Below are 144,179 nucleotides of genomic sequence, written 5' to 3' on the forward strand. Positions count from 1 at the left end.
ACACATAGTTCTTAATTCATGCTGATCTCTGACAGGTACATCTGCAAGTTGTTGTTAACTGTTCATCTGAATGATATTCCTTCTCTTGAGAATGTCACTCCCACTGTGTACAGTCAAGGCTGATAAATGGTCTATACAGGTCCCAAATTGACATTTGCAATGACTCTTGTTGAGAGCACAGAAAGTTTAAACCTTGACTGTCTCTTCAATGCTCACCTCTGATAATAAGTTAGTAGTTTTGTCAAAATTGCATTTTCCTTCCTTTTGTTTCACTGGATTTTCTAACTCACTCCTTTTGCAACTTCAGACTGCAATATCATTTTTGCTATTGGATGAGATTTAACATTAGTCTTTGTAGTATACTATTTTCCATACCTTAAGCAGGTGTATTTTTCCACTCAAGGATGAGCTTTTATTCAATTGTGCTTAGTTTTCTTGATTTGCTAATGATTCCTTTGATGATTGTCACTGTTGCCTCAGCCATTCTATTTGAATGGGTATAGAGTCAAGAAATGTACAGCATGGAAACAGCCCCTTTGGTCCAACCTGTCCATGCTGACCAGATATCCCAACCCAATATAGTCCCATTTGCCAGCTCCCGGGTCCATATCCCTCCAGACCCTTCCTATTCATATACCCATCCAAATGCCTTTTAAATGTTGCAATTGTACCAGCTTCCACCACTTCCTCTGGCAACTCATTTCATACACGTACCACCTTCTGTGGTCTCTTTTATATCTTTCACCTCTCACCCTAAACCTATGCCCTCAAGTTCTGGATTCCCTGACCCCAGGGAAAAGACTTTGCCTATTTATTCTATCCATGCCCCTCATAATTTTGTAAACCTCTATAAGGTCACCCCTCAGCCTCTGACGCTCCAGGGAAAACAGCCCCAGCCTGTTCAGCCTCTCCCTATAGCTTAAATCCTCCAACCCTGGCAGCATCCTTGTAAATCTTTTCTGAACCCTTTCAAGTTTCACAACATCGTTCCGATAGGAAGAAGACCAGAATTGCACGCAATATTCTAACAGCGGCCTAACCAATGATGTGTACAGCCTCAACATGACTTCCCAACTCCTGTACTCTATACTCTGACCAATAAAGGAAAGTATACCAAACGCTTTCTTCACTATCCTATCTACCTGCGACTCCACTTTCAATGAGCTATGAACCTGCACTCCAAGAACTCTTTGTTCAACAACACTCCCTAAGACCTTACCATTAAGTGTATAAGTCCTGCTAAGATTTGCTTTTCCAAAATGCAGCACCTCACGTTTGTCTAAATCAAACTCCATCTGCCATGCCTTAGCCCATTGATTAATCTGATCAAGATCCTGTTGTAATCTGATGTAACCTTCTTCGCTGTCCACCACACCTCCAATTTTGGTGTCATCTGCAAACTTACTAACCACACTTCTTATGCTCACATCCAAATCATTTATGTAAATGACAAAAAGTAGAGGACCCAACACCAATCCTTGTGGCACTCCACTGGTCACAGGCCTCCAGTCTGAAAAACAACCTGCCACCACCACCCTCTGTCTTCTACCTTTGAACCAGTTCTGTATCCAAATGGCTAGTTCTCCCTGTATTCCATGAAATCTAACCTTGTTAACCAGTCTCCCATGGGGAACCTTGTTGAATGCCTTACTGAAGTCCAGATAGATCACATCTACCACTCTGCCCTCATCAATCCTCTTTGTTACTTCTTCAAAAAACTCAATCAAGTTTGTGAGACATGATTTTCCACGCACAAAGCCATGTTGACTATCCCTTATCAGTCCTTGCCTTTCCAAATACATGTACATCCTGTCCCTCAGGATTCCCTCCAACAAATTGCCCACCACCGACGTCAGGCTCACTGGTTTATAGTACCCTGGCTTAGCCTTACCACCCTTCTTAAACAGTGACACCATGTTAGCCAACCTCCAGTCTTCCGGCACCTCACCTGTGACTATTGATGATACAAATATCTCAGCAAGAGGCCCAGCAATCACTTCTCTACCTTCCCACAGAGTTCTCGGGTACACCTGATCAGGTTCTGGGGATTTATCCACCTTTAACCATTTCAAGACATCCAGCACTTCTCCTCCATAGTATGGACATTTTTTAAGTTGCCACCATCTATATCCCTACATTCTATATCTTCCATGTCCTTTTCAACAATAAATACTGATGCAAAATACTCATTTAGTATCTCCCCCATTTTCTGTGGCTCCACACAAAGGCTGCCCTGCTGATCTTTGAGGGGTTCTATTCTCTCCCTAGTTACCCTTTTGTCCTTAATGTGTTTGTAAAAACCCTTTGGATTCTCCTTAATTCTATTTGCCAAAGGTATCTCATGTCCCCTTTTTGCCTCCTGACTTCCCTCTTAAGTATACTCTTAAGTTCACTCGATCTATCCTGTCCATACCTGACATATGCTTCCCTCTTTGCCTTAACCAAACCCTCAATTTCTTTATTCATTCATTCATTCATTCCCTATACCTACCAGCCTTCCCTTTCACTCTGACAGGAATATACTTTCTCTGGATTCTTGTTATCTCATTTCTGAAGGCTTCCCATTTTCCAGCCATCCCTTTACCTGTGAACATCTGCTCCCAATCAGCTTTCGAAAGTTCTTGCCTAATACCATCAAATTTGGCCTTTCTCCAATTTAGAACTTCAGCTTTTAGATCTGGTCTATCCTTTTCCATCATTATTTTAAATCTAATAGAATTATTAGATTTAAAATAATCTAAGGGCTCCCCCACTGACAACTCAGTCACCTGCCCTGCCTTATTTCCTAAGAATAGGTCAAGTTTTGCACCTTCTCTAGTAGGTACATCCACACACTGAATCAGAAAATTGTTTTGTACACACTTAACAAATTCCTCTCCATCTAAAGCCTTAACACTATGGCAGTCCCAGTCTATGTTTGGAAAGTTAAAATCCCCGACCATAACCACCCTATTATTCTTACAGATAACTGAGATCTCCTTACAAGTTTGTTTCTCAATTTCTCTCTGACTATTAGTGGGTATATAATACAATCCCAATAAAGTTATCATCCCTATCTTATTTCGCAGTTCCAACCAAATAACTTCCCTGGATGTATTTCCGTGAATATCCTCCCACATCACAGCTGTAATGCTATCCCTTATCAAAAATGCCACTCCCCCTCCTCTCTTGCCTTCCTTTCTATCCTTCCTGTAGCATTTGTATCCTGGAACATTAAGCTGCCAGTCCTGCCCATCCCTGAGCCATGTTTCTGTAATTGCTATGATATCCTAGTCCCATGTTTCTAACCATGCCCTGAGTTCGTCTGCCTTCCCTGTTATGCTCCTTGCATTGAAATAAATGCAGTTTAATTTATTAGTCCTACCTTGTCCCTGTCTGCCCTGACTGTTTGACTCGCTTCTGTTTTCAACTGTACCAGTCTCAGATCGATCTCTTCCCTCACAATCTCCCTGGGTCACACGACCTCGCCCCCACCCACCCACCGACACACACACACGCATTTAAATCCTCCTGAACAACTCCAGCAAATCTCTCTGCCAGTATATTATTTCCCTTCAAATTTATGTGCAATCTGTCCTTGTACAGGTCACTTCTACCCCAGAAGAGATTCCAATGATCCAAAAATGTGAATCCTTCTCCCATGCACCAGCTCCTCAGCCATGCATTCATCTGCTCTATCCTCCTATTCCTGCCCTCACTAGCTCGTAGCACCAGGAGTAATCCTGATATTACTACTCTCGAGGACCTCCTTTTTAAATTTCTGCTTAACTCTCTGTAATCTCCCTTCAGAATCTCAACCTTTTCCCTTCCTATGTCGTTGGTTCCAATGTGGACAATGACCTCCTGCTGGTCCAGCTCGCCCTTGAGAACATTCTGCACCCTCTCTGAGACATCCTTGATTCTGGCACCAGGGAAGCAACACACCATTCTGATTTTTTGCTGCTGGCCACAGAAATGTCTGTCTGTACCTCAGACTAGAGAGTCCCCTAACACAATTAATCTCTTGGAACCTGACGAACCCTTCGTTGCATTAGAGCCAGTCTCAATACCAGAAACTTAGCTGTTCATGCAAAGTTTGCCTGTGAATCGATCACATCCTACATTTTCCAGAACAGCATACCTGTTTGAAATGGTGATAGCCACAGAAGATTCCTGCACTGGCTGCCTACCTCTCTTACCTTTCCTGGAGTTAAACCATCTATGTAACTGTATTTGTGACTTTTCCCCCTTCCTACAACTGCCATCCATCACATACTGTTGCTGTTGCAAATTCCTCATTACCTCTATCTCTCCAACTGAACTATTCGATTCAATAGGATTCACAACCAACAGCATTTATTGCAGATATAATCTGCAGTAACCCTTAAACTCTCTTTAAACTCCCACATCTGACAAGAAGCGCATATCACTGCAAAGGCCATTTTTGCTCCTTCACAATCTACGAACTCAGAAAATAACACAGTCTTATTCCTCTACAAAACTGCCCCAAGTTAAATTAATAGTTATGGCTTATATTTTAGGTTTAATCAAGAGACATATCTCAAAAAACATATAATCAAGAAAGAACCCACATAATTCAAAACAATTCGCTTGTCTATTTCTGTGCTGGGAACTTCGCCCAAACAGTTCCTCCAAGATTAGTTGTGAATTTCACTGTTTGTTAATTTTCCCAAACGCATTCTAATGTCCAGCGATATGTGAATTCAAACAGCAAAGGCAGTAACTGTGCAGATTCACTGCTGTGTCAGTTTATTTCTCTCTCTCTCTCTCTCTCCTGCACTGACCTTACCATGTGCTCCCTTTGTCTGTTCTTCTCCCTTTTAAAACTGCTGTTGCTTTGACTTTTTTTCTTCCAAAGATCCAAAACAATGCAACAGCATATAAAACAGTAATTGCTGCTCTTGGAATGCGAGGAAATCACCTCCAGCACCTAAAATACCTCAAGAAAGGAGCAGCTGTTACAGCCAGAAATGTTTCTCATCTTCCATCTTAGATTACCCAGAATCCTTGTGGAGATGATATATGGTGTTTAATTTGCCAATTTATGAGGCAGCTGAATTCGTCACTCAGAAACTGGGGCCCATTGTTGTTAATCATAATGTCTGAAATGCTACAGTGACCAAGGTGTGCATACAGACTTTCTACAATGTCACCAGTAAATCCTAATGTCAGCTGGTCTACCTTCCAGTAGTCAGGACAGTAGCCTACATTGACAAGCTAATGTGTTCCTGCAAGAGTGAAGAGGCCTTCTTCCACCTTCATCCATGTCTGTTTGGGATCTCATGTGTCATCTGTGAGTCTAGCTTCCTTAGCTTGGTGTTCATTACAATCACTACACTGGCTGATTTGGTCCGTGAATTTATTGCTCATGTTTGGCCAAGAGAGGGCATCTTGTGCCTTCCTCAGACTCGACAATGTTTCTTGCTAGTTTACATGAATGTACTTCAGCATCTCTCTTCTCAACTCCTAACAGATAGTTATTCCACTTCCTTTGTACAAAATGCTACCATGAGCTATCGATTCCTGGCCAATATGTTCTTATAAGCACAGGAATGTCTTTGATGGTTTCAGGCTGTTAGATTCAATATCCGTTAGCTTGATGACTTTTGGGGTCTTTTCCTGGGGCTGGTACAACAACAGCATTTAAAAGGCATCTAGATGAATATATGAATAGGAAGAGTTTAGAGGGATATGGGCAAAATGTTGGCAAATGGGACTAGATTTATTTAATTAGAACTCGCACAACATCAGGTTATGGTCCAATAGGTTTATTTGGAAGCACTAGCTTTCAGAGTGCTGCTCCTTCATCAGGTGGTTGTGCACATCATTATTTAGGATACTTGGTCAGCATGATGAGTTGGACTGAAGGGTCTGTTTCCATACAGTATATCTCTATAACTTTATGAATCTATGACTTCCAGAGCATATTAAGCTGCTGATTCATATGGAATTTGAAAGATTTCATACTCCATCATAGCATCCTGTACTTTCTCCAAAGGGAAGTGTCTCTTGCCAGCATGCCAACAATGTATCTTTATTTCCCTTGCTTGCATTCCTGTTCAGATGGTATCTTCATAACCTGTGCACCATCCTCTGCTGACATTTTAGAGCAGATAGTAGTAGCTTGAGGAAAATTCTTTTGAGTAGTATGTGTCAATTTGTCATTTCTAAGCAGATATTGATGAAAATGTAAATGACCACGAGCAAAATGCAATTGCCAGGCATTCTGTCGAGATCTGAATGTAGCATTTACACACTAGATGCAATTACAGCCAGATATCCTTGCTGCGTTAGGGTTGCTCCAAGTCTTTTCCCACTAGCATCACACTGGGAGGTGACTTCATCACGTATTTCAACACTAATTTTGCAGTCACTAGTTGCTTTCTTTTGTTCTATGCTGCAATACATGGAACATATTTGGCAGCGAGTTGGCATCATGGTTCACACTCCAGTGACAAACTGGACAAGAATATTGCCCAAAAGTTGACAAATCCAACAAACTGGTGCACTGCATTTATGCCTGTTACTTGCTGCATCACTGCTATAATGCTATAGCTGTCACATTTTCAGGGTCAGGACAAAGACCTTTGGCTGTTAGTACATGATGTATGTACTTCAGTCATTTTTAATTGTTCAGTAACAGGTACATTTGGTGAGATTTTCATCATGATCAATAATGACTTCCCATTGTGGCTGTTCATCCACTTTAGCTTCCACTCTAGGAGGAGAACTGACAATTTCATGTTTTCTGTATTGATGTACCTCTGATGCTGTGGAAATATTAAATGACATGCATAACCAGTTGTAAACCCTAAACCATTTCCAGAATGTAATTCAAAAGCTGATGTTTTCATCGAACCTCACTTACCAGTAATCATCCTTCACATCTAGGGTTGTAAAATGATTGCCTTTGGAAGTTGTAACACAATTCCAAAGATAGTTTGCTTGTCGTAGTGAAATCATTTCAGAGCTTATTTAGATCTTTTGGGTCAATGCATATTCTCAAGATTCCAGATTGTGGCTGCCATTATGCTAATTCATTATGGAGGATTTGTTACTTTTTTGATCCTAACATTTGTTGGTGATTCTTTCTGTCCTTTCTGCCTGCAATGACAATCAGCATCATGTGAAACCTAATCTACTGCAACATGAATTTTGCTGTTGATTTACAACCTTAGCCTTTCCATGCATGTTAATCATTTTCCTAAGGTTAAGTTTCTCTTCACTCAGTAGAAGTGCTCTTTTGTCTAGTACGCCCCATCTTTAATTCGATCAGTTGCACAAATTCACAGGATTCTGTGAGCAATGTCAATTTTAGCATATACCTGTATTTATCATTGGACTTTTCTTCTCTTTGGGCTATAACATTCAATATATACCATTCACAAATTTCCTTCACTTCGGGTGAAAAGGCATGCCTTCAAATCTTGGAAAATGTCCCTGTTAATTGTTGCTTGGGGAAATTTGTAACAGTTTCTCCCAACTACCTCTAGCTCTCTGGTTCATTAATTAAGTCTGTCGCAATTTTGTAATTATGGCATTCTGAGTGGAAGAACTTCCAGTCTGTTGACATCACCTTTCATTTTGACTGGAGAAAATATTGCTTCCAATATATCTTACCCAGTGCATTGAGCTATGGCCTATTTCTTTTCTCCTATTCTGTGTCTTTTAGCAGCTTTCAGGAGTCCTGAGCATTCAGTGTTCTTCTTTGAGTTGCTGCACCTCTTTTCAACACTCAATCTCAACTTTACCTTGACATCATGAGATCAGAGGACAACTGTCTTGTTTGTATTGTCTTTATTTGTCAGTGAGACGGATACCTGCAGGAAGTGCCTCACTGTATTGCATGAATGCCAAAAACTTGATGAGTTGAAACTCTGAGCCTATTACATTGCTGAAAATACACATGGCATAATACATAGCAGTCACTCGTCTTTAATTATATCATTTGCCAAACCAACCTTTACATTCAAGAGGCAGCTGCTGATTCATTACGTGTTACAAAGAAGACTTGTAAACACCATCAATTTAAAGTGATCCAATAGATTAAATGGTTGGCAGCTTGTTGAGCTGTAGAAAGATTGATGTTCCTCTTTCAGAAATAGTGAACTTTATAGATGTGCTGTAGTGACGATAAACAAACAGAGGAAAGATTGCACAAAATGCTGCAGCTGGAGACATTCCTTTTAACAAGAAAGGAAAAATTGGACAATTTTTTGCAATTCAAGAATAAAGCTTAAATGTGATTTGCTCTTTGTAACTGATATCAAAAAGTGATGTGAAAGTGCAGGTAAAACCTTTTGAGATTTTGGTCGAGACCTATGTTGCAGGGTTTTGGGCAAACTGTTGTTTGATGGATGGAGAATAAGACTTAACTCAGTTCCCAGATTTGTACCATATCAGGGTTTTGAGTGTTGGTATTCTGTTTAGCAATTGACGGAAAAATACTGGATGGAAACTTACTGTTTTGACAGTTTTATTCCAATCTTTAAAAATCACGAGCAATTCCACTCAGCTTCAATATCAAAATTTCCCAGAAATATTGCAATAGTTCAATGTAGACTGACGTGTGGACTGTGGTGAATCTATTGATGTTACAAAACTCAGGCTGACTTCTGAAGATGTGACAAAAAAAGCCCAGATTTAAGATGATTTGGTTTGTCAACCTTTTCAACAATCACTTTAAATCAAAATTCTGCTTGCGACTGCTGGACAAAAATGTAAAAACCACATCAAAATGTGTTGTAGTTGATTAAGTCACGTAAAAAGTCCAAATAGTTGTAATTAAGAAAAACTGCAATTTTTCAATTAATTGATGGTAAATGTTTGAAAAGAAAATACACATAACTGATATTTTGATGAGAATGAGTGCATATGGTTGAAATGCGTCACTGTCATCACCTCTGTGCTGATTTTGATGAGACAACACTGATCTAATCTTATTGCACTCACAATCCAATTAGGAGATTTTAATAGTGACAGGCTACTTCTTTCAGGATTCTGAGATTATTTTATGGCTTTTTATACTAAAAATATTGCGCAAATAATTCCAGCAAACCTAATCTCATTCTTTTGACATAATGGGCTAGTTTTAAACTTGTGCTGAGAAGTTGTTATTGCAGTTAAGATATTAGCATAATTAGTATTGATTGTCCTCCTCTTCTTTGAGTTAGACATTAGATGGGGTGAACAGAAGAACATTTGACAGTAATATACTAAACCAAACTAATTCCTTATGCTGCACTGCTCCATCTTCCTCTGATAATATAAGGAAATGACTTCTTCGTGTAGGTTATGACATTGAAACTTTTACAATCTACTGATAAACCAGCCTTTTTCTGTTAGTAACTTGCAGATGTTTGCCCAATTAAAATATGTGAGATTTTGCTACAACTTGTCCAATCTTCATTGGAACAGCAATTTTTTTAAACTTCTTTCAAACTTTGACTTTCATATTAATTCCCACTCCTTTTCTCTTTTCAGTTTTGTGTTTTCTTCAGTTTGTACTCAAAATTGATCAGTAATCTGCAGGGACCTACATTTTCTAAATTCGCTGTCTCTGACTGCTGAGAATTCGTCTCCCAATTTCTGATTCTGTGTCGTTGTTGAAAAGCAATTACGCCCTAGAATCAAAACCTTTGGGTTGACCACAGTTTGTTAATCAATCATTAAGATTAGAATTTTAATCAAGCTTTTATATTTGTTGGCCTGGATTTTAAAGAGAAGTATCAGAAAAGCTATCTCAGACAGCAACTTCAAATAAACACATGTACAGCTCGATTCATCAAACCATACTTGCTAGAGCATTTCCAGAGAGTTGGACTCATGCAAGCAAGTGGACAGTATTCCATCACACTTTTGACTTGTGCCTTGTAGATGGTAGACAGGCTTTGGAGAGTGAGTAGATGAGATATGTGCTGCAGTATTCCTGGCCTCTGATCTGCTCTTGTAGCCACTGTGTTTATATGGCAAGTCCAGTTGAGATTCTGGTCAATGGTAATGCCTAGGATATTGACAGTGAGGGATTCAGTGATGGTAATATCATTGAATGTGAAGGGATGATGGTTGCATTGTCTCTTATTGGAGATAGTCATTGCCTGATATTTGTATGGCACAGATGTTAGTTGCCACTTTTCAGCCCAAACTTGGATATTAATCAGGTCTTGTTGCAGTTGAACATAGACTGCTTCAGTATGTGAGGAATCACAAATGGTGCTGGATATTGTGCGATCATCAGCAAATATCCCCACCTCTGACTTTATGATGAAGGGAAGGTCATTGATGAAGCAGTTGAAGATGGTTGAGCTGAGTATATTATCCTGAGGAACTCCTGCAGAATATGCTGGAGCTGAGATGACTGACCTACAACTATCACAATCATCACCCTATGTGCCAGGTCATTACTCCAACCAGCAGAGAGTTTGCCCCCGATTCCCATTGTCTCTGATTTTGCTTGTGCTCCTTGATGAGACACTCTGTCAAAAGTAGCTTTGATATCAAGGGATGTCAGTATAACCTCACCTCTGGAATTCAGGACTTTTATCCATATCTAAACCAAGTCTATAATGATGTCAGGAACTGAGTAGCCCTGGCAGAACCCAAACTGGGCGTCACTGAGCAGGTTATTGCTGAGCATGTGCTGCTTGATAACACTATTGCTGACACCTTCCATTACTTTAATATTAATCGAGAGTAGATTGATGGATGGCAATTAGCCTGGTTGAATTTGTCCTTTTTTTGTGTACAAGATGTACCTGGGCAATTTTCCACAGTGTCAGATATATGCTAGTTTTATAACTCTACTGAAAGTGCTTGCCTAGGGGAATGGCAATTTCTGGAGCACAAATCTTCAGTACTGTTTCTGGAATGTTTTTGCACCTATAGCCTTTGCAGGACCCAGTGCCTCCAACCATTTTTTTGATATCACATGGAGTGAACCAAATTGGCTGAAGACTAGCAAGAGTGATACTGATGACCACTGCAAGAGGCCATTGGTGTTGTGCTGCTTTACTCCATGAAGCCCTTGGACAAACTCAAGAGAAACCCCCAGCCATGCAAAGGGAATGATGATGTGACATTATGGGTCTCCCCCTTTTTTTCCCTTGACTTTGCCCTGGGAAATGAACATTTTATGAGTAGGTCAGAGGCCAGGAATACTGCAGCACATATCTCATCTACTCACTCTCCAAAGCCTGTCTCCCATCTACAAGGCACAAGTCAAAAGTGTGATGGAATACTGTCCACTTGCTTGCATGAGTCCAACTCTCTGGAAATGCTCTAGCAAGTATGGTTTGATGAATTGAGCTGTTCATAAATGAATATTTATATCTATATGGCAGATCTCCTATGGCTCCTTCATAATAGTTTCCCTTTCTCCTAAAATCCATTGGCTTTGAAACCTAAATTTGACAACGTCGCTTTTTAAACATTAATTCACTTGGTCCTTAATTATGAGCCTTGCTTGCTGTACATTAAAGCCCTTAAAAAGATGAACGTCATTCCAATGTGAAAGAAACTACAGTCAGAAGGAGGTTTCATATTTTGGCGCTAGATGCTGCTGATGTATTTTAGTAAATTGAAAAAAAAAGAATTACATGCTGGAGAAGAATTTCCTCTCTGCTGCACATTTCCTCCCATTTAACTGTTATAATCTGCATAGCACATGATAAATGTTAAAAAGGTATTTGAATTTCCAGTGATTAACTGGAAGCAACAAAGTTTAAATTTAAATTTTATAGACAAATAAGCTAAAAAACATTTAGTCACTAAGTAGCTTATAACCCTTAAACAGCAATATTTATCCATTTTACTTCAAAAATGACCAAAACTGTCCCACCTCATTGTTATATTTTCTCTGCCCCTTAACTGAACATTTCATTCCCCAGGAACCAAAATAAAGCTCTTTTCCATTCCCTTCATTTCAGCCTGCTGCCTTTGTTCTTTCTTGGTTGGATAACTTCCAACCACTAAACTGATATTCCTGTTTGAAGGTTAACTTGAAGATTCTTCGATCTAGCCCAGTGCTTCCCAAATTATTTCCTAATGTGATTCATTTTATGCCTTCAACTTCATGTGCATTAGTATACAAATATGGAGCAGGGAGCAGAGGCAGGGGATGGCTTTCAGAGTTGTTCATCAGAAAGAGGTGGGGGTGAATCATGAGTGCAAGCTATAAAGAGTTACTGAGCAGGGATTGGGGTTAGAGAGTTGTTGTTCAGGGAAGAGAGTTGTTGGGTGGAAGTGCGGTGAGTGGTTGATTGAGTTGAAGGGTTTGAAATTACAGTGTTTGCCTTGATAAAGGCAAGCATCTACTTTTGACAGGCTGTGGTAGAAGCAGGAATTGGGCCCCAGAGAACTGATAGTAATTTCAACCTTATCCATACCTATGACCTCTCAAAATCTCTATAGAAACTCAATGGTAATTTCCACCTCTACTATTCCCCCATGGCCACTGTGTGGCCAAATTTCTGAAAGCCACCTGCAAGTTCGCTGACAACACTAGCATTGTCGGCCAGATATCAAACAACAATGACTCAGAATACAGGAAGGAGATAGAAAACTTCGTGAATTGGTGCATAGATAACAATCTCTCCCTCAATGCCAGCAGAATTATAGAACTGATCATTGACTTGAGGAAGAAAGGAGGAAGACACAAACCTTATCTACATCAATGCAGCTGAGGTAGAGAGGTTCAAGAGCATCAAGTTCCTTGGAGCGACGATAACCAATGATCTGTCCGGTCCTCCCATGTGACAGTCAAGGAGGCAAAACATTCCTCTTCTTCCTCAAGAGGATTAGGAAATTTGGCATGTCCATTAGGACTCTCACCAATTTTTACAGATATACCATAGAAAGCATTCTATCTGGGTATGTGATGGCTTGGTACAACAACTGTTCTGCCCAGGACTGTAAGAAACTGCAAAAAGTTGCGAACATAGCCCAGACCATCATGCAAGCCAACCTCCCATCCATGGACTCCATCTACTCTTCTTGTTGCCACGGAAAGACTGTCAATATTATCAAAGACCTCTCCCACTCCAGGTTGCATTCTTTTCCAACCTTTTCTGTCAGGCAGAAGATACAGAAGCTTATACACATACACCAACAGGTTCAAATACAGCTTCTTCCCCGCTGTTATTAGATTGATGAATGGACCTCTCTAATTTCAAATCTAATGTCGATCTTGCTTTTGTGCACCTCCTGTGCAGCAGTAACCTTGTATGCCTCACTCTGTCTCGAGACAAAAATACTGCAGATGCTGGAATCAAGGTAGACAAACAGGAGGCTGGAAGAACACAGCAAGCCAGGCTCGTAAATCTAAATACCTGATGATCTGTATGTCCTTGTATGTTATGATTTACTTGTACTGCTCACAGAACAAAACTTTTCGCTGCATTTAGGTACATGTGACAGCAATAAATCAAATCAAATCACTCATACCTGATGCTAATTTATTTTTAATTTTCTGCAAGTTATTATCATAGAAACAACCTCTGTTCCTATCTCTAATCCTTTAATAGTTTATTTCATCAATGACAATGATAAATAATGACCATCTCCAAAAAAAGAATCTAACTATTGCCCCTCAATGTTCAATTGAATTGCCATCACTGAATCCCTCATTATCAATACCCTGTGGCTACCATTGGCTAGAAACTGAACTAGACCAGCCATATTAACACTGTGACTACAAAAACAGATTAGAGGCTAGGACCAGCTCAACTCCTGTATCTTCAATACCTGTTTACTGTCCACAAATCACAAGTCACGAGTGTGATGAAATACTGCCTGAACGAATATCACTCCAACAACATTCAAGAAGCTTGACACCATCCAGGAAAAAGCAATTCACTTGATTACCATGCCAACCACCATCTTCAATATTTACCCCTTTCAGCATTATATATAGTGGCAACAGTATGCACCATCAGTGAATTGCATTACAGTAAGTCTCCAAGGTTCATCCAACTGCACCACCCAAACCTGTGACCTCTACCATTCTGAACAACAAGGACAACAGATGTTTGGAAACCATGACATGCAAATGTCCTTCTAAGTTAGACACCATCATGATATGGAATTATATTACCAATCCTTGTCTTTCATTTGTTCAAAATCCTGGAATTCACTTCCTAAAAGAACTATATGCAACCCCATTAAGGTACCATTTTGAACTAGCAACAAAGGAATCATGCAAATTAGTAGGCAACACAAACTTGCTCGCTGGCTGCAACAGAAGCATCTGATGATATTGTAGATCCCTGCCCCTTTTTTAATGCCCTGTCCTATTTCATGACCACATTCTCTTTCAGAGCATGCAAAATTACTCCTTTTAAGAGGATCTTTTATCAGAGTAGTTATTTATGAAAATGGCAATTGTTACACGATGTCCAGAGGAAATCGAATCATAGCCACAACATTAATGTTATGGGGCTGTAAAGTCCTTTTTGTCAGACAATTCCAGTTTCCATATGGAAGGTGCAACAAAATATACTATCTGAGGGCACCTTAATACCATATATGATTTGAAATTAAATAGTTTATCATGAACAAACCTCCACATGTGCATAATTGTATCCAAAGTTCCCTTGCCTGGCATTTAACAAGACCAAAATCTAGCAAATTACTCTTTAATTAGCTGCTCACAATGTTCATTAGTCCTTTTCTACAGAAGTGGGAATCACCAGTAAGGCATCACAACCATTCCACTTGTTGGTAACTTCTGCTATAATTCTATCATTTGCAATGAAACACGTGTCTGCGTGGGTTTCCTCCGGGTGCTTCGGTTTCCTCCCACAGTCCAAAAATGTGCAGGTTAGGTGAATTGGCCATGATAAATTGCCCGTAGTGTTAGGTGAAGGGGTAAATGTAGGGGAATAGGTCTGGGTGGGTCGGTGTGGACTTATTGGGCCGAAGGGCCTGTTTCCACACTGTAAGTAATCTAATCTAATTTCAATCTAATTAACACTAAACACAATGAGTTCACTCTTTCCTCCCTGGATTGTTAATGATGTCCTTCTGCAGAATTTACGCTGTTTTATTAATCATTATTCTATTGTTTTTATTTGCTATACTTTATTATTGTCCGAGTGTAATAATATTCAATAAACCAGATTTTAATAAATGCACAGTATGTTATCCTTTTCTAAACTATATTAAACCTTTTGTGGACTGTAGTGGTCCAGGAAGGTAGCTCACCACCACTTTCTCAAGGGCAACTAGGAATGGGCAATAAATACTGGCCAGTCAGCAACACCCATATCCCACAAATGGTTACATTAAAAAAATCTGTACAATACTCTCCTGTTTATTTATTATTGAATGAATTTGTTATAGGAGGTGCATGTTTTGTTGCAAATTCATTTTAAGAACCTCTAGTACCTGTTACTCCTGTAGATGGTGCTGTCATAGGCAGATTAATTGTTAAAGCTTGTCACACTGAATCAATTACCATTATTTTATAGGCAGAATATGTCACTGAACTTGTGCAATATCCTTATCGACGCCAACATTACTCAAAATAACGTGATACTGTAAACCATTAGTAACAGAAAATTCATGTAAAATTTAAATTATGTTATAAAATACACTAGGCAAGACATCAATGCTAATAAAAGGACACAGACATAAAGATCATGTCTCATACTTCTGCATGTTTATCAGCAAAATTCTTTTATTTATTATCTTAGCATTGTCACCATTGGGCTTGACTGACACCTAAGGGATGCAAGTACATAAAAAGTAGTAAACGGAACAGGAGTAACATATGCAGCTTGTAAAACCTGCTCTGTTCTTCAATGCAGATCATAGGTGATCTACAGCTTTAACTCCACTTTTCGGCGTGCTCCCCATACACCTTTATTCCCTGAGAGACATTAAGACAGATGTCCAAGCTTTAGATAGGGTCAAAGGAATGTTACAAGAGATTAAAGATTTCAGTTATATGGAGATACTAGAAAGACTGTACTTGTTCTTCTTAGTGATGTTAATCTATACAAATGCTCTGGGTGAGAAATGCTATTGAATGATTTAATGACAATTATCATTTAAATCACTGTGGGCTACTTATATTGCTCTAATGCAATGGTTCTGTTGCTAACAGAAGTCTATAATGTATTCTAGCTCTATTGTTGCATAATGTTTCCTGAAGAAGAAGGACTCTACAATGGAAATAGTTTATACTCTAAAGTTAGGCCAGATTTGAACCAAATTCATTCAATTTTATCTGCATTGATGAACAAATGTTTCAAATAAATTTAAGGTGATAAATTATATTTGGAAAGTTAAAATGCATTTGTATATGTAAGTTATTTTCCACAGCACTGTATTTAAAACCGAGAGACAGGCCATGTGGCCCAACTGATTGATATCAGTATTTAGATTGTTCTATTTCATCTAAGGCTAACCGAATATCCTTCAATTCCCTTCATCCTCATGCATTCATATTGAAGCTAGATTAAAAACATCTGTTCTAATCATCTGAACTACTCCATGTGGCAGATTGTTACACATTCTCACCGTTCTCTGGGTAATGTTGTTCCTTTTGAATTTATTATTAGATGTCTTAGTGATCTTATATTTATGAATTAGTTTTGAATTCATCCACAAGAGGAAACACCAGGTGGAATTTTACAAAAATTGAAATTGACAAAGGGTCTGGTTTGCTGAGTGTCATGGAGAAGTTTCTCTGAGCCTGAGCAAATTTTCTCACATTGTTTAACACAAGTTGTCTCATTACCTATGCACCACTTGTCCACGTTACCCTGCTTATCTTATCTTCCTTCATGCTAGAAGTGAAAGCGCTCGCCACTGCTGAGATTCTTGATGCTAGCGCTATTTTTAAGGCCCACCCATCCACCTTGTGCTAGCCAAGAGATGCCCTTCATAGTGCATATAGTGGGTGGAGAACTAAAGAGAACCCTTCGCAGGGCACTCTGAGTGTGCACAGCTGATATTTCCTTTCAATTTGTTAACATTTTTCATTTAAAAACCAAGCTATAGAGGTTATCTAGCCTTAGCTTCATCCCATCTTAGAACCCTGTCTAGGGAAGTGTCTATTCAGCCTTGATTAACATCTTGTCATTGTTCAATGTGGGAACATCATATACTAGAAAGCCGTCAAACAGTTAATAATGTTCGCTTTTATTCAGCAACAGCAAAAGCAAAGAATTAATAGAAGCTGCATTTGCCTATGGGAGCTGACCAAGGCTCCTTGCCTTTCTAGCAGCAGCAGGTTTACAGCCAATGAGTGATTACTTCACCTCGCTCATATGTACTGGAACTGGGGGTCAATTAAGTCCTAAATTAGAACAGAATATGCTGGGGAAATTCAGTATGCCTAGTAACATCTGTGGAGAGAGCTAATGTTAATGTTGAAACAGATAGCAGTGCATTGAAGTGCATGTCAGTTAATACTGACAGTTCAAGATGAGAGCAAATCAGCTGTGTATCCTTGTGCAGCCTATCAGACCTTGAATGGTCTCTGAATTGTGGTGCCCACTGGTGCCACTTCTAAAGTCATCTGTGGTTACTTCTGTTTCACACATTGGTTAGGCCACTGTTTGAATATTGCATGCAATTTTGGTCTCCTTCCTATCGGTAAGATGTTGTGAAATTTGAAAGGGTTCAGAAAAGATTTACAAGGATGTTGCCAGGGTTGGAGGATTGGAGCTATAGGGAGAGGCTGAACATGCTGGGGCTGTTTTCTCTGGAGGGTCGGAGGCTGAGAGGTGACCTTATAGAGGTTTACAAAATTATGAGGGGCATGGATAGGATAAATAGGCAAAGTCTTTGCCCTGGGGTCGGGGAGTCCAGAACTAGAGGGCATAGGTTTAGGGTGAGAGGGGAAAGATATAAAAGAGACCTACGGGGCAGGTTTTTCACACAGAGGGTGGTGCGCGTATGGAATGAGCTGATGAGCTGGTGGTGGAGGCTGGTATAATTTCAATATTCAAAAGGCATTTGGATGGGTATATGAATAGGAAGGGTTTGGAGGGATAGGGGCCGGGTGCTAGCAGGTGGGACTAGATTGTGTTAGGATATCTGGTCGGCATGGATGGGTTGGACTGAAGGGCCTGTTTCCATGCTGTACATCTCTATGACTCTATGACTCTAAATCTGCAATGGCCAATGACCTGGTTAAGATTGCTGTGACCAGATTGTGTATCTTACACAGTTGGACACTGCATCACTTCAGTTGCAACATGCTATGATTATGTATGAATTCAACTTACTGTCTTAATGTCTACTCCCCTCGGACTTTGAGACATGGTCATTTGGCTGAAACATATATAGAACACTGGTACAGTTGCAGGATTGAGACTGATCTAGCACAGTGCCAGACAGCAACATGTCTACCCCTTTGACTACAGCTGCTGAGAACCATGAGAAGCTATCTTGCTTTACGTCTCCCCTAAATGGCAAGGCAAGATGGAAATAATTTGAAACTTTAAGTTCTGGCTGGGGGCAGAATGCAAAAAGGGAAGAGAATATAGAGATGGTTTGAGCATCTAAGAAAGCAAAAAGTGAGTGAGTGCTACTGTAGTCAGTGAGGAACCCTGAGGTATAAAATCAACTAGGCAAAGGTGAGGACTGCAGATGCTGGAGATCAGAGTCTAGATTAGAGTGGTGCTGGAAAAGCACAGCAAGTCAGGCAGCATCCGAGGAGCAGAAAAATCGATGTTTCGGGCAAAAGCCCTACAGCAGGAGAGAGATTTTCCTGCTGTTCGGATGCTGCTTGACCTGCTGTGCTTTTCCAGCACCACTCTAATCTAAACCCTGAGGTATATTCTAGTTAAATCAATGAGATAGCTACCTGTCCCTATACACAAAGAACCATGCCAGCAGCATTACAATAATAAGTGCCAACATGCTCCAAACTGCAGCAATCAAATGTAGAACTGTATTGTAAGTGGGTCAGAAATGTGCCTTAATGATGCTCTGTGTCCAAGTCATGCTTGATGCCAATCGCTGTGGACAAGGTGAGGACGTCACAGGCTATGCTCTGTACCCTGAGATGTTGGTGATTGCTGTACAAAGTGGAGGCCCAGAGGAGCAAGTAGTGAGCTGAAGTTGCCAGGTACCTGCGCTGACTTTTAGTCAGGACTTGTTGCCATCTATCCAGCCCGAGGATCAATAGGAACCTGGATACAATGAGGCAACATTTGGTAATGGTGTCACATTAATGCATGAAAATGGCTGCAAGTCAGCCAGTCACCACATACTAGCAGAAGTCATAGAGTCATAATGATGTACAGCACAGAAACAGACCCTTCAGTCCATCTCGCCCATGCTGACCAGATATCCTAAATTAATCTAGTCCCATTTGCCAGCACTTGGTCCATATACCTCATATATCCATTCAGGTGTCTTTCAAATGTTGTAATTGTACTAGCCTCCACCACTTCCTCTGGCAGCTCATTCCACTCACGCACCACCGTCTGTGTGAAAATCTTTGCCCCTTTTAAATGTTTCTCCTTCACCCAAATGTATGGCCTCTCATCCTGGACTTCCCACCCCAGGGAAATGACCTTGTCTATTTACCCTATCCACACCTCTCATGATTTTATAAATCTCTGTAAGGTCACCCCTCAGCCTCCGACGCACCAGGGAAAACAGTCCCAGCCTATTCAGCCTCTTCCTATAGCCCAAACCTTCCAACCCTTGTAACATCCTTGTAAATGTTTTCTGAATCCTTTCAAGTTTCACAACCTTCTTCCGATAGGAGGGAGACCAGAATTTCAATATTCTAAAAGTGCCCTAACCAATGTCCTGTACAGCTGCAACATGACCTCCCAACTCCTGTACTCAATACTCTGACGAATAAAGGAAAGCATACCATATACCTTTTTCACTATCCTGTCTACTTGTGACTCCACTTTCAAGGAACTATGAACCTCCACTCTGAGGTCTCTTTATTCAGCAACACTTCCGAGGACCTTACCATTAAATGTACAGGTCCTACCCTGATTTGTCTTTCCAAAATGCAGCACCTTACATTTATCTAAATTAAACTGCATCTGCCACTCCTCAGCCCATTAGCCCATTTGACCAAGATCTCTGAGGTAACCTTCTTCACTGTCTACTACATTTCCAATTTTGACGTCATTTGCAAATTTACTAACTATACCTTTTGCGTTTCACATCCAAATCATTTATATAAGTGACACCGATCCTTGTGGCACTCCACTGGTCACAGGCCTCCTGTCTGAAAAGTAACCCTCCACTACCACAATCTTTGAGTCAGTTTTGCATCCAAGTGGCTATGTCTGACTTTTCAAAACTTGGTTGGAAACTTGGGATGTTTTTTCCCCTCGTATAGAGACTCTCATTTCTACTTTTCTGACCCCATTTTCCCAACTGACTCACCAATATACATATCACAGATTGGGACAGTTCTGCCCTCTTTTCTATATCCACCCTATGAAGCACTTTCATATTCTTAAAGAGTTCTTTTCGGCTGTGCTAAAGACTTTAATTTTCCGTAGAAATTAGCCTCAAATTACACTGATTTTCATGATCATTGTTAACTTTAAATCTAGTATTGTTTTTGTTAATCTTTCACAACTTCTCCAGTGCTCTTAATCTTTTTCTTCACAATGGAGACTTGAGCTTGCACAATACTCCAAGCATAATCTAACCTAAGTTTTACCTTAATTTAACATAACTTCTCTGCATTTGAATTCAGTTCCTATGCAAAAGGGTCCCCAGTGTATTGCTTATATTTTTATGGTTTTGTTAACCTGCATTGCTACTTTTTAAAAAATGATTTATGATCTTATTTATTACTGACAGGCAGCTTCTGTTGAAAGTGCAGAATGAATAATTGGATTTGGTCCTATTACTGATATTTATATTTTGTCAGTAAAATTATAACAATCTATTAAACTATATATTTGATTAAATCTGTTCGAAATAATACACTGGATTTTTCTTGTCTCTTGAGTTCCTAGCAGAACAATATGATATGTTAAATAATTACATATTCTCAAAATAGCTAATTGAATCAAGTGGGAAATGTTGCGATTACATTGTAGTGTCTTTCATTTTGAAATCAGCATGTGTTACGTTGTGTCATTCAAATGCTTATACTTAAATAAATCACCAATAAACTACCCAAAGAGTCATCTTTTAAAGTCTCAATAGTTTCTTGTTATTATTCTTTATGAGCAAGCATATGCAAAACCAGTTTAATCAGACATCTGCAACCTTTAAGACTTATCTTCAATTCCACTAAAAACATTGATTCTCAGGGCTGGGTTTTTCAGCTGATTCAAACCAATTTTATGCAAAGACAATGAGCAGCATGAACAGCACCAGCCTTTAACTGAATACAAATAGATTCAGCTGGACTGAGAAAAAGGTAATGAATTGCATAACAACCCAAATGTGTATGCTACAGGAGTATTCTTTAGAAGCCTGAGCGACGTGGTCTATGACAATATTTGAGGCAGAATCAGGTGAGAGGCTTGAAGCAAGGCTTATCTTGATGCCAGGTGTCACTCATTGTATTTTGATGCATTTGTAGAGCAGTGAGGTACGTTTCTCACTAGATGATGGTGGGTGGCTAAACAATAGGGCTTATAGCTTGTTAAGTGCCTCATTATTAGTATTCAGATTCCAAATTTACAAAATGAGCTGAACACAAGCCTGGCATCGACGGTTCTTGGCATGGAAGTCATTGTGGATATCTCACAACTTTAGTCAAGATTAGAGTGGTGCTGGAAAAGCGCAGCAGGTCAGGCAGTGTCCGAGGAGCAGGAAAATCAACGTTTCAGGCAAAAGTTCTTTTGCCCCATTTATGGGCCCCATTTATCTCTCCACCCCAGAGGTTCCCTGCCTCATTCCTAATGAAGGGCTTTTCCCCAAACGTTGATTCTCCTGCTCCTCGGATGCTGCCTGACCTGCTGTGCTTTTCCAGCACCACTCTAATCTTGGCTCTGATCTCCAGCGAATGCAGTTCTCCCTTTCGCCTATCTCACAACTTTAGCTCAATGTGAGAAGCCTCTATATTGCTCATCACCAAACAATATCTCAGGGTACAATCCATGGGCACCAGCCACAGACATCTCTTGTCCATGGGCATTGATATAATTTTCAACACCTCATGTCCATCATGACACCTCACGGTGGCCTGAGTGTTTAGTACTGCTGCGTCACAGCACCAGGGTCCCAGGTTCAATTCCAGCCTCAGGCGACTGTCTGTGTGGAGTTTGCACATTCTCCCCGTGTCTGCATGGGTTTGCTCTGGTTTCCTACCACGGTCCAAAGATGTGCAGGTCAGGTGAATTGGCCATGCTAAATTGCCCGTAATGTTAGTCAGTGGGAAATGGGTCTGGAGGGGTTACTCTTTGGAGGGTCAGTGTGGACTGGTTAGGCCAAAGGGCCTGTTTCCACACTGTAGGGGATCTAATCTAATTTAATCTCTCCAATCCACTTGCAGGCTGCTTAGAAGGCAGGCTTGCATTGCAAGGTGCACCAGCAAATGGTATGGAAAAATGGCAATAGGGACACTTTGTGCACTCAGGAAGACACACTCAGCTCACAGACTGGATCAGGCTATATTTCAGGACTGCTCCCTTGTTATCTTAGCATTCACTCACTGAACCCTTACTTGCATGTTTGCAGCATCCATATCTGTAAACACATTGGCATTTCGGCCAGAGCCCGAAAGCTCTCAGTACTGCTGCATTGATGTGCTTTTTTGCACAGATGTACAGATAGGCTGCTTGTCATGCTTGTCAGCAGTGATCCTCTTGGGTGGGAGGGCAATAGCTTGTTATATGGCACACCGAGATATCAATCTAACACTTACAGCATGTGCCAGCTGCCTGAACAACAAACTGCACGTTTACTCAACCAAATGGCCATGTCTGAAAGTGGGTGGGGCTATTCCTCAGTCCAGTCAAGGAAGGGTTGTTGTCTATCAGGGGGTCCCAGTACAGTCAGCCATGGGAACAGTCCACACACAGTGGGGCTTGGCTACAGTGTTCAACCATTTGGGCTGCTCGTGGTCAGGGATTCTATCAAGCTACTTTCCAGGCACTGGGCAGGAGTCTGTCCTGTAGAACTAGTGCTAGCAAGCAGGGAAATTGTGTCTTGTCAAATGGAGAGGTGCAAACACAGTCCTCAGGAGTTTGGTCAGTCATGTCCAGGGGCATTGGGGGTCTGGGTCTTGGGTCCATCTGTTGGTCACTAAGGATGGTGCAGAAGGAACCTTTGGCAGCTGGGGGGTTGTCAGTGTTAAAATGTGTGGGTGAGACAAAGCTGAAAGGGGGAAAGCAGAGATATTTATCAGAGTGAAAATGAAGAAGTGAATACTGAAACCTACGGTGGGGGTGGGGTGGCCTGCTTAGGTAGCAAAGCATTGGAGAACATTGTAGAATATGAGAAGGATAAATGAGATGTTGGGGCAAAGCAAGATTACAGGGGCTGGGGGGTTGGCAGCCAGGCAAAGGCCAATACCAATGGTGTTTACCATGAACTACATTCCCTGCCATCACTTGTTGTTCTCTAGATGAGAAATGCAACTGGACATTGGTTGGTCAAAGGGAGATTGAACCATGCCATTGTGCTTGCTAAGCTAACCTTGCCGCCTTAGTGATGCAGACATTAGTAGTAATGATTTTATGGGAGTCAATATCTGGCCCAAAGAATCCTAAGACATGTGGAACTTCCAGTGGTGCTGGAGGAGAGGAGGGTAACATCAGTGAAATAAAAATATTAACAATGGACTCTACTGAATACAATGATAAGTTGAATGATGAATGTGGGTCTGGAATGGGAAGGAGGTTGGAGCTTAGTTTTTTGATGTAATATGTTGGTCAGTCAACCAATGCTGTACCTTCATCAAATTGGTGCACATGTTGTGAGCTGAAACTTTATTGCTGGAACAGCACAGCAGGTCAGGCAGCATCTAGGGAACAGAAGATTCGACGTTTCGGGCACATGCCCTTCTTCAGGAATGAGCAGAGAGTGTTCAGCAGGAGAAGATAAAAGGTAGGGAGGAGGGACTTGGAGGAGGGGCGTTGGAAATGTGATAGGTGGAAAGAGGTCAAGGTGAGGGTGATAGGTCGGAGTAGGGTGGAGGCGGAGAGGTCAAGAAGAAGACTGCAGGTCAGGAAGGTGGTGCCGGGCTGGAGGGATTCGGCTGAGACAAGGTGGGGGGAGGGGGGATGAAGAAACTGGTGAAGTCCAAGTTCATCCCCTGTGGTTGGAGGGTTCCCAGTCGGAAGATAAGACGCTCCTCCTCCGACCGTCGCGTTGTTGTGGTTTGGCGGTGGATGAATCCAATGACCTGCATATCCTCGGTGGAGTGGGAGGGGGAGTTGAAATGCTGTGCTACAGGGTGATTGGGTTGGTTCGTCCGGGTGGCCCAGAGGTGCTCTCTGAATCGCTCCGCAAGTAGGCGGCCTGTCTCCCCAATATAGAGGAGGCCACACCGGCTGCAGCGGATGCAGTAGATAATGTGGGTGGAGGTGCAGGTGAATCTGTGGCGGATATGGAAGTTTCCTTTGGGGCCTTGGAGAGAAGTGAGGGGGGAGGTGTGGGCGCAAGTGTTGCACCTCCTGCGGTTGCAAGGGAAGGTGCCGGGAGTGGAGGTTGGGTTGGTGGGGGGTATGGATCTGACAAGGGAGTCGCGGAGGGAGTGGTCTCTACGGAAAGCTGATAGAGGAGGGGAGGGAAATATATCCTTGGTGGTGGGGTCCGTTTGGAGGTGGCGGAAGTGACGGCGGATGATGCGCTGTACATGGAGATTGGTGGGGTGGTAGGTGAGGACCAGTGGGGTTCTGTCCTGGTGGCGGTTGGAGGGGCGGGGCTCAAGGGCGGAGGAGCGGGAAGTGGAGGAGATGCGGTGGAGGGCATCGTCGATCACGTCGGGGGGGAAATTGCGGTCCTTGAAGAAGGAGGCCGTCTGTGTTGTGCGTATTTTGAACTGGTCCTCTTGGGAGCAGATGCGGCGGAGACGAAGGAATTGGGAGAATGGGATGGCGTTTTTACAGGGGGCGGGGTGGGAGGAGGTGTAGTCCAGGTAGCTGTGGGAGTCGGTCGGTTTGTAGTAGATGTCCGTGTTGATTCGGTCGCCTGAGATAGAAACAGAAAGGTCTAGGAAGGGGAGGGAGGAGTCCGAGACTGTCCAGGTGAATTTGAGGTCGGGGTGGAAGGTGTTAGTGTAGTGGATGAACTGTTCAACCTCCTCGTGGGAGCACGAGGTAGCGCCGATACAGTCATCAATGTAGCGGAGGAAAAGATGGGGGGTGGGGCCAGTGTAGTTGCGGAAGATGGATTGTTCCACATACCCTACGAAGAGGCAGGCATAGCTGGGGCCCATGCGGATGCCCATGGCTACTCCTTTTGTTTGGAGAAAGTGGGAGGATTGGAAAGAAAAGTTGTTCAGGGTGAGGACCAGTTCAGTCAGTCGAAGGAGGGTGTCGGTGGAAGGGTACTGGGTGGTACGGCGGGAAAGGAAGAAGCGGAGTGCTTTGAGTCCTTCGTGATGGGGGATGGAGGTGTACAGGGACTGGATGTCCATGGTGAAGATGAGGCGTTGGGGAAGGGGTTGTGACCAAGGCTGTTATTGAACAGACAATAGAATTGCTGTACATGGTCATATTTGGGTTTGTCCAATTGCTTGCCTCTGTGTGATGTTCAAGGACATTGTCAAGTTTTTGCTCTCCAGTAGGCATTGGGGAACAGTAGCAGTGACATAGAGAGAGTGTTTCAACAGAAAGTAGCTAAGGAAAGGTGAACAGAGATCGGAAGCTGGTTATTTAATGACTATCCAATGAGTGGCAAGTTGTCCCAGGAATGGTGTGTGATAAGATGGGGCTAAATTTGGAGTGAGGAATGCCATAGGGATGGGAATGGTAGTTAACAACTTGCATCTGGGAAAATAATGGAGAAATTGCTCTCGGCCTTGAGAAAGAATCCCTCTAAAAAAACTTGACACGATTCAGACTTAGCTAACAAATGTAAGATTCAGCTCAATACTATTAGTTTTTTGTGTTGCAACCCATGGAGCAGTGGGACTAGAGCATCAGTACATTCCTCCCCATCTCAATCATGTCATTTATCAGCTCAAACTTTGCATACTTCCTCAAAGCAACAACTTGTGAATTCCCCTTTATTGATGATGGCAGATGAGAACAAAGCTCCTCAGTGATCAAGGCAGATGAATCTGCACCAGCTGGACACCAACCCTAAGGTGTTCTTCTCATACAAAATCTAGCTCTAACACAGCCTTAGAAAAAGACAAATTCTGGGCTGTCACCAAAAAGTTGCAACCACGAGACCTATGCATTAACATTTCAATTTTCTGGTAAAATTGCATATAATTATACAAACTGATTTAGCTATGTATAACTGCTGTTGTAGCCAGGTCTGAAAGGATTAATACTTGCTTAAGTGCAGTAGATACCTCTCATTGCAATGATTTCGTTGGGACTTGTCCATAATAAAGATGGACTTGTGGGAGACCGGGTGTTAGTGTGCGCCTAAGAGTCTCTGTAGAACATAGATCACATTAATGTAGCCTGTAAATAATTGCAGTAATAGGACTCTTCTGCTTAGTCCAGAAAGGTAGAGGCATGGTGGTTCAGTGGTTAGCACTGCTGACTTCCAGCAGCCGGGTCGCAGGCTCGATTCCAGCCTCGGGTGACTGTCTGTGTGGTGTTTGCATGTTCTCCCTGTCTCTGGGCGGGTTTCCTCCCTCGGTCCAAAGGCCTGCATGTCAGGGGAATTGGCCATGTTAAATTGCCCAAAGTGTTAAGTGCATTAGTCAGTAAGGTGTCTGGGTTGGTTACTCTTCAAAGGGTTGGTGTGGACGTATTGGGCCGGAGGGCCGGTTTCCACACTGTAGGGAATCTAATCTCAATGCTAGAAACCTGACAGATAACTTGATTCAGCACTTTGCTGCTGACTGGATATTACTTAACATTGATAAAATAAGAAATAAAACATAGAAGGTAGCTTGAAGAATTGAAGAAAAGAATGTATTCAGCAATGATTGAACAGAATTGTTTGTGGGCCTCACAGCACCAGAGACCTGGGTTCAATTCCCGTCTTAGGCGACTGACTTTGTGGAGTTTGCACATTCTCCCCGTGTCTGCATGAGTTTCTTCCAGGTGCTCTGGTTTCCTCCCACAATCTAAAAAAAATGTGCAGTTTAGGTGAACTTGTTGGGCCGAAAGGCCTGTTTCCATACTGTATGTAATCTAAGGTAGATCTTCTAATCCCCAATGGGTTGCTGGGGAAAGAACACACATGAGAGTAGCTGGGGCCTTACATTGTAAGTTGCAGTGCTCAGCATCATTTCTAACTGATGCCGAATAAGAAAAATTAGAAGATAGGTCTTCAAGAAAAACCATGGGAAAAAAATATCTGTGACCCAGAAGACTTCAGAAAATATGGATAATGTTGACTGCTGATGACATAGGACCCTGTAAACCTCATGACAACACTCAACATGAAGGAATTTTTGATGTTAAAAAAAACACATTAAATTAAATGAATTATCAGAAAATTTGAAAGAAACATTGAAAGCCTTTGACAATCATTTCAAACTTAGAACTGTTATAATTCTTGAAAGAGGAAAGATTCAACTAAAGATTGCAGTATCCAAGTGAATCCATAAATGATTTAATTAAGTCTTGACAGGCTAATGGAGATATCTGACTATCATGTCTTAAAGTTAGAATTCATAAGAGACCAGTTTGTTGTAGGTGTTACTGATTAATCTTTGTTAGATTTATTACTATCCAAATAAAACTTCACTCTGGAGAAAGCTATTGAAATAATAATTGAAGAACGTAAGGAAAGCAAAACAATGATTACAAAGTAGAAATGGTACAATTTTGCACAGGAGATCTATGAAATCCATTAATTTCTTAAGGTACAAAACCGCAAAGGTTACACCAGATCAGGCATGACAGAGGTCAGACACTTGAAATCTTTGTCAAGGCTATGAATCAGAAAAGCCTCACAGGCACACGTGGTGCCCAGCTTTTAAAGCCACATACTTGTATTGCAAGAACATTGGGCCACATTGAGGAAATGTGTCAAAACAGGACACAGCTGCAGAAAAAAGACAGAACTATTCACACAAAAGATAAATGAAGATTAGTACAGCCTCCAGAAAATGATATACTCAACATTTTCTGAGGAGAATCACTGACCCAGATGAAATGTTTTTGCATGCAGGTATTTACTTCAGCAGATTTCAAGTTACACTCGAGAGCAAATGTCACAGTGTTGGCAGATAGAAAGTCTCGGTTGACTACTCACAGCCAACAGAGGTTCAGCTACGTGGTCTGGAGGGCATTGCACTTATTGTAACAGGTATACTAAAGGTAACTCTCAGACATAGAGAATACCAAACACAAGAAAATGTTTATGTGTTCCACAACTAAGAGTTTTCACTCCTAAGTATAAGTATGTGCATTGACCTCAATCTCATTTAGAAGATGGAAGAAGTTAAACAACACAAGATCAAGGAGAAACTATGGAAGTAGTAAGAATTTGATATAGTGCTGCATAATGGGATACTTGACCAATGTAAAAGGCTTACAGTTGTAGGAGAAAAGTATTGCTGGATATAAAGACTGAGGTTGTGTAATTATAGTTTTGACGAAATATAGAGAGTGTATCTTAAGCTCGTTAGAATCTCTGTCCTTGAACAACATTGGAGACAAAAGGCCTAGCTGCGTTGTGTGTTTCTTTATCTTAAATTATTGTATTCAATATTACTTGAGTGGTGAATGTAATCCAGGTAAAGCAAGCCAAGTTTTTCATATCATTATATAAATATAGGATGACTGTGCATCTTGGGAGAGTGCTGTGAGGCAGTAAACACTGTGACAGCCTCTCTGTGAATTCATCAAAAATAAAGCTTCTTGAAACAAGACTTGAAGTCTCAGGCTAAGTAAGTTCCTCAACAGAATCTGGCATTGTCGGCAGGATCCCAATTAATATGGGATCCAAAAAAGAGTAAAGGAGTAAAGGAGGAACTAGTGGAGATAGTGTATGGCATAGTCCTAGCTGATAGGGGGACTGGGCCTAGTGCTCCCCTCACAGGGGAAGTGTAGAAGCTGTCTGGTGTCTGTCTGGTGTCTGTACCACTCCAGCTGAGCTAAGACTACCAAAAAGGTTGAGGAAAGATAGCGGAGAAGACTAAACTTACCAGGCAGTGAGAGAGACAAAGGAGTGGTAGCTACCCAATTGAAGGAGGCTTAAGACTTCAAGACTTTGTGGACAGAAGAGAAACATTGGTGAGCCCTTATAGTAGGTTAGTGCATGCGGGCACAGGTAACAATTTTTTCTCTTTTCCTTTCTTGGTGGGTGACATCTCTTTGTAGATTATGGAAAATGGGAAATAAATTCAGCAGTCAGTGCCTCTCCATGAATGCAGATGTGAGGCACCCAGAAGATGACCCAAAGCTAGAAAAGTGATCAAAACAAAGACATTATAAGGTGATAAGATCATGGCAACAGGTAGGTGACCCTATCATTCCACTGGGGTCACCTGCAGATACGGTGCTCCGTGAATCATGTGATTCCGGTATGTCATTCTTTTTTGTAATGATCTTTACGGATGGTCCCACAGCTATTGACTCTACGGAGGCTCTTTTGATTTAAGTAAAATTGAGGAATGGCAAGAAATCACTCAGGAAGGAGGTAGCGATCCCACTTGGAACAAATGTTACGATGTATTGTTTCATTAAACGGTTAGAGGTTGCTAAGTATCACCAGCCTCCCAAATCTAAATCTAAGAAAGATGTTGGTGCACAGAAGGAGGCACCTTCAAGTTCCTCGATGGAGCTATATCCCCAGCTTGAATCTCAGGAGAATACAGTTACATGACAACATCCTCCTGGCAGCAGCTATGTGACAATAGCCATCCCGACCTCTCCAACCTCCACATTACCAGGATGTAGTCCATACTACGCGCATGCCTACAGCCCCACCTGATTCAACCCAATTCACTACAATGTAGACTCACTGTCAGACTAAAATGCTACACCTGAATGTAGTATCTGGGTCGCTCTCTGCCACTTCTGATGCAATTGAACCTTCTCGTTCCACCCTCCCAGTCAATCAACTGCCCCGGCTGATGGTCACCGATATAGTTGTCCTGAAGCCTTGGTCCCCCTCTGAGGTTAGAAGCATGATCAGTAAGGCTTCTCATCCATTGAAGAAGCCAATCGCCTTCCATAACTGGCTGATCTTAATCTACCAGATTTATAATCCCTTACCCAGAGATGTTCTTTTCGTACTCAAAGCTGCATAAGAAACCTCCTGCTTGGCTGTTCAGGATTCCTTCTCAGTCCTGGCTTGGGAAAATGGGGATTGGATAGAGGAACCCACAGAGAAGCAGTGGGATCAGTGAAATATCCCCTGGATGAGAGGCTCCATAATCGAGCTATGCAAGCCATCTCAAAAGGGGCAGGCAGCATAGCGACCTTGGGGAGTTCACTCGGTGCCATCAGAAGAAAGCGGAACCCCTTGATGATTTTGTCACCCATTTTAAGGACACGTGGAAATCATCCATGGGAGAGTCTCTGGAAGAAAACAATCTTTTGGCGGTACAGACTCGATTAGATTGTGTTGAGCCCCAGATAGCTCAGGCTTTCAAACTTATCAATCTCACCTGGCAACAGCAGAATTGGGGGGGGGCTGTAGCTGCCTTCCTCACTAATATGGACTGACAAGGCCTATTCAATACGAGGTCTGAGGATCCCAAGGGCCAGTTTGTCCAATATCACCAATCTTATAAAAAAAGGCCCCAAGAATATTACCCACCTCAGTTAGATGGGGGGGGGGAAGGGGCTGGTTTTGTCCATGCATAATGACATTGTTGTCAGTGTGGTCGGAAGGGTCATTGGGCTAGAGATTGCTGGGTGCAGTTGGCTGCACCCCCTGCAACTGCAGGAATTCAGTCCCCTGTCCCTGCCCCAACATTTACACTCACAGACCCCTTTCAGACTACATAATAGGGGTGTCACGAGGGCTTTACAGTACAGGCTGCCTTGATCCAGCTATCTTCCTCTCCCCTCAAAGACCCAATGACAGAAATTGATGTTCAGGAGAAGCATGTTAAGGTTTTAGTCAACTCCAGCATGACTATTTTGTCTGTTATCCTCCTCACCGCAACCCCCCACCACGAAACTTCCGATAGGCACTGAAACTGTCTCCACTATCAGAGTAGACAGAACTCCCATGGTGGAATATCTCACCCAACCTGTTCCTGTTCAGATAAGTCAGCTCCCCGTAGAGGAATCACTTGTCGTTATCAATAATTCACTTGTTGGGACGCCAAGCCCTGTGTAAACTCAATGCTTCGATCCACTGTTTTGCTCAGGGCCTGTTCTTGGCACTCCCTGATCACTCTGTGGCGCAGACCCTGAGTTTGCTGATGCAGTGCTCTGACCCTGCGATACATGCTGTATTGTTTTGAAGGCAACTACAGAACAACACTGTTGAACCTCTCCTCATCGCCTACTTGTTCCATTCCACTCTCCCAAAACCATCATTCACACAGCCCTTTTTATCCACCGTCCAGTCCCTGACTTATATGTAAACCTCGCGGTCCCGTGTGTAGGTCAGTCAGGTCCACTGCAGTTCAGTGGGTGGGTTTATTTCAGTCCCATGGGCCTAGGTGCTGCCATCCAGCTTGATACTGTACAATCACCTTTGTTCACAATGGGTCCCGCCTCGGTGCCCATGTCACTGTTCCTGTTAAGTCCCCACATCGGCCTGAGGAAATTGGTTCTATGATCCAATCTTTGTCCTGCAATGGGCCTCTAAGGGAGACCCATTGTGGGAACTTTTGGATTACTGTATTCTCTGATGAGGCCGGTTGTGTCTGGCTCCCATCTACCCACTGGCCAGTGATTTCTCTCTGGTATGAGCTACCCTCACTCCATGATTATATGTCCTCACCTCTCCTAGCATCAGGCTCCTCTTGCCTGTAGACTCCATAAAAGTCATATGGGGTTGGTGCTTTCTGCCCTGCCACACCGTGTTACTGTCCATCCTGATGTGGTCCTCCTTTGTGTCCGTAATGATGCGGAAATAGGCATTTGGCCTGTTATTGATGCTCCGCACTCTCAGGGGCTGTTGCGTCCTACTCAAAGTCCCTGTAATACTCCCATTTTACCTATTCCAAAACTGGGCAGGAATGAGTGACGGTTTGTTCAGGATTTGCATGCCGTAAATCAGATGGTTATCCCATGGCACCGCACGTCCCTATACCAATGTCATTTTTCCCTTACTACCCCCTGGATTCAGATTGTTACAATGTCACAGACCTCTACTCAGTGTTTTTCTCCATTCCCTTGCATGAGGATAGCCAGGATCTCTTTGCCTTGCCCTACGGGAGCCAACAATTCATCTGGACTTATCTTCCTCAGGGCTATACGGAAAGTCCAGCAGTGTATGCTGCAATGGTGCGAAGGAAACCGCCTCAGCTCTCTGTCTGCCTTGTGGCAGTGCTGTGTTGCAATATGCTCCTCATCACCTCACGGTCAGTGGGATTCTGTGACTTTGTTAATCCCCTTAGCCTCCTGCAGGCACCGCGTTTCTGCTGCCAAGTTACAATTATGTCGGACCTCGGTACGATATTTAGGCAGCATCCTGGAGAACCGGTACCAGTTGCCTGGGTCCTGATCATGTTGCTGTATTTCTCCACAACCCACGACCCTCTACACAACAAGAGATGCTGTCTTTCCTTGGCATGGAGAACTATTGCTGCCAATGGGTGCCTGAATATCAATGCATGGATATGATTTTGCATCAGGTTACCCTCAAGGGTCAGCCTTGTTTATTGATTGGACCCCTGAGTGGCTGCACGTGCTTGAGGAGCTTCGGATGACTCTGACACAGGCCCCAGCTTTGGGCTTACCCAGTTATTGCAAGCTTTTCATCCCCTAAGTTAACAAACGAGGGTTTTGCCAGTGGAGTCCTCGTCCAAAACCATGGTGGTCTGAAGTGCCCAGTCACCTATTACTCCTCTCAGTTACCTCTGGAGGTCTGTTCCTGCCAGCCTGCCTCTGCACTGTCACTGCTACCACTACAATGCTGGAACAGGCAAACCCCATTGTTCTAGATCACCACTATGCTGTTATGGCCCCTCATGCTGTTTTGCCACTTCTCAATTCGGCAACTGCTCAGCATTTCACAGCGGCCTGTAGGACTGGGTATGAGATCCTGCTGTTGTCCAAGCTGAATCTATCATTCTGCCGTACACCTTCAGTGAATACCCCAAACTCCTTCCTAATTCATCTGACTTGGAATCCCATCACCATGAATGCCTACAGGAGGTCAACTCCATGACCTCTCCTCGCCCTGATTAATAGTCCATGCCCCTTGACAATCCTGACCTTGTCCTGTTCACTGATGGCTCATCCATGCATCTCTCTGATGATTGTTCCCTTGCTGGTTCCGTGGTCATCAATCCCCTTGAAATGCTAGAGGCATGCACTCTCCCATCCGGGACTTCAGCCTGGGTTGCTGAACTCATTGCCCTTACCTGTACCATGGGAAAATACATTAACATTTACAATGATTACTGTTAAACCTTTGGGCTGGTCCGTAACTTCGGTACACTCTGTAAAGATTGCGGGTTTATTATCTCATCTGGTAAACCTATTCAACATGCGACTTTTATCAGCAACCTATTGCAGGCAGTGCTTTACCCTGCACAAGTCATGGTTGTCAAATGTGAAGCTCATACTACTTCTAGGGACAAGGTGTCCTGCAGCAAGGCTGTTGCAGATGCTGCTGCCTGTGAGGCTACTCGGACACATGTGTTCATGGTCCCCTGCTTCACTAAGATCCACGTCCTCTTCACCTTCAACCTTACAGCAGCTCTTCACATGCAGGATGTGCAGCAGAGGCAGAGCGCGATTTCTTGGCTTGTGCTCGATTCTCCCCTGATGCTTCTGGTCTTTGGTGGCATCCTGATGGTAGTGTGGTCTGTCCGCAAACTCTCCTCCATGCCCTTGCCCGGCTGGCGCAGGGGAAGGGGCATGTCGGAAAAGGAGGGATGTTACGTCAAATTGCCCAACAATGGTTTGCTCCTGGCATTTCTACTATCTTAAAACAAATAGCCGAAACTACGTTATTTGCCAACAATAGAGGATGAACACCTGCACATTTTGATAACCTATCTATCCCTGAGGGGCCATATTGGAGCTTGCAAATTTATTTTGTCCATATGATTCCCTCGGGTGAAATACACACTGGTCATAGTAGATATGTTCTCTAGATAGATAGTGGCATTTCCCAGCAAAAGGGATGATGTCTGAACGATACTAAAATGTCTTATGAAAGATATAATCCCACAATTTGGAATACTGGGAAAACGAATAGTGACAGGGGTACCCATTTTATTGGGAAAATTGTAACAGCACTTTGTGCAGTATTGGGATTCGTGTGCAAGGTTCATATCCCCTATCAACCCTAGTGCTGAGGAAAAGTGGAAACACTTGCCAGGAAACTGGACTAAAGTGGCCTGAAACCTTCGCTATCATGGACTAAAGTGGCCTGAAACCATGCGCATCCTCCAAAACCAGGTTAATTGAACCATGAGTCTAACCCTGACTGAAACTCTGATGGGAATCCCTATGACTACTGTTATCCAACCCCCTCTGTCTACATCGGAAATAGCCCTGATGTGGGTAGATGAGAAAACGTTACGGTACGTCCAAACTCTGAGTGAAGCAGGCCAGGCCAATCATTCAAAGGTAACAGAGGCCAAGCCAAAATCCCATGGGTAAAACACACACCCTTTTAGACTTGGTGATTTAGTGTATGTTAAATCTATTAACAATGGCTCTCTCTCTCCTGGGTGGAAGGGATCATATCAAGTGTAACTGACAACTCCAAACTGCAGTTAAATTGGAAGGATGTAAGGAGTATGTGCATGCCACCAACTGTAAAATACATAACCCCACCAGCTCAGCAATTACTAAAGTGAATGATGATAACCATATGGATGCAATTCCTGGGCCTCCTCAGCCTGCAAAGGATTGAAACTAGAGATGTATGGCCTTGTGGTGGGTGTGCCAAAAATACCCATCAATTATGTAATGATGATATAATACAACGTGTATCACGCTGTAATGCTGATTTTAGTCAGAATATGCAAAGGATGGGTCAAGGTCTGGAGAGAGTTAACCATCCTTCCTCCACTGAAATATGAGGTCAAAAAGAGTATCAGATACTTTGCACTTTTGGTTCTTCTAAGTTAAGCCTCTGCTGTCTGGTTGGTTTTCCAAGATCCCCTTGTAGGGCTCCTCGGGGACATGAGGGGAGATCACGACCTGCAAGGACTCCACCACAGGGGAAGTCATAGAAACTAAAAGGGTTTTCTAGCAAGTGTGTGGAAGGTGGGGGCAGACAGAGATGTGATTTGAATTGCTCCCAATCCCATATCTAGATCACCAACAATTCTCGTATGACACACCAGGCTTGTCAACACAGGGGTTGAGGAGGCAGAGTGTATTTTTCTCTGTGCAGTACCCCAGGCAGAACCCCTCACACTGGTGCCTGGAATCTCTGGTTCAGCTTTTAGCTCAGATAAACGGCTTCCTCTCTGTTATGGGAATAAAGCGACCAAGATGATCAATGCACCACAATTCGTTTTTGTATATGGCCTATCAAAGTACTCATATGGTGGGAGAAGAACTGCCTGTTGGGTGTGTGCCAATTTGCTGACCCATTAAAAGGTGGTATCTCCTTGTGGCCAGTATCTTTTAGCTGGCCTGAAGTTGCTGAATGGCTAACACACTGAAACTCTTCAGGCAAACCCAATAACTCGGAGGACATGCAGGAGTGGAAGTCAGCTGGGTATAGTCTGGCCCGATTCCATGATTGGTACCAAACTAGCTATAACAGATCCCACATGCCTCCCTTTCCTTGTAGTCCTTAACAACACCATTAGCAATACCACTTGCTTCACAGAAGAAGGAACATCTCTACTGACACTTATGTGGGTTCAATGTTCTTTTATTATCCCCTGGACTGAATCTATCCAAAATTTGATGAGCCAAGGTCACTTTTTGTTTAATTGGTCTAGTGTCCCTAATAAGACGTTAGGCTCCCTGTGGAAAGACCCTGATCCCAGGTTGTGGAGGGGCAGAGATTCCAACTTAACCTCTTGCAACTGCACCTTCTTTTTTGTGGTCTTAAGGCCTATCCTTGGTTTCCTTCAGATTGGAGAGGGTTGTGTTATATGGGATATGTAGTAACACGCATCAGAGTTTTGGATAGGTTACCTTCACCCCTGAAGTCCAAGAGATCCCTCACTGGATTTCTCACCTGGGTAGGGATGTCTTCTCCTCCTATTGCATTCCCAAGGATTGGGCAAATTAAAAACAGTATTGGAAACAATTGCCAATGACATTGCTGAGGCCCTGACTGAGAACAATGCTGAGATAGTTGCAGTTAGAACAGTGGCCCTTCAGAACTGCTTAGTCTTGGATTTTCTTTTATCCAAGGAGAGTGGCACTTATGCCCTTATTGGGTGGGAATGCTGTACCTACATACCTGACAACTCTAAAAATTTGGTGACTCACATTCACATGGTGGTCAAGAAATTAAGCTCCTTTTTTGATTCTGGGTGGTCGTTTGACCTCGCCTGGCTGGATGACAGCCCCTATGATGAACAAGCGTGTATGAGTATGTGCCCTTTTCCAGAAGAAATGCATCCCTTTCTTGGATGAGCCGGTATCCTAGACTTCAGTGTTGATGTGGAAGATTAACAAGGAGGGAATTGTGGAAGAACTTGACATACTGCTGTATGATAGGATATTTGCTGAAAAATGTGTTGCTGGAAAAGCGCAGCAGGTCAGGCAGCATCAAAGGAGCAGGAGAATCGACATTTTGGGCATAAGTCCTTCTTCAGGAATGATTCAAAACGCCGATTCTCCTGCTCCTTTGATGCTGCCTGACCTGCTGCGCTTTTCAACTCTGATCTTCAGCATCTGCAGTCCTCACTTTCTCCTGATAGAATACTTGACCAAGGTAAAAGGTTTTGCAGTTGTAGTGGAAAAATACTGCTGGATATAAAGATTGAGATTGTGTAATTATCGTTTGACGAACTGTAGAGAGTGTATCTTAAGCTCGTTAGTCTCTCTCTGTCCTTGAGCAACATCGGTAACAAAGGGAATAGCTGCACTGTGCTTTTCTTTATCTTGCTGAATGTAATCTAAGTAAAACAAGTGAAGTTGTTTATATCATTGTATAAATATAGACTGACTGGAGAGAGTGCTGTGAGACAGTGAAGATTGTGGCAGCTTCTCTGTGAATTTACAAAAAATAAAGCTTCTTGAAACAAGACTAAAAGTCTCAGACTAAGTAATTTCCTCAACAAAATCATATAGAAAACTTTGCTCAGTTTCATACGCACAGGGTGGACCTAAACAGAAAGGACAATCTTCCTCGGTTAGTTATTTTGGATGAAAAATGTTTCATGTCATAAATGTAATGAAATCTATCACTATAGTGGTGTTATTGAAATATATAATCCTGCTAAGGAAGCTGAAGAGTTCAGAATCCAAGTGGCAACAATGTTTGAAAAGTGTCAGCAGAGAAACAGTAACTGATCCAGCTGTGCCACTCTAAAGGATGGATGCTGAGTTGAGAAAAATTGTCATACATTACAGTGAATAGTCAGCTGCTCCAAATTCAAGCCTGTCATTAGAAACTGAGGTGGTCAGGAAGGACAGGTTTGAGCAAAATGCCTGACCTCTGCAACTACCAAAGAAAGATACATAACAACCATAAACAGAATCACGTCAACTGAGCATGACAGTTGTCATGGCCAGAGGGCATGAAGAGGAATTCAAAAGAAAACTATATTTTCATTTCCATATATTTATGTTCAAATTATTTTTCTTTTAAAGATGGACAACCTCGCTGAGCTATAAAAATGGCCAAGGCTGACCTTGTATTTCCAGAAGCTTCTGAACTTCCCAGCATTGCATAGACATTCAGCTAATGCTGATGTGAAGGACTTGGAGGTGTGCTACCTATTTCTATTCCGCTCCAGACAAAACAAATATGAAGACCCATTTTGCAAATCTGGACACTAATGCTTTTACAGTCAACTCATCACCTCACAATGGAAACTCTGGAGGTGAAACTATGTTGTTAGCTTAATGACTTTTCATTTTGTCCAGCCAGATGGCCTATCAGCATCTGAAGTCCTGGCTTTGTCAGATGGCTGAAATCCTAGCTTGCTGAATTACTTAAATGTAAAATTCTAAAAGTCTACACTTTTTGACCTCCAGTAGGAGAGAAGGAGTCTAGGCTGAGCTGGCAGCCTACCACTGACCTTTCATTCCTGCCTCCAAGTCACTGGTGGATAAGAAGCCTACATTTTGCCAACAAGAAAGAAAACTACAGGACTCAGTTCACCAATGAAACCATTATCGGACACTGGCCCAAGCCAAGCATCTTCTATTTGACAACCTTCCATTTTCCCAAATCTGAAGAGAACAGGCTTTGGGAAAGTAATGGAACCTCCAGATTGTCTATCTGAATTTGTAAAATCAAAAACTTGGGGAAAGATGGCAAAGGTAATAGAAGTACATACATTTAAACAAACGTGTGAGAATTTAATAATTAAGAGGAAAATAGAACTTGGGGAAGGAATGTTGTATATGGGTCTCAAAAGGTGCAACTTCCCCTGCCACTGCAGGAATTGCAAAACGTCTGCCGTACCTCCCCCTTTACCTCTGTCCAAGGCCCCAAAGGAGCCTTCCACATCCATTAAAGTTTCACCTGCACTTACACACATGTCATTTATTGTATCCATTGCTCCTGATGCGGTGTCCTCTATATTGGGGAGGCTGGACGCTTTCTCACAGAGCGCTTTAGAGAACATCTCCTGACACCCACATCAAGCAATCCTACCGCCCCATGGCTGAATATTTCAACTCCCCCTCCCACTCTGCCGAGGACATGTAGGTCCTGGGCCTTCTCCATTGCCATTCCCTCACCACCCAATGCCTGGAGGAAGAACGCCTTATCTTCTGCCTCGGGGCCCTTCAGTTCTAGGGCATCAATGTGGATTTCACTAGTTTCCTCATTTCCCCTCCCCCCACCTTACCCCAGTTCCAACTTTCCAGCTCAGCATCACCCTCATGAACTGTCCCACCTGTCCATCTTCCTTCCCACCTATCTGCTCCACTCTTCTCTCTGACCTATCACTTTTACCCCCATCTCCATCCACCTATTGCACTCTCAGCTACCTTCTCCCCAGCCCCACCCTCCTCTGATTTATCTCTCCACCTCCAAGGCTCCCAGCCTCATTCCTGAAGAAGGGCTCCGGCTCGAAAAGTCAATTTTCCTGCTCCTCGGATGCTGCCTGACCTGCTGTGCTTTTCCAGCAACACACTCTCAACTCTGATCTCCAGCATCTGCAGACCTCACTGTCTACTGAATGAATACCTGAATGAGTGCTGTTAGCATCAATTATGATGGCATGGGGACTTTGAATAGAGCAAAGGAGGTGTTTGTAGGAGACTGATTTGGGTCTAGCATGCTCCTAACAGTGTCTGTGGTAATATAGGTCACATTCGTGTAACTTGTAAATAGTTGCAATAAATTTTCAACTGTTGCTTCGGTAATTCTATTTTAGTTAGAGCAGGAGAGTAGATAATATCATCCACACTAGATCACTTCAGACTTGAATGAACCCACGAGCAACAACATCTATTGTTATATTGTTATTCTGTTTCAATATTATTTAGGAAATAAATGTTCATATGAACACACACAAAAATATCTGGAGTACCACATCACTACTATTGAACTATAGTCTGTCAACTAACAATGTGTCAGTCTATGCCAAATGTTGTGATTTGTGAAATAAACTTGACGAAGCTGCAACATATTTGAGTTTAAATGTATAATATTTTGAACTTTTGGAATCACAATATATAACATGTATTAAGTCTGTGTGAATAAAAAGACAACAGGGGTTTCATTTTGTGGAGAACAGCAGAATTAATTTCTCCATTTATACTTTTTCAAGGACACAATAGGTCTCTTACTGTTATTGATTTTTCATGGTCAGCTTAATCTTTAAACTGTGCCAAGTTTTAAATCAAGAATAATTATAGAACATTCAGGTAGCTGTCAACTTTCACAATAAAATTGTATGGTTGATACAAGTTGAATATCTGCTGCTGGTCTCGAAATCAATCAAAATTAATTCAGATTCTGTTATAAAAAGGAATATTTTCCTCTAATTATAATAACCTGATAAGTACTCACTTGACTAAAATCCAAATAACTTGGTTGTCCAAGTCTTCATCTATATATTTTAAAATGCCTGATTGGAAGATGAGTACTATATATTTAACTGTCACATGCAGTATAAGGCCTTCATGTTCTACAAATGTATGAGTTTTAGGTGAGTATAGGACATGGAGAACGTATAATGCATAATGACGGTTAAATATAATGTACTCAGCTTTGCTGAACATTCTATTCAGTCCTTAAAATGTCTTCCCAAGCTTCTTCTCATCATTAACCATTTTAATACTCCATCAGACTCTCATTGAGTCCTCTCTGGCTGTAGTTTCCTTCAATGTTTGAATGAAGCTCAGTGGAACATCATGAAAGAGCATCTCATCATCCAATCAGATATTTTACAGTCTTCTGGCTTCAGTATTGAGTTTGATAACTTTCGATCATAACCATTATATCCATTTTCTCAATAATAGCTGCAAATTGTGGTTCTGCTGTAATCATTTACGACTTGAGCAGACCAACTTTTGTCTTTTTATTTGTCCTGGCTGCCTCCGTTTGCCTTGCACCATTCTCTCTTTTGTCACGTAACCATTTTTGTCCTCTGTCCTATAACAGACCTGTTGTTTTCTTGCTTCCTTCCCATCTGCACTGGCTCAGCATGTGCTTTCACACTTTTAAATCTCTACTCTTTTATTGTTTTGATGAAAAATCACCCATATAAAATGTTAATTGTGTTTCTCACTTCACAGATGCTATCAGACCTGGAGCTTTTCCAACACTTCTGTTCTTATTTCAGCTTGTCAGTATTCATTGATCTGGCTTTCATGGTGAATGAAATGGTTATGAAGGAAGTATTGGACACCCACTGATATCCATGTAACTGCAAAAAACAAGAAGTGCCTGAAAACTGAGGACAGATAGGAAGATTCAATTAAGTAAATTCAGTTTAAATGGCTTAGAAATTTCCTATTAAACATGAACTTTCTTATATTTGAAAAAAACATTGCAGTGATCTGTACATTTTTAGAAAATTTGATTACAAATCAGACATTTCAAAACAGATTTTAATTATATTCCAAAGATTGAAAGGGCACTCAATGTAATGACCAACTTCACTGGCCAGTCATAAACAAAACCCTCTGACAAATTCTGGTTTGAAATTATGCCCTTCAAAGTTCACATTAATGGATGCGCTTAGATGAATGAAGTCATGGATCCCACATTTTTAAAAGACTGTGCTGGAAGTGTGAAGTCTCAGTAGTGACAAGAACATATATTAAAATTGAGCTTACAAAATATTGAGGCATTCCACCCCACATTTGCAAATATATGATCAAGATAGGTCACTACTTAGAGTCATAGAGTCATACAGCATGGAAACAGACCCTTCAGTTCTACTTGCCCAAGCCAACCAGGTTTTCTAAGCTGAAGTAGTTTCCATTTGCTGGCGTTTGGCCCATGTCCTTTGAAACTTTTCTTATCATGTACCTGTCCAAATGTCTATTAAATGCTATGCATCAATTCATTTTCGCTAGTTGTATCCTCTTCAGCTTGAAAAGGAGGACAACAACTACAATGAATCATATGTACAATGTTTTCAATGAGATGTAAAATCATTGTGATATTTTGTTGCTGTCAACCAAGGAAAATGTGACCTTGACACGATTATTAACAAAGTGATTTTGGAAGGGTAAAAATAAATTGGAAATGCTTCCTTGGAGCTGTTAATATTTCTCTAAACTTATAATAATATTGGCCACACTAAGCACTGTCAGCATCTCCACATGTTTTAACAGGTGCTGCAAAAAAGCTGGGTCACTGATGGTTTGGCCTGAGGACACTTAAATGGATGTTAGTGACGGGCTCAGCATTCCGAATAACATTCCTTTTCCATGTAACCTTTATTCCTGTGTGATGTGCTTGCAAAATAACATACATATTGCTCATGACGGCATTACTCATGATGAATCAGAGGTTGGTTAGCTTGTGTAGCAGATTTGCTATGCAAAATATTATCAACAGTGTAGGTTCAATTCTCACATTAGCTGAGTTTATCATGAAGGGCACTCTTTCCTGATTTCTCCCCTTACCTGAGGCATGGTGACTCTCAGGTTAAACCACCACCAGTTCATCTCTTAACAAGAGAGCAGCCCTGTAGTCTGGTAGGACAATGGCAACATTACCATTATGAACTGAATGGATACTGGGACGGTAATAATGGTTAAAAACAAAGTCCACGAGGTATCAAAGTCCTTTTTAATAGTCGCTATAATACCCTTTTTAATAGTAGCTACATTCAGCTTCAAAGGCATCACTTTACATAGAGCATGGGACAAGGCAAGGAGTCAACTCTCCATGAGCTACCATAGCCAGTACATGGTCTAAAGCCATGCTATTGGTGTCATTCTGCACCACTGTGGGCATCTAGCCAACTGAACCAAAACATTAATGAATCAACTAAAATTGATTCTTACAGATTTTGTGCAACGTGAAAAATTTTCTCCATGTTTTGTATTCTATTTCTCCGATGGTGCAGAAGTCAATACCTGTGTTTGATCCAAGTATTCACATTTGAAATATGAGCTTATCAACAGAACCCCTACTGAATCTGAACAGCCTTTTTTTAATATCTCTTCCAATACTTTTCACCAGTGACTACAGTCAAGTAAATAGAATTCCCCTTTATTCTAAGGCTACCTACTGAGCATGTGCAAAAGGAACTATGTCAAAGTGATGTCAGATCACATGGAACTGGAGATTGGTTCTACACAGTTCCAAGTATGTTCCACTCACATCATCTGTACACAGTGATATTCAATAACGTCTGTTAAAATTCACCAAAATTAATGTGGACCTCATTATCTGCTCCCAGGAGGACCAGTTCCACCACAGAACACACCAGATGGCCCCCTTCTTTAGAGACCGCAATTTCCCTTTCCACGTAGTTAAAGAATGCCCTCCAACGCATCTCGTCCACATCCCGCACCTCTACCCTCAGACCCCACCCCTCCAACCGCAACAAGGACAGAATCCCCTGGTGCTCACCTTCCACCCTACCAACCTTTGCATAAACCAAATCATCCTTCATCATTTCCGGCACCTCCAAACAGACCCCACCAACAGGGATATATTTCCCTTCCCACCTTTCCACCTTGCGCAAAGACCGTTCCCTTCGTGACTACCTGGTCAGGTCCACACCCCACAACAATCCAACCTCCTGTCCTGGTCCTCCTCCCTTACCTCCATCCAAGGCCCCAAAGGAGCCTTCCACATCCATCAAAGTTTCACCTGCACATCCACCAATATCATTTATTGTATCCGTTGCTCCCAATGCGGTCTCCTCTACATTGGGGAGACTGGACGACTCCTAGCAGAGCACTTTAGGGAACATCTCTGGGACACCCGCACCAATCAACCACAACGCCCTGTGGCCCAACATTTCAACTCCCCCTCCCACTCAGCCGAGGACATGGAGGTCCTGGGCCTCCTTCACCGCTGCTCCCTCACCACCCTACGCCTAGAGGAAGAACACCTCATCTTCCGCCTTGGAACACTTCAATCCCAGGGCATCAATGTGGACTTCACCAGTTTCCTCATTTCCCTTTCCCCAACCTCAGTCCAGTTCCAAACTTCCAGCTCAGCACTGTCCCCATGATTTGTCCTACCTGCCTATCTTCCTTTCCACCTATCCACTCCACCCTCCTCTCTGACCTATAACCTTCATCCCACCCCATCCACCCATTGTACTCTTTGCTATCTTCCCCCACCCTCCTCCCTGACCTATCACCTTCATTCCCATCCCCACTCACCTATAGTACTCTATGCTACTTTCTCCCCACCCCTACCCTCCTCTCATTTATCTCTCCACCCTTCAGACATGCTGCCTGTATTCCTGATGAAGGGCTTTTGCTCGAAACGTCGATTTTCCTGCTCCTCGGATACTGCCTGAACTGCTGTGCTTTTCCAGCACCACTCTAATCCAGAATCTGGTTTCCAGCATCTGCAGTCATTGTTTTCACCTCATCATAACACAACTATGCAAACGTTTGGCAGCTATCTGATTCCACTGAGCATATTACACATTTTCTCTCAGGTGCAGACAGCAGTAATTCCCTCAGACCTTTCATCTATTCAGTTTGAATCTGGGATTCAACAACTCTAAAAATAGGATATTATGAATGGGCAAATACTTGACAGATGCAGTACAATGTGGCTAAATGAAAATTTATACATGTTAAATTGGAAAACAGAAGGGAAGAGTGTTTTCTAAATAAGGATATGTTGGGATGTGTAGATGTACAAAGGGATCCGTTTGGCCTGGGCAGCCAAACATCTATGCAGGTTCACTGATCCTTCTTTTTTCACCTCACATGTGGTATCTGCTCTCTCTCTCTCTCTCTCCCCCCTCCTCCTTTTTAAAGTGCCTAGTTTGATCTGTTTTTTCCCCCCAAACTCCAAAATAATGCAACAGGTGATAAAACAGCAATTACTGCTCCAAGAATTTGTGGAAATCTGCTCCAACATTGAAATTACCTCATAAAAGGAGCAGCTATTGCAGCCACAATTGTTTCCTTTCCTCCATCTTGGATTACCCAGAATCCTTAATGGTAAGATCCTGGGGAGTGTTGCTAAAGAAAGAGATCTTGGAGTGCAGGTTCATAGTTCCTTGAAAGTAGAGTTAGGATAGATAGGATAGTAAAGAAGGCAATTTGTATTCTTTCCTTTATTGGTCAGTGAATTGCGTATAGGAGTTGGGAGGTCATTTGCAGCTTTACAGGACATTGGTTAGGCCACTTTTGGAATACGGCTTTCATTTCTGATCTCCCTGCTATAGGAAGGATGTTGTGAAACTTGAAAGAATTCAAAAAAGGCTTACAAGCATTTTGCCTGGCTGGAGGGTTTGGACTATAGGAAGGGGCTGAATAGGCTGAGGTTGTTTTCCCTGGAGTATCAAAGGCTGAGGTATATAAAATCGTGAGGGGTTTGGATAGGGTGAGTAGCCAAAGTCTTTTCCCCAGGGTAGGGGAGTCCAAAACTAGAGGGCATAAGTTAAGTTGAGAGGGGAAAGGTTTAAAAGGAACCTAAAGGGCAACTTCTTCACAAAGAGGGTGGTGCATGTATGGAATGACCTGCCAGAGGAAGTGGTGGAGGCTGGTACAATTACAACACTTAAAAGACATCTGGAGGGTAAGACGCTATGACTCTATGACCTTGTACACCAGTCAATGAAAGTAGATAGATCGATGCAGAAAGTAATTAAGAATGCGACTTATTGGTCTTCGTTGCAAAAAGGATTTGAGTTCAAAAGTAGAGATGTTTTACTGCTGATATACAAGGCCTCAGTAGAGATCACACCTACAATATTCCTTATAGCTCTGGTCTCCTTACCTAAGAAAGAATATCCTTGCCAGAGAAGGTGTGCAGCACAAGTTTGTAGATCAATTCCAGTGGTGGGGAGAGTTTGAATCTCAACTGGACCTATATTTACTCGAGTTTAGAAGGATGAAAGGGATCTCATTGAATGCATAAAATACTAATAGTTCTGGACAGACTAAATGCCAAGAGAATGTTCTCCCTGTTAGGGCAATCTAGATCCAAGGAACACAGTGTCAAGTAATAGGGTAGACCATTTAGTACTGAAATGACAAAATATTTCTTCACTTGAAGGGTAGTGAACCTGTGGAATTCTCTACCACAGAAGGTTGTGGAGGCTAGATTACTTAATATATTCAAGAAAGAAGTAGATAAACCTCCAGATTCTATATTTATTAAGGGGTTTGAGGAGAAATCAGGGATATGTCACAGTAATAGAGGATCAGCCATGTTCTTATTTAATGATACAGCAGACTTGAAGGGCCGATTGACCTACTCCAGCTCCTCGATTCTCTGCTACTATTATCCTCCATGACTTCACAATTAATCATAAAGGAGGGAATCCAGAGCTCTTGCTGCACATAAATTCACAACAATGTAACTCGCTCACCAACTAAATTAATTCACCAAAGCAATCCACATCCCATTAATGGGAAATTGAATTCCTTTAAGAGCAGCTGTCTGACATGATCATAAGGCTGTCTCATTGTGCAGACTTCCCATGAGTACACATCACATGAAGACAAAGGAGAGGGGCGTGAAATACAGAATTTGGCATGTTTTAACAGTGCTGTTACTAATATAGGCACACTTGGGCTAAAGATGAGTATAGCCCACAATCTGCAGGCCTTGTAGGTTAATATTTATACATGTTAGTGCCAGAGGAGAGGGAAGGATTTTCAACTGAGACTGGGACGAAGTGGATTTGGACCACTTGTTTTGAATAACATGAAACACTACTCTGAATCTGTTCCTTGAACTCTATTTTGTCATTTTAATTTTTTAGGAATATTTGCACTGCTCTCCAGAGGAACTGAATGCGAATAACCGATAAGAAAGTGCAAAGTATCTGAAAGTCAAAATGGCACAAAGCATGAGGTAATTCAGCAATGCATAGCTCGTAGAGAGAACAATGTAATCTTTGTGCTTAGCTGACAAAAGCTCATCAAATGATATTTGACTCCCATGGTCTTAACACACATTGTCAAGTCTTTTTTTAGAAATCAGCCTCTGGACTTTCCTCTGGCAAGCTGTGCTGCAATTGTCCTGCAGTGCACAGAGATAAGGGAATCAGCATTGAGAAATTCTGAAGTGTTGTTTTGCTGCTCTAAGTGGTTGACAGCATGGATCACTAGTGACAATGGCAATTATTTGTGTGATTCATCTTGTATTGTGGCAATTTAACTCTTTCGGTGTTCTAGCTACATTTCTTGAGCAAACATCCCAGTACACTTCAAGGCTGATTTTATGAAATTACACATCCAGCAGGAAATTATCTAAAGAAAATGATTTTGTAAATTTGGTCTTTTCTTTCTTCACTTATGGGATGTGGGCATCACTGGCTGGCCAACATTTATTGCCTGTCACTTGTTGCCCATGGTGGTGAGCTACATTCTTGAACTGCTGTAGTCCATGAGCTGTAGATTGACCTAAAATGTCCTTGGAGAGGGAATTTCAGGACCTTGACCTGTGACAGTGAAGGAATGGTGACATATTTCCAAGTCATGGTGAGTGGCTTACAGGGGAACTTGCAGGTGGTGGTATTCCCATGTATCTGCTATTCTTGTCCTTCAGGAGGAAAGTGGTTGTGGATTTGGAAGGAGCTGACTAAGGATCTTTGGTGAATTCTGCAGTGCACCTTTATCAATAGTACATAGTGAATGTGGGTGGGAGTAGTTATGGGTGTGGTGCCCATTAAGTGGGTTGCTTTGTTCTGGATGGTGTAAAGCTTCATGAATGTTGTTGGAGCTGCACTTATCCAGGCAAATGGGGAGTATTCCAGCACACTTCTGACTTGTGCCTTGTGGATGGTGCACAGGCTTTGGAGAGTCAGGAAGTCAATATTCTGAGCCTCTGACCTGCACTTGTAGCCATTTTGTTTATGTGACTAGTCCAATTCAGTTTTTGGTCAATGGTAAACCTAAGGATGTTGATTGTGGGTGACTCAGTGATGGTAACACCATTGAATGTCAAGAGGTGGTATTTAGATTGTCTCTTTTTAGAGGGGGTCATTGTCTGTTTTTTGGATGGTGCAAATATTATTTTTCACTTGTTAGGCTTGGATATTGTCCAGATCTTCTTGCATTTGGATATGGACTGCTTCAGCATCCGAGGAGTGGCAAATGGTGCTGAACATTATGCAGTCATCAGCAAATATCCTCATTTTGGACCCAACAATGGAGACCAAGTCATAGATGAAGCAGCTGAAGATGGTTGGGCCTAGGACTTTTTGTTAGGATTGCTTCGCTCTGTATATCATTTGCTGGTAATGCAGTTTGGCATGCAAGCAGCCCTGTTTGGTAGCTTCATCAGGTTGACACTTCATTTTTAGGTAAGCCTGGTGCAGCTTCTGAGATGGCCTCTTGCATTCTCCATTGAACTAGAGTTGATCCCCTGGCTTGATGGGCACAGATTAGTGCAGCATAAACCATGAAATAGAGCCATGAAATATTAAATTACACCAACTTCAGCAGACTCTAAAGATAAATGAGCATTTTGTATTGAATTCTCCATTATAAAAGTTTGCTTCATTCAATGCAGAGAAGTCAAGAACAGCAAGCAAAAGAACAGGACTGACCAAAATATGTACAAGACCAGAGTGTTATTTATATTCAGACAAAGGTAAATAAAAGTGGTTAAATACAGCACAAAGATGATTAATTCTGGGTCAGCTAGGTTCATCTGACCTCTGATTAAAATTGCACTCAACCCCAGTTGAGTCCATTGGAACCCAATTGAAAGGATGCTCTTTGTTTTGATGAGTGTTTAGCCTAGATCTTCTGCTGTCCAGATAATGGGAGACAGGCTGTACCCTGAAAGATGCATAACAAACCTTTTGTGTGTCCTGATCTACTGATTGTGTGGGGATTGCCTGGGAAGTTTAAAAGTCTGATGGGCAATTATTCAATCTTTAGAACCTTCCAAACAAGTCCCAACTCAAAGTTAGAGTCCAAGGCTTTGGATAGTTTTGACTCATGGAACTGAATAGTTACCAAAGGAAAGGCCACAGGGATTAAAATCTGCTCGAACTCCTGACCAAATATAAAACTGACCCCTGAGATCACTTAAAATTACTCCATAAGCCTCGACACCTGAACCATTTTCCCACCATAGCCAACAGATTCATTCACCCTCTCACACCCAACCCTCAGCACGACACCAAGAAGTGAACCCCATCCAACCCTTGCCACCACCTCCTCACCCCGGAAACCCAACCATCATGTTACCTCACTACCTTCTCTCACATGCCACTCTTGACCAGAAATGAATGAATGTTAACAATACAGTAGCTGCTGGAGTCAGTAATCTGAAATGGCTATTTAACTTCCTCACTCCTTACAGTGTCTACACACTTACAATGTGACAAAATATCTACCAATTGCCTCAGTTAAAACCCCACTCCAAAAGCTAAATGTTATCCAGCATAAAACATGGTTTAATAATTGTCATTCCTGTTGTTGAACTCCTTCTGTCACTATAGCACCGTGAATATAATATGCACTTGGTGCTATGTGAACTGCAGTCTCACTAAGGCTGCTTCAACACAACATCTTCCTGATAATGATCTCTACCTCATGAAAGGTAATGACACTAAAGACTGCCATCATTTCTCTCTGGCCTTCAAATTCATGAGCCATATATCTGAATACCTTAATCACTGTTAATTTCATATCCTGGAATTCCTGCCTCATGCCATTGTGGAAACATCTTCATCAAAACAAAAAATCCAAGAAGAATGTGCACCCTCAGGGAGTTAACTAGGAATAGAAAATAAATCTTGTGATCTTGTCAGCAAAATCCAAATGTGAGAATTGACCAAAAAATAACCAGGCTCTTGAATGCTTCTCCAATGTTCCACAATTTTCAGGGGCAGAATATTCTGACCAGAGCATTGGTTAATTTGTAGAGTTAGGATAAAGATTGCAATTTGGGGCGTTTAATTGTGTAGAGACCATCACTACTTTTCTTTTCTTGTCCTCATTTCTTGGTTTGGAATTGTGGGTTGAAGTTGAGAATTGAACTTTGAACAGCAACTTGTTTTAAAAGAGAAGAACCTTCTAAAGTCCATTTCAGATGTAGAGGAATTGCCCAGTTGAAAATTCAATTTCCCAGGCAATTTGTGTGGTGGACTAGAATGGGAATTCGCAGGATCCCCATTCACAAGGCCCATGATTCTCAATGTATCAAAAGTCCATGCCAGGACCCTATTCTGACTGAATATTTTTACATCTAAGACATCTATGTGCCAGGTTCACCACCACATGATTAGATTTGTACTCTTTTGTTTCTGACTTTTTCATATTTTAGTGAATAAATTTTATAGGACTTAGTAATTGAATAAAACTTTGAGATTACTGTTCAGAGAGTTGAAGTAGTAAAGATTTCACTAACTTCACTGTTAGTGGTTTGATACTTCAAATTACAGTAATGATTCATAAACCCTTTTGTCACTTATGGTCAATTTTCTTTAAGGCTGTATCAAAAGAATAATAAAATACTCTAATTGTATATATAAAAAAACTAAATTCATTATTACTGGTCCAAATCTTCAAATTCCTATTTAACAGATTCTATTCCTAATATTTTTCAATTGATTTACCTTAAACCTGTTTCTGAAGAATTTTCTTGTTATTGTTAACTTTGTCATTGAGTAAACAGTTTTGAAATGTGTTAATTCACTGCTGGGAATCTTAATCATGTTTATCAGTCTAGTTTTTCAGGTGGATACAAACTTCTTTGTTTCCCTTTGCTTAAGGGATCAAACTTTCCTTGGGTGTCTGGAAACTGGCCTCTTGTCTTCGAGAGAATTGATTTTGATTGCTCCCTTTTTGCTGTTAGTAGGATTTTCTTGCTCTCACTGAGGTTTTGAAGATTTGTTTCCTCCATTACTGTTTTCAAAAGGCTTTTTGAGATTAATAATGGATTCTTTGGAAGGGTTGCTTGGTCAGAGACGTTTCTTCAGAGTTGTTCAGACCTGTGGCAATTCTCACTGCCCTCTGATCTTAAAGCTGAACTGATGGTGCCATGCAAAAGGATTTTTGAATTCTTCTCTTCTCCGAACAATCCCAGGGTTGTTTGTTGATTTTCACTGCAGCCATGATCCTCTAGGCCGTTTATCCCATACTGTCACCATCTTTTATCGTGTAGTTTGATGCCACGCTAGAATATGTACTTGACTCACTTTCCTTACTACCTAGAGTTACATTTGGTCTCTGATGCCTCCTCCATATTGTGTGTTGAGAGCTTGACTCCAGCTCTCCAACAATCTCACCACACCAGGTTCACTGACAGAAGCGTCCTGCCATCACACCTCCATAGGATTTAGGCACTGAGTAGCAAAGGCTCTTATGTTTGGATTACTTCAATTCCACATGGTTTATGATTGGCCTTATTGGCAACCTTGTAAATAGGACCCAAGCCATTTGGTCACTATACAAGTTTTTCATGGTAGGAAAATGTGCATGAAAGCCAACCTTGCTGCCTGATCAGATCGTGTCTTGTTGTACATCACAAAAATCATGAATATACCAAATACCATACTTTTGGTCCTGAAAAGAACCCAGTCTCCCTCAGATTCTTCTGAAAGGAGAAAGTATCTCAAAGATTTGTGTGATAATTTAACTAGATTGTTTAATAATGCTACTATGAAACAACAACATGAGTGACGTTCGCCACTGACAGGATGTTTCTATCAAGTCACAAAGACATATTGTCTATCACAGAAATGTACAATGTGGTGTATGAATTTCAGCACTGGTGTGATATTTAGCATATAGGCTGTACTTCCCAGAGACTGATGGATCATATAAAATAACATATCCCTACGGCTTTTAAAAAAAATCATATGGTACTGACTGATTACAAACAACACAGGGTTCAACACTAGATGTGATTTTCCAATGGGACAACATTTGCTGTGTTTGCAATCCTGAGTGTGCAAAGACTTATGGTGACAGCCAAATTAGGATTGTTAGATGGACATACAGTATGGCATATTTGGATGTATTGGAGGCTACATATATGTATATGGAGTTTGACCTTTTGTAGACAGAATGAGCTTGTACTTACACTGTACTACTTAAATGCAACAAAATAGATGACAACCATTCTCTCTAGTGCATTTCTCAGGTAATCACTTGACTAATCAGATTCAACCTGCTATGTTTAAAATGTATACAAAGTTTGGCAGCTAACTGCCAGTCACTGGTACATTCTCCTTGAAAATATCTCCACAAATTATAATTCACTCACCAACTAATCAGCACTCTCATCTCATACAGTATAGATTGCGATGATACTATGGCTTTAAGAGGGTGTATTTTGTCCTTTTTTCTATGAAGACAGGTTGAGACAGAGGTTATGAGCAGTATGCTACAAGCCAATAAAGTAAACAGCTTGTGAGGCCTTGGTTTCTTAAAAAGTTGAAACAATAGAAGTAGCCTGAATGGGTGCAGTCAAGTTCCCATAGAACCAGGATTTTAGTATTAACTTTCAGCAGCTGTTGGGGTTGTGAAAACTGTCACATCTCCCTCTCCTTGCTACAGCTAAAAGCTGGGGTTTTCTTCTTGCTGCTGGAATTGCATTTGAAACAATCTACGTCGCTGATTTTGCCTTTGCCAAGGGTGTGTTTATAGGCTGTTACTATATTGAAATAATTAATGAATAGTTTACTATTTTCAGTATTTCAATAGAGTTACAGTTAAGCCAATTCTTTCTATTTTTATTTTGTCTGTATTTTTAACAATAGTGTATGAGTAGTATTTTGCTTCAAGCCTGAAAGTTTGACCTATTGAATTGGATTCAGAATACAACGCTTGACAATTGCCCTTAAAATAAGAAAAGTTAGGGTCGATGATATCTCCTTGACTTGTTTTGAGGGAATTTGGTTTCCATTTAGTTAGGCACTTTTTGGAAATTGTCCTGGTGAGTACCAAACAAACAGCTTCACTAAAATATATCTTTTTTAACAATACTCAGGATCTATTCTCTGATTCACCTATTTGTTTCAAGCAACAAACGAGTCATATGTTCCAGAAGGCCATGGATAAGGCGCTAAATGGGAGGCTGCTAAATAAAATATGAGCCCATGATGTTAGGGGTAAGGTATTGGCATGGATAGAGGATTGGTTGACTGGCAGAAGACAGAGAGTAGGGTTAAAGGGTTTTTTTCAGGATGGCAGCTAGTGACTAGGGGAGTTCTGCAGGGGTCAATGTTGGACTACAACTTTTCATGTTATACATTGACAATCTGGATGAAGGAACTGAGGGCATTGCTGCTCAGTTTTCATGTGACACAATGACAGGTAGAAGGACAGGCAGTGTTGAGGAAACATGGGGACTGCAGGAGGACTTGGAGAGGCTGGGAGAGCGGGCAAAGAACTGGCAGATGGAATACATTGTGAGAAAATGTGAGGTTATGCATTTTGGTGAGAAGAATAAAGGCTTAGAATGTTTTCCAAAGAGATAAAGGCTTCAGAAATCTGAAGCTCAAAGAGATTGGGAGTCCTGGGTCAGAACTCTCTTAAGGTTAATGTTCAGGTTCAGTTGGCAGTTAAGAAGGCAAATGCAATGTTAGCATTCATTTTAAGAGGGCGAGTATACAAGAGCAGAGTTCTACTTCTGTGGCTGTATAAGGCTCTGGTCAGACTTGATTTGGAATATTTTATGCAGTTTAGGTCCCTGTATCTAAGGAAAGATGTGCAGGTGCTGGAAGGAGTCCAGGGGAGGTTTCCAAGAGTGATCCTGGAGATGAAAGGCTTATCATATGAGAAGCAGTTGAGGTCTCTTCATATGTACTGGATTGTGTTAAGAAGGACTGAGAGACCTGTATGGAGTGGACACAGAGAAGGGCACAATCACAGAATGAAAGGTGAACTGATATAGGGAGGAATTTCTTCATCCAGACGGTGGTGAATCTGTGGAAATCATTGCAACAAAGGGTTATGAAGGCAAATTCATTGAGACAGAATATCTAAAGAGTATTTAAGACTGATACTCATATTAGTCAAGAACTATCTAAGGTTATGGAGAGAAGGCAAGAGAATGGGGTTGAGAAACATATCTGCCACGATCAAATGGCAGAACAAACTCAATGGGCTAAATGGCCCAACTCTGCTCCTATACCTGCAGTCTTACATTGCATTGACTAATTATACATAATTACAAAGCTAACCAGGAATAAGAGAAAGCACATCGATTTCCAAAGGGACCTTGCACTAGACTGCTTCTTCTGCATTCAAATATTGTGTGACATGGTCAAATTAGGTGGATTTTAATGCAGATTTAAAATTAACTCTTCCAGAAACATTATGTATGTAACAATAGTTGGAATACTGAGTAAGTGGACTGAATTTTCCTGGATACGATTGAAATTCTTGAATGTTGTTGAAGCTGCCTTCATGCAAGCAAGTGGAGAATACTCCATCACACAGTGGTCAAGGGCCATATACTCATGGCACACAGACTTTGGGAGACAGGAAGCAAATTACTTCAAATTTTCAACGTATATCCTATTCATGTGGCCACAGCATTTATATGATTGTTCCAGTTAATTGATCATTTCCATGATTCAGTAAGTGCAAAAGAATCACAATTAATAAATTGTATAAATACCCGCCTGTATTCAGCTACTCCTTTCACTAAATTTATATTTCATGGAACTGACAATAGAAAAGCTACAAACATCTGAGATTTGATTTTGAAATTGTAAAATGATAGTTGATATCATCCACAGTGCTACCAAGCAGCACCTGCTCACCAATAACCTGTTCAGTGTTGCCCAGTTTGGGTTCCACCAGGGCCACTCAGTTCTTGACCCTATTACAGCCTTGGTTCAAACATGGATAAAACAGCTGAATTCCAGAGGTGAGGCGAGAGTGACAGCCCTTGATGTCAAGGCTGCATTCGACTGAGTGTGGTATTAAGGAGCCTGAGCAAAACTGGCATCAATGGGGGAAACTTCTCAGATGGTTGGAGTCATACCTAGCACATAGGACGATGGTTGTGATTGTTGGGTGTCAGTTTTCTCAACTCCAGGACATCTCTGCAGGGGTTGCTCAAGTTAATGTCCAAGGCCCAACCATTTTTAGCTGTTTCAACAATGAAAATCTCTCCATCATAAGATCAGAAGTGGTGTTGTTCGCTTATGATGGTGCAATGTTCAGCATTATTTGTGACTCCTCAGAAACCCTCATGCTCCCATCTTCAACTCCCCTTACCTCGACCCCCATTCCTGAAGAAAGGTTATACCCAAAACATCAGACTTCTCCACCTCCTGATGCCTGCTGGTTTGCTGTGTTCTTCCAGCCTCCTGCTTGTCTACTTCCTCAGATACTGAAGCAGTCCATATTCAAATAACACAAAACCTTGACAGTACCCAGACTTGAGTTGAAAAGTGTGAAGCAACATTCACTCCACACAAAGGCTATCTCCAACCAGAAAGAATCTAACAATTGCAACCTAACTTTCAATGGCATTAACATCATTGAATACCCCACTATAAATATGCTGGGGGTTACCATTTACTAGAATTTGAACTGACCAAGCCTTGTAAATAATATGGCTACAAGAACAGATCAGAAGCTAGGAATCCTGCAGTGGCTAACTTACCATCTAACTCTCCAAGCCCTGTCTAAGGCACCTTCCAAATCCACAACCTGTACCATCTAGAAGAACAAGGACAATAGATACACGGGAGCAATACCATCTGCATGTTCTCCTCCAAGCCAGTGACCATTCTTGTGTTCCTTCATTGCCACTGGATAAAAACCCTGGAAACTCCCTCTATAAAGGCATTGTGGGTCCACCTATATCAAATGCATTGCAGCAATTCAAAAATGCAACTTACCACCATCTTCTCAAGGGCAACAAGGGGTTAAATATTAATGTAAGAGCTGTCTAACATTATGTATTCCTGCACTGTTGTCAGTTACAGAAAGACATGGGCATGGGGAAGTGTTCCTTTCAGCCAAGAATAACAGCAGCTGGAGTTTCACCATTGCCAGAAGTGTTTTGATAAAATAGCAATCCTTTAAAGAGCTTCATATATGAAAATGATTCAATTAGTTCAGCAAACACATGCCAGATCACATTGATTTCTAACAGCCTTGGACAGTAATTTCTTCAACAACTATGTAATGATAACAACATTGTGTATTAGTACCATTGTGATATGATACAGGCCAAAAGCTGAATTTTCAAGTCAACTCCCCAATCTCTATGTCTCTTCAAATGAACTTCAGATTGAAACAGTTCTTCTTTAAATTAATAATCTTTCATATTTGAGGCAAAAGACTCCTGTTACACTGGGTTGAAATACTGACCAATGATTGGTTTATGCTGTAATGTTTAAAGGATCGCATCATTTTACTCACTTAATTTCAGGATTTATTTTCAATAATAGAGATTACCTTTGTTGTTGCCATAAACTATGTCATGCCGAATCTTTCTCAGTTTTTATTTTTCTTAGACAAAATCTATGCTGTGTTAAATTATACAAAGATTATTTTTTGTGCTCCCAGTAGCCAATCCATTGTGAAATTATTCCATTTATTTATATTTTATGATAACCAATGTATATTGTCTGTCAAGAAAGTCAGAGTCGAGAGTGTGTTGCGGGAAAGGCACAGCAGGTCAGGCAGCATCCAAGGAGCAGGAGAATCAATGTTTCGGGCATAATGCAGTAATGCAGTCCTCACCTTCTCCCTGTCAGGAAAGTCATATGAGAATATATCCAATGAATAACTGAGAAATGCAGAACAAATAAGTCCCAAGAGTCATTCCTATCTCCGAGTTATATTAATTTACGGAGTTAACAAGAAGGGCTATTCCATTGTCCTTAGTTTCTGTGAATAAAGGTGGAAAAATAAGTTAGGATTCTAGCAGCTGACATACTGGAAGAGAATGTATATTGGTGCTACTTTTCAGGCTTTACAAATCCTGTTTTTCTTTCAGCTATTGAGCTGCTTATTAAGTGATGAAAATCTCTGGAACCCAGGGCTAATAATTACTTGTAATTCGTTTGAGGTTTTATTCAGATATTTACTTTGTGCTTAATCTCAATGCTCTGTCCCAGTTGCAAGCATTTATTGTTTAAGAACTAATGACCGAGATTGCACACGTGTTGATGTCTATTGTTGCAGCAATCACCAGAGGCAGCAAATTGACCTTTCTTTCTAAAATTTAATGTAATAGATATGGCCTAATACTTCTCTTGAGCTTTCAGCTTTTTCAATAGTTTCATTCGGCAATAAATCAGATTACAGTCTGAAGAACTTCATTTCTAGTTTCTTAATATTTTTACTTTCATTCATTCATGGAATGCAAATGTTAATGGGTAGGCCCATTCTCAGGTATCCTTGAGAAAGTGATGGTAAACTGCCTTCTTGAGCTGGTAGGGATGGCAGTTTCCTTCCCTAAGCAACATTTGTGAAGCAGATCACTTTTTCTAATAATCAACAATGGATTCACAGATATCATTGGATTCTTAATTCCAGATTTTTATTAAATTGGAATTCTACCATCTCCTGTGGTGAGATTCAAACCCAGGTCCCCAGAACATCACCTGGGTCTCTGGATTAACAATCCAGTGATAATACCACTAGGCCATCACCTTCCCTAAGTGAAATGCTAGAGTTGTGAACAGTATTTCCTGTTCCCCTTTCCTCTAATGTCCATACCGGCACATACATTGCTGATTATAATTACCTCATGCGGACCCACACAACTACCTGAGTTACTGGTGTGACCTGGACCAGTACTTTATCTCTCGCACTAAGTACCTCAGACTGTTTGGCTCTTGCCTGTACCTCTATGTCATGTAAGAGCTGTATGTCTCTTACCGTCTGTCTCAGGTCAGGCAGCTTTCGCACAACTCCCATACACATTGTTTCATTCGCTCTCTCTCATCAGTCCTATCCCTTAACTCTCTGCTACAACTCTCCCGTGGGGATCTCCTAGCTCTTCTTGTCATCAGCTCACATAGAGTCAACCCAGTCATTCTACTGGTTACTGTCCAAAGTTGCAACAGAATTCTATGTAAAATATCCATCCATCCCTGCTCTGTGACCTGATTAGTCTTGGCTAACATTTTCTTAAACATTCTGTTAATCTCTGGGAAGAGTAGCCTGCAGTAGCCCTGCAGTGAAGCAGTCTGCAAAGAATGTCCTGCAGTGAAGCAGTCTGGGAAAGGTGTCCTGCAGTAGCCCTGCAGTGAAGTAGTCTGGGAAGAGTGTCCTGCAGTAGCCCTGCAGGGAAGCAGTCTGGGAAGAGTGTCCTGCAGTAGCCCTGCAGTGAAGCAGTCTGGGAGATGTGTCCTGCAGAGGCCCTGCAGTGAAGCAGTCTGGGAAAGGTGTCCTGCAGTAGCCCTGCAGTGAAGCAGTCTGGGAAGAGTGTCCTACAGTAGCCCTGCAGTGAAGTAATCTGGGAGATGTGTCCTGCAGAGGCCCTGCAGTGAAGCAGTATGGGAAGTATGTTTGCAGTAGGCCTTCAGTGAAGCAGGAGAAAGTGAGGACTGCAGATGCTGGAGATCAGAGCTGAAAATGTGTTGCTGGAAATGTGTTCCTGAAGAAGGGCTTATGACCGAAATGTCGATTCTCCTGTTCCTTGGATGCTGCCGGACCTGCTGCGCTTTTCCAGCAACACATTTTCAGCTTCAGTGAAGCAGTCTGGGAAGTGTGTCCTGCAGTAGCTCTGCAGAGAAGCAGTGTGGGAAATGTGTCCTGCAGTGGCCATGCAGTGAAGCAGTGTAGGAAGTATGACTGCTGTAGGCCTTCGGTGAAGCAGTGTGGGAAGTGTGTCCTGCAGTAGCCCTGCAGTGAAGCAGTCTGGGAAGAGTGTCCTGCAGTTAGTTCTCGTTGATAAAAAACACGAGTGACATCATAGGAAATCTACAATTTCTTTAGCTACTGAGAAAGTACCATTACACACTGTCTGCAATTTTTTTATAAATTACACAAGTGTATTATTAAGCACCAGTGATAGGGTTAGGGTTAGTAAAATAAGTGAAAGTTAGGACCAATATAATAAAGTAAGATAAGAAAGCTGAAGTAGGGTTGGGGAAGAAGATTCAAGTATTTGTAAAGGAATTACATTTAAGATTGTGTATCGCAGGGAAACTTAGTCTCATTTAATGCACTATGTCAGAAATCTTAGATGCTCCTGGTAGTCTGGATGCCCATAACGGAACCTTATTCCCAGCCTGTGCCTCTAGTCCTGCAGCCCACTGTGTGATATCCTTTGAATTAGCATCCATTGAGAGACCCATTCTGAGGATATTTTACTTTCTGGTCCAAATCCCTCCTTTAATATTCTTAAAAATACTTCATCATCCCATTTGGAATTCCATTGCTCTGAAAATTGTACTTACACCTCCCATTTCCATTTTGCATTGTCCATTACTGACTTGCCCTTTCTCTGGGTAAGTGACATCATACAAATCCCAATTTGTTTTCTCGTTACCCAGAGCAACTCTGAATTCTGCTTCAAACCATGTATATAATTCATGTAGGCAAAAGTGAGGACTGTGGATGGGGGTGGGGATGGAGGTGATAGGTCAGAGAGGAGGGTGGGAGAAGGTAGCAAAGAGTAAAATGGGTGGATGGGGATGAAGGTGATAGGTCAGAGAGGAGGGTGGAGTGGATAGGTGGGAAGGAAGATTGGCAGGTAGGACAGATCATGAGGATGGTGCTGAGCTGGAAGGTTGGAACTGGGGTAAGGTGGGGGGAGGTGAAATGAGGAAACTGATGAAGTCCACATTGATCCCCTAGGGTTGAAGTATTCCGAGGTGGAAAGTGAGGTGTCCTTCCTCCTGGAGTCAGGTGGTGACGGAGTGGTAGTGAAGAAGGCCCAGGACCTGCATGACCTTGGCAGAGTGGGAGGGGGAGTTGAAATGTTGGCCATGGGGAAGTGGGATTGATTGGTGCAGGTGTCCCGGAGATGTTCCCTAAAGCGCTCTATTGCCTGCTCTACATCTCCTATCTTGGTCCATTCCTATTGTATTAGATCATAAGACCCAAGAGCAGAAGTAGGCCAGTCAGCCCATTAATTCTGCACCTCTATGGAATGAGATCAAAGAAGATCTGATAATCATCATCTCCACTTTACTGCTTTTGCCCCATAATCCTTGATTAAATAGAATCAGAGAATCATACAGTACAGAAGAGACCCTGTGACCCATCAAGTCTGTACTGCCAAAAATATATTACTACTGACACTCATCCCACTTTCCTGCACTAGACCCATAACCTTGAATATTATAGAACTTTGTGTGCTCATCTCAGGTTCTTCCAAGAGATGACAGTCATAGGAGGTATAGGTTGAATTTGCAGACTGTAGTACAGTGGTAGCTATGATTTATTATGAAGTGAGCCTCTTTTTCCCCCATTCTCAGTATTTCCTCCTTGAAGTTCTCTGAACTATCTTCATCGCTATCAATGTCAACTGCAGCCACTGACTTGTGGTTTATTTCTTTACTGTTCAGTTGGGTATTGACACTAATTCATTTTCACAATTGCAGATATAGATTGGTGATGATCATTATTCTCTTCTGTTTTATTGTTTCATTGACTCATCTACCAACTTTCTTGTTCTTTGGAGGTTCCCTGTAGGTTTCACCCATCTTTATGCATCTCTTAATAATTTTGCCTATTAGTCAGCTACAAACCATGTAGTGGAACTGTTAAAACCCAATCAAGGTCTATAGCACAATCCCTTCCCCAACTGCATTTCTTTCATTATAATCAACATAGATGTCACTGCAGAGGCTCTCTACTTTAGCCCCTACACAGATTGTCTCATGCCGTTTAGTTCATATACAGCTCTCATGTGGATTCTTGACAATGGAATTAACTGTTTGCTAGTCACCTCTCTTTTCAGCACTCCCTATACTCAATATTCCTTTAGATCCTCTAGTATACGAATAGTCCATCCTTGGGTCAGCTAACTATGCTATTTTTTTTCTAATCAACCTGTTCAGAGATGTTGCTACCTCGGGAGCGGGTGAGACTTGAACCCAGGCGTCTTCGCTCAGGGTAAGGGATACTACCACTGCACCACAAGAAGCCCCTACTACACTAACTTTGGATGGTAAATAAACCATACTTACCTGTTTTGCAGCACCGATCCAACGGTTCAAGATGAATATCCTGTTTCTGACACCAAGTTGTACTGACTTCTAATGATCAATCATAGAGGTCATCAGTATAAGTCTAGGTTGTTTACTCAAGCTTACAAAAGGAGAGTCCATTCTCAGCTTATAAAGAATAAAGCTGCTGAATATAAGAAATGTGTTATGTTTGTACATCTTTAATCATATCTATACATTCTGTTGTTAAATTCCCAACCTTATACAGAGGAACCTCAATTATCCAAAGGATACGATCGGGGAGTATTCCCTTCGGTTAATTGAATCCCAGATAATCAAATGCCAGATAACATAGTTTGGTCAAGCACTGGGACCTTGCAGTTTTGCCAGATAATCTGATATTTGGATAATTGAATGCCGGATAATTGAGATTCCTCTGTATTTAAGTAATCTTACAATAAAAGACATCTCTAGTTCCAAGTAAATATTTGATTTTCCCAGACAGAGACTGCTTACTCTTATCCTACTGGTTCTGCCTGCTTCTATTTGCTCCACCCCTTAACAGTATCTGTTTATTTCATTATAAATATCTCAACGTAAATTCAATTTGTTGTTGCTGTTGAAATACAAACTACCAGGACACTTGCTCTACAGGAGCAGAGGAATTTAAATTTATATGGAATTGAGCAAATAGAATGTGTCAGATGAGTACCAGTTTCCCTTTCTCCTTCACATCAATTCTGAACCAATCCTGGATGATATCAAAATCAAGTTCTGTACAGATTTCTTCTTTAACAATCCACAACTTCCTTACAGCTGCAATTACTTCTGAAGATCATTCTCCTATAAAAAAAGTATTTTAATGGTTGACTAAGAGTTCATTTCCACCATCCAAAGAATATCATAATTGATGGAATATCTTTTAAAAACTTCGACAAAATGACAATGACAAATTCAATAGTGATGCAGATCTTTATTATTTAATAATAAAGCTACCTCGGATAAGATTTGAAGAAAAATCTCATCGTTTTGATTCCATCTAGTGTTAATACTGGACAAGTCAGATCCCAAGGTGAAACCTAGCTTGTTTTTTTTAACCATGGAGCTCAGATTCTGAACACTTTCACAAGAGTATACTTTTAACACAAGCAAAGGAAAATTAAAATGAATTACATTACACAAGGCAAAAAGGTTGGGAATACCTCATTGTAAATATTGAAAATTATTCAGACTCACACTATTCCTTTTATCCAGCAATATTCTTATAAACAGTCAAACCTCAGTGAAGACTCACCACTATCTGCACACTGAGGCTTCACTGTCAGGCTGATATGTCTGTAACCAGTTTCCTTTTAACAAGTTTCTATGAATTGATTCTCTGAGGATTATAAAACAAACTGCAAATTAAATTTGCTATTAGAGTAATCACACAAATTTCATAAACATGGTTTTGAGCATATGTCTTACCAGATATCTTACTAAAGGGCTTCATTGTTTAGCCTCTATTCTAGCATTTTCACATACAGATTGATTGATAAACTAAATTATTCTTTCTCACCATGACACTAGACATTATCATTAGGCAACAGTTCAGTTTGTTATCCACAACCTTTTTGTTATGCACTGTAGTGTTATCCCTGCTCCTCAACAATGAAAAGTTTCATTTAACACATACTAACAATACTTTTCCAGATTCTTTAGTACCAGCCTAAAAAAACTCTACATTGAAACTAAACAATATCGCCCCAGAAATAGGACGCAAAAATGCAAAATTGAAATCAACTTTATCTATTGTTCTTAACACCTGCTCACAGGATAAAAATGTATCTTTAAGTCACATTTTTATTTTTCTATTACAATTGTCTCATTGCTCTTTCTTTTGTATTTATACAGATTTTACTCTCGCTTTCACTACACTTACAACAAATACACAAGAACTTTCCATAATAACCATATCCTACACAAGTCTATTTTGATCTACAACATTCCAAATCTAAACATTCAACAACTCTGCTAAGATGGTTATTTATACAGACCATGGTCTATTTTGATCATGACATTTGTTTTTATCCATATCTGCACTTGATAAAGCATAATATTATCTTTGCCTGTTGTGTGAATGATGTTCAAAATGTATGGTCATAGTATTATGCTCCAACAAGAAAATCTCAAATTCTTAGTTTGAAACTTTTCTTGGAATTCTAGTGGACTATTGTCTGGATAAATAACTGTTTTAGCAGTGCTGTTGGATGTATAGATTTAAGAATGTTGCAGAGCCAACAGCAAGCTCATGATTGTTTTTTTTTCCCTGCAGACTGTCAGATCATATCCTTCAGCTGTTCACAACAAGCAAGGAATACACAACCAGTTGCATTTGCAAATTTCACAATACAATGTCTAAAATTAGATGTGATTCTGCAACCCGATAACATTGATGGATAATCCTAAATGTGTATGGTTTTATCATCATAACTAATTTAGGAGTATTAGCCAGGCTTGCAATGTGGCACATTAGCATGTATTGAAATTTACAATAGTTAATACACAGGGACCTGTTTGTTGCAGACAGAAAGACCATGAACATACACTGTGTGCATGTCAAATCAACAAAGTAGGTGACAACCACTTGCTGGCTCATTTCTTACAGCAATGCCCTAATGAATCAGAGTCAACCTGCCCTTTAAAATGTATGTTGTCAATCAGCATTAATGGATATATTCACAATGGCAGTGCAACTATCTATTGGGTCCAATTGTAAACCAATCAGTCATTTTTCGACTCAATTTATATTCTCACAAAACAACCTCATAACTGCAAGATGAAATATTTTAACAAAATGTGTCTTTTATTCAGTTGGGTCAGTTATATCCAATAAAAGAAACTTGATCCTTACCATTTTTGCCATAACTTTCCCCAAACGCACTGATGCTGGAAATGTTTTAAAACTTCATTCGCAGGTTAAGAGCATTGCTGGCTAGGCAAGCATTAATTGTTCATCCATAATAGCCCAATGGGCAGTTAAGATTCGACCACATTGCTGCCAGTCTGGAGTCACAAGCATGCCAAACCAGCTAAAGATTCCTTCTGTAAAGAACAGTAGTGAACTAGATGGGTTTTTCTGGCAATTGACAATGTATTCATGGAATTCATTAGACTTTTAATTCTCTTATTTTTTATTGAATTCAAATTGCACCATCTGTTGTGGTGAGACTTGAATCCTGGAACACTACTTGGGTCTCTGAAATTACAGTCCAGCAAAAATACCGCTAGGCTGTCGCCTTCCCCAATCTTATTTAAAAATTCATAATTGTTACAATTGAGTGATTTTAGATGGCAATCCATCAAATCTATTAAGACCCTGTTAAATGATTTTTAGAAAGCTAGAATTGGAATCAAGAGTGTAGGGTTAATTGATGATTGGTGTTTCCCCACCACTGACATGTATGAGATGTCTACCAAAACTTAACCACATCTATATACAACACAGGTAAAAAATATTTCCATCTGTATTTTCCCAAAATCTAATTGACCTGCCATCAGAATTTTATGAACCACTTGAAAAATATTGTTGTGATACTAAAACAGAACTGACACCTGGCAGACTGCTGCCTATTCCTCATTGGCTGATATTTAATAAGATCTCCGTTTATTCTTTTGCATTTGTCTTTCAATTAATAATGCTTAAGTATTAGTTCTTATTTAGTCTCTGACTAAGTTATTTGATTAAGTTATCTCAAATCAGAATGCATTTGCTTTATCTCAGTTCATAAAAAAAGAGGACTATGCCACCATCATTTTCTTCACCTTTCTGCTTAAGTTTTCAAAAAATATGTCAGACCCCTAAATGTCTACATCACCTTCCTATTGCATAGAATATTTCTCTTCCCATCTATTTCTATGGGTTTGAAAACTAAAAGAACAGCCTTCACCTACACCACTGCTATAATTTTAATACACATTTTCTTTCCTGACACAAGACTCCATGAGGATCTCTTAGATGTTCCTAATATTGCAACAGTTCTTCAATTTAACATCTGGTAATCAGCTTTATTATATCCAGCCTTATTACAAGAGAAGACTATAATTTTCTTTACATCATTGTAGGTCATTCACTCAAATGACTAATATATCCTTTAATCCCCAGAAGTTCTATTCTTTTAATTTTGTTGATTATTCCTTTTTGACCATTTTCCCACATGTAACTGCCTGTTTAATATATCAAAGTTATCTGTCAGAACTGTCACTTGTCATATCTTTGATAATTGACGTTCATTTCATAAGACTTAAGGTTTACCAGAATGCTATTTTGGAACTCGTTCACAATTATGGTTTTCCTCATGTCCTCAATTTTCTTTTTTCTAAATTGCATTTTCTCCTGAAAATTGTACAAGCATCAGACAAGGTTTCTTTCTATCAGCCTAAATTTTAATTGATAAGCTTCAAGAACAAGCTCATAGATATTGAATATTGTTCTGTAATAGCTTTGTAGTCCACAGAATCAATTTGCACCAATACATTCATACATACATTCATAACTGTACATATGAGGACAATTTTCAACAATAGGTCAAAAAATCCTTTGTTCAATTTAAACTTCACAGTTACCTTTTCAAATGAGGTGAAATATCTTTTAACTCCATCATCAGAAAACTTAGGTACTAAAAAGGGTATTACGTTAAATCAATTCTTCAGTGGAATCAGAATAATCTTCTGAACTATTATCACTTATTTCTTCCTTTATTTCAACATTTTATTTAGCCAATTTATGTTGGCTGAGGTCTCTCTCATTCCAGAACTCAAGCTTTTTAAATTCCATTTCCCTTTTCATTGCTCTTTCCTTTACTTGTTCCTCCCTTGTCAACTCAAGCTTTCTTATTTCCATTTAATTTCTCTTTTCTCATTCTCCTTCTTTTGCATTTTTCTTTCTGCTCTCTTTCTATTTATCATTCCTTCCCCTTTTCCCCTAAATTTCCTTTCCTCATAATGGGATTTTAGTTTATTCTAGCTGCAACACATCCCTTTCAGATTTCTTTCATTTTAACTCTAAATGATGGGTACTCACTTTAATTATATCATCTTTACCTGTTACTGTTTTGAATTCTGTCTTCATTGTTTCTACTAACTTGTGGTTAAACCTGAGTCAAAGATTTCATGTAGTCCACTTCTAATTGAAAGCAGGCTGATGGTCTTTAATCTTTAACCTGCTTGCAAGATATTTGTAATGAAACAAAATCTTATTAGCTCTCCTAGAACTGTCTCTCTCATGCTGGTTTAAAAAAAAGGATTAGAAATACTGACAGGCTAATCATTAATTATTATGCTTACATGAGGCTATTGGGCTAAGTGCTGGAAAATGGGATTAGAATAGTTAAGTGGTTGCTTTCAACTGGCATGGATATGATTGGCTGAAGAATCTTTTCCTGTGCTATAGATCTCTATGACTTTCTACACTGTTATGTACACAAACCAAAACTACATGCCACTATTTCAAAATCACAACTCTAAAACGAATTACATATATTATGCATAAATCACACACCTTACATCACAATAACCTCTTTTGAGATGCCTTTAACAAACTTCAGTCTAAACTCTCTATACCTTCAGCGTAATTGCATAAATTCCATAAATTCAGCTTCCAGCAGTTTACTTGCCAGATGTCTCACTAGAAAGATTAATTCTTCAGCCTCTACTCTCTAGCTCATCCATGCAGAGATGAGTTGACCTTTTGGGTTGTTCAGTCTCTGTGTTATGGGATCATATTGCTAGATAATGACCAGTTTCTTTTTTTCCCTTCACTATTTTTATCGCACCAAACTATTAACCTCCAGCTCCGCAAATCAAAGTTGAAAAACATCAAAATTTAACTAAACAGAAGTGTTACTAGACCCTTTACCACCAGATCACAAGAACATTTAAACTAAGCTAAACCATGTTGCCTCATTCTGAATATAAATAAATACAAAAGTTAAACTAAATTTAAAGTTGTGTATTGATCGTAACACCATTCTCTTCCGTTATTTGTTCTGCACATTTGAACTGTGTAGTATTCAATTTTTTTTGCTTGGTTTTGGGATTTCAGCTTATGTACACTTTGAACCAAAATAATCCTAGGGCTAGTTTTGCAGCCTTGAAATATTTGAACATATCAGACAATGAGAAGGTCTTATTGGAAACTGATTTAATTAATATCAAAAGCTTCATATTAAGATAGATTTTATGTCGATACATCATATTATAAACAATGAACACTTTTGATTTTACTAACCCATTTATTTTTAGACATTATACCAAGGAACATATTCCATTGTATGCACAAATTAATGTTTCTGTAATTATTTTACTATGTTAGCTTAAGAGATGTTCCATGTTTCACAATTTACAAATATGAATATTTTGTCTGTTGCAAGTATAAAAATATCCTTCCTACCTTTCTCAGTAAACTTACTCGAAGCCTTCAAAGAACAAAGAGCTTTATTTTCATCCAAAACACTATCAGCACAATTCATTGTCACTGTGACATACACCATACTGTACAACGAACTGCCATCTGATAGGAGTCTTAGATAAATTCATCATTTTGAGAAGATGAACTGATAACCAGAGGTGGTTAGCAGGGCACCGCCATAAACACAGAAAATGGCCCCATTCCATATTGAAACACTGCACTGATGGCATTCTGTGAGAACCTAATCAGAGTATACACGCTGTGCTTGTGACAGAGTCGTCCATAATCCAAGAAAACACAGCCCAGTTTAATTCATTACAAACTACATTCTTTCTCGCTAGCTAACGACAATGCCTTTTGAGCATTTTCAATCAGTGATATAAGATGCCTGGATATTCATCTAAGAACCAATTTCTCATTCAGTAACAGATACTATTGTAATTTAATTCATGAAAATTAGAAAAATCTTTTCACCCTAAGTAGGTTTAACTTCTGATGCTAAGGATTACACACAGGATAACTTCAGTAGATCTTTACAATTTGGAACTGGAGGCTTTAAATGCTGAATTATGTATTCTGAGTGCTCATTGGTACAGAACAGATGAATTAAATTCCTTCACTACTTTGCCACTTTTAACTTCTCAAAGAAAGGTAATTAAAATTATAGGAAAACCCTTTAGGGAACATACTTCTCCATTATAATGAAAGTTGTGAGCTTTGAATATTTAACTTCAAGATATTTTCATTGTCATTGCATTACTGAAGAAAAGCTGTTTGAATGAAAATACTGGTTGGCTTAAAAATTGGAAGCAGACATTACGTAATTAATATCATAACCTGGTAAACTGGGTAATTTCCTGTAAAGTTACATTTCTTGAATATTATGAAAACAAAAACTAGAGTTACTTGGTCACTTGATTACTGTTGATGTAGATTGTTTTATGAAATAATCTCAAGAGTCTCACATACTGGTTTAGTGATCATTTATTGAACCAATGTTGGGACAGCCTTAAACAGTGTGCTGAATTTCCCCAATCCCTGAACGACACCAGCACTGGCTGATCAGTTGGAAAAATGAGTTTCTCAATGTCGAGAGAAAGAAAATTCTGACTTTCAACCCAAGGTTTGAATGGTGAGATGAGCATCTCACTAATGGGGTTGTGTGCATTTGAAACTCATTGGTACGAAATCTCTCCTCATTTTTATGCAGTTTTGTGTTCTCCCACACATAGTAGAGAGAGAAACAAGATGGTGACAATTTCCAACATGAAAGTCAAAGTGGGCATTTGGTGCTTTCAGCTCACCATCTGTTCCTCCAGCCCTCCATCTTGGCTAGTGATCATCTGCACTCTCTGTTCATGAAGTTTGGCAAGGAACACACACCAGCCTCACCAAATCATCATGGCACATCTCCAGCCAACTTAGAATACAGTTCTCCACTTCAATGTTGTGCAGTAGAACGCGTTGACAGCTTGCATTGCAAAGCTGCTGCCAGACCAATTTGTGCATTTATCTCACAATTCAGAGTCAGGGATACCTCAGGACTCTTTGTTTGTTTTCTTGGTGCTAATTCACTTTGCATCTCAATACCCACGGTATCATTCCTGGCCTTGCCCTGCCTTCAGCACTTAAAGGTTCACAGTCTTTCTCTGTTGCCTTGCCATTTAGTGCAGAAGCAAAGCCAGGCAGTTTGTCATAGCTGTCAGCAGTGATCAGTCAAGGGGATGAACATATTGCTGTTCAGCACTGTGCTACATCAATATCAGATCTACAGTACGTGCCAACAGCTTATGCAGAAATCACACTGCATTTGCTTCAACAAAATGGCCATATCAAACAGTCCAAGGAGAGTAGTCTTCAGTCAAATCAGGGGAACAAATGTCAGTCAGGGTGTCTCACCATAATCAATAAACAACATTATCAGATCTCAGTCCAGGGGCTAGGCCACAATCAATCAATGCTTGGGATGATCAGGATCCGAGGTTCAATATCACTACAGTAGAGGGAATGGGTTATGGTCAATCATGCAGCCCCAATGCACCCAGCCCAGAACCATAAGTCAGTCAGGAGCAGCACAGAGATCAGTCAGAGTTTTGGTCATCCATCAGTCAGAGCTGTCCATACACGTCCGTCAGATGGTGAAGGCCACTTTCAGTCCTTGGAGTCTACTTACTGAAAGTAAAGGAGGTTTATCAGGGGTCAGTGCTGTGGTAGAGAAGTCTGGGAAGTCAGTTGTTGGAGATTGGAGGCAGCATTCTGAGATGCAGAGGAATAATATTGGGATGGGAGGCAACTCAGCGTATATGGCCCACCTTGTCAGAACTCTCTATGTTCCAATGTACTGTATATTGTACCAAGGACCCGGCTAAAATCTCATTTTTGAGTCATGTAAATGCAGACTGCTCACATTACGAAGAACCCTGTTTGGTTTCTTTCTTATCCCACAAAGGTTAATTGGAACTGTGACCAGAACTGCGCTCATCTTTGCTGTGGGCACATTGCTATAAAGCAAAGAAATTGAAAAGGAACATATACATCAATAAACCCAGGACCAGCAGCAACCTCCAACAACTGGTAAACAGCCTCTATATAAAGAAGGCACAACTGAAGATCTCCTCAGGATGTGTAGTAAGTACCAAAAGCCCAGAGTCTATTGTCCTTGATGCCATCTCCTCCAGCTGAGCAAGCTCCATCCTGGCTGCAGACTGAGGGAGTGCTCGGACACAATTACAGAATATGCCTCCTGCTGAAGGGGGACCATTGGCCTGGAAGAGTGTCTGACCATTCTATCCCAGGGGCCAGCAAATTAACAGCTGCACCAAATCTTTATGCATTGGTGACCCTTGTGGGATGTCTTAAATTCAGCCAATGTAATTTGTGCAAGGTCATATCACTTAATCACATTTCTCTATGATGAGGTCAGTGCAATTGTCAGGCAATCACCTTTGCAACATAGCTGACTTCACCCAGGTGCAAGATGCTATAATCTGTACATAGTACAGTGAACACAGTATCATTCCATGGGAGACTTTATCATGAAAAATAGTATTTCATTCCACCAAAGTACAAGGCATCTGCGATCATCAATACTTCATTCTGCGGCAGATACTTGGCACCTGGTATAATGCCTATATCTTTGAGATCTCTTATCTTCCTGTTTCATTTCAAAGTCTGGATGCCTTATAAGAATAGTTACTGGGAGACAAGGGCTACCTACAGTACTGATGATCCCATTACATAACCCTCTAAAATAAGGCTGAGCGTAGATACAATGCAGCCCATTCTTTCACCAAGTAAATCATGAAGCAGATGAAAGTCCTTCTCAAGATGAAATTCCAATGATTGGTTTCATCTTAGGTTGGGCTTTAAGGGGGGAGAAAGGGGGAGGAGGAGGTTGTAGTGCACTCCTTGCAGCACGGATAGTGCAAGTGCAGTGCCATAGAGGTGTGGGCATACATAATGAGGTGAGCAGTGTAGGATTATGTGAGATAAGTCACTAGAGTTCATGGAGAGAATCACTCCATAAAAACAGCCTATAATTACAGCTTGCCTTCTTCTTGAAAGAAATTGACATCACATCAAAGTATCACAACAATCTAAATGATTGTAAAAAATAGAAGGATAATTCTGAAATAGTTAGAAATTTTTCAGCATATATTAATTTAAAAAGTAAATAATATTTATTACTGCACAATCCATCTTCATTATGAGTAATTAAAGAAAATAATTATCGTTTTTAAAAAATCTTTCAAAAGAAGACACATTTAATACAATTGAAGTGATTGTACAATTTATAACACTAACCAAGAAAATCAGTTGCATCTACACAAAAAAATTAAATGAGAAAAAACAATAGTAAGACAATGCAGAAAGATATTATCCCGACAAATGTAAAATCAGAAATTATTCAGACAAGGGTTTTATTGGACTGTATGGAAGAGACAATTCATACAAAGAAGAATTGCTTCAGGATTGCAGAAGAAGCCCAGTGAAGTATCAATGAATGTATTTCTTTAGTCATTAGGTCTGGTAGCAGATCTTGTTTTAGAACAACAGAATATAAGAGAAGAGCCAGATATCCTTGATAAAATTACTAGCACATTTAATAGTTAGTTTCCATTAAGTACCAACTGGAGAGAGCAAGATTTAACAGCAGCTTCCAGGAGAACCAGAAGACATTATTATTAATGATCTTTGCACATTGCTGGCATTTTATGCTTATGGTGATTTGCAATTAGAACTGTCATTGCAATTTCTGATAAATTTCTGTCAGATATGTTACAATTGAAAGAGGATCTGACATTGGATACAGTAATCCATGTAGTGAAAGAGCTGAAATATATAAACTGCTCAAGAGAATGATGGGAACGGAAAGCTGACCGAGCTCAAGAATCTCAACAGCCTTCATCTGCGTTCGAAGGTATGAAAGCACCAAAACCTCACATCATAGACCAACACAAAATGTCTTTAAATCCTTTCAGGTTAAATGTTCCTGTTTTAGATAGGGAGTTAAAAAAAACAAACAGAAACAATGTTCAGCTTTATATTGCCAATGTTCCTTAAGAAAGTCGACATTTCCAGTGAATAAGCAAGAGTCAAAGATAACATTTGGACCACAGACCCAATAACGCTTAAGGAATTAACACTTTACAGCAAGCTGTCATTTGAATTGACCTGTTGTCATGAACTAATTTGTCCATTAGAATTGATCAGGAAAAGATTTTCAGACAAAAAGATGGATTAGCAATGTTGAACTTTATGCTCAAGTATTTAGAGAGTTTCACAGAAGCATGTAATTTTGCACTGGAGCATTGAAAAATGTCACAGGCAAAAATGAAGGGATGGGCAGACTAAATATGCAATGATTAGAACACTTCAAAGCATGGTATAACTGTTCGGGCTTCCCATGGCTGAAGCAGCATTAAATAACTGAATGTGGTTCTCAGTTAGCATAAAATGGCCGGGGAAGATTTTTAACTGAAACAATAGTTCATTTAGTTTGATATTTAAAGTTACACTATAAACTAGAGCAATTATACCATTCATACAATGAGTCTATCCAAGATAACAAAATTAAAATAATCCACCAAGGGGTCTAGTAGAATGAATACAATGAACTGTGTTTAAACAGAAGCTGATATGGCAGCTTATATAGAGACATTTGGAATGGAACATCCTTGAGAAATATGATAGAAGCTTCCATACTGGTCTGGTCCAAAATGTGGTTTAGATCATGGGATAGAAGGGAAGGGTCTCACCCACATCAGTTAAGACCCTTAGGTAATTGTAGCCACAGGTTTTATATATATAAATGGAGTTTCAAGTATACAGGCATTAAGGGATTTTATTGCATTCCCATTGATACTCAGTGTAAGGTGAAGAAATACCCTTAATGTTAGCAGAGGAGCAATCTTAGAATCCCTACAGTGTGGAAGCAACCCATTCAGTCATTGGGTCCACACCGACACTCCAAACACCATCCCACCCAAACCCAACCCTTAAATTTCCCCATAGCTAACCCACCTAATCTTCACATTCCTGGACACTATGGACAATTTGGCTTGGGCAATCCACCTAACCTGCACATCTTTGAACTGTAGGAGGAAACTGGACAATGAGAGGAAAACCACATAGACATGGAGAGAATACACAAACTCCACACAGACAGTTACACAAGTCTGGAATCAAACATCAGTTCCTGGTTCTGTGAGACAGCAATGCTAACCACTGAGCCATTGTGAATAACTGGTGCAGAAGCTAAAGCCTGAAATGTGGTTGAAAAGGATGTAGTGTGAAATGCTGAGGATAAATGATAAGGGTCTAGTAAACATCATGAGATCATGGGAAGGCTTAGGACTGTCCATCAACTGATTAGTCACATGGTTAATCTGATTGGATGTGTGCATAATCAATTAATCATACAATTGATTTATAACGGCCACAGGCAAGCTAAAAATAAATGTATAGAAAGTGTATGTTTCCATTTCATTCAAAGAGAATCGTTTAGACTGCCAGAGGTTTACTTACCACTGGTGTAAAACAACAAAGTCCTTGGACAATAAAGTGTACCTGATGTCGAATGATACATTTAGTCATTCCACCCGAACCATAGCAAAATACCCCTCCACAAAATGGTAAACAGGATGTGTTGTTTGATATGATTCTCAGAAAAGTATGTTCACCATTTGATTTTATTCTGCTATTGGAAGTCATTTATTAAATAATCCAGCCTCTACTATGTGTTAGTGGGGTGGCATAGAGTACCAAAGTGTAGCTATGATGTTGGGAATGGCATTAAACAGGAAATCAGAAAGGCATGTGGTAAATGAGCATCTGTACTTATGGGTGACTTCATTCTATACATAGACTGGGCAAATCAAATTAGTCACAATACTGTAGAGGAGGAATTCCTACAATGTAGTCAGGATGGTTTTCTAGGCCAATACATTGAGGACCCAACAAGAGAACAGATCATCTTAGACTGGATATTACAGAATGAGGAAAGAATAATTGATTATATAGTTATGATCACCCTTAGGGATGATCAACCATAATACAATAGAATTCTTCATCAAATTAGAAAGCAATGTAGTTGATTCTGAGGACGTGGTTCCTGAATCTTAATGAAGGAAATGACTATATTAAGAAGTGTGATTTGGCTATAATGGGTTGGGAAATGTTACTGATAGGAATTACACTGGATAGGCAGGGGCAAACATTCAAAGAGTGAATGGGTGAACTACAAAGATTGTTTATTCCTATCTGATGCAAGGTGCAGTTGCCAAACCATGGTGTCTGACAGAAGTTACAGATAGTCTTACACGCAAAAAAAAGACATGCAAATTGGCAAGATACAAAATAGTCCTGAGGATTGGTGACAGTTTAGGAGTCAGCAAAGGAAGATGAGGAGATTGAGTAAGAAAGGGAAAATACAATACAAGAGTAAGTTTGCTGGTACACAAAAACTGACTGTAAAAGTTTCTATAGGTATATAAAGAAAAAAGATTGATGAAAACTAATGTAGGTTCCTTACAGTCAGAAGTGGGAAACAAAGAAATGGCTTATGAACTGGACTCACACTTTGCTTCAGTTTTCACAAAGAAGAATGTAAATAAAGTACCTGGAATGATGAGAAACACAGGGTTTAGTAAGAGGGAGGATCTGAAGCACATCTATATCAGTAGAGAAATGGGTTGGAGAGACTGATGGGATTGAAGGCTGACAAATTTCCAGCACCTGATAACCTATACCTCAGAGTACTTGAGGAAGTGGTTCTACATATAATGGATTAATTGATGGTCATCTTCCAAGATTCTTTAGACTCTTGAACAATTTCTACAGATTAGGGTGTAGCTAATGTAACTTCACTATGTAAAAAGGAAGGTAGACTGTGAACAAGTAATTGTAGTCCAGTGAGTTTGATGTGGAGAAGATGCCAGAGTTCATTGTCTAGGAATTTTGAGCAGAGCACTTAAAAAAACAATTGTAGAATCAGACATGCTCAGCATGGATTAACAAAAGGGAAATCAGGCATGAGAAATTAACTGGAATTCTTTGAGGATGTAACTAGTTGTGTTGATCAGGACGACCAGTAGATGAGGTTTATTTGGATTTTCAAAAGGCTTTTGACAAAGTTCCATATGAGAGATTAACGTGTAATATTAAAGCTTTAATATGGGATTGGGGGTGGTGTATTGAGATGGATAGAAAATTAGTTAACAGACAGGAAACAAAGAGTAGGAATAAATGAGACCTTTTCTGTATGGCAGTATTTACTAATGGGATACTACCAGGATCACTACTAGAACTTCAGCAATTCACAACTTTTGTTAATGATTTAAATAAGTTAATTAAATATAATATCTCAAATTTTGCAGATGACGCAAAGCTGTGTGGAAGGGTGAGCTATGAGGAGGATACAAAGATATTGCAATGGGATTTTGACAGGTTGAATGAATGGGAAAATGCATGGCAGATGCAGAATAATTTTAATATATGTGAGATCACCCACTCTGTAACAAAAATAGGAAGGCCTACTTTTATTTGCATGGCTGGAAATTGAGGGAGGGGAATTTTCAATGAGATCTGGGTGTCCTCATGCACCAATCACTATAGTAAGTGCACAAGATCTTCTACATGATTTGGAGATGTTGGACTGGGATGTACAAAGTTAAAAATCACACAACAGCAGGTTATAGTCCAACAGGTTTAATTGGAAGCACACTAGCCTTCGGAGCGACACTCCTTCATCAGGTGATTGTGGAGGGCTCGATCGTAACACAGAATTTATAGCAAAAATTTGCAGTGTGATGTAACTGAAATTATACATTGAAAAATTAATTGTCTGTTAAGCCTTTCATCTGTTAGAATACAGTGATAGTTTCACTTCTTTCATGTGTAAATCCCAAAACCTTTTTTTTAAAGTTGCATTCTTGGGTTAGCTGTTAACAATGGTGATAGCTGGACAATATGTTGAAGGTGTTAGCCCCCTGTGTTCTCTGTCTATGACCTGATGTTTAGATTGATTCTAATCTAAAAAAGATAACAGAGTTTTACATAAATTCATGCAGTTTTTGAGCTCAGAGTTCTACATGAATGTATGCAGTTTTTGAGCAAAGTGCAATGTAACTCTGCAAGTACAAATTCACCCCACAAAATATATGTGTGCATGTGGGTCTTTGTCTGTGTGTGTGTGTTTGTCTGGGGTGGAGGTTGTGACTGTGAGAAAGTGTGTGTGTGTGTGTGTGTGTGTGTAGTGAGTGCAGTGTCTTAAGTCTGTGAGGGGGTGCATGTGTGAGTGTGGGAGTGTGTGTCTATAAGGGTGTGTGTGGGTGTCTGTGTACACATCTGTGTGTACCTGTGTCTGTGTGTATGTGAGAGTGTGTGTGTGTAGTGCAATGTTGATCAACTGTAATGTGACATGAACCCAAGGTTCCGGTTGAGGCCCTCCCTATGGGTACCGAACTTAGCTATCAGCCTCTGCTCGGCCACTTTCCTCTGCTGCCTGTCCCGAAGTCCACCTTGGAGGATGGTCACCCGAAGGTCTGAGGCTGAATGTCCTGGACCACTGAATTGTTCCCCAACTGGGAGGGAACCCTCCTGTCTGTTGATTGTTGTGCGGTGCCCATTCATCCGTTGTCGTAGCCTTTGCTCGGTTTCCCCAATGTACCATGCCTCCGAGCATCCTTGCCTGCAACGTATAAGATAGACAACGTTGGCTGAGTCACATGAGTACCTGCCATGTACAAGGTGGGAGGTGTTCCCACACGTAATAGTGGTATCTATGTCCACAATCTGACACGTCTTGCAGCGTCCACCGTGACAGGGTTGTATGGAGTTGTATGGAGTTCTACATGATGGATTGCTCCATGACAGAGCAAGCTTGTCTCCAGCTCTATTGTTTACCTCCTTACAAGTTATCAGAGAGTGGATGCTTGGGCAAGAACCTCCTTTCCTGTAAAGCGTGAATGTTGACAATGGTTTTGAACTGCACGATGACACATATTGGTAAATTCACTGAGCAATCCCAGTGGGGAGCTGTGCCATGCAGGTCAGTGAATTAGCACAACAGTTTGTTACAGTTTTTCCAATTTGCCTTGAAGCGAGCCTACCTGCTGGGAATGTGAAATTGCTGAATGTATAAAGCATAGTTTTATATAAATCAGAATGAATGTAATTTGTGAGCAGTTAAGGAGGCATGGTTCTTGTTTTATAAAACTGTCTGCTCCTAAAGTGTTCTATAAAACATATTCTGTACAAGTTAATGCAGTAATGCTAAGGTTTAGCATTAAATTGTTAAAGCCTTTTCTGGAGTTGCTGGAAATTATAGTTAATCCTAACTGAATGTCAGTACTGTAGAATATTCTGATATTTGAGGCAAGTAAGGCACGACACTGAACTGCGGCATAGTCTGAAATATTTTTTAAAAGGTTATTGTCTCTTTTATCTGTCTGTGTTCCACACTTATGAAATGGGGATATGGTGGCATATTCCAGATCTACAACAATGAAACCTTACATGTGAATGATACTTTATAATGATCTAACATATACTATATCTGGCTTTGAAGTGTTTATCTTAATAAGGGCAAAATTCATCAGATCTTTTTAAAGTTTAAAAAAAATGACAGCCAGAATATATACTACTAAGAAGTTAAATTGTTGCCCGCTGTTTCAAAAGCTGAAAACATACATTAATATAGGAATTTAGCTGTGGTAGATCAGATGTCTCTACTTTACAGTCATTTAAGGAAAAGAGGCTGTTTATTGCCTGAGTTGGTGGAAGCATAGAAACAAGTCAAATAAATGAGATGAATTTAACAGAAAACCAATTATATTCCAAATTTTCTGTGGGATTGCTGCTTGGTTGATTTGTCATGAATTACATGAACTCAAAATAAATCTTGCAGAATTAAAAACTTGAATTCTATTCCTGTTAAACAAGTGGTTTTTGATAGTACTACAGAGCTACATAAAATTTTAGTCATTGTGTTAAAAACAATATTTGAAAACTCAAGTCAGACTTCCAAAACAAGCTCTCAGCTCTAAGCTCCATTATAACAGAAGGACAGATGAGTGTATCTCAGTTTCCCTGAAAAAATGCAATATCACTGACTCGAGGGAACATCTTGCCTGAGACTATCCAAACAGGGGAAGAAGCATCCAGAAGGAACCATCTCGGACAAACCCAAGTGGAGGATAGGTGCAAACAACAGAAGGTGCAGAAGCACCCGCTGTCCTTCAAACAGCTCCTACCCTCTTGCAGCAGGCTCTGGGGATCCAGTATGAACTGGTTAGTCACCTCAGGCCCCACAACTCCCCACGGCAGAAGGAACTCATCCTCAGTCTCGAGGGACTGCCTAAGAGTAAGAACAGCATTTGATGTTTGATATCGAGAAACCTTGATCACACAGCCCACAAGCATGATAATTCAAAACGATAAAATAAAACAAAGAACTGCAGATGCTGGCATTCCAAAACAAGAACAGAAATTGGTTGGAGAAACTCAGCAAGTCTAGTAGCATCTGTGGAAAGAAAGCAGAGAGCAGCCCCAAGTTGTGGTCCACATAGGCTCCAATTACATAGGTAGGAGGAGAGATGGGATTTAAGGCAGAAATTCAGAGAACTAAGGTGGAAGCTTAGAGCTCAAGCAAACAGAGTTGTTATCTCTGGTTTGTTGCCCATGCTACATGCTAGCGAAGCGAGGAATACTGAGAGAGAAGAGTTGAACTCATGGCTATGGTGATGGTGCAGGATAGAGGGTTTTGGATTCATGGATAATTGGGGTTCTTTCTGGGGTAGTTGGGACCTCTACAAACAGGAGGGTCTTTATCCGAACCAGAGGGGTACTAATATCCTGGGGGATATTTGCTAATGCTCTTAGGGTAGGTTTAAATTAATTCAGCAGGGGAATGGGAACCCAAGTTGTAGTTCGAGCATACATGAGGTTGAGAGTAGTGAAGTCCAAAATAAGGTTTTGAGGTTGCAAGAGGGCACTGGCAAGCAAGAAGTTGGTTTGAAGTGTGTCTACTTCAACACCAAGAGCATCCGGAATAAGATGGGGGAACTTGTAGTATGGGTTGGTAGCTGGGATTTTGATGTTGTGGCCATTTCGGAGACATGGGTAGAGCAGGGACATGAATGGTTGTTGCAGGTTCCAGGATTTAGATGCTTCAGTCAGAATAGGAAAGGTGGTAAAAGGGGAGGGGGTGGTTGGCATTGTTAGTCAAGGACAGTATTACGATTGAAGAAAGGATGCTTCAGGACTCGACAACTGAGGCAGTATGGGCTGAGGTTAGGAACAGGAAAGGAGAGGTCACCTTGTTGGGAGTTTTCTATAGGCCTCCGAATAGTTCCAGAGATGTACAGGAAAGGATAGCAAAGATGATTCTCTATAGGAACGAGAGTGACAGTGTAGTTGTTATGGGGGACTTTAACTTTCCTAATATTGAGTGGGAATACTATAGTTACATACTTTAGATGGCATCTCCAAATCATTCTTTAGATGGGTCAGCTTTTGTCCAATATGTACAGGAGGGTTTCTTGATACAGTATGTAGACAAGCCAACAAGGGGTGAGGCTACATTGGATTTGGAACTGGATAAGGAACTCAACAAGGTATTAGAATTGGAGGTAGATGAGCACTTTGGTGATAGTGATCACAATTCAGTTCTGTTTACTTTGGCGATGGAAAGGGATACGTATATACCATAGGGCAAGAGTTATAGCTGAGGGAAAGGCAATTATGATGGGGTGAGGCAAGATTTAGGATGTATAGGATGGGGAAGGAAACTGCAGGGGATGGGCACAATTGTAAAGGGAGCTTATTCATGGAACAGCCACTGTGGGTCCTTGCTAAGTATGTACCTGTCAGGCAAGAGGAAGTGGTCAAGTGCAGGAGCTGTGGTTTACTAATGGAGTTGAATCTTTTGTCAAGAGGAAGAAGAAGGCTTAGGGAGGGTGGTAAAAAAGGAGAGGGTATGGCGTTTCTAATTAGAAATGGTATAACAGCTGCAGAAAGGCAGTTCGAGGGGGATCTGCCTTTGGAGGTAGTATGGACTGAAGTCAGAAATAGGAAAGGAGCAGTCACCTTGTTGGATGTTTACTATAGGCCCCCCAATAGCAGCAGAGATATGGAGAAACAGATTGGGAAACAGATTTTGGAAAGGTGCAGAAGCCACAGGGTAGTAGTCATGGGCGATTTCAACTTCCCAAATATTGATTGGAAGCTCTTTAGATCAAGTAGATTGGATGGGGTGGTGTTAGTGCAGTGTGTCCAGGCAGCTTTTCTAATTCAGTATGTAGATTGTTTGACCAGAGGGGAGGCCATATTGGATTTGGTACTTGGTAATGAACCGGGACAAGTGACGGGCTTGTTAGTGGGTGAACATTTTGGTGATGGTGACCACAATTCTGTGACTTTCACCTTGGTTATGGAGAGAGATAGGTGCGTGCAACAGGGTAGGTTTTACAACTGGGGGAAGGGTAAATACGATGCTGCAAGACAGGATCTGAGGAGCATAAATTGGGAGCATAGACTGTCAGGGAAGGATGTCGTGGAAATGTGGAACTTTTTCAAGGAACCGATACAACGTGTCCTTGATTTGTATGTACCTGTCAGGCAGGAAAGAGATGGTCGTGTGAGGGAACCTTGGTTGATGAGGGAGGTTGAATGTCTTGTAAAGAGGAAGAAGGAGGCTTACATAAGGTTGAGGAAACAAGGTTCAGACAGAGCGTTGGAGGGATATAAGATAGCCATAAGGGAGCTGAAGAAAGGGATTAGGAGAGCTAAGAGAGGACATGAAAAATCTTTGGCGGGTAGGATCAAGGATAACCCCAAGGCATTTTATGCGTATGTGAGAAACATGAGAATGACGAGAACGAGGGGTAGGTCCAATCAAGGACAGTAGTGGGAGATGTGTATTGAGTCGGAAGAGATAGGAGAGGTCTTGAATGAGTACTTTTCTTCAGTATTTACAAATGAGAGGGACCGTATTGTTGAAGAGGAGAGTGTGAAATGGACTGGTAAGCTAGAAGAGATACTTGTTAGGAAGGAAGATGTGTTGGGCATTTTGAAAAACTTGAGGATAGACAAGTCCCCCGGGCCTGACGGGATATATTCTAGGATTATGTGGGAATCAAGAGAGGAAATTGCAGAGCCGTTGGCAATGATCTTTTTGTCTTCACTGTCAATGGGGGTGGTACCAGGGGACTGGAGAGTGGCGAATGTTGTGCCCCTGTTCAAAAAAGGGAATAGGGATAACCCCGGGAATTACAAGCCAGTTAGTCTTACTTCAGTGGTAGGCAAAGTAATGGAAAAGGTACTGAGGGATAGGATTTATGAATATCTGGAAAGACACTGCTTGATTAGGGACAGCCAGCACGGATTTGTGATAGGTAGGTCTTGCCTTACAAGTCTTACTGAATTCTTTGAGGAGGTGACCAAGCAGGTGGATGAGGGTAGAGCAGAGGATGTAGTGTACATGGATTTTAGTAAGGCATTTGATAAGGTTCCCCATGGTAGGCTCATGCGGAAAGTCAGGAGGCATGAGATAGAGGGAAATATGGCCAGTTGGATAGAAAACTGGCTAACCGGTCGAAGTCAGAGAGTGGTGGTAGATGGTAAATATTCAGCCTGGAGCCCAGTTACAAGTGGAGTTCCGCAGGGATCAGTTCTGGGTCCTCTGCTGTTTGTAATTTTTATTAATGACTTGGAAGAGGGAGTCAAAGGGTGAGTCAGTAAATTTGCAGATGATACGAAGATTGGTGGAGTTGTGGATGGTGAGGAGGGCTGATGTCGGCTGCAAAGGGACTTAGATATGATGCAGAGCTGGGCTGAGGAGTGGCAGATGGAGTTCAGTGTGAGGTGTGAGGTTGTCCATTTTGGAAGGACAAATAAGAATGCGGAATACAGGGTGAACAGTAGGATTCTTAGTAAGGTGGAGGAGCAGAGGGATCTTGGGGTCTATGTTCATAGCTCTTTGAAAGTTGCCACTCAGGTGGATAGAGCTTGTAAGAAGGCCTATGGTGTATTAGCGTTCATTAGAAGAGGGATTGAATTCAAGAGTCGTGAAGTGATGTTGCAGCTTTACAGGACCTTGGTTAGGCCACATTTGGAGTACTGTGTGCAGTTCTGGTCGCCTCACTTTAGGAAAGATGTGGAAGTTTTGGAGAGGGTGCAGAGGAGATTTACCAGGATGTTGCCTGGAATGGAGAATAGGTCGTATGAGGATAGGTTGAGAGTGCTAGGCCTTTTCTCATTGGAAGCGCGAAGGATGAGAGGTGACTTGATAGAGGTTTATAAGATGATCAGAGTAATAGATAGAGTAGACAGTCAGAAACTTTTTCCCCGGGACAAACAGAGTGTTACAAGGGGACATAAATTTAACGTGAAGGGTGGAAGGTATAGGAGGGATGTCAGGGGTAGGTTCTTTACCCAGAGAGTGGTGGGGGCATGGAATGCGCTGCCTGTGGGAGTGGTAGAGTCAGAATCATTGGTGACCTTTTAGCGGCAATTGTATAGGTACATGGATGGGTGCTTAAGCTAGGACAAATGTTCAGCACAACATTGTAGGCTGAAGAGCCTGTTCTATGCTGTATTGTTCTATGTTCTATGTTCTATGTTAGGATGAGATGTGAAAACTCACTTGAGAGAGTTACAAATTAGCCAGGAAAGACCTAAAGATAGAGTTAAGAAGAGTGCGGAGGGGACATGAGAATTCATTCGTGGATAGGATCAAGAAAAATCTTAAGGCTTTTTATAGGCATATCAGGAATAAAAGAATGACTAGAGTAAAATTAGAGCCAATCAAGGACAGTAGTGGAAAGTTCTGCATGGAGTCAGAGGGTATAGTGGAAGCGCTAAATGAATATTTTTCATCAGGATTCACACTAGAAAAAGACAATGTTGTCGAAGAGGGTACTGAGCTACAGACTATTAGACTAGATGGGATTGTGATCCACAAGGAGGAGGTGTTAGCAATTCTGAAAAGTGTAAAAATAGATAAGTCCTCTGTGTCGGATGGGATTTAGTCTTGGATTCTCTGGGAAGCCAGGGAGGAGATAGTAGATTTATCCGAGGACTCTCTGGGAAGCCAGGGAGGAGATTGCAGAGCCTTTGGCTTTGATCTTTATACTGTCACTGTCTACAGGAATAGTACCAGGAGTTTGGAGGATAGCAAATGTTGTTGCCTTGTTCAAGAAGGGGAGTAGAGACAACGCTGGTAATTATAGAGCAGTGAGCTTTACTTCGGTTATAGGTAAAGTGCTGGAAAAGGTTTAAGTGATAAGATTTATAATCATCTAGAAAGGAATCAGTTGATTAGGAATAGCCAACCATGTATTGTGAAGGGTAGGGCATGCCTCATAAACCTTAATGAGTTCTATGAGAAGGTGACCAAACTGGTGGATGAGTATAATGCTCTTCATATGGTGCATATGGATTTCACTAGGCGTTTGATAAGGTTCTCCACGGTAGGCTATTGCACAAAATACGGAGGCATGGGATTGAGGGTGATTTAGGGTTTCAGATCAGAAAGTGGCTAGCTGTAAGAAGATAGAGGGTGGTGGTTGATGGGAAACATTCATCCTGGATTTCAGTTCCTGGTGGTGTACTGCAAGGATCTGTTTTGGGTCCACTGTTGTTTGTCATTTTTATAATGACCTGGATGAGGGCAAAGAAGGATGGGTTAGTAAAATTTGCAGATGACACTAAGGTCAGTAGAGTTGTGGATAGTGCAAAAGGATACTGTAGGTTACAGAGGAACATGGATAAGCTGCAGAGCTGATCTGAGAGGTGGCAAATGGAGTTTAACGTGGAAAGGTGTGAGGTGATTCACTTTGGAAGGGGCAACAGAAATGCAGATTACTGGGCGAATGGTAAGATTCTTGTTAGTATAGAAGAGCAGAGAGATCTCAGTGTCCATGTGCATAGATCCCTGAAAGTTGCCACCCAGGTTGATGGGGTTGTTAAGAATGCTTAGGGTATGTTTACTTTTATTAGTAGAGGGATCGAGTTTTGGAACCATGAGGTCATGCTACAGCTGTACAAAACTGTGGTGCGGCCGCACTTGGAGTATTGCGTGCAGTTCTAGTCACCGCATTATAGGAAGGATGTGGAAGCTTTGGAAAGGATTCAAAGGAGATTTACTAGGATGTTGCCTGGTTGGAGTGAAGGTCTTATGAGGAATGTTTGAGGGACTTGAGGCTGTTTTCGTTAGAGAGAAGAAGGTTGAGAGGCGACTTAATTGAGACATTTAAGATAATCAGAGGGTTAGATCGGGTGGACAGTGAGAGCCTTTTTCCTTGGATGGTGATGGTTAGCATGAGGGGGCATAGCTTTAAAGTAAGGGGTGATAGATATAGGACAGATGTTAAAGGCAGTTTCTTTACTCAGATTAGTAGGGTGCGGAATGCACTGCCTGCAACAGTAGTAGATTTGACAACTTTAAGGGCATTTAAATGGTCATTGGTTTGACATATGGAAAAGTGTAGGTTAGATTGGCTTCAGATTGGTTTCACAGGTCGGTGCAACATTGAAGACCGAAGGGCCAGTACTGCACTGTACAGTTCTATGTTCTAACATTTTTGGTCCAGTGTTCTAGCTTCCATCCATTCTGAAGAATGGTCTCTAGACCTCCCAAAACAACCCTGCTTTCTCTGCACAGATGCTACCAGACCTGTTTACCTTATCCAGTAATTTTTGTTTTTTGTTTCATTGGCATAAACTTTATTTGGTTTATATTAGGTAAGCACTGTTGATACAGGAGCAGTTTATTCACCATAACATCCCTTTGTACAGTCAAAAAAAGTTATAAGGAGTCAAATTTTGCAGGAAAGGAACAATAGTCGCAGATAATGTTACTACGATGAAAAAGCTAATCGTCCTTTTTTATGTTAGCATTTGTGTTTTGCATTTCATTTCCACACTAAGACTTCTTTCTCATTCATGGGATATGGGTATCACTGGCTTCCCCTGAAAACATGGTGGGCGAGTTGCCTATTAAATCACTGTAGTCAATTGTTTATAAATAATTAAACATGTTTCCTGATGTAAAGCATGCAATTAATTTGAACTGACCTTACTGCCAGTTCCAGTCAGCAGCCAACTGTGCATCAAGCAGAGTCATAAAAATATCAGTGATACTTGGAATATTTCAGATCTCATCTCCATCCATGATATTGAGCCTCTATTTATTATACACCAATACCACAACAACATCATTATGAAAATCAATTGCTAAACAATGGCTAACCTAAATAATTGAGAATACATTTCATTTATGATAAAAAATTATATGGAGTGATTTTCCCAGTCTCTCTTAAATCTCTTGCAAGTGTGGAGAAAGTGAGGACTGCAGATGCTGGAGATCAGAGCTGAAAAATGTGTTGCTGGAAAAGCGCAGCAGGTCATGCAGCATCCAAGGAGCAGGAGAATCGACGTTTCGGGCATAAGCTCTTCTTTCTGAAGAAGGGCTTATGCCGAAACGTTGATTCTCCTGCTCTTGGATGCTGCCTGACCTGCTGCGCTTTTCCAGAAACACATTTTTCAGCTCTTCCAAGTGTGTCTACATTATATTGTAGTTTCCATACATGAATAGGCATATTCCTTTTGTTAAATTCATAGTTCTTTTACTTTACAAAAAAGGTTTATAGGTTGCTCTACATGCAGCTGTTTTCGTACCAATAACTGTCACTCAGGAGTGAATCTTTTTCTTTTCCCAATTCAAAATCCATTTCCTAGTTACTGAGCCATGCTTGGCTCTGGTAACAATCTGAGATTAAACCAGTCTGCTTACAAACCTGGAGTCACATTTCTCCCTAAAATGAGCTTCTGAACTAATTGCTGGCTATCATTTACCACCCATTTACATTGCCTGACTTCATCATATCTCAGCTCACCTGCTGAAACCCTTATCCATGCAGCTGTTAACTTTTCATTTGATTTCATTACAATGTGCTTCTAACTGGTCTGCAACACTCTACCCTCTGTCAACTTGAGATATTTTAAATGAGTTGCAACAAGTCCTATTCACATTTCTCTCCTATTCTTGATTACCTACATCGGGTCCTGGTCAAGCAAAACTTTGATTTTAAAATTCGCATCATTTTTTTCAAATCCCTCCAAGGCCCTGCCTCTCGCTATTTCTGTTATTTCCTGTAACCCAACAACTTGCAAACTCACTGCACTCAACGAAAGCTGACCTCCTGAGCACTTCCAATTTTAAATGGCCTATCTCTGAGGGCCATGACTGCAGTTGTCTAATGTGGTTTAATGTCATAATTTGTTTAATAGCATTTTTGCAAAGCATATTGGGTGCTGTATAAATTGAAATAATTGTTACAGCTACATGAAGGCAAATGCTGTTTATCCAACCAAGTTTATTTTACTTTTGTCATTTTGTGATAATCCTGGAAACTCTGGCTGTCGGTGTGTTGATAGGTCATGGCTCCCTCTTTGACACAATTATAGCTCCGGTGTGGGATTTTAGAAATTTTCATTAAAGCTTCCCTGAATCTGCTTTATTTTAATGCTCTAATGCAACCCTCTGCACAATTAGAGAACTGAGAAACCCTTTGACAGAGCATGTTTTTAGGTAGTCCCTTGGGATTGAGGGTGAGTTGTTTCAACTCCAGTTTGATGGGTTCTAATATAGTTGATAAGTCCTACATACAATGTGCATACTCTGCCACATATTGGACAGCTTGGAGGATTGGATGAATATGAGGTTTGGGATTGGGTGTTTGAACATTTTTCTCAATACCTCCATCTGCTCGTTGCATGTTCCCAATGCTGTCCTAAATGCACCTTGTCTATTTTGGTTGTTCGCAAAGTATAGGAATTGACCAAATCAATGAATAAATTAAGGCATTAGTTAAGTTAATAGAAATTGCAGCATTTGAATAGGTTCTAAGAAATACTGTACAGTAAAATGTAAATCCTAAAGTATTGCAATCCTACTGTTGGGAAAAAAAGCCAAACACCTTTGAGATCAATAAACCTAATCTCACTCATTCATTAAAAAATATTAAAAACAAGTGATAAGACCTTGTTTTGTGAAAATACAATGAACAATGGAAGCTTGTTTCAGCTGCCATAGAGACAGAATATAAATTCTTCCAAGCAACACAGACACACAGAGACACTGGCAAAGGAGTGGCCACCTTTGTACACAAGGTCAGGTCAACAATTAAAACTCTCCAAAGTTGAGACAAAGATAAACAAATGACACAAGATTGTGACTGTTCTTTCTTTAAATTTACTTAATTGATTGTTTTTAAGGTGCATTTATACATTGCATACATTTGAAGTAGAATAGTCAAGTTATCATTATTCTGTAATGTAGTATTCGTTATTATGATGTAGTTTAGAATTGTTTCCTACAGTAAATATAAGTATAAAAAAGTTATGGTCTCATACTTAAATCCTCACAAGAACACATCTTGACACAAAATATCCTAGAATTCTTGAGATAGGATTATAAATGCTGATATTGGCAAATTTAAAAAGGAATTCATTATTGCTATAATGTACCTGTAGCTATATTCTATGCTGAGATTATTTTGCGGGTTTGAAAACTCCTGGAGGTATGGACCTTTGATTACAGGACCCAGTCCGTAGTTGGTAAAGATAAATACATTTCTTGAATGACCTAAAATGCTTTTAAATTGAGTTTTAAAGTAGATAATAAGCTTGGCTTGGTATGTTTACCCTGCTGGGAGTTAAAGGAAATAGAATCATCAGACCAGACAGTCCCTGGCAGGGATGTTTGAGGATATTCGTGAAGCATTTCCATTGTCCTCCTCAGAGTCCGCAGTCACAAATAAGTTCAGGTAGGGGATTTACTTCAAAAGAAACAAAACAAGTTTGATCACATAGAGGAGAAGCTGAGGATCACGACTGTGCAGCTTACCATGAACTTTGTTTCCATCATAGAGCCTAGCATGAAGAAATTTCTCTTGCTAATGGTGAATTCTTTTTCATCCCAGTTGAGAATGATATGTTCACTAGAAAAAAAAAACCCATATGGTGAAATATATCATTCATTGTTGCATGTGGATCAGAAATGTGCACTCAGATCCTGCGTGTACCAACTGGTGGGAGTATTTGCTGACATCTTTAACCTCTCCTTACTACAATCTGGATACCCCATCTGCTTCAAGAAGACCACCATCACCCCGTGCCAGAGAAAACTCATGCAGTGTGCCTCAATGACAACCGCCCAGGTGGTTCTGACATCTCGAATTATGAAGTAGTTTGAGAGAATAATCACGTCTCATTTCAACTCCAATCTCCCAGCTTGCCTTGATCCCTTGCAATTCACCCACCATCGCAACAGGTCCAAGGCAGACACCATCTCCCGAGCCCTACACTCATCCCTGGAATATTTGGATAATAAGGATACCTACATCAGGCTCCTATTTATTGATTACAGATCCACCTTCAACATCATAATTTCAATCAAACTCATCTCCAAACTCAGAAACCTAGATCTCTGGTCTGGCTCTTTGACTTCCTGACCCACAGACTGCAATCAGTGAGAATAAGCACCAACACTTCCTCCTCAAAACTGGTGCCGAACAAGGCTACGTACTGAGCCCCTTACTATACTCCCTATAAATTCATGACTGTGTGGCCAAATTCTTTTCAAAGTTCATATGCAATTTCTATGATGACACCACCAGTTTAGGCTGGATCTCAAACAATGACGAGACAGAATACAGGAAAGAAATAGAATACTTGGTAGCATGGTGTAAGGATAACAATCTTTCCCTCAACATCAGCACAATGAAAGAGCTGGTCACTGACTTCAGGAAGCAAGGTGAAGGGCACACCCCTGACTACATCCATGGTGCTGAGGTAGAGATGGTCGAGAACATCAGGTTCCAAGGAGTGATGATCACCAACAATCTGTCCTAGTCCACCCATGTTCATTTTATGGTGAAGAAAGCACAATAACACCTCCATTTCCTCAGGACAATAAGGAAATTTGGCATGTCCATAAAGACTATCAATTTTTATAGATGCACCATAGAAAACATTTTATCTGGATGCATCGTGGTTTGGTATGGCAACTGCTCTGCTGAGGACTATTAGAAACTACAGTGATTTGTGAACATGATACTTCTTGATGCCTTGGGAAGGCAGCCAACATATCGAAGTCACCTCTCTTCTAACCTTTTGCGTCAGGCAGAAGATACAAATTCTTAAACACAGGTGCCGATAGATTCAAAAATAGTTTCTTCCTTGCTTTTGTTAAACTTCTGATGGATGTGTCAAATTTTAAATGTAATGTTAATCTTGCTCTTTCTGCACCTGTAACATTGCATTCTTCATGCTGTTCAAATCGAAATGATCTGAAATAGATCAAACCGAGGGCTGCCGATAGTCCATCTACTAACATGGCGTAATATGGACTTGGGTGCAGCAGATTTTAGGATCTCAAAGCCAAAGACAATCTCAAAGTTATTTCTCAAAGTCTCTATAACAATCTCTATCATATCAAAGTAACCTGCTAACATGCAATCAACAATGTCCTGTTAAATACCAGAAACTTTCCTGGTTATTGCAGCAAGAGGTTTGCACTAGATGAAACAAGCCTTGTGTTTCACCATCCTTCATTATAAGAGCATAAGAAATAAGTACAATAGTCGGCCATTTAACCTCATCATTTTGGAAATAGGACTGAATGATGCCATGGGGTACAATACATAATGAACGAGGAAGGCTTGGTAAGATAGGGAAAGAATACTCGCTATATCTAGCAGCAAAACATCTGGCAACAAAAAAAACTGTCAAAACAATTTGCCAAAAAACTCCATCAGGTTCAGAGTCCAGGAAATTCTCCCCCTCCCTGATGTGTCACAGTGTCCACAGCATGTACTCTTGCTCAACAAATCCAAGCTAAAGTTCCTCAGGCAGCCAATACTTCCTGCAAATGAGGGCATGGTGGATCACTCCCAATTTCCACCAGTTCCTATATATATATATATATATATATATATACACACACATGCATACACACACACACATATATACATATATATGTTGTGGTTCTGTTCGCAGAGCTGGGAATTTGTGTTGCAGACGTTTCGTCCCCTGTCTCCTGACATCCTCAGTGCTTGGGAGCCTCCTGTGAAGCGCTTCTGTGATGTTTCCTCCGGCATTTAAATGAAGCGCTTCACAGGTGGCTCCCAAGCACTGAGGATGTCACCTAGACAGGGGACGAAACGTCTGCAACACAAATTCCCAGCTCGGCGAACAGAACCACAACAACGAGCACCCGAGTTACAAATCTTCTCACAAACTTTGAATACATATGTATATATGCGCACGTACACACACATATACACATACATATATGCAACACATCATCTGTCCAATCATCTATTACATTTAATTAATTAATTTTCATGTTAAATATTTTCAAGCTGAATTTCTTAACTAATTTTTAACAGTAGCAACATCTTCTGATTTAAATCACTTGGCCAATCAAAAGACTCAGATGGAATACACACAGATCACCTCCTGTGATGCCACAGATTGCCCATCTCTATCTATCAGAGCTGAAGGGCCCATTTGCCATTAATTTGTTCTCCCATCGAAGCTGCCCTTCTCACAGGCATCCACTCTCCATCTGCTTCACGGTGATGCAGATCTGCTGCACACTCCTCCCAGCCCCAGTCATGACCAACATCTCAAACAGCATAGTGAGCTGGCATATCACCATACCACATACATGAGAAGGAATGAGAAATTAAATCATCAGATTACTAACTTCATAACTTGTGAGTTCTGAAATGATGAAGAAGCTTTGATCACTGTCATGCAGACATTATCACAGGGCTCTTGCTCATAAATTTTGTTTATACCATATTTTGAGTTAGCAATTCAAATGTGAATCTTGATTTTCTGGGAAACGAAATTAATGTGAGGCTTGCAAAGGAGTCCCAGAGGCGTCGCCATGAAATTTTACCATGTCTGTTTCTCATGCACCATCTGTTCTTGATTGATGTTTTCACTGAATCACAAAACTGAGCACTAATCACTGGGTAGTGATCAAAAAAGCGAGTGAATCTTTGTTCTGGTGCTAATTCTTTGTAAATCTGAACTTCAACCATGAATTATTTCCTCACCTATCTGCTTGTTTTTACAATTCATAAACTACAAATCATCGTGAATGCTGTGACTCATGCCTTCTCCAGTATTTATCATTACTGAGCTTTCCTGGCTTTCCATGTTCAAACCAATTATTTTGAGCTCATCTACTTTGAGCCCAAGAAAGAAAGATTATAATATCTACTTGATGGTGAGAATCTCTGCTGTAGATAATTATAGGGATCATGAGGGTCATAGACCAATTGAGGGATTAGAATAATCAGATGCTTGTTTCTTGACTGATGCAGACTCAATGGGCCAAAGGGCCTATTTTAGTGCTGTATATCTCTATGCTCGAAAGATTAGTAAAAGCTAGTTCACAAGTACAAAATGGGGAGGCAATGGCCTCCTAGACTATTGATCATTAGACTATTGATCCAGGTTATGTTCTGGGGATCCAGGGTCAAATCCTGCCATGGAGGAAGCTGAATTCAATAAAAAAAAAGTCTGGTACTAAGAGTCAAACAGAACATAGAACAGTATGTTGTTTCGGCCTTTCATCCTACTCTAAGATCAGACTAACCTACATATCTGCATTGTACTAACTTCCATGTGCCTATCTAAGAGTTGATGAAATGTCCCTAATGTATCTGACTGTATGATGATCATGATGATCATGACACCATTGTAAATTGTTGGAAATACCCAGCTAGTTCAAAAGTGTCCATTAGGGAAGGAAATCTGTCATGCTTACCTGCTCTGGCCTACATATAACTCCAGCTCTTAACTGCCCTTTGGGCAATAAATACTGGCCGAGCCAGCAATGCCCATGTCCCACAAATGAATTAAAAAAAAGCTAATCAATTCTTTGAAGTTAAAAATTACACAACACCAGGTTATAGTCCAACAGGTTTAATTGGAAGCACACTAGCTTTCGGAGCGACGCTCCTTCATCAGGTGATTGTGATGTCTGTGTCGATATGTGCAATCTTCTTGGAGATCCTCTCCACTTTAAGCTGGCGGTTAATGGTGTCGACAATCACCTGATGAAGGAGCGTCGCTCCGAAAGCTAGTGTACTTCCAATTAAACCTGTTGGACTATAACCTGGTGTTGTGTGATTTTTAACTTTGTACACCCCAGTCCAACACTGGCATCTCCAATTCTTTGAAATCAGCTTTACTCATAAAAGTGGTTAGGGTCAGGTGAAATGTACATTTTTAAAAAATGTTACAACCTCATTGCCTGCCTCCAATCCATAAGAATACTGCAGGGGATGGGCACAATTGAAATGTGGAGCTTATTCAAGGAACAGCTGCTGTGTGTCCTTGATAAATATGTACCCATCAGACAGGGGGAAGTTGTCGAGCACAGGAGCTATGGTTTACTAAGGAAGTTGAAGTTCATGTGAAGAGGAAGAAGGCTTATGTTAGGCTGAGATGTGAAGGTGCAGTTGGGGCAATTGAGAATTACAAGGTAGCCAGGAAAGACCTAAAGAGAGAGCTAAGACAAGGGAAAAGGGGACATGAGAAGTTGTTGGAGGATAGGTTCAGGGAAAACCCTAAAACTTTTTATAGGATATAAGGGATTAAAGAATGACTAAAGTAAGATTAGGGCCAATCAAGGACAGTAGTGGGAAGTTGTGTGTGAAGTTAGAGGAGGTGGGGAAGCGCTAAATGAATATTTTTTGTCAATATACTCACTAGAAAAAGACAATGTTGTTGAGGAGAAACAGGCCACTAGACGAGATGGAAATGAGGTTCACAAGGAGGAAGTGTTAGAAATTCTGAAAAGTGTGAAAATAGATAAATCCCTTGGGTTGGATGGGACTTATCCTAGGACTTTCTGCGAATCCAGGGAGGAGATTACTGAGCCTTTGGCCTTGCTTTTTGTCTACAGGAATCGTACCTGGAAGATAGTAAATGTTGTTCCCTTGTTCAAGAAGGGGAGTTGAGATAACCCTGGTAATTATAGACCAGTGAGCCTTACTTCAGTTGTGGGTAAAGTGTTAGAAAAGGTTATAAGAGACAGGATGTATAATCATCTCAAAGGGAATAAATTCATTAGGGATAGTCAACACTGTTTCATGAAGGGCAGGTCGTGCCTCACAAACCGTATTGAGTTCTTTGAGAAGGTGACCAAACAGGTGGATGAGGGGAAAGCCGCTGATGTGGTGAATATGGATTTCAGTAAGGCATTTGATAAGGTAGGCTATTGGACAAAATATGGAGGCATGGGATTGAGGGTGATTTAGTGGTTTGGATCAGAAATTGATTATCTGTAAGAAGATAGAGGGTGGTGGTTGATGGGAAATGTTCATCCTGGAATTCAGTTACTAGTGGTGTACTGCAAGGAACTGTTTTGCGTCCTCTGCTGTTTGTCATTTTTATAAACAATTTGGATGAGGGCGTATAAGGATGGTTAGTAAATTTGCGGACGACAGTAAGGTTGGTACAATTGAGGACAGTGCAGAAGGATGTTGTCGCTTACAGAGGGACATAGATAAGCTGCAGAGCTGGGCTGAGAGATGGCAAATGGAGTTTAATGCAGCAAAGTGTGAGGTGATTCACTTTGTAAAGAGTAACAGGAATGCAGAGTACTGGGCGAATAGTAAGATTCTTGATAGTGTAGATGAACAGAGAGATCTCGGTGTCTATGTACAGAGATCCCTGAAAGTTGTCAACCAGGATGATAGGGCTGTTAAGAAGGCATACAGTGTGTTTACTTTTATTAGTAGAGAGATCGAGTTTCTGAACCATGAGGTCATTCTGCAGCAGTACAAAACTCTAGTGCGGCCGTACTTGGAATATTACGTGTAGTTCTGGTCATCGCATTATAGGAAGGATGTGGAAGCTTTGGAAAGGGTTCAAAGGAGATTTACTAGGATGTTGCCTGGTATGGAGGGAAGATCTTATGAGGAAAGGTTGAGGGACTTGAGGTTGTTTTCATTAGAGAGAAGGTTGAGAGGTGCCTTCATTGAGATATATAAGATAATCAGTGGGTTAGATAGGGTGTAAGTGAGGGTTTTTTTCCTTGGATGGTGATGGCTAGCACGAGGGGCCATAACTTCAAATTGAGGGGTGATAGATATAGGACAGATGTCAGAGGTAGTTCCTTTGCTCAGAGAGTAGTAGGGGCATGGAATGCATTGCCTGCAACAGTTGCAGATTCGCCAACTTTAAGGGCATTTAAATGGTAATTGGACAGGCATATGGATGAGAATGAAATAGTATACATTAGGTGTGCTCCAGATTGGTTTCACGGGTCGGTGCAACATCAAGGTCCTAAGTGCCTGTACTGCGCTGTAATGTTCTATGTTCTAATGTTCAATGTTCGATAAAAAATAGGAACTGTAATGGGCCGTGGAGTCTGCTTTGCCATTCAGTAAGATCAAATGTGCTCTGACTGTAGACTTTACTCCATTTTTACTTCCTGCTCCCCATAACTCTTGACTTATTTATTTGTATTCAGCTTTAAATATATTAAATGACTACCCCCCCCCCCACCCCCCCCCCCCCCCCCCACCCCCACCCCCCACCCCACCACCACCACCACTGCAGTCTCAGGTAAAGAATTCCAGAAATTAATGACCATTTGAGAGACGAAGTTCTACCTCATCAATGTTTTACGTGAGAAACTCTTTATTTTGAACTTGTTCACCCCCCACCCCTCCCCAATCACCACTCCCCCCCACCCCAACCCTGCCAGTTCTAGATTCATGAGGGGAAACACTGTCTCAGCATGTACTCTATTAAGACTCCTCAGAATATTGAGTTGAATTTTCTGAGACATAGCAATAAGAGCCATTCTTGCCCAAACATCCATCTTTCTGACTCAACAGGAACAATGCAGAGGTCTTTGAAATGTTGACCATCAGTCATATATGAAAAATTTCAGATACCAACCAAAAGACAAATGAGGTGGTGCTTGAAATTACACGGGCAAAAATAACTCTAAAAAGTGACATCCAGAAAATAAAATGTCAGTGTTTCTGTCATTTGATCACAGATGAAAAGCCAGAGAAATCTCCTTTGGAGGATGAAGTATAATTCAGTAGAAAGAGGGACAGGTCCATGCACAGATGGATGATGGATGTCGCGGTCTGTTGAAGAAACCTTACATTGGATGTGCGAGGTTGGCACTGGACACATGAGTCAGACATACCATGGTGGCAGATCTCCCAGCAGGAAGAGATAATTATCTTAATGGTTGCAATGGTTTGACCTCCCTCACTCTGCCATACTGTGCACGAATAGATGTGAATAAATGGAAATGTGTCCTGCTATATTAAACAACTCAACATTTCCTTCTGATCTGTTCTTCTGATATGTCAAGTGACATATTAAAATATACTGTCATCATTGTGGTAAATATGGGATCACCAATTTTCAACTCCCTTCATATGTTTTTAGTACCTTGGGTGTTCAAGGACTGAAATTGTTTTGTAAAAGGAGAAACACTATGCTACAAATGGCTATAGTAATCTCCTGATCACAGGTTGATCCAAACCCCATGAAATTATCAAAAAAAATCAAAACCAGTCTAAATTGAAATCAATATTCTGAAGTGAATCCCACTAGGTGCATAGAAATCCATATCTTCTTTATATCTTTACACACCATGAGAACTTCAGGTTTTATATATAAAACAAAAATTACTTAAAAGTATTCAGCTAGAGGCAATAAATTTACACTTGTAAATATGTGAACGAGTTGTCTTTCAAGCAAGTGCTTTGGCAAAACAGAAGAGATGGGTGTGTAACTTTAATGGAGAAGGCTTCCTGTCCTTTCTCACTCTCAGCATTGTGAAATACAAAGTGCCTGGTGATAATGCAAACTGGAGAGTACCATCTGAAAACCAAGAACTCAAGGAAATCTGAAACCTTCACAGCTGCTGCTGATCCAGGACATCCTCAACCAACCATGATTTGAAGATGCCGGTGTTGGACTGGGGTGTACAAAGTTAAAAATCACACAACACCAGGTTATAGTCGAACAGGTTTAATTAGAAACACTAGCTTTAGGAGCGCTGCTCCTTCATCAAGTGGTTGTCAACCACTTCCTCAACCACTTGATGAAGGAGCGTCACTCCAAAAGCTAGTGTGCTTCCAATTAAACCTGTTGGACTACAACCTGGTGTTGTGTGATTCTTAACTCAACCAACCAGTAACTGTAATGTTGTGACAATAACACTGCACTCAGGCACACACACCCAACATGGACCTAACTGTGAGTTGTTTCCTTTCTCTCATAGAACTCACTTACTCTGAGTCTACAAGGACACTCACAGCATCTCTGCCTTGTCTTGCCTTTTTACACCTTGCCCCTCAGCCAACGATAACAGGCTGCATTGTTGTGCCATTTCACACAGAAAGCAGAAAGCTTTTCACAGTTATCAACAATCCTTAGCCAAATCAAAGTAAATTGCCTTCACTCAGGGATTTTCACACTATGCCAGGGACAGCCTCTAATACTAGTTCAGGGGCTTATCATGGTCAGAGAGCCCCTTGCAGCAGTCACAGTTATGATTCTCTCCTCACAAGGGGGAGGGAGTCAAGGTTCAGGCAGCCCACCATCTACTTTGAGTATTTCTGCTCTAATAGAGGATCTTTTCATCCTGAAAAGAGAGACTGATAGGTATTAAGAAAGAGTAAGTCAGCTGGCACAGCTCTTACTTTTGATGCAGTTAGGTGGTGTCCAGCATGAGTAGGCAACACAGGCAGCACTTGGGTGTAGTGATATTGGGAGTTGGAGGGTGTGACAGCAAATGAGGGAAGATGTTGCAGGCAATAGTGAGAGGGATATAGCATGAGCCTTTGTAGAAGATGTGTCTAGTAGAGTAGAAAATACAGTAAGTGTGAGGTATTGGAGAGAAGATGGTCATTGACCTTCTTCCTACAGTGCTGGATATTCTTACAGATGGCTGAGATTGCACTAACATTGGTGGCAACCTCAGACTAGATTGGGATGGTCTGGTGTCATGGCCACTACTGCTGGCCCTGGGGGAGATGGTCATCTGCACCATTTGATCTAGCAGGACATCCAGATCCCTGTCTGTAAACCAGGCCACAAATCTTACCTTCTCTGCCATGTCCAGAGTAAAGGCCAGGAAACCTGCAGGGCAACTCTGGCCAAACAGTGCTTGCGAGACTGCACAATGGCCTTTTAAAGATTGCACTAGTCCCAGGGATGTCAGTTAATGCTGGGATAAAGAAAGAAAATTAGAGTACAAGACAAAGTTTGGTGAAAAATATAAAAAACAGACAATAAGAGTTTCTATAAATATTTAAAGAAGAAAAGACCAAGCAAACTGAACATTGATCCTACAGAAAGTTAGACTGGAGAATTGCTCATTAAAAATAAGGAAATAGCAGATGAATTATACAGGTATTTTTCATTACAGTTCACTGCAAATAAAATCCTAAAAAGAGTGTTAATTCAGAAAATGAAGAAATCATAGTCATCAGAGAAGATGGACCGAGTAAAATGCTGGATGTGCAGGCTGACAATTGCCTGGGTCCTAAAAGATCCTTGAGTCTTAAAGAAGTGACAAGTGAGATAATTGCTACATTAGTTTTAACTTTCCAAAATTCCCTTGGTTTGAGGAGGGTCCTATTAGATCCAAAGATAACAAATTTATTCAAAGGGGAGGAAGACGAAAAAGTCATTTAGCTTAACATCTGTCATATGGAAATGTCAGAAGCTATTATTGAAAAGGTTCAAACAGACTGCCTCAATAAGTTCAAGATAATCAGGTAGAGCCCATCCGAGAAAGAGAAATCATGATTGACCAATTAATTGGAGTTCTTGAAGTGGTAACATGTGCTGAGGACAGAGTGGAACCAATGAATGTACTGTACTTAGATTTCCATAAGGCATTTCATAAAGAGATTGATTAGAAATATTGCAGAAAATAAATGCTCATGGTGTAAGGAGAAAGCATATTGGCACAAAGAGTAGATTGATTTACACAATGCAGAGAGTAAATGGATCTTTTTTCAGGCTGACAACATGTAAGAAGTGGTATGCCATAGGCACCAGTGTTGGAGGCTAAGCTGCTTCCAATTTATATAAATGACTTGGATGAAGGGATTGGAGGAATGGTTACATTGCTGATGACGGACAGTTAATTGTGAAGAGGAATTTAAAAGACAACAAAAAAGATATAGAGAGTTTGAATGAGTAGGGAAAGGGCAGAAGGGTTATAATGTTGGAAAATGTGTTTTTTCTATTTTTAGCACGAAGAATAAAAAAAGCATATTATCTAAATGTGAGAGATAGCGGAGTACTAAGATGCAGAGGGTTCTGGATATCTTGGTATAGTATGCAAGTTCAATAAGTAATTTCGAAAGCTGTCAGAAGTCAGAAATGATTTACAAGGATGTTGCCAGGGTTGAAGGATTTGAGCTATAGGAAGAGGTTGAATAGACTGGGGCTGTTTTCCCTGAAGCATCAGAGGCTAAAGGGTGACTTTATAGAAGTTTATCAAATCATGAGGGTCATGGATAGAATGAATAGCCAAGGTCTTTTCCCCAGGGTAGAGGAACCAAAACAGGAGGACATAGATTTAAGGTGACAGGGAGAAGGATTTAAAAGGGAATAGGGTCATTTTTTTCTTGTGGAGGGTGGTGTGTGTATAGAATGAGCTGACAGAGGAAGTGATGGATTACATGTAGATTACCACATTTAAAAGGCTTCTGGATGTGAATAGAAAAGGTATAGAGGGATATGAGGCAAGTGCTAGCAAATGGGACTAGATTAATTTAGGATATCTGGTCAGCATGGATGAGTTGGACCGAAGTGTTTGTTTTCATGCTGTACATCTCTATGACTCTAATATTATCATTTATCATGGGAGAATTGAATACAAAAAGGATGGAGGATATACTTCAGCTACACAGGGCAGTGATGTGACCACATCTGACCTACTGTGTACATGAGTCTACTGTCTTATGTAGAAAGGTTGGGCATGCTGGGCTAGTATCTGGTGGAATTTAAAAGAGGATGAGGTGACATGATTGACATATAAAATCCTGAGGCATCTTGATCGGTTAGATGTCGATGGGATATTTTTTTTCTTATGGAAGAATTTAGAACAAGGAGTCACTGGTTAAAAATCAGGAGTCATCCACTTACAACAGGAATTAAATAAATTTGTTTCTCTCAGAGGTCTGCGAGTCTTTGAAGTTGTCTTCCTGAAAAGATGTTGGAAGCAGAGTCCTTGAAAATTTTAAAGGTGGAATCAGAGCAATTTTTATTAAGCAAGGGTTGAAAGATTATCATGAAGAAGCAGGAATGAGAATTTGAGATTCTAAACAAATCAATCATGTTCTTTTTGAATGGCAGGGTAGATTCAAGGGGTTGAATACTGTATTCTAGCTTCTTGTTTGTATGTTTGTAAATGAGTATTTCGCTATCTGAAAAAGTAAGTTAGAAGCAAAGGGCACCGAGTGCAATTTTACTGTCCTGATTTGTTGTATATGAATTATTCAACGTGATTTGCTGCTCGTCTTCTTGCTGATGTCACTGCTGCTGTATATTTGGAGATCTTCTTACCTTGGCTGTAGATTTAAGCTGTCTTTAGGGAAGTGGAAAATCATATTAGACCTTTTTTTCAAGACAGCAACAATACCTTGTTTTGCCACTGACCATCAAATCTTTGTCATTGGTCGGTACATGCCATTTGTATGTGGGACATGTAGTTGAGGTCTACCTCTCCGGTCAAAGTCAGGAGACAAATTTCAGTCAAAACTAGCTTTGTAAAATATAATCAAGTATTAAGAATTGTTCCCCTTTAATTCAATGAATATCCTTAATTAAACAAAGAATGTTAAATAATCAGGGGATCTTCCTTAGACGAATGTCTAAATCTGTATTTAAATTTCAATTAGTAAAACTGCATTTATAATCTGAGCACTTCAATGAACACTTCATCTCAGCAGTGTTTTTATCTATTCTGCTCCCTTGCAGTGTCAGGCTCAGTAAGTCCTCACTTGCCTCTATTGATTTTAGTTTAGAATGTATACACAAGGGAATTAGACATTTACTTGAAGTATCCTGTGTTGATGGTCTACTTAACCGTTGCATAAATTGGTATGCTTGAGTCTAGTGGGCTGAGAAAGAGGCATTAAACATGATAAAGGATTTGATAAGGTAGATATGGCTGAACTATTTCCACTGGTGGGACATGTAGAAAAAGAGTTGGTGGATCTTGTCTTTGTGCAACAGTGTAATGCCATACCCTGAATGGAATGAGAATTTAAGGAAGGTGCTGCTGACTCACTATTAACTATTTTACACAATTTCACAAAATTAAAGTCTGCTAAAAATAGTCTCAATTATATCATTAGACTAGTACCTTTCATTAATCAAATCAGGAAATACTTTGCAAATGAAGGACAATGGAAATCTGAACTATCTCTCTAAGAAGTTTTGACTATTTGAATAAAATATTAAGACTGAGATTGATAGACTTTTGGCAGGTAATAACATGGAACAAAAACAGATAAGTAGAATTGAGTATGATATAATTGGATTGCAGAATACGCATAAGTGTTGAAGAGCCTAGTCTTCCTATGTTTCTGTGGTCACACACAAACTGAACTGCCGTTCTGTGGAAGAGGCTATGATTTAAGTGTGGCACTCCTGTCTTCAGCATGTAGAGTTAAATGAGGAGCATCAGGCACATACAAAATGTATGGAAACACTGGATTCACTGATGTTGCTGTTTTCACCACTTGCCCTTTGAAAAGTTTAAGGCAAAAAAAAAACTCAAAGCAGGAGCTATCTTCACTGATACTGACAGGACTAAGTTCTCGACCTGCTGAAGTGTGACTACAGTTACTCCTGCAACATGTTGCTTCGTTCTGACACTCACTCCCTGGTGAAAGGTTAAGACCAGTTAAAGGGTGAGGCACCTTAATATTGTATAAGGTAATGTGTCTGAAGGATTAATGCTGAAGACTGCATTAAGCTTCACCCAATCTGATAATGTCATAAGGACTTGGGTGGAAAAAGGCAGAATATATTAGGATCTTGAAAAGGATAGATCTGTTATCCAAGATCGCCTCATAACCTTATTGCGAGTATTTATCTTGCTCTCTCACCAGACTGCATTGCGGTTCTCCCCTTTGATGATAGACCAAGTAGGCTCTTTTAAAAAAGCCAAGAAAGAGGGTGATGGAAACAATCTACCCAAACACACATTGGCATCTAAACTAAACATTGGCTGCGTCTAATGTGTGTTATTATAATGCAGAAAACTCAAGTTTGTCTCTTCATAGATTCTATCTAGTCAAAAACTGATCAGAAATAATGATGGCTGATGTCTCTCTTTAGAGTACATAGTTAGTCTTCAAAAGACAGGAGACAGACTGAATTCATGCATTAACAGCAAACACAATTATAAAGTAAGTCAAAGTCAAAACTTTCAGCTGAAGATGGAAAGGAACTAACGGAACTGTTTATTCTTAGTAGACTGAGTGTGTTTAAGAATATCTGTACAATTCTGTTACAGAGTGTTGTTTTGCAAGAGGGAAGAACTCCTATTGTTTTACCATATTGTAGTGTGTGCTAATGGATTTGAAACATTTCTGTTTATGACAGATGAATTGATAGATTGTTTGACATATAACATTCCTTAAAAGCTCTCATAAATCTTATGATTTCATACATTTCATGCAAAAATTAAAGGCCAAATTTTAGTTTGGAGTTAATGGGCTGTGAGACAGCCAATGTAGACAGTAAACCATTTACCCATCCTCAGGACCACATAGGTATTTAAGTAGATTTTAAAATCTGGGCTTGAGTAACATCCCTTCACTTTGCTTGGTGCTGGCATGAAGAACATCATCAGCAATTGGGTGTCAACATTTGTATAATAGTAAGATAGCAGCAAAGAACCAAAGTGTAGTAGATAAGTACTGAATAGATGACAAGACTGAGCTTTCTTTGAGGAATGCATCATAGAAGACATACAAAATTTTGCACTACTTTAAAATTGTTATTCGAGTGAAAGATCTCACAAAGAGCATCCAAAGAAAGAATAAGGTATTGAAGTGGAGCATGAAATTGGCCCACAAAACACTCATGGAAGAAATGTTACAAAGGAGGCAGAGAAAGAAAAAAAGTGATAATTGCTATTTAACATACACCAAACATATAGGTTCGTGTGAACATCGCCAAGTTACACTCCATCCATCCATGGGCATATGGCACAGTTTCTTAATATCATTTGGTGTGTCAAAATGGAACTGACAACATCATAGCATTCTGGGGATATCTTTACAACAAAGGTTTAAGTGGTGGCCTATAACTTAAAGCAGCTAAATACTGGGAATAATTGCCAGAAATATCACTGATATCCACATTTGGATAATTAATTAAAAATGTAACTACGCAAATTCATTTTAAGTGATTATTTCAACCTTCGGCACCAGCTGAAAAAGATTACACATTGTACGAATGTGATGAAGAATTCTGAAAATACAGTGGAGACTTTGAAAGGTTGAGTGAGAGAGAGAGAAAAAATACACTTCTAATTTCTTGCCAATGTGGAGAGACAATTGAAAAGCAAAACAGAATGTTCAAATTTATGGTCAAACCTCAGGAGCCTCGGATTTACAATATATTGATTAGATTACACTTGGAGTATCATGCTCAATTCTACTTGCTACCTCATAAAAAGAATATATAAAATCCAAATCAATAGCTTGGCTATTCCTGAATGCAATGAGAATTTCATTATTTGGATAAATTGAATGGAAAGAAATTTATTGTAAGGGAATCTCATTGAGATATATTAAACATTAATTTGTATAAACAAGGCAAATGCAGGAAGCTTCTTTACATTAAACTTGAACAGATACAAGGCCAAATCATAAATTAGTGGAAAACTAATTTTAAACCCTTACTATTAGGAAAATCACTTCAGTCAAGAGATTATAAATACTTGAAACAATTTGACAAGAAACACAAAAATACCAGAGATAGGAGCAGGATTAAACCATATGGTCCATCATATATTTTGGATTATAGTCATAAGGTCATAGCGTCATCCAGCTCAGAAAAGGCTCTTTGGCCCATCAAGTCTCGATTACCTATCTATGCCAATCTCACTTTCCGAGAATTGGCCCATAACCTTGAATGTTATGACACTTCAAGCACTCACCCACGTACTTTTTAAAGGTTGTGAGGTTTCCTGCTTCTACTACCATCCCAGGCAGTGCTGTCAGATTTCCACCACCTTCTGAGTGAAACCTCCTGCCTTTCACCTTAAAATTATACCCTTTTCTTATTGACCACTCTATCAATGCTACACATAATCATGTATACCTCAATCAGGTCCTCTCTCTGCCTTCTCTACTCCGAAGAAAACAACTCAAGTTTATCTCTTCATAGCTACAATGCTTCAACCCTGGCAATACCCTGGTGAATCTCCACACTTCGGCAAAATAATTTCAATTTTATTCTTTATTATTACTCTCTGCATGGACCTTAATTTCTGATGCATTATTACCATTAAACTCCATGTCCCTTCATAGCACAGTCTGGTTATCATTAGCTGTAGCAATACTCTACAATATCCTTTTTCTTTAACCTTCCAAATCTCCCACCTTGTGAACCCTTGCTCAGCAATTTAACTGATAGCCCTTTTTCCAGCCTTGGCTTTGCAATTCATCAGAATACTTATCCCCTCATGATTCAGGTGAAGACAATCCCAACAGTATATATTCTCACTTTGAGGTGAAAAATGTGTTGCTGGAAAAGCGCAGCAGGTCAGGCAGCATCCAAGGAGCAGGAGAATCGATGTTTCGGGCATAAGCTCTTCTTCAGGAATGAGGAGGGTGTGCCAAGCAGGCTAAGATAAAAGGTAGGGAGGAGGGACTTGGGGGAGGGGCATTGGGAATGCGATAGGTGAAAGGAGGTTAAGGTGAGGGTGAAAGACCGGAGAGGGGATGGGGGCGGAGAGGTCGGGAAGAAGATTGCAGGTCAAGAAGGCGGTGCTGAGTCCGAGGGTTGGGACTGAGATAAGGTGGGGGGAAGGGAAATGAGGAAGCTGGAGAAATCTGCATTCATCCCTTGTGGTTGGAGGGTTCCTAGGCGGAAGATGAGGCGCTCTTACTTTGCCCAGTACTGGTTTTAATGCTGCAGAAAATGCATTAAATTCTCTGATCTGTTTTATCCTATGCAAACTTTCTTGTGGCTTAGGTAGTAATCCAGAGATTGCAAAATTTCTAATTCTGCTTTTTTCAGATTTTAGCTGCTAGCTTCACAGAGGTTCTCTGAGCAGAACTCTTTCTTAGTCTGATCAATGTCATTGGTACACACATAGACCGTGATCATTGAATCTTTCCCTTCTCCCTTCCAGTTTCCTCTCTATGCTGAAGGAGATGGCCTTCACTCTAGCACTGAATTCCTTATACAGTTTCACTGACCCAACACAGTGTTCAGGACTCAGTTCACTTGCAGGAAACCACATCCACCTCATTGACTCAACTGTCCTATGCTATAACACATTCCTGTTTATTTCTCTGCTTTAAATGGCTCTCTGCCCTGTGGCCAATTTGCTCATCCAGTAGCTATCCCTGCTCGCAGCCACACAAGCTGCAAAAACATGCAAGATCTGAGGTTACTTTTTAGTTCTTATACATGCCTCACTTGCAATTGCAACCAATACCCCTGACTACAGGCCAAATCTGACGGAGCTAACCCCTCTCCCTGTTGAATCAAAACTAATTCTCCAGTTTATCAATTCTAAGCTGAAGTTGCTCAAGCTGTAGATATGTACTGCAGATGTAGTTGCCTTGTATCACACATTGATGAACCCTGCCCACCAGCACGACTCCCCACATGTTACAGCTGCACCTGTAAACTCCCTTAACAATCTTTATTGTGTTTTATTTAACTGGATAATTTAGATTTAGAAATATCTTTCAATTCACATTTGTAGTTGTCTTAAGAAGATTAAATAATTAACTAAACTAAATGCAATATTTTTATCTCTTTGGTGCCTATGCTACTCCTCAGTATCAACCCTTTCAAAACCATATTGCCTTGTTTCAAGGATGAAATCTTAAAAAGGCAAACCCCATTACTGACTTAAGTAATAATTTTTGAGTGCAAGAAGTGCCTGAAGGCTGAAAATGATTCACAGAATTTATACCCTCTCTGCACCTCTCCCAGATTCCCAAGTTATGGCTCATTCCTCATTGTACCTTCGCTTAGTGGCACTCACTCAGTGTCTCCATTCTGTCTGGTAATAAAGACTGTCTACTTTTGTAGGTGAGTATAACCAACAACCAAATTGCAACTGCTAGGCCTTTTATGCTATTTCTCACAGTAAATAAGTGATTTATCTTTAAGAGACATGTTCATGATATCCCCACCACATCATGACATGTCACATATGTATAAAGTTCTCCTCTTCATCTTATTAAGATGTCTTGCAAAATGACACACTGAGGAAAGTGCTTTTCCTGCACCACTCTAATCTAGACACTGAGGAAAGTGCTACAGTATATTCAAATTGCTTAGGTTAAGCCCAGACCCACAAGTGCCTGTAATTGTAGTGTACACAAAAAGTGCATTGAGGTCTTCAGTACTATGTGACCTATGTATCATTCACATGTTATGGAAGATAACTTAAGTATCACATCATGACAGTAGAAAAGCTTCAGCTATCACATAACATCAAGTCTGTGTCAATTTTATGACACAATAATTAACACCAATTCAGGCAAATGTTTACAAGTGATTGACTGCTGCTCATGATGAAGATTACTGTCACCATCCTCTAATTCCTGGAAATTACAGTGCCTGTTTGGTCTCGTTTGATTGAGGGAAACCACTTCCTTTTCTAATTACAAGAGTCTCTTGTTGTTGACAAGCTAAAAGTAATTGCATGATGGCAACTATTTATAGATGACATTGATATGAAAGACCGTGTTACAGAAACTTTGAAGTAGGCCAGCTGTCAGGTGTCACTCCTTCAAGATCCTTAACTGTTCTGTTCATCATAATGGTGGACAGTGCCTATGCTACTCCTCAGTATCAACCCTTTCAAAACCATATACAATTATTTCTTCCCCTCCCTGGCTTCCATGGAGTTGTGTGCACCACATCTTCAATCTGAGAGAGCTGAGTTATGTTCTCAATCCCCATGTAGAGTTGAGTTAAACCAAGTAAATGTTTTTACTCCAACATATTAACTGACTTGGACTCTCTCCTCTGCACTGTGTGATTGCATTCTTGGTGAAACCAAAATATTCATTTCTTCCATTTTGCTATTTGTGATTCTCTCTGGCTTGGCATATTCTTTGTTACAGCTACAGAAGATGCTTCTTGGGAAGATAAGAAGTCAGATAGTCTGGTTGAACTTGTCTGTTCTGAGTCACTTCATTATTCAAACTTCAATCTGTGTTAGCTATTTGTCTGCACTGAGGAGTGCCTTAAACTACACAGATTCCCATCTTGTTGACAGAATAGAGAAAATTCCTTATAACAACACAACTAATCTCAATTAATTCTGTTTTTTGTTTAGGTTCCACCTGAAATAACTATATGGAGTCTAGTATCCCACCCCCAAGTCAGCCTTTATTCACAGGTGGAGAGTTCTTGGCGCGGATAGGTACCAGGTGGCCATTGTTCCACCAATAAGAGGGAATCACCCAGGCATTGGTGGCGGTCATGATTACTGCATGGTCAGGCTATAAACAGTGAGTTCGGTTCTGCGCTCTCTCTCCAGCGAAGTTGTTCTAATGCGGCATTCCGGGTCTTTGAAGTTTCAGAGCCTGCTGGAGAGAGACCACCACAGTAGTTGGTGAACCCCTGACACTGGCCTGAGTGTGGAGCAAATGAAAGAGGCCCCTCCACATTTTATACAGTTAACTTGTTCCAATATTTTAAGAATATTGAGGTATAGATATGTCTTCTTACTCAAGAGTGAAAATTCTTGATTATTAAGTATTTTTAAGCTATGTATTGTTTGTAATTCCTTTATTAGAGAATTGTGGGCACCATACCTTCTATCTTCAGTGCTATGTTTCCTGGACCATACTGTTGCACAGTTTTCATCTGTAAATGGTGTTTTCTTCATGCTGCCTCACTATCTTTGTGGACATTTACTTCCCTTTTTGAAGCTGTGCCTAGTGATGCCCACTTGCCAAAGCAACAACACCTGATCTCAACAGTAAATAAATGTTCAACTTCTCAATTTCCAACCTAGAATACTGTGGTGTTTTAAAATTTCCCTTTGCCTACCAAGAATTTCAATTTTGACTCACAAATTTCCAATGTCTGCTCAATTAACAGCTGAAGATTGATCCCAGTCAACTCCCACAAACCATTACAGTAGTACAGCCTATATCTGCTTCAGAGTACCTCATTCACATTCTCCAGGGAGCTACCATCTCTCTTTTTGCAGTGTGTTACCTATCAAATATGAAATGCTTATGTACACTCGAGTATTCTTCTTCGCTGAAGATTGCCAGGAGGGTTTTTTTCACTGTTCTTAAACCATTACCTGTTCCCTGTGGCTGACTGCTGAATGAGCAGGTGGATTAAAGCTGTGTTTGAAGATCTGACAATAATGTTCATCATGTGTTGTATGAGCAGTCAAATCAAACCTGCACTATGTTGTGTGGCCAGGTCAGCTGACTACACTGTGGAAACTGTTGCTCATAATGAAGGTTGCTGTTACCATCTTCTTTAAGTGTAAGAAACTACAAGGCCCGCTTCCTCTAATACTGGAGAGAAAAAAACACTTCCTGATCTAACTAAGATGTGGAGGCGTCGGTGTTGGACTGAAGTGGACAAAGTCAGTAATCATGCGATACCAGGTTATAGTCCAGGTTATGTGAAATCACAAGCTTTTGGAATGCTGCTCCTTCATCAAGTGAAGAAGACACTTCTTCAAATAAACCTGTTGCATTGTAACCTGGTGTCATGTGACTTCTGACTTGGTCTAAGAAAAAGAGTGCCTTTAAATTAACAAGAAATGGTCTAGATGTTTCCTAAACAATGTTGGTTCAACAGTCTATAGTCTATTGCATGTTCACAACTAATTACAGGTGGTATTGATAGGATAGAAACAAACTAAAACAGAAATTGCTGGAGAAACTCAGCAGGTCTGGCAGCTTCTGTAATAAGAGAAGCAGAATTAACATTTCAAGTCCATTAATTTATCTTCAAAACTGATTGTAGTTAGGAAAATATAAGATGAAGGGATGTGGGAAGATAAAGAGTGAGTGGATAGATGGAGCAAGAGTCCAGAGAAAAGAATAAAAGGAATAGGCAGAGAAAGGGATTGTTTATAGTAAGTAAGTGAGAGAAGAGAAGCGAAGCTCAATAAGTGATAATGGAGGCTATGAGTAGTTTAAAATGGGTTGGGTGTGCTGAAGCAGCCGACCTCATGTCAGGACCTGGAATACAAGAGTAAGAAATAGACATTTAGAAGGAGGTGGTTTTATCCGAAAATGTTTGAACTCAATACTGAGCTCTGAAAGCTGAATGGTCCCCAAGCAATTGAATAGATGCTGTTCCTTCAGCTTGAGCTTCACTTCACTGGAGCACTGCAGCAAGACAAAGACAGAAATGTTGGCATGGAGACATGGTGGTGTGTTGAAGTGATAGGCAACTGCAAGCTCTGGTCATTTTTACACTTAGATTGTAGGTGTTCCATTAAGCAGTCATCTACTCCGTGTTTCATCTCCCCAGTGTAAAGGAGACCACATTGTAAGCAGAGAATACAGTAGACTAGATTGAATGACGTGCAGGTAAATCATTGCTTCACCTGGAAGGTGCAACTGGGGCCTTGGATAGTGAGGAGGACGAAGTAAACAGACAGGTGTTGTAATTGCATGGGGAAGTACTGTAGGGAAGTATTGGGACTGGAGAGAAGACGACCACTGGAGGGAATTGTCCCTGCAAAATGTGGATAAGGGAGAGGATGTGTGTCTAGTGGAGCTATTCCACTAGAGGTCGCAGAAATGGCGGTTTACAATCCCTCGCATTTGGATGCGGGTGAGGACAAGGGGACCCTATTTTGTTGTGGGAGGAAGAGAAGGGATGTTAGAAGTGCCAGAAATAAGTCAGACACAGCTAGGGCCCCTGTCAACCATAGTCATGGGGAATTCTCATTTGAGAAAAAAGGTGGATATTTCTGAGGCTCTCTGGCATCTTGGGACAAATGTGATGGAGAAACTGAGAGAATGGAATGGAGTCTTCACAAGAAGCAGGATGTGAAGATGTATAATCAAGGATCAGAAATGTCCACTGTTCAGCATTACTGCTCTCCCCCCACCCCAGGAGGTGAAGTTCAATCTGATACTTGCTGACAAAACATCCACATGAATAGTATTCACACATCAGAAATGCCAGAGCTGCCAGCATCGGAGATCATCAGACTAATAGAAGCCACCTTCTTGGGAAAGAAAGTGGTGAAAGTAAAACAAGACAGAGCATGTTACTTTACTCAGAAAAGGATTACATGTCATTAAAGTTGGTGTGCCTCAAGTACTTGAAAGGGCAAAGCAACCAATCTATTGTGAATGCCCATTTCCACTGTCACTTGTAAGTCAATATTAGATTTATTTCTTTTCCCAAATTGCAAACTGACATATATTAATGGCCCAAAATAGTGTGCAACACGTCTTCAAAACATTTTGTGCACCGCCTTCAGTAATTACTTGAAAGTGAAACTTGAATGCTTTCTTCGTATGCTTATTCTGGAGAGAGAGAAAGCGAGAAAGTGAAGAGAGGGGAATGTGGAGAGTGTGCAGGAGTTTGCAGATAGAGCGTGGAGAGAGAAGAGAGAAGAAAGAGGGGAAAGAGAAATAAAGGGAAGGAGCAGGACAGAGACACAGAATGAGTTATAGTATTTAGTCTCAGTCATGTAGCAAACAGGATTGTATTAGATGGCTGGATTCTCTTCAGAAATCTTGAAATACCAATCCTTCTAAAAACATAAAAACAAATTATGCCTTCAAAAAGACTGAAGCTTTACCATAAATACTATCTTGTTAGGCCATGAAAATAACATAAATCTCACAAGTGAACTAGACTGGCAAAGTCTTCTTTCAAGTATTTGATGACTTTTGTGACAACTGTCATGGACTGAATTCATGTCTTCTTATTTACTGCCTATGATTAACAGGAAGTGCATGTCCCAGTTAAACAATTTGGGCAGCAAGCTTTTTTCTTTCTTTACTCAAAGATAAACAAGGGATGAAACTTTTAAGAGCTTTTTAGTTAATCTTAAATTCCATTGAATTTCATGATGGGTTTCTGTCCACAGAGCCGAGTGAACTTTCATATGCTATCATTCCAAACTCATATTGACTACATACCCATACTATGGTGGCCTTTTTGTCCAATGTTAGCCTGACCCTAGCAGTCACCTGAGAGAAAAGATCTTGCCATCACCCAGTTATCCTGGAATGGACTGGCATCACTGTTGATGGTGCCCCTTTAGAAAGGGTACTGCACGCTCAGAAGAAGATGGTCAGGCCAGACATCCCTGGCATGGCTCATGACATTTGCAGTAGACATGGCAGAAAAGGGGAATTTTACATCCTGCTTCACAGACAGGCACTTGGAGGTCTTGCTGGATGGCGTGTTGCAAAGGAGGGTTATTGTTTTGCTTAAGGATTTCTAGAGGAGACCATAACACCAAACCCAGCCAGGCTGATCTGAGATTGCCATCCAGGTCAGTATGCATTCAGCCATCTGGAGGAATGCCTTGCAGTGGAATTCAGTCAGTTTACGTTCTTAGATCTGCGAGGCTAAGGACCACCCTCTGTTCTCTGCACTCACTTCCCACCAAGATCTGTAATTTAACACTCTTGCTATTGCATGCAACATTTTCCCTTACTAATCTCTACATCACTCACCCTGCATAACTCCTATGCTGCCTATTCACTTACTCAGGATAACTCACCACCTTTCCCACACCTGCATCAGCGCTAACAGCTGTACCTGCCACTTTCATCTCCCTTAATTCTCTGTCTCACTGCAGGGTCGAGAGTGTGGTGCTGGAAAAGCACAGCAGGTCAGGCAGTGTCTGAGGAGCAGGAGATTCTCTTGCTCCTCGATGCTGCCTGATCTGCTGTGCTTTTCCAGCACCACACTCTCGACTCTGTTCTCTAGCATCTGCAGTCCTCACTTCCTACTGTCTCATTACTGGAAATAAGCAGATCACATTGAAGCAGAAAAAGACGAGACAGGTACTGGTTGCCTGACATTCAGTTCCCACTCCTTACAAAGAGGTGATCTTTTGAGCCTGACTGCCCTAGGCAGCTGACTGAATGCATCTGAGCTGCTGGATTGATGTAGAAGGCTGCCCTTTACTTACTGCGCATGGGCCCCTGACTGAGGTCTGCGGACGACTATGACAAGAAGCCTGGCTTTGTGTATGCATTAAACTACAAAGCAAGATAGGAATACAATGAACCTAGTAGCTCTAGCTGAGGGGACAAAGTAGAAAAAGTAAAGGCAAGGCAGGAATGTTGTGAGTATTTTGGTAGGCTTAAACCGAGTGAGTGAGTGCTAACAAAGCAAGTAAATGGTTCTGCAATACAGTCCGTTCGAGTTTGTGAGCTGAATGTTTGTCCTGCAGGGAATGTGTTCATGTGGCCTTATTACAATGATAAATACCAAAGTGTGCCAAGGTGCCCGCTTTAAAATGCAGAGGTGCACTATAAGTGCTTGGAGGTGTGCTATGGTGGTGCAGAGAGGATAACAAGTATCGGATGCTAAGGTCCATGGACATGAAGTGCACACGGTTGTTGCTACCCATGATGTATGGCCTGAGATGCTGCCACCATGTGTTCACAATGGAGGTTTTTTGGAGCAAGCAGAAAACTGGATTTGCTAGATACCCACTCAGACTTCCATGTCAAGATTCCCCGGTATCTATTTTGTTCACAGTGGGTGGTAGGAAAGGGGGCTGCATATTAATGAAGTGAGATCTGCTGTTAATTAGCCCAAAAACAAGCAACAATCCCTCTTGCTAGGCAGTGGTATGAGGCCTGTTAAGAGCCTCACCTTAACGTCTCAAACTTTGTTGGAAAATACAGCTAGATGCTCCTGATGTTGAGACAGACCTCACATGACCTCTCAAATAATTCTGAGATTTCTCACCATAGAGTTTGTCCTTCAGGTCCCTATGAGATTTTACACAAGATTATCTACTTTAACACATTGACCCCAAATGTAAGGCAAAATCTCACTGAATTGTCACAAGCATATATATAAAATATACACACACATAGATACAGATGAGGGTGATATACAGTTGCAATTTATAATTATTTCATTCCGTTTAGCAGGAGACCTACAGTTTCTAAGATAGAGCTGATTCTTTAAGGTTGAATTGAAGGTCCTGTAAAGTGGGAGATCCTCTGTAAACTGGACAGTTTTGTCTAAACAAATTTATAGGAGACTGGTTCCGGATCCAATTGAAGTTAGAACAGGTTCAGGGTTGAAGAGGTCCTTTACTCTTTTAGGATTCTCCAAATCCAAGACATTATTACAGATTACATTGGCTGCATGGATGACTCTGGTGGAATTGAATGGAGGTCATTGTAAAGATGCACATTTTAAAAATGTCATTATTTTGGATTGTGAACCAAAATGGGAAAATGACTACTTTGAAGCAATTGCCATGGAAGGAGTTGCTGTACTCTTAAAAACAAGTTAAGAGACAAATTGTTGATTGGTTTGTGCAAACAGATCCAGTTATGGAGGCCAGGAGTCATCAGTGTGACAACAATTCTCTACTTGGCTCAGAGGCAGGTGAGCAGAGTGTACATGAACAATACAAGGACAGAAGCCTTTAGACTTCGAAGAGTCATAGAATCATAGAGTCACAAAGATGTACAACATGGAAACAGACCCTTCGGTCCAACCCATCCATGCCGACCAGATATCCCAACCCAATCTAGTCCCACATGCCAGTCCCTGGCCTATATCCCTCCAAACCCTTCCTATTTATATACCCATCCAAATGCTTCTTAAATGTTGCAATTGTACCAGCCTTCACCACTTCCTCTGGCAGCTCATTCCATATATGTACCACCCTCTGTGTGCAAACCCCCTGTAGGTCTCTTTTATATCTTTCCCCTCTCACCTTCAACCTATGCCCTCTAGTTCTGGACTCCCCGATCCCAGGGAAAAGACTTTGCCTATTTACCCTATCCATGCCCCTCATAATTTTGTAAACCTCTAAGGTCACCCCTCAGCCTCCGACGCTCCAGGGAAAACAGCCACAGCCTGTTCAGCCTCTCACTATAGCTCAAGTCCCCCAACCCTGGTAACATCCTTGTAAATCTTTTCTGAACCCTTTCAAGTTTCACAGCATCTTTCTGATAAGAAGGAGACCAAAATTGCACGCGATATTCCAAACATAGCCTAACCAATGTCCTGTTTAGCCGTAACATGACCTCCCAACTCCTGTACTCAATACTCTGACCAATAAAGGAAAGCATAACAAATGCCTTCTTCACTATCCTATCTACCTGCGACTCCACTTTCAATGAGCTATGAACCTGCACTCCAAGGTCTCTTTGTTCAGCAACACTCCCTAGGACCTTACCATTAAGTGTATAAGTCCTGCTAAGATTTGCTTTCCCAAAATGCAGCACCTCACATTTATCTGAATTAAACTTCATCTGCCACTTCTCAGCCTATTGGCCCATCTGGTCAAGATCCTGTTGTAATCTGAGGTAACCCTCTTTGCTGTCCATTACACCTCCAATTTTGCTGTCATCTGCAAACTTACTAACTATACCTCTTATCCTCGCATCCAAATCATTTATGTAAATGACAAAAAGTAGAGGACCCAGCACCGATCCTTGTGGCACTCCACTGGTCACAGGTCTCCAATCTGAAAAACAACCCTCCACCATCACCCTCTGTTTTCTACCTTTGAGCCAGTTCTGCATCCAAATGGCTAGTTCTCCCTGTATTCTGTAAGGTCTAACCTTGCTAATCAGTCTCCCAAGGGGAACCTTGTCGAACGCCTTACTGAAGTCCATATAGATCACATCTACCGCTCTGCCCTCATCAATCCTCTTTGTTACTTTCACAAAAAACTCAATCAAGTTTGTGAGACATGATTTCCCAGCTCTCTTATTACAGAGATTTTCTTTGACTCCTGGTAGAAATAGAAATTTGTAACAAAGAACTTTTAAAACCAAAAAGATACCTGAAATCTTACAAAGCCCCAAAGTGTAGCTTTATAAGCAGATTGTGATGTGGTTTTCTAATTTGTTAGACATACTTTGAATGTCTTGATTAAAAGCAGAAGAGACAGAGAGTCTCTCTCTCTCTCACTTTCTGCAGTAAAGTTACCAAAACCTGAAAAATAGATAGCCGTTCTTTCTCTCTATTTGTCGTATGTTTTTACCTTTAACTTATGTCTCAAAGACTGAACAATTTGCACATGAATTGTTCTGTGTCTGCAGCAAAGAACTGAAAACAGCTGAGGAACAATAAGAAGTTCAGAGGTCAGAGCACTTTAGAAACAAAAGGGCACTTCATCTAATCTTGTAGACTGGTCTTACTGAACTGCATCTCCTTAGAAGTTTGTCTTTTACCTATAGTGTGAATGAGTGCGTGCGTTTAAGATGGTTTGGATTTTCAGCTAGCAAAGCTTTATGTTGATATGTCACTGTTTTGTTTGCCTGCACTTAGAATTAATTCCTTAATAATAATAGTAATATTTTCTTAAGTATAGAAAATTGCTAAGTTCTGTTAAGCAGAAAATTATGTAATTTGATTAACTCTTTAACTTGTGTAATGATCGCAGGAGTAATGGGACATAAGGATCAGTGCACTTTCCCATGTGAGTCATAAAAAGATTCATGGAGTCGTGTAAATAAGAAAGGATTCTGAGATCACCTCAATGCATGTTATTCTTATACACGGTGAGGGTCTTAATTGAAAAGACTTTGGGTCCATACAGTTCCAAAGTGACATGAGATGTAAACCCATTCAAATGACAGCATTGTTGATGTAAGAAATGGTGATCTACTGAGAATGGGGCTGAGGGACAATTTGAGTCAAAGAAGTTTTACTCTTCATTTATCAGACCCAGTATTATATCTGGTCTAGACGTATACACCAATTAATGTTAATCAATTGAAACCTGCATCCCCATTCTAAATGATTAAAGACTTAACCGCAATCTAGGGTTGGTCAATACATCACATCAGTTATATGACACTTTGATCTTCTGCTCTTAATTCTGGGTCTGATGATCTTGCCCCACTAGCTACCTAATGAAAGAGCAGTGCACCGAAAGCATGTATTTCAAATAAACCTATTGGACCATAACCTGGTTTTGTGTGATTTTTAACTTTGGACAGATAGATCTCACAGAAGCATAATTGATTAGACCCATTGGCAATTTGCCAAACAAACATTTTAATCTTTGTGAAAATTATTTTTACTTTGTTTCTTTTAAACCAACTATCATTAAATTTAGTTTTATAATTTCTTGCTATTGCCTCAATCTAATTTTTCATGATGCTTTCTTACAGAACATTTACATTTAAATCTGCCAGAAAGATTAATTAATGGACATTATGTTTCCTAGCAACTTTGGAAGCAATAAAATGAGAGATTAAAATTCCAGGGGTGTTGCTGGATTTTTTTTCCATAAGATTTTTTTTTAAATCAAGGGGGCTGAGGAAAACTGATAAAAAGTACAGATAAATGTTATAAACAATGAGAGAAAAGGGAGGGCACCAAGTTTTGATTTTAATAACCAGCAAATTGAGCTGAATTGTACCAAACTGTTGCTAAGCATTAATTTCAGGAGTGCCATTAAAGTTTTCTCTCCATGAGCTGTAGCGAGTTATTTCACACACTTCTCTATTGTTTGCCTTATTATTCAAGCACCATACTTCAATGGCACCACTCTTGTGCATTACCCAATGATGGAAATGCTTGCTACTACTCAGATTTTCTGGAATTTGTATTGCTGGCACCATATTTAAAGCCCAGCTATTGACTTGGTCAATTGTTGACAGCACAAACGTAACTTCATAGCCCACTTCATGGTGTGGAAATGAGAAGGAAAAGCTTCTGAAGATACGTGGATGACATTTCATTGGAAATAGAATCTAACAGGGCTAAGTCTTTACAAATTCATCTGCCTGATTGACTGCTGTAGTAACTGCAGCTACAACATAAAGCTGCAGAAACACCCCATCCTTAGTGCTATGTTAGAACCCTGTCTAAAGGAGTGCCAGTTCTAACCTAATCCTCAGTGTACTATAATATCTGATCATTGGCAGTGTAGGAGTATCATGTGCTGGAATTGTTTTAAACAATTGATTATGTTAACTTTTATTGAACAACAGAAAAAGAGTGACAACATACTAAACAAAAAAGCCCAATTGCTTCTGGAAACAAATTTGGACATCATGCCTCTTGAACAACAGATTTACAGTCAATGAATGATTACTTTATGCAACACACTTATGACGTAATTGACACCACTTCCATTATATCTGTCTTGAGTACTCAGTGCTTGCTGCACCAGTCTATCACACTGAAAATGATATAGCTCCGCTGAAAATGAATGCCTAAGTGGCCAACTGACCATGGACAAATCCATGGACTGATATGGAATGATGCCCTTGAGTGACTGTGGTGATATGCCCTGCCTAACAGCAGTCCCTCTTGGCTTGAATAAGACTACTATCCTCAGACTTTGAGACATTTAGCTGAAGCATGTCTGCATGTGCTGCTGGCAAATGCTGTAGGTGTGACATTGATGTAGCACAGTGCAGTGCAGCAACATGTCGGCTGCCCCCTTGACTGATCATAGCTGGCAAATGGGAGAAGCTGCCTGGCTCGGTGTCTGCACTAAAATCGAAGGGAAAACAGAAGTACTATCAACCTGAAAGTTCTGAATAAAGTGGCAACATGCAAAAAAAAAGGCAGAGATGTCAGCATCCAAGTAAGTAAGCACTGAGAAAGCAAACTTAGAGCCCTGAAGTGCAACCTGTTCCAATGTATACAAACATAAAATCGGAGGATTTGTAAGGGAATCAATGGTTATGTGAAGGAAGCAGGAGAATGGAGTTGAGAAACATATCAGCCATGATCGAATGTCAGAGCAGACTCAACAGGCCAAATGGCCTAATTCTGCTCCTATACCTTATGCTCTTATTGTATCTTATGAGCTGAAGAATAAATAACATCTTTCAAAAATTAACACTGCCTTTGAAGATATAAACCTGTTATCTGGATTCACATAATTGGAAAAATGTCAATTATCAAGAGAAACAATACAAAATTATCTCCATGGGAACTGCCAAGAGAAATCTGAATTCTTAAATTTCATGGATTTGGTGAATACAACAGAGCTGATCAACTGATATTTCTATTGCTTAAACAAATACAATAGCATTTAGAAAATAATAGTTCACTGACAAGGCTAATACCTATTTCCCATCACTGTCTGCCCTTGATAAAGTAATAGCATCTTCTTGAACCCCCTTAGTCCTTCTTGTTTAAGTACACTTAGTGCTGTCAAGTACAGACTTTCAAGATTTTGATCCAGCAAGTCAAGATGATGTGTGGTTTGGAAAACACTTTGTAGGTGGCGAATTCCATATGTTGTCATGTTCATCTTTAAACAATTTGGACAACTCCAACCAGAATGTTGCGAATGAATTTGCCCAGGTGTCCCACAATGCCAAAGTGGTCAAATCAATACAAACATAAGCCGGTACCAAAGCAAAACAGTCCCACTTTATTAGGAACAGAATTACAATAATCTTTAATACTAAACATACCATCCCTAATCCTATTTGGCCCGTTAAGGTTACAATACTTCCCGAGTCTCTTGTAAATTTGTGCAGTCACTCTCTCTGTGTTTCTGTCTCGGAGTCTGCAAAGCTTCTTTCTTCCTCTCGCTCTCTGGATGGTATGAGCTGGTGTTCAAATAATGACAGAAATTGGTGAGTGGCAACAATAGCCTCTTTACTCAGCGACTGAAGTAGCACAGTTCGAGGCGGCGATGGAATCCCAAAGTTCAGTTCTTACAATAGCCTCTTCATACACAGTTCTTACATGTATTAAAGTTCTATCACAATGGCTTTAAATAGTTTTATCTATAGTGCACAAATGTTTGTGTGACATCTGTCCTGGGGAAGTAAGAGATGGTTAAACATTTGCTAAGCACTGGCTGTTACTTGGATCAGAGTGTCCGTCCAGCCTGCTTGCATGATTAAGAGGTATTAGTCTGTTTATCTTTTCAGTTAGTACATGTTAGTAAAAATATGAAACTTATATGATCTAAATAAATTAGAAACTATACATATGCTTAATAAAAGTACAGAGAATATTAACTGGTTACCCCAGCTACGTTGTGGGATTTTTTTTACTATTGGTCGATGAGATGCTATTCATTCATGCGGTTTCAGCAAATGATGTTTTGATGCATTATAGTTGGGGAAACTGTTTAATGTTCTGCAATCTATTCAGGTCCTGAGAGACAGTTGGTAAGAGCTAATTAATATTGTAGTGTTTCCAAAGTTTTGGTTGAGTCATGGAGATGTGATGTCAAGAGTGTATTGTTTTGAATAGATTATGATATTGACATTTATTCAGAGGTAGAAAAAGGCCTGAACACTGCCTGCAGCATGGAGCTGATAAGGATTGAAGGTGTGACATCTGTCCTGGCAGTAATGCTTTGAAAGGAATGTTTTAATTTACTCTAAAGTAAAATGCAGTTTTATGAATGAATGAAAACATTTTATAGTAAACATAGCGAGTTGGTAAAAAGTTATGGATGAATGAATGATAATGCAGTATTAATGAATATAGTGAGTTGGTGAGTTAGTAAAGATACCTATAACACAATATCTCACAATGGTCAGCCTGGTCTCTACCTCTTCAGCAAAAGATCATAGTCTCACACAACTGATGTGATATATTGAACAAATCTAGACTGTTGTTAACTCTTTCATCTTTTAGAATTGCAGGTCTCGATTGATGGATGTGTAAATCCCAGAACTTCTTTCAAGTCACATTCCCAAGCTAACGCAAGATTTTATAAACAAAGGTAAACAGAGACAGAGAGAGAGACAGAGAGAGAGACAGAGACACAGAGAGAGAGAGACAGAGAGACAGAGACACAGAGGTAAACAGAGAGAGAGAGAGAGAGAGAGAGAGAGAGAGAGAGAGAGAGAGAGAGAGAGCACGAGCGAGAGCAAGAGAGAGGTCCCCCACACTCTCAACCATGCGCACACCCTCTCACAGGCATATACTCTATCACACACACACTATCAAACATATACACACACGCAAATGTGCGCACACACATCTAAGTCTATGGAGTGAAGTTGCATTTGCAGATATTTCTACCTTGTTCAAAAAGCACACAATCTATAGGCAGTCAATCCATGTGACATTTTATTAATTCTTACTTTGGAAATAAAACCAGTCTGATTCAAGATTATAATGCATACAGACTCTAACCTCACACCTTTAATGCATTGTCTGAGTTGAGCTGTCATTTTTAAATAAAAAACCTTAAGTTATCTTGAGAATGTGGCTTGAAAGAAGTTCTAGGATCTACATATTAATGAATCGAAACCTGCACCCATTCCAAATGATGAAAGGTTTGTTCAATATATCACATCAGTTGTATGACACTATGGTCTTTTGCTATAAATTCTGTGTCCTACGATCTGCTCCACTAGTTACCTGAAAAAGGAGCAGCACTCCAAAAGCTTGTAGTTCCAAATAAACATGTTGGACTATAACCTGGTGTTGTGTGATTTTTAACTTATTCCATGCCGATCTCCTCAGAAGACCTCAGATGATTCCAAAAGCCATTCCAAGAGAGGTCTGTAGGTGAATCTTGATTTTAATACCTTTTACATGGTTTTCTGGAACTTTCCATTGTTCTGGCCAATCAGGGACATACACTTAATAATTTGAAACAAGAGTCAATCATTTTGATGGCATGCTACTATCAGGTTCTTTGTGTAGCTGGACTTGATGCCTTTCTGTCTTGGCTTTTTGCTGTTTAGTGGATAAATTGTTGGGGTATGTCTGTCCAGAATAACTGTTGCCTTTTACATTATTCTAATGTGATTAGCATGTGGCTGCTGTGTTTGCAGTATGTCTGGGTTTTATGGTTTCAGAGTTTTACTTGGCCAACATACTCAAAATTCCTTGCTGTTTGGCCAAGGTATCTGTGTTTTTGCAGCTAAGAGGCTGCTACACGTTCATCTGGTGTCCTTGTGATTTTAGTTGATTGATTTCAAGGATGCACTGGTACGTTGCTTTACTGCATATTGTAAACACCTCCACCACTGATGGTGGAAGAAGTGACTGTCTAAGGTGGTGAATAGGTACCCAGGGTGCTTTGTCCAGAATGGTGGCAGAGAGGACAGGACCTGTAGGTGTGACACTGAACATGGCCTTTCCATGTTTTACTTGATTAGTCTGCGGAATAGCTCTCCATGTTTGGCAGGTATTGATGAGAAGATTGCTGAGGTTTGAATGAACAGTGTTTACTGAGTTCTTCTGGGTTTATTCTTGTTTATATCACAGCAGTTTCATCCATTCTGAGGGGTGACCTTATGGAAGTTTATAAAGTCATGAGAGGTACAGATAGCTAACATCATTTCCCCATGGTTTTAGCAGAGGCTAAAACTAGAGGGCATAGGTTTAAGGTGATAGGGAAGAGATACAAAAAGGTTCAGAGAGGTAATTTTTTTCCCCAGTCAGAGGGTGGTGAGTGTCTGGAACAGGCTGCCAGAGGTGGAATACAGTATAATGTCATCATGTAAGAAACATTTAGACAGGAACATGGATGGGATATATTGGAAGGATATAGACTAAACTATTGTGAATGGGACTGGTTTAAATATGAAAATAGGGTGACATTTGACAGCTGTTACCATGCTGTAGACCTCCTGATTCTAAGACACTACTGAGGGGGGTGTCTGCATGGAATGAGTTGCCAGAGGAAGAGATGGAAGCTGGTACAATAACAACATTTAAAAGGTATCTGGAGGGTATATGAATAAGAAGGGTCGAGGGGGATATGGGCCAAGTGCTGGCAAATGGGATTAGATAGGGTTAAGGTATCTTGTCGGCATGGACGAGTAGGACCGAAAGGTCTGTTTCCGCGCTGTGCATCTCTATGACTCGATGACTCTAAGACTAAGCCATTTCAAAGACTTTGGAATCATAGAGTCATAGAGCCATATAGCATGGAAACGGATCCTTCTGTCCAACCAATCCCCACCCACCATGTTCCCAGACTAAATTTGTTCTAACTGCCTGCACTTGGTCCATATTCCTCCAAACCTTTCCTATTTACAAACTTATACAATCATCTTTTAAGTATTGCAACTATACTTGCATCCTTCACTTCCTCTGGCATTCCACACATGAACTGCTCTGTATTAACAAAAAGTCATGTCTTTATAAAATCTTTCTCCTCTCACCTTAAAAACATGCCCTCGAGCCTTGAAATTCCTTACCCAAGGGAAAAGACCCTTGATATTCATCTTATCTGTACCCCTCATGACTTTATGAACCTGTATAAGATCACCCCCGAACCTCCTAAGCTCCAGTGAAAAAAGTCCCAGCCTTTGCAATTTATTTTTATAATTCAAACCCTCCACTCCCGGCAACATCCTGGTAAATATTTTCTGAGCCCTCTCCAGTTTAATAATAATTTTGCAAACAACCAGAAAAAAAGTGGTGGAGGCTAGTGCAACTGCAACAATTAAATGGCATCTGAGTGGGTATGAGGGTTTAGAGGAATATGGGCCAAATGCTGGCAAATAGAACTAGATTAATGTAGCATATCTGGTCGGTATGAATGATTTGGACCGAAGGATGTCTTTCCATGCTGTACAGCTCTATTACTCTATAACAGGTATGAATCAACAATATTGTGGCTCGGGAGCCAGCTTTGGAAGCTAACCAGAGTAAGAAAAGCAGGTTTCTTTCTCTAAAGGACATTAGTGAATCAGATGGAGTTTTGCAATCCTGTACCTCTCTCACCACTTTGTTTGTAAAACAAATCTCTCTAATTTTCTGTTTGTGGTGTTTTCTTTTTGTGGTGACTTCAGGAATAGTAGGACTTGATTTCTGGTGCAGTAGCCCAGTGAGTCATGACACTCCACCTTGAACAAAAAAAGTTACTAATCCATATTCCAAAATATAAATTTTGTGATCTCGTCGGGGATGATATCACTAGTTCATTAGTTCAGTAATATAATCAGTATACCACAGTAGTCACAAGGTAGAATGGATATCAATAAAGAGGAGCCCAGAATCAAGGTCAAATCCAAGGTCCTGGCAAGGAGATGGGTGTATGGTTTTAAGAGGCCATGGAGAAGTTTAAGGGGTAAAGTGACCTTGAGTTAGGGACCTTTGATTGGCACAGGGGAACTGCAAAGGTGGTCACAGCCCTCACTGCTCAACACTAATCCATACACCTAATACTTACTCCAGCTTCACCCTGCCCTCTCACCTTCTTAAGCTTTCCGACAGGTCAGCAGCAGCAAAGCTACCCATTGTGATTCATGAGGCCTTCCACTTTCCAACTAGTGAGCAGGGGAATCTAACATTCAATGCACAATGCAAGCAGCCTAGCAGCTTTAGCAGTGAGGTCTGTTGCTGAGCAAGGGGAGGGGCCACTTTTGCTGATGGAATTCCAATCATGACCACTGCTTCCAGCTGCCATTACTGGGAGTACGGAGTCTTTGGCCATCTGATTGATCAGGCAGCTCTACAATGTAGCAGAAAGGAAAAGTCTTGGTTCATTCACCTTAAAACATTTAACGCTGCTCCCAGTGTTAAATTATTGCAGGAAAGCCTGTAGAATTATGCATGGACACTTCCTTGCTTGAATTTTTAAATTCAGCTGTAGAGATGGTGCTCCCAGTAAAATAAGCTCAGTGTTTCAGTTTCCGAACAGATAATATTTAATTAAAAAGCTCTCTGATGCTGCAGCTACCTATATGTCATTTGTAGTTCGCATTTTATCTATATTTCAAACATTGAAAACTCTTCTTTTGCAATTCCTAGTTTCATGTTAGACCAACAGTGATCGTCTGACATAGTAATTTTCATAATATGTCTATTTGACTCAGTTGATGATAGCTGGCACCTATGTGCCAGCAACTTAGATGTTTGAGCCCTGATGAAGAATTGAATTAGTAATGTTGTCCTTCTGATGAAAAGTTGGTAATTTTATGAGGTTGCTCTGTTGGTGGGAAAGCCTTGCTTGCCAGGAGCATAAATCATAACTTTTGTTCATGATTCTTTTGCCAATCATTTTATTGCTCAAATAAAATTAAGATATACTGTGCCCAAATTTCTAATTGCTATTTCTGGTAGGCAAAGGCTCCCTACAGGCACTGCAGACTAATAAAATTACTCTTATTAACCCGACACCTGCTTGCCTTGCGGCTGTTTGTATAAAACTGCAGTGGGAAGATGGGAGGGTTGGTATTGGCTGAAGCTGCTGATCAAATGCTAAGCAAAGCAGAAAGGAGAGCTGTATAGACTTCTCTTAAAGATAACTGGTTCCAAAAATTTAATGGATATCAGAAGTATAAGCCACACCCACTGATTCAAAACTCAAAAACAGCCTACTGCATTTACACTCCATCTTGACTGACATGAAGTAGCAGCATAAAGAAATTCAGTGCCATCATTTGAAAATGGAAGACTTTGTTATTCATTCTAACTCTGCCTCCATCCATTTCATCTGGCTGTGCTTGGTTCCTAAAGGTTGTGTTCTCACTTTTGTTTTGTACCATTCACTCTTCTGGGAAGGTGCTCATTTACAAACAATTTACAAGCTGTAAATTTTGAAAGTGTGTAATTTAAACTGCACCTCCCTAATTGTTCTTTTAATTGAATCTCCAGTGTGAACGTCAAAGTCACAGAGACCACGGATTGGTATCCAATGCATAAGGAAACATCTTTCTTTGAGGAGATACCCTAAACCATGCAAACTCACTGATGGTGTTACTCTTCTCTGCACTTAGATGTAGACAGAAATAAATTCTTGTGCATGGAGAAATCATTTATTTAGCAACGTTGAGTGCAGATGAGGTTAGGATTTTGAGTTACATCGATGCATTTTGAATATTTAAACAAACAATTAAAAATTCCAGGCTGAATTTGATCAGAAGTGAGCTCAAGGTCAATTTTGGTGAGTATCATAGATGGTTTCTCTCCTCGAACTGTAGTGAGTTATCTCATGCTATTGTCTGCAGCTCACATCATTACCCATGTGCCATATCTCTGTAGTTCCACCCGCATGTTATCTTGCTTTAGCCAAGGATGGAAGTAGACACCATTACCTGGTTCTCCTAGGATTCCTGGCACTGACAGCATTTTTAAAATGCAAGTGTGCCCCAAGTCAAGTACTGTCAGTGGGGAACTGCTCTGCACAGCTCCTATGAGTTGCTCTGGAGATGGTGGATAGAGGTTAGTTAACTCCACACTTTACCAACAGAAAAAGGAGGGCTGTCCTCTCTCCACTGGATGGCCAGGAGGAGACCACAGCTTCAGACACTGCCAGCCTGGTCTGAAGTTACTATCTGGGTCAGTGTAATGTCTATGGTTTTGAGGAATATCTTGTGTACATCTAGGACACAGCAGTGCGATTAGCATCATATCGAACATTCCATGTACTTTGTATGGCTACATACATTCTCAGATGCTCTAATGTTCCAAGAACACACTTACACAGATCACAGCAGAAGTGATCCTCAGAAGTCCACACAAAAGAGAAAGAAAATACTGGGAATGCTGAGCATGCCCACAAACATCCGTTCCCTGCAATATCAGCAGTTGTCAGCAACATTTCATAATGCCTGAAATCACACTTCAATTGTCATGACATTCCAAACATTGTGATGAACAGCCAAAATCACAAATCACATGCAAGGAATTCAGGCGTTTCAAAAAGGATTGGGGAAATTCAACACCATACATCACCTCCCCAGTCAAAAAGAAAAGTTGAAGCTACAATAAAAATCAAAGGGATTATAAAGCAATCAAGCAAACCCAGTACAGACTTATGCAAGGCAACCTTCAAGTAGAGAAGTGCACTAGCTGAAAACATGGAAAGTACTTCAGTAAAAAGACTAAAGTCACACTGCAGCCGAGCTATTCTTCTATTGCAAAAAACTATCAAAAGGTAGAACTAATAACACAGTCATGTTAAACATCTTGGTGAATCAACAAAAAGCCAAAATTTCATGAACTACCAAATCATTGCCAGAGCTAAGGGTTGGAGAGTGACACAGAGTCTAAATGTTCAATGTTCTTGACTGAAGTCAGAAAATGTGACAACCTTGCTCCTATGCTAAGTAGCTGCAGAAATATAATATACAATCAGAGAAGAGGTTCCTTAACTGCAGGCAGCAGATCAGCACAAAGTGATCTCTCATCACCTGTACTGAACAACCATCATTCCAGAAATTGATTGGTAACAGTTACCATGGCAATAATACATATGTAAATAACACTCCCTAGAAAAAGGAACATCACTCCTTACACAGGCAGATACCAGGAAACCAATGACAATATATAGAAGTATCATTAGGAGATGTGCATGATTTACAGACTAAATAGGAAACGTGGGCAGAGAGACTGATGAAAGTGGAACTGATTTAAATTAAACTGTCTTGTTAAATGATTCATAACTGACTTTATGACTAATTACATTGAGTAACTGATACAACTTGTACCTACAAATAATGGTGCATTCATTTTTTTTCAAAATGTTTTTACACAAGGGGAATTTTTGGTGAAATGCAGTTGTGCTTCGTGTACTAGCTGGCTTGAAATAATCACATGACATTGAATGTTTTTTGTATGCGGTCTGTGGCAACCAATAAACACAATACAGTACTTGAAATGTTCACTACAGAACATGGATACCTTTAAACAGCCCCTTTTTGGGGTCAGATGGGATGTATAGCATGAACAAATCTGAAGTCAAAATCCACCTGGCACAAACTGGCCAGCTTTTGTTTAATTGAGGTGGTACAGAAAGGCACTGGTAATCAACATGGCCGCAGGGGTCAGGTTACCATCTACATATTTTAAGGAGTCAAAACGCCTTGGTTTTCTCTCTCTTTATTTTACATTTAACCCTGGTATTTTGGGTCTCCTCGATCTTGGGAAATGCAGTAGCTAAAGTGAAGTGAAGATGTGCCATTCCAGCAGCAATGATAATTTAGGAAGATTTGGAGTGCCTCCTGCTTGTACCAACCAAACTATTTTGTTTTGCCCCACTCAGTAGTCTTCCAAATTGCCCATCCCCCACCCATTTCCAGCAACTGGCTCTCCTCACCTCCAGGATTTAATTATTCCCAACAGCACAATATTTCCCCAAGCGATGATTTTTCCTTCTTCCAGTCTTTCTACTCACACTTCGTCAAAATCATCCCCCCTCTACACCACCACCACCCCACTTCCCACTCTACTTTCTTTGCATTTCTGAGATACCACTTACAATATTTTCCTCAATTTTTTTGGTTTGAATTAAACACATCAGTCCCCTATTCTAATCCTTCCAATCTTTAACTAATAGATTAATTAAGCATACTTTCCCTTTTATAAACCCACTACTGATGTTAGACCAACTATTTTATCATTCTGTTTCTTTCTCCTCCCTCCTTGTTTTAAATAATGGATTTATATTTGGTACACTCCAATCTGTAGGAAAGCCAGACATACTTAGAATTTTGGAAGATGTTCATTAATGCATTCAATGTTTTCAGTGACACTTCCTTTAGTACATCCTAGTTCAAAGGTCTACCCTTTGCCAAGAGACAGCCAAGCTTTTAATTTTGTTGGATGTGGCCAAAAAACAGCTAAAAACTGTTAATCAGGTTCTGCCAAATTTAATTTCAGCAGAATCTGTGTGAAACCTGTTGTACAGGGTTTTCCACATACACTGCTTCCTTACTTTCCCTTCTACTGTCTCCCCATTAATAACAGAGGTGATGAAGCTTATATTTACTATTTTTACATATGCAAATCGTATAATCTGTACAGTGTGGAAGCAGGTCATCCAGCCCATACCAACCCTCCAAAGAGTTACCCAAACAGGCAGACCCCCAAACTATTCCTGTGACTTTGCATTTCCTATTGCTAACTCACAACCTGCACACTATGGGCAATTTTTACTGGCCAGTCCACCTACGCTGCATATCTTTAGACTGTGGGAGGAAACCCACACTGACATGGGGAGAAAGTGCAAACTCCACAGAGACAGATGTCCAAGAGTAGAATTGAACCCAGGACCCTGGTGCTGTGAGGCAACAGTGCTAACTACTAAGCCACCATGCTACCCTCAATAAGTCTCTAATAGATTCTCAGAAAAGACAAACAGGCATCCTACAGGGTTAGAGGTAATTTTGAAAATGTTCACCAGCAGGTGAATTGTGAACAAGTGGTCACACAATAAAACTTCTATTGCCTGTTAATCAATCAATTGACTGAACCCAAAGCCTCCACTTATTAAGGAGAGGATGGTTCAGTGGTATTACGACAATTATTAACTAGTTAATGAGCAAAAAAACCCCAAGAAATATGAATGGATTTGTTTTTTCTAAATAGTGTCTTGTATATTTTGCTACAAAATTTGAATTAATTTTGAAGCCAAATTTTATTAAAAATCTCAATAAAATCACAGAAGGAAGCTCATTGAGAATGATGGATCTGTAGCAAGTGCAGGAGATCCATATCTCATACCGTGGTGAAACATGAGTTATGAGAACATTTTTGAATGAATTAAGGTACACTTGGAGGTCAATATGCCACACAAAGTTGTGTTTTTTTAATTGTTTTACATTCACTTAACTCCTACTTAGTTTCTCAATCCTGCTCATACAATTAAATAAATAGATTGTGTTTGTAATTTCTTTAGAAATAATTAACACAATTATCACAAATACATCTGACTTTATGACATGGAAAGAAGAGAAATCCTTACCCTCAGAATTATTGGGTACAATCCTGCCCTTGCTGGAGCTCGTGAGAGAGATGGCAGTAAGGATTAATTATTGGGCAGGCTTTCCCTGGAGAGATACTCTCACCTTTCTTGCCACCTCACCAATTAACGACTGGAAAAAGGAAAGCCCATGGTGACCTTCTGCGCCACCAATTAAAGTGATTTGTTTCCAAACTGGAAGATAAAGGTGACCTGACAGGCTTTTGTGGGAAGAATAACTTGTCCCAATCTGCAGACACAAGGACACATTGTATGGGGGCAAGGATAGCCTCTTAATGCTACATAGACCTTGCCCCTGATTCATATAACAACCCCTCTTCATACAAAGCCCCACATGACAAGATGATACAAATACATTTTTTTCTTGCCACTGGATCCCCTAATGATCCACCAATGAGCTTTTGGGCCCAAAAGCTGATCTCTGATTGGTCAGCAGCATTTGATGACCTAGGAGACTGTTGTCAAGCCCTATAAGAGGCTGGCAAACTCATCCACACTCATTTTAAGAAGCTGACTGATGTGCAGTTGGTTACGTTATCTCAGTGGAGGTTGCATGTTAGGTGCCACCAAACACACTGATCCCTACACTTAGCCCATCCCCCAAACCATTCTTTTCGGTATCAAAGATAAATTTCAGCAAAATAATGCAAATGCTGGCCACCGAAAATGAAACAGTGAAATAAGTTTGTTCCCAGTGTAAAAATGGCTGCTGTCAACCATATGTGCAAGTGCAGTTGCAGCCAGGACAACTGAAAAATCTGGAAGATCACAGCAACAGATAGAGAGTCATAGAGATGTACAGCATTGAAACAGACACTTCGGTCCAACCCGTCCATGCCGACCAGATAGCCCAACTCAATCTAGTTCCACCTGCCAGCACCCGGCCCATATCCCTCCAAACCCTTCCTATTCATATACCCATCCAAATGCCTCTTAAATGGTGCAATTGTACCAGCCTCCACCACTTCCTCTGGCAGCCTATTCCACACATGCACCGTCCTGTGTGTTAAAAAGTTGCCTCTTAGGTCTCTTTTATATCTTCCCCCTCTCACCCTAAAACTATTCCCTCTAGTTCTGGACTCCCCGACCCCAGGAAAAAGACCTTGTCTATTTACCCTATCCATGCTCCTCATGATTTTATAAACTATGAGGTCACTGCTCAGCCTCCGACGTTCCAGGGAAAACAGCCCCAGCCTGTTCAGCCTCTCCCTGTAGCTCAAATCCTCCAACCCTGGCAACATCCTTGTAAATCTTGTCTGAACTCTTTCAAGTTTCACAGCATCCTTCTGATAGGCTGGAGATCAGAATTGCATATATTTGTCCAAACATGGCCTAACCAATGTCCTGTACAGCTACAACATGATCTCCTAACTCCTGTACTCAATATTCTGACCAATAAGGGAAAGCATACTAAACACCTTCTTCACTATCCTATCTACCTGTGATTCTACTTTCAAGGAGCTATCCCTTGGACCTTACCATTAAGTGTATAAGTGCTGCTAAGGTTTGCTTTCCCAAAATGCAGCACCTTGCATTTATCTAAATTAAACTCCATCTGCCAATTCTCAGCCTATTGGCCCATCTGATCAAGATCCTGTTGTAACCTGAGGTAACCTTCTTCGCTGTCCACTACCCCCAATTTTGGTGTCATCTGCAAACTTACTAACTGTACCTCTTATGCTCACATCCAAATCATTTATGTAAATGACAAAAAGTAGAGGACCCAGCACTGATCCTTGTGGCACTCCACTGGTCACAGGCCTCCAGTCTGTAAAACAACCCTCCACCACCACCCTCTGTCTTCTTTTTTTGAGCCAGTTCTGTGTCCAAATGGCTAGTTCCCTGTATTCCGTGAGATCTAACCTTGCTAACCAGTCTCCTTGTCGAACACCTTACTGAACTCCACATAGATCACATTTACTGCTGTGCCCACTGGATGGGCAGCATAGTGGCACAGTGGTTAGCACTGCTGCCTCACAGTGCCAGAGACCTGGGTTCAATTCGCGCCTCAGGCGATTGACTGTGTGGAGTTTGCACATTCTCCCCGTGTCTGCATGGGTTTCCTCCGGGTGCTCCAGTTTCCTCCCACAGTCCAAAAATGTGCAGGGGAGGTGAATTGGCCATGCTAAATTGCCTGTAGTGTTGGGTGTAGGGGAATGGGTCTGGGTGGGTTGTGCTTCGGCAGGTTGGTATGGACTTGTTGGGCTGAAGGGCCTGTTTCCACACTGTAAGTAATCTAATTTAATCCTCTGTTATTTTTTCAAAAAACTCAAGTCAAGTTTGTGAGACATGATTTCCCACACACAAAGCCATGTTGACTATCCCTAATCAGTCCTTGCCTTTCCAAATACATGTACATCCTGTCCCTCAGGATTCCCTCCAACAACTTGCCCACCACCGACATCAGGCTCACTGGTCTATAGTTCCCTGGCTTGTCCTTACTACCCTTCTTAAACAGTGACACCACATTAACCTACCTCCAGTCTTCTGGCACCTCACCTGTAACTATTGATGATCCAAGTCTCTCAGCAAGAGGACAAGCAATTACTTCTCTAGTTTCCCACACAGTTCTCGGGTACACCTGATCAGGACCTGTGGAATTATCCACTTTCAAGACATACAGCACTTCCTCCTCTGTAATATGGGCATTTTTCAAAATGTCACAATCTATTCCCTACACTCTATATCTTCCATGTCCTTTCCCACAGTAAACACTGATACAAAATACTTGTTTAGTATCTCCCCCATCTCCTGCGGACCTACACAAAGGCTGCCTTGCTGATCTTTGAGGGGCCCTATTCTCCCCCTCGTTATCCTTTTGTCCTTAATGTATTCGTAAAAACTCTTTGGATTCTCCTTAGCCCTAGTTGCCAAAGCTATCTCATGTCCCCTTTTTGCCCTCCTGATTTCCCTCTTAATTATACTCCTGCTGCCTTTATTCTCCAAGGATTCACTCGATCTATCCTGTCTATACTGGACATATGCTTCCTTCTTTTTCTTCACCAAACCCTAGATTTCTTTAGACATCCAGCATTCCCTTCCCTTTCACCCTGACAGGAATATACTTTCTCTGGATTCTCATTATCTCATTTCTGAAGGCTTCCCATTTTCCAGCCATCCCTTTACCTGCAAACATCTGCCCCCAATTAGCTTTTGAAAGTTCTTGCTGAATACCATGAAAATTGGCCCTTCTCCAATATAGAACTTTTAGATCTGGTCTGTTTCCATCATTATTATAAAACTAATAGAAATATGGTCGCTGGCCCCAAAGTGCTCCCCCACTGACACCTCAGTCACCTGCCCTGCCTTACTTCCCAAGAGTAGGTCAAGCTTTGCACCTTTTCTTGTAGGCACATCCACATGCTAAATTAGAAAATTTTCATGTACACACTTAACAAATTTCTCTCCATCTAAACCCTCAACACTATGGCAGTCCCAGTCTATGTTTAGATAGTTAAAATCCCCTGAAAGTGTGTTGCTGGAAAAGCGCAGCAGGTCAGGCAGCATCCAAGGAGCAGGAGAATCGACGTTTCGGGCATGAGCCCTTATTCAGGAAGGTTAAAATCCTCTACCATAACCACTATTATTCTTACAGATCGGTGAGATCTCCTTACAAGTTTGTTTCTCAATTTTCCTCTGAATATTAGGGGATCTACAATACAATCCCAATAAGGTGATCATCCCTTTCTTATTTCTCAGTTCCATCCAAATAACTTCCCTGGAATGTATTTCCAGGAATACATCCTCAGTGCAGCTGTAATGCTATCCCTTACTCACCCTCCTCTTTTGCCTCCCTTTCTGTCCTTCTTATAGCATTTGTATGCTGGAACGTTAAGCTGCCAGTCCCGTCCATCCCTGAGCCATGTTTCTGCAATTGCTATGATATCCCAGTCCCATGTTCCTAACCATGCCCTGAGTTCATCTGCCTTCCCTGCTGAGCCTCTTGCATTGAAGTAAATGCAGTCTAATTTATCAGTCCTATCTTGCTCTCTGCTTTGTCCCTGCCTGCCCTGACTGGTTGACTCAACTTTGCTCAACTGTACCAATCTCAGGTTGATCTCTTTCCTCACTATTCCCTCCAAACTTGCCCCCCCTCCCCCACCTTCCCTGTTAGGCCTCTTGCATTGAAGTAAATGCAGTTTAATTTACCAGTCTTAGCTTGCTCTCTGCTTTGTTACTGTCTGCTAATGACCGTTTGATTTGCTCCTGTTTCCCAACTGTACCAGTCTCAATTGATCTCTTTCCTCACTATCTTATTGAGTACCCCTCCCTCCTTACTAATTTAAATCCTCCTGAGAAGCTCGAGCAAATCTCCCTGCCAGTATATTAGTCCTCTTCCAATTCAGGTGCAATCCGTCCTTCTTGTACATGTCACTTCTATCCCAGAAAAGATTCCAATGATCCGAAAATGTGAATCCTACTCCCATATACCAACTCCTCAGCCATGCATTCATCTGTTCTATCCTCCTATTCCTACCCTCACTAGCTCATAGCACTGGGAGCAATCCAGATATTACTTCTCTCAAGGAACTCCTTTTTAAATTCCTGCCTAACTCTATATTCTCTCTTCAGAATTTCATCCTTTTCCCTTCCTATGTCATTGATTCCAACATGTACGATGACCTCCTGCTGTGCCCTCTCCGAGACATCCTTGACTCTGGCACCAGGGAGGCAACACAGCACTCTGATTTTTCGCTGTTGGCCACAGAAATGTCTGTCTGTGCCTCGGACCGGCGAATCCCCTAACACAATCCATCTCTTGGAACCCAACGTTCCCTTCATCGCACTAGTGCCAGTCTCAATACCAGAAACTTAGCTGTTCATGCTACATCTCCCTGAGAATCCATCACCCCCTACATTTTCCAAACACTACTTGTTTGAAATGGGTTAGCCACAGAAGACTCCTGCACTAACTGCCTACTTCTCATACCTTTCCTGGAGTTAACCCATCTGTGTGACTGTATCTGCGACTTTGCTCCCTTCCTAAACTGCCATCCATCACATCCCCTTGCTCTTGTAAATTTCTCATTGCCACTAACTGTCTCTCCACACGATCCATTCAATCTGATAGGATTCGCAACCAACGGCATTTATTTATTTATTTATTTTTTCTTCAAGCACACCTGTTTTTTTTTTGTTTTTTTTTTAACCCCCACACTACCACCTAAGTGCGGTAGTGCTTATCTTTTCCCCAGCACCCATGGTGTGTGTGTGCAGGTGTGAGACACAGTGAAAGACACAAAGTGCACGAATCTTTATTCAATTTCCACCACCAGGAAGATAGGAAAACAACCAACGGCATTTATTGCGGATATAATCCTCAATAACACATTACTCTACTAATGACCATTTTTGCTTCTTCCAATCTGCAGACCCAGAAAATTGCACCATCTTATTCCTCTATAAAACATTGGTCCAGGCTAATTTAATACTTTTGGCTTATATTTTTAACTTTAATCAAGACCATTACATCTGTGCTGAGGGAGGATATTCACACAAATATATCCAGGGAAGTTATTTGGGTGGAACTGAGAAATAAGAAAGGGATAATCACCTTATTGGAATTGTATTATAGACTCCCTAATAGTCAGAGGGAAATTGAGAACCAAATTTTTAAGAAGATCGCAGTTATCTGTCAGAATAATAGGGTAGTGATGGTAGGGGATTTTAACTTTCCAAATATAGACTGGGACTGCTGTATGTAAAGGGTTTAGATGGAGAGGAATTTGTTAAGTGTGTACAACAAGATTTTATGATTCATTATGTGGATGAACCTACTAGAGAACGTGCATAACTTGACCTATACTTGGGAAATAAGGCAGGACGAGTGACTGAGGTGTCAGTGGGGGAACACTTTGGGAGCCAGCAACCATAATTCTATTAGTTTTAAAATTGTAATGGGAAAAGATAGACCAGATCTAAAAGTTGAAGTTCTAAATTGGAGAAAGGCCAATTTTGATGGTATTATGCAAGAACTTTCAAAAGCTGATTGCAGGTAAAGGGACAGCTGGAAAATGGGAAGCCTTCAGAAATGAGATAACGAGAGTCCAGGGACAGTATATTCCTGTTAGGGTGTCAAGAAAGACTGGTAGTTATAGGGAATGCTGGATGCTGAAAGAAATTGAGGGTTTGGTTAAGAAAAAGAAGGAAGCATATGTCAGATATAGAAAGAATTGATCAAGTGAATCCTTAGAGAATAAAGGCAGTAGGAGTATACTAGAGGGCATAGGTTTAGGCTGAGAGGGGAAAAATATAAAAGAGACCTAAGGGGCAATTTTTTCACGCAGATAATTGTGTGTGTGTGTGTGTGGAATTGTCTGCCAGAGGGAGTGGAGGACGCTAGTACAATTGCAACATTTAAAAGACATCTAGATGGGTATACGAATAGGAAGGGATTAGAGGGATATGGGTCGGGTGCAGGCAGGTGGTACTAGATTGGGACCAAAAAGTCTGTTTCTGTGCTGTACATCTCTATGACTCTATATCATCAAGGAAGAATCTGGTCTACCCAAAAGTGCAGACTTGCAGCAAGGCCACACTTAAAACTATTTAAGTATCTGTCTTTGTGGTGTGACCTCTCCCAAACAGGTTCCTCCAAGATCAGTTGTGAATTTCACTGTTCGTTAATTTTCCCAGACACTCTCCGAATTCAACAGCAAAGGCAATAACTGCGCAGTTATAATGAATGAATAATTATCACTTAATTATAATTGTATTTCCTGATTTCAATGAAAATAAGACCTTTCAATTTTGGGACAATGTCACACTGCATCTGTGGACAGACCTAACTGTTTAATTGTCACCAGATTTGTAAAGGAGGTTTCAGGCTGATTATAACTGGTGATGGGCTTTCACACACCTCACAAATAATTTGAAAATGAATGCAAGAAATTGTTGCAGCTTGGGTAATTGAATCCTGCTTCAAACAAATCTTGTGCTCCCAACACATCCATTTTTCCCACATTCAGTCAGGTACAAATTGCTCACCTTTCACACCAGCCAACAGCAATGCTTCACCTAACAACAGCATTGTCCATAAACCTAGGCATTCAGAAGTCAGGAAGCATCTGAGGCAAAATAGAGAGAAACTTGGTCAGTATTTCAGGTTCTGAGATAACATCAGAAACATAGATAAGATGGAGAACAATATTATTGGATTCAAGATTAAGCAAGCAATTGATCCCGCTGTTGTTTAAACACTACTTGCAAAGGGTTTCTTGCCTCTCTGCTCATTACATAATAAAATATTTAATGCTCACCAATTAATCCATAACAACTCATAAATGGCCAATCCTGTTCTTAATGATCTACTTCCCATTTCATTTCAATAACATTGACCAGGTCAGTACTTACTCAATACTACTGCAACCACGACAATGTTAATGTTTATACTTACTTGATCAGAACATTACTTAAATAAAAGATTGGTAAAAAACCAATAACATAAAGAGGTGAACTGCTCACACCCATGGAAAGTCCCAATGAACAAGGTTTCACTTCTTAAAACCTTTACTTTAACAATGAAAATCAACATAAAGAATTAACATTTAAATTCTATAAATTATATTTTAAGTAGCTGGTGCAACAAAGACACATCTTACAGATTTCTCAGGTTGTCAGTTCACCATAGATGACATTAATCTCAGCCATATTGTGTTCTTCTCAGACAGAGTTTCAATGTTTTATTTAGGAGGAGTTAGACCTGAAGTCCCAGCTGATAGCAGATTTATGACAACTGAGTTCCACTAGTACAATGTCCACCAAAATATACACTTTTGCAGATCCTTCACTTCGCTGCCTCTGGCACTGGCCCTTTCAGTTTCCTTCTTCAGGTCTATCACCATTTTCCATCTTAGCAATGCAACGATCACAGCTTCTCCACTGCTATTGAATTGTGCTATTGTTGGAAAATATGAAGATTTAGATTCTTTCCTGTTCTGACTACAAGTTGAAATTCAAACTGTCTGAGGCTTTTAGATTAGCTTATAATTAGCTACAGGCTGACTTCTCAAGACTGACCATACAGCCAGCAAATCAAATTAACAACCTTCTTCAGAATCCTTAACTTGATTTCTGTTTTGAGTTTGGGATTGTCTCAAAACAAATCACAGGCTTTCAAACTCCAGTCAATGCAGAATACAGCATAGGATATCCTCAAGATTGGTCTTCTTGATCGATCTTTCAATTTTGTTTCATTCAGCTTGGAACAGTCTCCAATCCTCAACCACTTACTTAAATGATTTTTAGAACACTCTGCATAAAGAGTCATATCAGGCTTGAAACATCAATTCTATTTCTCTCTCCACAAATGCTGCTGAGTTTCTCCAGCATTCTCTTTTCTCAGATGGCACAAAGTGCTTTTCAATGAAGAACATTCAAAGCGCAAACACCTGTATTTTAGGAAGTGAGGATGAGAGAACAAGTCACAAGTAGTGGAATAGGCAGGAAGAAGGATTGGAATGTGGAGAACAGTGAGAAAAATATGTTTCATGAATTGCAATCCCAAAATGTCTCTTAGCATTAGAGGAATCCATGGCAGCTTTCAGTGGTAGGGTGCATTAGGTTGCTGCTCCTGTATAGCTTACTCTGTGAGATGGAGTAGAAAGGGCAGATCCAAGAAGCCCTGCAACTAAGGAAGGAGGCACCAGCTCCTAAAACCCTTTTGCTTCCTGCAGGCTTTTATTCAACACTGCCACCTTGTGGATTTTTAAATAGGGCTACATGGGCTGTTAAAGGCCTTAAAACACAAAGGGGAATTTTCCTGGCTCTTGGAGGTGGATTTGGAATCAGAAGGACCAAGAAAATTTGAAAACAAAAAAAAAATTGGGAGTGGAGCAGGAAAGGACTGGCACCCTGGTAAATAAAATGCATGTAATTAATAAATAATTCAGTAAGAATTCATTTGTCAAAGGTGTAAGTAATTGAAACTGAGTTTGAATCCCTCTCAGCAACACAGTATCTACATCAAGCTTTGATATCTACTTCCTGGAAGAAGCTGAACCATCAACTGCATTCCCCACTTATGTTATTAATTCATTTTTCTAATTATGTTTTTGAAGAGAAAATGTTCAAGAGATGTGATTTATGATTCCAATTAATCTTTTGTAGAAGTCTGACAGTTTTAATGACATCCTCCATTTCATTATGCAATAATCATTGATTTACATTATGAGAAAAACCATAATCTCGCTGTTGATCATTATTATCCTGAGATTCAAGGAGCTTGAAACTCACAAAAACGAATCCAAAAAGCCTGGAGCTATTAGTGATCTGTGATCATTACTGGAGACATGTTCAAGTTGAACCATCACTTGACTGACCCAATAAAACACTGACAAAAAAAGTTGTATTTTCACAAAATAACCTGACTACTGTATTGTTTTCATCACTGCCAGTTAATATCCCCCAAGAAACTAGAATCTTATTGTTTTCAGGATCATATCATGGATGATATGAATTGAATCTAATTAAAAGAATTGGCAGGTAAGAAAAACTGTCAGCGTATGTTGCATTTGCAAGATGGATATATTAAAATTGCTCAATTTACCATATAACATTAAAGCAAAAATGGACACCTCTTCTATCAAATTAATCCAGAGTCCAGAATCTTGCACACTCCTCACATGTATTCCTTTGTAAATTAGGCAAACACATGTCTTGGAAAGTTTGTATGAGCTCTGAATGCCAACCTCCCAGACCTAAAATCAGCTCGTCAGCAATTTGCTGAGTTCTGTTATATTGTGATCTTTCCATTGCTATCTCAAAAGAAATGGAGAAGAGTAAAATACAATAATTTAGCATTTGTGGTTTGAGAAAAAAAAGGAGCACACTGAGATGGGACTTACATAAAAGTATGGAGTATCAAAAAGTTGTAATTGAAAAATGGAAATTGATAAATTATTAACCACATTATTGATGACCAGAGATCAGATAATGTACATCGAGCCATGCAGGATCATATAGATTTGGCATATATATGCCAACTGAGTACCTAACATACAGATAGACCTCTGGTTTGAAATCCCAGGATAGTCTCATGTTTAAAACTTTACATTTTAGCTAATTCCAATGTGCTTAAATTAAGCCATTAGTTCTTTTACCCTCTCCCACATTGATAGCTAAATCACATCCCAGAACATGTTTCTTATGGTCAACATTAATAATCAGATAGAAATTGGCATTAATGCTAGTGTTTGTTTGCAGGTCAATTACAGAATCGAACACAACATTGGGTCGCCTTCCAAATAAATGAGAGCCTATTGTGATCAGTTCTAGGTAAATTTGACTCTGTCTATATTTGTATGTGAGACACTGATGCTTGAGAGAAGAGGTTAACATATGGCTGGGGGCAACCACGTCCACCTGATATCCATAACTTCTGGTTTTGCTCCTAAAAACATACAGGTTACATTATTCCCATAGGCAAAACAACTGTCCACATTTCTCAAATTAAAGATTAGATTCCCTACGGTGTGGAAGCAAGCCCATCGGCCCAACAAGTCCACACTGACCCTCTGAAGAGTAACCACCCAGTCCCATTTCCCTCTCACTAATGGACCTAACACTATGGGCAATTTAGCATGGCCAATTCACCTGACCTGCACATCTTTGGATTGTGAGAGGAAACCGAAGCACCCGAAGGAAACCCACGCAGAAATGGGGAGAATGTGCAAACTCCACACAGACAGTCACCTGAAGCTGGAATTGAATCTGGGACCCTAGTGCTGTGAGGCAGCAGTGCTAACCACTGAGCCAACGTGCCACCCATAAAGGGCTGATTCTTACCAGAGATTGCAAGTTGTTTCAACAAATTTCATGGAGGGTGTCTCTCTGCAAGGCTAGGTGGTTTTTTTATGTGATCTTCTCAAACATGCCTCATTACCTATCCAACACACTGAAAAATTCATCCACTTACCATAGAAGGAAGGAATGAATGCTACCAAGACCTCCCAGGATTCTTGGCCGCAGTGCAGTTTTAAAGCCCAGACATCTACCAGGACAAGTGCTGGCCAGAACTGCTCTGCATGGTTCCTGTTAATTGTTGCAATCATGTCAGACAAAGGAAAACTGGCACCCTATTTTGCTAACCGGGATCTGGGGTGGGGGTGTGGAAGGTAAAGGGGTCACTGCTCTTGGAGCATACCCTGAGATGTTGGTGACTGATGGAGGTCTGGAAGAGTGAAAGGTGAGTTGTGGTTACCAGGTTATTGCTCTGAGTTCCATGTCAGTTTCTATCTAACAAGAGGGAGAATGGGAAACTGCAGATCAATGAGGTGAGATAATGTAATAATGGGGATGTTAATGCATGCTAATACAGCCTCTTGGTGCTCATTGGTGAGAAGCTTGTCTCAATGTTACATTTGGAAAATAGGACTCGTTCTTGATTTCAAAAAGCTCTTCACTGGCCATTGCATATGAGTTCCCCTACTTTCCTGGTTGTTCAACATCTGGAAAGATTCTGCCCAAATTATTCCAATGCTAGAACTTTTTCAACTTAGTCAACAAAAAAAAGGGAAGCAGTTGGGAGGATGCACTGTCTTCCAAAGGCTAGATTGATTTTCTCTGTCCCGTTAAATTCTCATTCATGGATCCAGCAGCTGTCTAGAGATCGTTGACTATGAGAAAAAGTGCTGGAAGCATTCAGCATCTGCCTAGCCTGCTGTGTATTCAGAGCACTTGCTCTTCGTATTTCAGATTTTCAGCATCAACAGTATTTTTCCTCTGTTTGCCCTAATGTGAAAACTAGGAAATTGTGGGTGAGACGGCAATTTCAATTAAAACATTCTCTTTCACATAATAGAGTCATACAGTTGTACAGCTTGGAAACAAACCCTTCAATCCATGCCAACCAGATATCCCAAATTAATCTAGTCCCATTTGCCAGCATTTGGCCCATATCCCTCTAAACCCTTCCTATTCATATACCTAACCAGATGCCTCTTAAATGTTGTATTTGTACTGGCTTCATCATGTCCTCTGGCAGCTAATTCTATCCACGCATGACCCTCTACATAAAAAAGTTGCCCCTTAGGTCCCTTTTAAAGCTTTCCCCTCTCACCTTAAACCTGCGCCCTTTAGTTTTGGACTCCCAATCCTGGGAAAAATACCCCGACTATTCACCCTATCCATACCCTAAGGTCACCCATCAGCCTCTGACACTTCAGGGAAAATAGCCCCAGTCTATTCAGGCTCTCCCAACAGCTCAAACCCTCCACCTCCTTGTAAATATTTTCTGCACCCTTTCAAGTTTCACAACATCTTTCCAATAGCAGGGAAACCAGAATTAAACACCCTACTGCAAACATTCCAAAATATTGAAATGAAGCTTCAAACTCTTTCTGGGAGGAAATGCTGTGTGATCAAAACAACCAGCAGAATTGAATGTCACATGAAGAACACGGACAACCGATATTCCCCTATTAAAGTTCCACTATGGCCCTAACTGATTTGATATACCAGGCACAGTGAAGTCTAATGTTATAAAATGAAGTCACAGTGTGGGCAAACTGTGCTGTTGCAGTGGGGGGAGTTCTCATCATCAGAAATCAGATCAATGGGGGTACCACCAAATTTCATTGAAAATAATGAGCCCCCGTGTCACAGAATGTTGCTTTGAAAATTAAGCAGCAACTAAATATAATTGCAACTGGTAAAAAACTTCAGCAGTAAGAACATGAGCAAAATCTGAAAAGGCCTAGCTGGTCTTTCAGCTCAGGGTAACTAAGGATAGGCTATAAACCCTGACATTGCCAGTGATGCTCATCTCCCATTAGAGAATGAAGAAAAAGGAGACATCTGTGAAGATATTACCTGAACTGAGAAATTACAGATGTTGGCATTATGACGAGACCCCAGGTGAGCTTCCCCAATTCATCACAGTCCCAGATGGGATCCCCAGTCCATTAAACATCCGGGTGAAGAGGGATGAACTGGCTCTTTTATTCACCTGCCCTCTTGGTTGATCGCACAAGGCTAATTTATAGAAAGACCCCTTCTTCGCCAAGACCCAAATGAACTTAAAGAAAAGTTAAGTGAAGACAAGTCTTTTGAAGAACAGTCATACTGGGCTTGAAAGATTAACTCTGTTTCTCTCTCCGCAAATGCTGCCAGATCTGTTGAGTTCCTTCAGCATTTTCTTTATTCGCATAAACTGCATTTGTTTGAAATGAATTTATGCTATAAAGATGAGCCAATTTATCAGAGTTCTCTTAAATTAACAAAAGTAGGTTTATTAATTATTTAGATGGAAGAAAAAATAATAACACAATACACAAGCACACAAATTAGAAATAAGAGGTGAGTTAAAAAAAAGCAAAATAAAAGTTGTGCGGATCAATCTCTGAATTCTTTATGAAGAGCAGGTAAGGTGGTGTTGTAGCCATTATTGAGTTGCCCCAGTAGCACTGATGTTGGCAATTAAACAGTTGACTTTCAAGGTTTTGGATGAAACGGGCCAACTAAAATTCTTTATTCCTGATTCTTTTTTTGAATGGTTTGCAACACTTAGAGTTAGGGAAAACAACATTTTTTTACTTGCACGGGACAGGTGCTTACTGGCTGTGCTGAAGCTGGGGTAGACACAGCACACTAGATCCACAGCAGTTTAATCCGAACACAGTCTAGTATTGAAGGGCTCTTTTAAACCTGCTTTTGTACATTCCTGGAAGGGATAATTACAAATTGTCTGCAAGAGGTGGCTCTCTGCAAAGGGGTAGGCGGGTGAGTTTGAGGGGGTAGGTGGGGTGTTGGGGAGCGATGGGGGGAGGGTGACATTGTGGAGAGCCCCCTCATTAAATCAAATTACTTCTCTCCATTTTTTTAGATGTTGCATTCCTTGGTCCCACACGAAATTCTTGTTCGACAACTCTGAATTTCCACATGCAGTAATTTTGTTTCTACAGCGGCCTTTGGTTTGAAAGTCACACATTTTGAGAATAAGGGCTAAAAATGCTCGTTGTAATTTGGGTTTCCAATTTGTTGTTATAAAACAACAAATGTTAGGGCTTTATTCATTGAGGAACAAGAAGACATAGATGTGACTTTATGAATGAATAATGTAGTGTAGATGTGATGAGCATGCTTCCACTTGTGGGAGAGCTGAAAACTAGGGGCCTTCATCACAAGATGGTTTTGCACAGACAGTGGATTTGCTACTATAGGAAGCAGTTGTGGTAAAAAATGTCATTGCTCCAAAGAGGTGATAAGCCAAGTGCAGGAGCGAAAAGGGTCTGGAAGATTGAAACGCTGAAAGATTGAAACGCTGAAAGATTGAGATAAGTCATAGAACTTTGTGGTGTATTTACATCAGCGTGGACTAGTTGGGATGAATGGCCTCTTTATCATTCTCTCTTATTCAATATAATGCTTTTGTTTAAGCAGCATATGCTGGATTGTGAATCACATAAATTACTATAGGATCATTTTAGTCCACATACATTTAAGATAATTCAGCCACATTTTACTGTCAGGTTCAGTAGCTACTACAAACCAGTAACAACTAAGGTATCATCAATTTTCATTGTTTAAAACAGCAACAGAAATGCAAGTAGAAAAATGAATGAAATGTTAGGTTGGCATGCAGCACATTTACCTACTTGTGTGCAACTTCCTGGGTTTTCATTGTGCAAACTTAATTCAAATTAGTTAATATTTCCATTAAAATTGGGGAGACACATTTTATAAAATGTTCTTGCGCATTGCAATTTCATCCAATTAACACTTGGCAAATTTGAGTCTGGGAGAACATACTCTGTTTGAAATAACCAAACAGCAAAAATTTTTCCCTTGCCTGAAGTTATTTTCGTCTTATCACCTCTGAGACAGCTGTTAAGACTGAACATCAATCAGCGTCAGTGGTAGGTGATGTAACCCTTTCACAATGATTACTTTACTCTGACTTGCTTTTCCTACAAATTCAGCTGAGGAAATCTTCATTAATAATGCATTCTTAGTTATTTACAGAATGTGCTGGTGCATTTAATTGGTCTCATATACAACCCAACACAAACACTGCTCTAATTCAGGAAGCAAAGGTTGTGAAGTTCTATTACTGTTGACATAAACATTAATGGAAATGGGTGTTTTTGTGCAGTTAAACAATTAATCAAGACTGTTTTTTATTATATTTGTTCCTTTGTTTATTTTACTTTACTTTAGGCGTCTAGTAGGTTCCTACAAAATCCTTGCAAGTGAGGATAAATTGAGATGGGAGTAGAGGGTGCATGTAAAGAGAGGTAAAGGCTACAAATGAGTGAATTATAAATGGTCCATTGAAGAAACAGCTTTATTGCGTCAAATAGCCATTTGTCAACTGATATTTTCTTTTCTTTCAGCATGTGATAGTTGAGTGGGTAAAATGTGCAGTAGCCATAATTGATTGTTTATTACTATCCCAATACTTGCTACCTTAAGATCCTAAATCGAGAAAGGGCCATTAGTCTGATCCATGCTTATATTTTTTCCTTGGACTCACCTTTATGTATGCACTGTTCAATTCCCAGGTCCTGGAAGACACAAAAAAAGAACAAATTTATAAAGCATTCACAAATCTTCTGTCATAACCCACCTCCCCCCCACCAACTCCTCTTCCAATCACTCAAAGATTATCAAGTTAGCCCATAAAGCTGAAACTTTCTCAGGACAAAATGGATGGGCAGGCATCACACTGGTCTTTCTCAGTGCACAGCAGTGATGATCGTGCCTCACCAAGTAATACAGACATTTTTACAGAGTTGCAGAGTTTCGCAGAAGGCTGTTTAAGAAGCTGAATGCTTGTGTGGAAATCAGCAGAGCATGCATGGCACTCCCTTCACTCACTTCAAAGTTACAGTCAGGATCCTACATACTGGCATATGGCCTTGAAAACTCCACACTGATTGCAGACATAACAACTGAAAAAAATGTTGTGCTTGTTGGAGATCAATCATCTCATCCCCAGGATACGGATCAGGTGCTCCTGAACTGTTGTGGTCCCATCTTTAGCTGCTTCACAATCAACTTCTGTTATCTTAAGGTCAGAAATGAAGATGCTTACTGATAATTCAACACCATTCATAGCTCTTCGTGTGAAGGGATCATGAACATGGACAGCTCGACATAGACAACTTCCAGGCTGGTATTGTAAAGTGGCAAGAGGCAGTCAAATCACATAAGTGCCAGGCAATGACCATCTCCAAGAAAGG

This window comes from Chiloscyllium plagiosum, unplaced genomic scaffold, assembly GCF_037043375.1.
Source record: "Chiloscyllium plagiosum isolate Xiang-an unplaced genomic scaffold, Cpla_swu_hap1 HiC_scaffold_11, whole genome shotgun sequence".
Taxonomy (NCBI): Eukaryota; Metazoa; Chordata; class Chondrichthyes; order Orectolobiformes; family Hemiscylliidae; genus Chiloscyllium; species Chiloscyllium plagiosum.